We start from the raw sequence: 144,179 nt of genomic DNA on the forward strand, positions 1-144,179 counted from the left end.
ATACAGCTCAGTGGGCCTTGCCCTGGTAAAATAAAACAGTTTATAGTTTAAATAATTGTTGTCATACATCACTCAACAGAACGCATATTGTTAGATATTCGTTTTTTCTCTGTGATATATCCCCTGGGTTTCATATCTCACAGGTGGCAAGCCTCGGCGTCAGAGGTAGCCGCCGTGCTCGCAAGTCACAACAGCGGAGCGCCTCTTGGCGGTCATCCTCACGTCATCCTCCTCAACGGCAATGCCTGCAGATCGCCAAAGGAAAGGCGGATGATTTGATAAATAAACATTCACTAAATCGCAGCCCCAAGGAAGCCTTCAACAATTAAATTTGTAAATGACAAGAGAAATGCATAGTAACAGAGAGGGTCGGAGTGTGGACTCCACATTTATGGTTCTCAGAGGCAGACTTCGCAGTAGAGCACTGGTGAGCATACTGTACAGATGAGTTCAAAACTGAATGAAACCGTTCCACAGTTGTCGATCACTGCTGCCCTGTCGGATGGTCACATTTTATCACAATTATTTTAATGGTGATCTTATACAAGGGGACCACAATGCACTTCTTCAGGAACTACCATTTTTTTGGTATAATGCACAGAGGCCGAGTGGTTTCTACCCACGTGCGTGTGTTGTTTGAAAGTGGGGAGTGGTGGCGCAGTGGTACGCGCGCTGCGCTACGAACCCGGTGGCCCCAGTTCAATTCCCGTTCACGGCCAACACAAGTGACGATTATCTGAACTGGTCCTGGGCCTCCCCATGGTCGACTAAGCCTCAAATGAGAACATGGTGCGATGTTCAAACATCGCCACTCGGGAGATAAAAGGCAGCCCGGGTGTGGTGCGGGCCACCCACCCCCTCCTGTGCCATGCCGGCCTTCATTAGGGGCATTTCCCCCCAAAGTCTGTTAAAGCTCTATGGGGGGGGGGGGGGGGGATCTTTGTCTTGTTGTTTGAAAATGATGCCTTCTCCACACAGCAGCAGAGATTGCCACACGATTGGTCGACTAGGACTTGCCATGAGGTATGGGGGGGGGGGACTCTCCCTTTGCTTCGCACCTCCCGGCCACGGAGGAAGGCTGAAGCCGTAAAAATTCCCACCCTGTGACCTCTTGGAGCAAAGTGATTCACTGCAGTTCCTTAAGTGATACCGGAGCCATGGACCCGTTCAGATATCACCGGCCACCGTTCTTACCCATGGCCGGGATTTGAACTCGGGTCACAGGGTTCATCTCAGCAGTAATTACACCACCGCCCCCCCCCCCACCACGTATATGGCATTCCTAATGAGGTCATTCTTTTATTCATCTTTAGCTTTGCCCAAAGATGTACTTAAAGTGTCGCCGCACGACAGGGTTTGTGCTCATGTCACGCGGTAGTCCCGAGGTGGCGAGAATTCCACATTCGCATGGCGGGGGACCAGGCTCTTGCCAGTGTTGACTTGACACAAGATTGCACTGGTTTTATTAACGCGAGGTGATGGACTGAGCCAACCGTCTGACCAGGACTTCAACTCGGAGTCATCTCGGGCTCCGTCCACAGCTCCCGCCGATCAGATCGAAATCAGAATTTGTGTTACTTATCCTGAAGAAATCCTGGAGGAAAAAAAAAAGATATATGCTTACGTTTACGACGCCGCTCGATAAAGAGTGCCACTTTTTCCCTCCTCTATTTTCTCAGGGCATTTGGGAGGCGTACCCACCAAAGCTGCGAGGGGACTGGCTTCGTTTCAAAAAACACAAGGCCCTCAAATATAGCCACAACTACCCGGAGACTGAGACATTTGTGCACTTGCCAGAGTTTCGCTGCAAAGTCTAAATATTCCAGCAAACTTTTGATGACTCATCGAAAAAAGGCAAACAGCCGTTGCTGCTTCACTACGCAATTCATTGCAAACCGTATAATTAATTGCCAATCTCAAGTCACTGATGTAATTAATAATAATAAAATGTTAAGGATTTATTTATTGCCTCGCAACAATAATATCCAAATCGCGACTCGTCAAACGTCACGTCATGAAGGTGACGAAAACGCCGACCTCGGAAATGTCACCGGAAGTCGTGTGACACTGGTGCCTTGCTACAAAACGTCCTGGGGGTGGAAGGGCGACGTCGCACAACCACGACGCAAACGGGCGACTCGGTCGGAGAGAGACGTCCATTGCACGGCAGTGGAACAACAAAATAAAACATTCAATTCTCGTAACTGGAATTCACCAAGGTGACGTCACAACATGACGCAACGCTACAGCTTTGGGTTATTTGTGTGTGCAGTCAATGTTGGTGACTCGGACTCTCTCCTAAAGGCCCTCTCGGAGTGGCCAGCAGACATTGACATTGGCAACGAGCTCCTGAACATATTGCCACGTGCAACAATGGAATAAAACTCCTTGATAGTCATCATCGTCAGCAGCAGGAATATTGCCACTGCTAGATTAATGTATCACCCGTTGCATCCGACGTCCGTCAAGGGCCTACGCCGCCGCCTCAAATCGATCCGAGCTCCTGCGGATGAGCCGATCTCATCGCCCAAACTCCCCTGCGGCGGTCGTGGTGGTCAAGGTATTTTGTCATTGCCAAGGTGGCAGACTACTTGCATCCCAGTGCAAACCAAGCACACAAGACAAAGATTCCCCCATGTCACCTTAACAGACTGTTCGCGCAAGTGCTGTTAGAGAGTAGCAGCACCTATGAAGGCCAGCCGCGACACACGAGGGCCTGGGTGGCCAGGTCACAGGGTGGGAATTTTTACGGCTTCATCCTTCCTCTGTGGCTGGGAGGTACGAAGCAAGGGGAGAGTTCCCCCCCACACTCTTCTACCGGGTACCTCATCGCAAATCCCAGTCGACCAATTGTGCGGCATCTCTGCTGCTGTGTGGAGAAGGCATCATTTTCAAACAACAAGACAAAGATCCCTCCCCATATTGCCTTAACAGACTTTCGGGAAAAATGCACCCACAGCACATGAGGGGGTGGATGGCCAGCACCACACCTGGCTGCCTTTGTCTCCCGAGTGGCGATGTTTAGACATCGCACCCTTTACTCATTTGAGGCTGAGTCGACCTCGGGGAGGGTCCAGGACCGGTTCAGATAATATAATCGCCACTGGTGTTTGGTGGCGGGAATCGAACTCGGGACTGCCGGGGTCAGTTGAGCAGCGTGCTAACTGCTGCGCCACCGCTCCCCTGCCCCCCCGACCCCAAACGCAACACCGTGGGTGCTCACAGCCCCGACTCGAGTCTGGCGAAACCAGGACCACCGACTGTGCACAAGATCGACGGGCGAGCCCTTCTCGATCCCTCATCTTCCCTGCAAATGTTGACCACTGCCAAGGAGATGGTGATGTATATGAACACGCAATCATCTTCAGAGGAATATAAAAATCCACCGTGAGTAGCAACCCAGAGGTCACCACCCTCGACCTCCCGGGGCGCAGCAGATGCACCAAACGGAGAAAAGGTTTCTTAAATTCCCGTCCGCCGCTGTCCAGCCGGCGGCTACACGCGAGCAGGCGCTCGCGAGGAGTCAAGCGGCAAGTCGTGCGCGGTCGGGTGAAGCGCGGTTACTCCCGCACCTCTTTGTAAAACATCTGGGCCAGCATGGAAGAGTAGGCCAAATACCCCCCGGAGGGGACTCTCTGAAGAAGCCCCTCGTACTAAGAGAGCCCTTCCAGCAGCGATGGAGATGTGCAAGCCAATTGCAGGGCTGCACCTGTACCTTGGTCATCCCAAGAAGGCCTCACCGAATCTAAACATCAGGAGTCCTCGGTTAACGGTGACATCGGTTAAGGGTTTTTCGGTGAACGTTTCCTCACGTTGTACACACGGGCGCCAATGTAGGCCAATCAAAACGCTCGTAAGTGGGGCTGAGCCATGGCCCCTCACAGCCAATCAGCGGCGAACATTCATGAGCGTTTCGACCTCGACTTGGCTTTGTTTACATTTTCACGTTTTCTGTTTTGGCAGTGGGAAAAAAACATCTCTCTTGCAGACACAGTGATTTTTTACTTATTTTTCTACGTACAAGTCAGTGAATTCGATTAAAGGTTATTTCGGTTTTCGTGGAACGGATTCAAAACGTGAAATCGAGGGGTCCCTTGCAGGAGGGTGGTCCAGCACTGGGATCCTCGGCCAATGCCATTCACATTCGACAGGTGGGAGCAAACAAGAGAACCCCCACGCCCGTGGGGGAGATACAACACTCGCAGCTCAGGAGGGATAGATCTAATGCCTCGATTCAATCCAGCGAGTGGGCCAAATCCATCTGCGGTCAACACCCATTGCACCGTTTTCCATGTTGCGAATGCGCTGGTGGTCACCCATCCGAAAGCACGAACCAGGCTTCGAAGCTGCTTTGGCTTATCGAGACCCGACGAGGTCGGGTGAATGCGAGATAGATTAGGGCTGTGGGCGGATTAGTAAAAATCCGTTCTCAGAAATACTCGTGCTTTCATTGCCTTTTTTTATATAGTCGTCAAAAAGCCAAGCATGAGGGGAGATAAGAGCCGTGGGAAAAGTGACTCGAGATACGGCGAGCGCGTCGGCGCTCGCTCCAAATGGCGTGCGTCGAGTTCCGAAGCGCCGCCGAGTTCGCAGCGACGTTTGCCGCAAAAGAGTAAACAGCCGCGCATTGTCGGCACACGCGAGAACCTGCGACATGTAGTCACGTTTTAATAATGCGTTCATACGTTTCCAACTAAAAAAAGAACCCGATGGGAAAATTTACGAAAAAAGCAGCATAAAACAGAATTGTTTCATCAGACAAACTGCCTGAATTCAGGTCAAATAAGTAAAGCCCCCTAACTGATAAAATATGTGACCTGTGCATTTATACGGGGAAATGTACAAATTGGCAGCAGCCTCGGAGACTGTTGACCAACTTTTACTAGCAATATCCCCCGCAGCAAAACAAGGGAACGATTTTGCCATCCAGTGCAATTAGAATCCCCAGCTGTTGCCCCGGGGAACTGTGCAGAGCACGAGGCAATCGAGGGCCGTTTTTGTTCGTCAGCCGAAACCGTAGCCCCACTCATCACATGGGGGGCAAAGATAAAATGCATTACTCATGACGACCATCATCATCATGACCCTCGTGGGCATCATCGAGCCATTGTCCATCCACTGCAGGATGAAGGCCTCCCACCTTCCCCCCCCTCCCCCCCCGCTGTTTTGCTTGCACTCACTGACCTGCGATGCCAGAGTTCGACGCGACTCTGTGCACGAACCGACGGCCTAGTCGCTCCGTCTCTGCCTCGGTCGTTCCCCTCACGCTTGGCTCTTCATTCCGTCACGGGGTTCGTACATGGACCATCCGTCTCTCGCGACCATGCGTCCTGCCCCAAGCCCGCTCGGTTCTCTTAAAAAAAAGCAATGAGGACGCCTCTAATTTGTGTTTTGTTTCCACCCCCCTCAACGCACACGTGTTCCCCTTCGCTGTCTCTCGCTGTAATTCCGAGCAGATGTCTCCCCCTGCTCTTCGCTGCGTTGCGCATTTCTCGGCCGCGACCCCCAGTTTCTTGGTCGACCCCGCCAGCGTCCACGATCGACATCGCGCGGGTTGAGGCTGCGACGATTTTTTTTTTAAATGCTTGTTGCACAGCACTGTGCTGGATATAAGAGAATATAAACCCTGCTGGAATGTTGCGTCCAATGCAGCCGTGCTGCTTTGTTAATTGTAGTGATCGTAGACCTTGCTTCGTGAATAATGTCAAATTATAATAATTATTTGGAACGTAGGGTATTCGCGCCGTTCTTATGGCGGTAGCCTGCCGACAAGGGGCTGCGGTGTTTCACAGACGCAGCCTGCAGCTGTTTCCCAGGACGCGATGTTGCTGCTGCCGTCTAGAATCCCAATTGTGGAGTTGTTTGCGGTGCCATTCATCAATGTTCGTGATAATTTGCACCACGTGACGCCTGCGGACGCAGCGGGCCTGCGCGTGGTTGCACGGTTAAACTAAAACGTTGTTTATGTCACCAGGTAAGGGCCCCACTGAGCTGTGTAGCTCTTTCTCAGAAGCGACCTGGCCATCACGAATGATAGCTCGGCAACATAGTGGCTCATCATCATGTAGAAATGTACAGCAGCCAAATACGATGTAAATGCGTAATGTCGATTGTAAATGTGGAGGGGGAAAACCCGGAGAGACCTGCAGACAAAGTTACGTGACCATGGGGAGAACGACAAACTCCGAATATATGCAACAAACGTCAGGATCGGGATCGAACCCACGACCTCCTGTAGACCAGGCGAGGTAGTTAACACCTCCGAGCCACCGTGGTTGGTGCACAGACCGCAGGAGCAGCAGTAACCAGGGCGGCCCGTTAGAGTCGAACCGCGACTTCTGCCGCACGCGGCGAGCTGCGTTACCCCGCTGGGCTGAGCCGCCGCACGTGCCAAGCGGAATAAAAACCACGTTCGGCGCGCCGATGAGAAACGTTCGCGCATCGGTGCCTTTGACCAGATCGCCTCAAATGCGTCAAATCTCGGCAGCTCCGCTTCGGCTCTTGCAGTAGCGAGGTGGGTGACCACCAGGGCTTGCCCACGTGTTTGCCAGGCAAGGGGCTTCTGATTGGTCAAGCCATGGCAATGTTAAGGTCACCACCCCCCGAACCCACCCCATAAGCGTGGCTTTTCTCTGGGTAAGTGTTTCCGATCACATGCAGCCCAAACACTCATTACTGGTGTCGGATAAACATTGCCGATGCGGGACCCTCCCGAATGAAGAGAGACCCGAGACCCGGCGAGACGACTTCGCTGGGCAAATTATTCAATCGCAACGATCAAATCGGGAAAAATGTCTCCGGCTCACAGGCCAACAGTGCGAAGAAGCAATTTGGGTGTTTTTTTTTAATCAACAACGGACTTCAGATTGTTTTCTCCGAAGACCATTGTGTGTGAACGGTTAAACAAAATAATTAATAAATATAATTACATTCCTATATTTTTAAACAAGTACAGCCCTTTGTCAATCCACTGTTGGATGAAGGTCTCCTCTTCATGCCACACTGGTCACGTGAAGGATGTTTGACCATACTTCACCCTGCTGGGCAGTGCGGGCGAGTGAATGGACATTGCCACTGACTTTAGCCAGGGCCGGGAAATCAACTCGGGTCACCGGGTTCATGGCACGGTAGACGCCAACCAGCCGCCACCTGCTATTTAGCCTCTCCAATTCACGCACCTCACCTCCAAATTCCAGATGATCCCAGATCGCGTCTGGCCAGTCTGTTATTGACATTTCCCCAATTATTAAATCCTTCCACTCCCGGCTTATGATACAAAGATGGTGAATCACTCGCACAGATTACTGCCACTGATCTACACGATCCCCTCGGCGTCCCACCGCCTCCTCCTCCTCCCATCCCCACCTCACGCTCATCCCTGTGGCCTGCGGAATTGTCTGCGAAATTCCCCATCATCCTCCAGCGAGCGGGAGGTCACCCCTTGTCACGCGACCCTCCCTGGCTGCCGAGAATTGGCGCCGCTCGATATCCCCGACTCCTCCCCCTGCTCGTTCGAGTTCAGACTCAAGACGTCTCCGCCACCTGCGAGCTTCACTTCAAGTAACGCGCCGTTACACAGACACTGAAGAAACACAAAATCACGCTGCGAAACGCACCTGTGACGCGCAGCATTGCCGTCTCGTCATCGGGCTGTGGACGTTCTATACATTTGTAGGCCTCAATTGCTGTTGTGTGGTGCCGCCGTTTGCATTGAATGGGGTTCCATACATAATACAGTATCTTTATATACATGTTGATGTCTTTGTTTTGTGTTGCTGCCGTGCTCACGCACCACGCATCTCCAGTGTAGAATAGCCGGGGCAACCGGCTGAACGCGATCATCCGTGCAACAAAGGAACTCAAACTCAACGTTCCAAATCACATCTGGAACTCCAGCGGTACATTGTTCTCAAGTAGCCCGACTCGTCCAGAGTTTGCTTCCATAAACAAATACCTGCGTGATAACGGCTTTGGTGTGGAAAGCCACGAGGCTGACGCACTAAAAAACAAGTGCATTTATATGCGGAGACATAAAACGGAGTTCTGCTTACGTTGTTTGTATGATTGTTTACTCTGTCCCGTCCGGATGTACAGGATAATAATAATAATGTTTCATCTTGTAAATGACCACGCCCTGCTCTGTTCTCTATCTGTATCACTGACCCAATGCCACTTCTTGAAGCAAACTACCCCCTTATGCAGCATTCTAAATCAAGGCTGTGTAAATCGCTTTGTACTGGAACTAGAGTTCTGTTGCATACAGAATTTTCTCCAGTAAATAGACGACTCGAACTTTCGGGTCCACCAATGTTGAGTTGTGCATTTGTGCTGAAGTTGACCATGAACATAACGAAATAATTGTGCAGTGAATTTTTTTAGCGCAGTGCATTTGTTATTGACGGTAGTGGGGCGAATATGCTACTTTGTAATCCAAATTGAGGAATAGGCAGGTTGTTTTCCAATTTGGCAAATGAAAAAACTTGTATTTTTATTTTACCCAGGTAAGGGCCCCAATGAGCGATGTAGCTCTTTTTCAGAAGCGACGTGGCGGTCACAAATGACAGCTCAACGAAGTGGCTCATCATCATCATCACGTGGAAATTTCTAGCTCTTAACGCGCAATGTTGATTCTAAATGTGGAAAGGAAAACCGGAGCACTCGGAGACAAATCCACGCGACCACAGGAAGAGGGAAATTCAAACTCCAAACATCCAGCAGGCGTCAGGGTCGGGATCGAACCCACGACTTCCTCTGTACCAGGCGAGGTAGTTAACATCTCTCAGGGACATGATCTAACCCACGACCTCCTGTATACCAGGCGAGGTAGTTAACATCTGCTAGCCACCGTGGCGCCCCTAATTTCGACTACGACACCGACACACAATGACCAGCTCCGAATGAACGACAACGAAGCTCATGCAGCAGATCACAAGGAGACGTGCATCCTTGAAAGCACATCGGTCATCACATTCAAAATAAACCATGAGCATTGATTGTAGGGGGGGGGAGTCAGGAACAAAAAAAGCAAACAACAATAATGTGCCTCTGTCACTCGACCTACAAAATAACGTTTTTTTTACACATCCAGATCAGCTCCACTTTCTTCGGGGAGTACATGTCAGCAAGGGTTAATTCATGTTCTTGAAGGATCATTGCCTGAAACGTCGCCGGTTACATATTCAGCTGCTGTACAACGTCGCCTGCATCGGCCCAACACGAGCAGCACTGCGGACGGGTTTTCGACAGCCGAGCACTTTGCTCGGCTGAGCCGCTCATTCATTCCGGGCTTAGCAGCAGCAGTAGCGGCAGTAGCAGCGGCGGCTCTCTTTCAAGGGAAAGTTGGGGACCTCCTGGCACGTCATCCTCACCGGCACTCGGCTACAACAAACAGCTCAACATCCTGCAGACAGATCCACCAAGTATGCGAACACGTCTCGCGGGCGGGCGGGCGGGCGGGGGGGCACTGGGACTTCGTCGGGGTTGTTTTTTTGTTAAACAGTACAGTGTTTCGCCAATTACTGTAGCCTTTTATTCACGTGTGAGTGACCAGCGGCTTGGTCAAGCCTCCAAACTCTGCAGGCAGGCGGGCGACGAAGAGAGAGAGAGCGGCTCGAGAGGAGGCTTGTTGTTATTGTATAAACGAGACTTGAGAATGAATGCCCCCCACCCCACCCCGCACTGTAATTACTCGGCGAAATGAAGAGAGCGAGCGAGAGAGAGAGATGGGGAGCAAGAGAGATGGGGTGCGTGGCGGTGATGAGGTTGTATATGGGGGGGGAGGGAGACTTTAAAACAAGCAGCAGTCGTGGTGCAGACACCCGCAACCCACCAGCACGCAAAGCTACCGAGGTCCGTCTCGGCCTCTCCTCTCTTGTGTGAGAGAGACAAAACACACAGAGATGCCGCTCCCTGTGGAGTCTTCACGCTGCTAACAAGCACGTGTGAAGGGGAAGGGGCATGACCACGACCACTCCCGGCCGCCTTTGTCTCCCCAAGTGCCGATTGTTTAAACGCGCCGCACCCGGCACTCATTTAAAGCCGAGTCGATGTCTCACTCACTCATTCACACTCTCACTAACTCACACTCTCACTCACTCATTCACACTCACTCACTCATACTCTCTCACTCATTCACACTCTCACTCACACTCTCACTCACACTCTCACTCTCTCACACTCTCTCACTCACACACTCTCTCACTCACTCATTCACACTCTCTCACTCACACTCTCACTCATTCACACTCTCTCACTCACTCATTCACACTCACACACTCTCTCACTCACCCATTCACACTTTCTCACTCACACTCTCACTCACACTCTCTCACTCACTCATTCACACTCACACACTCTCTCACTCACTCATTCACACTCTCTCACACTATCACTCACTCACACTCTCTCACTCACTCACTCACACTCTCTCACTCACTCATTCACACTCACACACTCTCTCACTCACTCATTAACACTCTCTCACACTCTCACTCACTCACACTCTCTCACTCACTCATTCACACTCTCTCACTCACACTCTCTCACTCACTCATTCACACTCACTCACTCACTCACACTCTCACTCATTCACACTCTCTCACTCACTCACACTCTCTCACACTCATTCACAATCACTCACACTCTCTCACTCACACTCTCTCACTCATTCACACTCTCTCACTCACTCTCACACTCTCACTCACACACTCTCTCACACTCTCACTCACACGCTCACACGCTCTCACTCACTCACACTCACTCTCTCACTAACACTCTCTAACTCACTCACACCCTCTCACTCACTCACACTCTCTCACTCACTCACACTCTCTCACTCACTCACACTCTCTCACTCATTCACACTCTCCCACTTATTCACACTCTCTCACTCACACTCTCTCACTCACACTCTCTCACTCACTCACACTCTCTCACTCATTCACACTCTCTCACTCATTCACACTCTCCCACTTATTCACACTCTCTCACTCACACTCTCTCACTCACACTCTCTCACTCACACTCTCACACTCTCTGACCTTGGCGGGGATGGAGAGGAGTCCCCGTGCGTGCGAGGAGACACGAGCTGGGCAGGGAGTTAGCGCAGAGCCCCATCAGCCAGAGCATCCAGCGCATGGTTGACGGCGGTAGTGGCAGTGCAGGGCAAGAGGCCGGGCAAGGGGCCGGCAGGGGATGAGGGCAGGGCCCGTCGAAGCCGATGATGATGATGCTGCTGTTCCCCTTCTCGCACGCCCGTCTCTCGCTTGCCTCCTCCCACACGCACCACGACAGCCTCACGCTTCTCAGCTGCAGCAGCAGCAGCCGTCTCAACTTTCTCGGGTTGCAACACCGGACCAATGCTGGCGTGTAGTTTGTGATGTGGCTTTGCGGTTGTTGATTGTTGCGATGAATCTTGTCGTGGTGGTGGTGGAGGGGGGTAGTGGTGATGCCGTTGTAGGTCGGACTTGAGATCTCGTGTGTCTGTGTGCGTGTCTCTTTCCAACTTTGAAGCGCGCAAAGGGAGAAAGAAGCGGTCACAAAGTGTCGTGCCGGCACATCGGCACCGCACCTACCCCACTCGCTCACTCGCAGCCCATCACCAAGCAGCCGCGCTTTATTTATTTATTCCTTCACTCCTGCCCTTTAAATAAGCGCGCCCTTGTAAATGTCGTGCGGAGGTTGTACGCGCCGAGTATCGCCGACTATTTCATTGCAGTTGTCACAAATGCGAATTCTCCCGCGACGTTTGGGAGGTCACCGGCTCCCCCCCCCCCTCCACCACGGGGCAACGAGTGGCGGTGGCACTGTGGCGACGGAGCCGCATTGGCCGCACCCTGCCTGGCCAGGGACTCCAAACCCTCACTCCCCGTGACACCTTCGCCGTGCGCAGGCGAGCAAGGCGGCAGCAGCAGCAGGAGGAGCGCGAGCCAGGAACCCCCAACCACCACCACCACCACCACACGTTTCGCGAGTCCCTTCGCCGGCCGGCGTGTACAGTGCTTAAAAGGGCGAGCGGTGTGTCCGCACTGGCACACCTCCAGAAGGGTGGGGGGGGGGGACCCCCTCGCCGAGCATGGCTGGCTGGGTAAGGGGGCTTGTTGGGTGGTTGGGGGGGTGGTTGGGGTGGTGGATGGGTGGGTGGGTGGATTGGTGGGATGGGCACCGCAGCATGGGACCTCGAGATGGGGGCAGGGTAGGAGGGAACGATGGGGATGGGAAGGTGGCGGGCGGAGGAGTTGGGAGGGTGGGCGGAGTGGGGAGGAGGGGTGGAGGGGTGCGGGGAGCGTTTTGTGGATGGGTGGGGAGGAGGGGACCCTGCCGGCTGGGAGAGAAAGGGGAACTTGGATGGCTGGAGGGGGAGGGGGCAATGATTTCGGTTCATCTTCACCATCAGCAGCAGCCAGGATCAATCCACCGCTGGATGTGGGGTGCTGGAGGGGATGATGAGAATGTGGGTGGGAGGCTCGAGGGGGCACTGCCTTCTGCAAGAGAAAGGGGGCTTGGTGAATTGTGCAATGATTTCAGTTCTGCAGCAGCAGCAGCCATGGTGAATCCACTGCTGGATGAAGACAGTCCCGTGGTGTCGGGGTGTGGGGTAGGTGGGGGCTGGAGGGGACGGGGGGGGAGGGGAGGGAGGGAGGAAGGGAGGTGAGCGAGGGATGGAGGGAGGCGAAGGAGGGAGCGGAGGGAGGGACTGCCATTCTCTTCACACGGCGGCGTGGGATGAGCAGTGTACAGTGATCTCAGTGCTTCGCCATCGTTACCAGCGGTGCCTGCAATCGTTGCCACACTCACTCGACTCGCAAATCCCAGTGGTCGCCGGTTCGATCTCCCGGCCGCGGCAGTTGACAAAAGGGGCCGCGATTCTTAAAACCACCCCGGGCCTCGTTCCTGCACCCGCCGCTATTAAAAAAAAAACAAAGATTGTTTTCTTTAACCAGGTAAAGTCCACTAAGCTAATATACAGCTCTTTTTCAGAAGCGACCTGACCATCACAAATTATAGCTCAACGAAGCGGCTTATCACGTGGAAATCTGTAGCAGACAAATAGTCTCATCACACGTTTCTAAATATGGAGGGGAAAACCGGAGGACCCGGAGAAAAAAATCCACGCGACCACGAGAGAGAGAGACGCAAGCTCCAATTATACAGCAGACGTCTGGGTCGGGATCGAACCCATGGCCTCTTGTGTACCAGGCGAGGTAGTTAACATCTCCTAGCCACCGTAATGATGATGAGTGAGAGACACACAAACTCCCAATACACAGCAGGCGTCAGGGTCGGGATCGGACACACGGGCTCCTGTATACCAGTCGAGGTAGTTAACATCTCCTAGCCACCGTGATGATGATGAGAGAGAGACACGCAAACTCCAATTATACAGCAGGCCTCAGGGTCGGGATCGAACCCATGACCTCCTTTATACCAGGCGAGGTGGTTAACATCTCCTCGCCACCGTGGCGATCGGCAGGTCCGCGTGTGGTGGGGGTAAAGTGTGGGCACTCCGACCTCTCCCCAGGCGTCTGGCCTGCGTGGAAGAGTAGGCCAACTCACCCGCTGTAGAGGGGGCTCTCTATAACGTCAGATAAACGTAATTTAGCCAAATCTGACAACAAATTCCAAGCCTATCTTGCGTTCAATTATGGAACAATTAGTGAACTAGTGGTCAAGTTGCCTTACGAACTCGTGCTGCATGCTCGCAGAGGTCGCAGTAGGCTTTCACAGCTAACATCCATAATAGGTGCTTTTGCGTTCGATCGGGCAAATATAAACGTGTCGTTAAACCCGCCACCACCCGACACAGCCAATTAGTGAGGTTTTAAGACCGAAAGAGGCGGAGGATTTCTCCACAAATCTGGCTGTCGCCTGATGATGCTAGTTGTAATTACTGGCGAAACATCAAATGTAAATGTTGTGGGTTTACTCTCCAACACACCGGTGTGCTGTACTAGTGACGAATTGGCACGTTCTGTTTACGTGACAACCCTTACTAGTTGGCTGTGTCGGGTGGTGACGGATTTAACGACACATTTATATTTACACGATCTAACCCCAAACACACCTTTATTATGAATGATCATCGAAGCCTTCGAATGTTCTGGCAGCCTTCCAATTCACCTTCATTGTGTGACCATCTGACTCCACCCCCCTCTCCCCTCCCCGCCCCGACACGTAAGACGGTCGAGAATCCTCTGAAGCTTGGAACGCCGTCCACATTTTCAAGGGACTCTGCCGCTGGAGACGACCCGTTTGGGATTCGGGCAAAGCGTTGAAACGGAAGGACATTGACCCGTTACACCTCCTGGAGATAAGATGCGAACTCGGGGAGGGCCAGCCGACACTGGGACCCACGGATGAAACGCGGCCAGCAGACGCGACGCAACCAAGGGAGACAGCTGTTCAAATTGAACCGCCTGAGAGGAAGCTCCCAGGCGCGCGGCATTGAAACGTCGGACTTGGTGTCGCAAGACAACGCGCGGGCACGATCCGAAAACGCCGGCGAGTGGAGCTGTGCACGTGGTACACTTTGGGGGGGGAGGGGGTGGGGGGTGCGGTGCTGTGGGAGGCTGCCCTCCTGGGTTCCCAGAGCCAGGTCGCTGTGGTGCTGTAATGTGGTGGTGGGGGGGGTCCGGGCTGTCTTGGTTCCCAGAGCCGACCCCAGGTCGTTGTGGTAATTCTGGGGGGGGGGGGGCGGTGGGGGGGTGACCTTGTGCCGGAGGCGGCAGGCGCGGGCCTCCATTGCCTCCAAGAGCGCCGTGCCCAGCTCTTGCAGGCCAAGTGCAGAGCAGCGGGCAGCAGTGGGCAGCGGTGGGCAGCAGTGGGCAGCGGTGGGCAGCGGTGGGCAGCAGTGGGCAGCAGGGGGCAGCGGTGGGCAGCAGTGGGAAGCAGTGGGCAGCCGCGGATTCTTCATAAAAAAAACTCGCGCTATTTTAGGAAAAAAAATTGGGGAAATGTGTACCAGTGCCAGACCCAATGTGAAGAGTATTTGGTTAATGCACAGCTGTCAACCCCTTATCAGTGCCCTACCTTGTTCCAGACCTACGCAGGCCTTATTGGTCACCCCGTGCCCTTATAAATCTCAACGTTCATCCTACAAAGTCACATCACAAGGAAGAAACACAAACAAATAGACACATTTATTTTTATTATGCAGCCTCTGTGGGTGCCATGGGGGGGGGATCCAAACACCCCCCACACCCAATTAAATTCAGACACGGTCAAGAGACACTCACAGCATGTTGGACAAAAATCGCGATGTTTTTCGCTTTTTCTCTCTCTTCCCTAAGGCGACACGGCAAATGGCGATGTCTGTGCACGCGCAGTTACAGTCAAGCCAAAGCGGTATTTCTGTTGGAATTGGCATCGAGGCACTGGTGGTCATCCAGCGGTGTGATTTCCACATTCCTATGGCAGGGGAGGGGGGCGAACGTATGCTGATGACAACCACTTTGTCTCCCCCACAAATGATTATTCTTGTCACCGATCCCAGAGGGATAACGGGCCATGTCAGGCTGCCACCAACATTTGAATTAAACTCGTACAAACCTTCAGCTTGTGAGTCGCTCGCTCTATCGCTGAGCCACCGGGCTGATGATGACCAGAGTCCAACAGATCTTACAAATGCAAAGAGAAATGTTATCGCAAATTGAAGTTGAGCGCGCCCCCCCCCCCCCCCGTCAATATCCCCATCCAACAGAAGATCGACGTCAAATGATTATTGGTGGCCTTTTGTGAAAGTCTCAAGAGGGCTACAAAAATTGCGGGTCGCATGTTCCATATAAACATAGCAACGTGCGTGCGCTATTTACTGTGCATCACCGCGCGCCCCTAAACAAATAAAGCCAAGTGAGGCGCTAAACTTTTCGCGGATTGCGAAAGCAAACAGCAGACTTTTGTTCAAAAGGGAACAAACGCACAGGCGTACATTTTCGCACAAGTCCCGCAACACTTCGTTACTCTTGATTTAAAGCTTCTTTCGTGACTGCAGGGATTCATATTCTTGGTTCTTTCGGTAAAGTCACGTAGATGGGAAATAATAAGATAATACAAATATAAAACAAACAAAAATTGAAAATTTTCTTGCTGTGGATTTCACACCTGATGATGATTGATTGTGTTGCAGTCGAAACGTCGTGAGAATTTTTATTGTTTTATATTAGTATTATTTTATTATTTCCCTTCTACGTGACTTTACCGAAAGAACCAAGAATATACTTCGTTACTTGTTCATGTTTTTGTTTTGTTGCGGCTGCACTCGAGTCAAGAGCCGCATGGCTCACAGGGTGATCCCTCATAAATGAAACTGGAAACTTTGTTTTTAAATGCGTTTCATTAAAATTCCTCGACAAAACTTTGGTCCGCAAAGCGCGTTTAATACAACGCACGTGCACGCATATGTGTACTTATGTAAAGAGGGACTCCTCGAGCAAGCGAGGGGGCGGGAAGCAGGGGGGAGGGGGACTGATGCCTTACACGTGTGTTGGCATGAGCCGTGCCCAAGCACTCCGTGTTCACATTTGTACGGTATTAAAGTCGCGACGCAGAGCTTCATCCGATATATTGCCCTTCGAACGCAATCGGTAGAACATCGAAGAACGGGCGGCTCGTTTGTTTCCGAACAGAAGAAGCGCCGCTTGTGTTTATACGTCGTCGTGGTTGGTGGTGTTCGGGGCGGGAGGGAGGGGGGGGGGACGCTGTGGCATTTGCGCCGCGTAAACGCCCCCCAAAGATAAGGGCACGAACGAATGCAGTGTCAATGGACGACGCGTTGCGTATCTGCGTCCGTGCAGGAGCCGCCGCGCGCGTGCGCGCGAGGACGCGCGTGGGGCGTCACATGACCCACGATCTCCTCCTCCCTGTGCCACCGGCGGGCGATCCGAGCTTTGGCAACACAGAGCCCCTTGAAGAAATGCAGCCCCACAGTAGGGCAGGAAGGCATAAATCCTCTTAACTGTCCCTCCGAGGCCCCCAGCGAGACCCCTTCAGTGACCCAGAAAATAATGCCGCTCTCAAGCCCTCGCGCGCGATACCCACGAGCCACCAGTAGACCGTGCAGGTCGCTTCCCACTTCGTGCCGTAACTCATTTGGTTTGTTTTTAAAGAAATATCTCACTTGGGCTGCACGACTAAATGAACTTGCGTGACCCCCGACAAAAACACACACGATGCGATAGTATTCTTATTCAAGAAATAGATGTATATAATATGACTACCGTATTAAATAAACAAAAAACACTTAAATGACATCGTGTAATGTCACAATCTTTAATAGCGACGTATGGAACACGTTTTGTAAGTTGCAACAGACTCGCGGTGTGTAATGCACGGGTTGGGCACGCTGCGCTACGAACCCGGCCCCAACGCAGTCCACGTGGAGGCCGTGGCTGCTGACAACAGCGCTGAGTCCATGAACACGGTTCAGGCGCCCACCCCGCACGAGCCAGAGTGGTGAAGTATGGTCAGCTAAACACCGCCCCCCCCCCCCACCACCACCACACGACCACTCTGGTGTGGGCAGACTTTCATCCAGCAGTGGTGAGACAAAAGGGCTGAAGGCTATTTGTATTTATCCCTGAGATGTAGAGGTTCCCAGTTGTTGTCTTCGGCTACACGATGGCTCCATCTCGGCCTTCATCAGTGGCACCGCGAGCGTGCGGCCTCTCTGTAACGTCCGGTGCGTCATTTCAAGCTGCACCGTTTCAAGACGTCACATTTTGGCAATGTTCCACGCATCGCGCCTTTTTTTTTGTCCTCGCAATTTGGATAAACCTGTTCATGGGATGATAGCGACGTAGGCTGCAAAACTATAGGATCATTGCAACGGATGGGCGCACCCTTGTACTCAGGTTCAGCGGTCGGCAACCAAAATAACAAGAGGAGGCGCTTTTGTCGTATTCGGTACAAACTCGACATGTCAAGGGCCGCCACGCGCAGCATACGTACATGACGTCACGAAGCGGTCTGCAATGAGCCGCACGTGGCGCCGGAGCCGCGGGTTGCCGACCCCTGCTCTAGTGGTAGTGCCTTACGTCGCCAATCCGCACTCTACATCAGTGTTTGGGTAAACCTGGAGTGAGACATCGAGATACCGATACTGGCTCATGTCCACGGTCCGCGCGCAGATTTCCAGTAAACACGGCAATGTTTGTCGGCCCAACGTCAGCGCGAAATTGGAACGGTTGGATCAACGTTGACCAGATGTTGGTGTGTGGCCCGGGTTTGCGGGAAGACCCGACTTTACGGAAATGCTCCGGTAAATCATGTTGCAATAAAAATGTCAATATGCGGAGCATTTTTTTGCGTTAGCTTACGTAAGCGCAAATCGTGCATCGCGGTGAGGCTGCGGTGAACAGCGCGGAGCGAGGCGCAAGGCGGGCAGCAACTGTCCCAAGGCCGTGGTGTATAGCCGCTCTGCATCACGTGATTGTGTTTGCTATGCCTAGAACCGTCTCTTCCCCTGCCCCCACGTCTCGATCGCTCGTTTTCTTCATTCCACTTCCAAAGAGCTCGTCGGCAACGGCACACGGTGGCTGTCGTGGAAGTGTCATCGTCCGTCATGGAACAATGACAGATTGCACAGCAGCGCAATCTGTCATTGCTTCACGGCTCAAATCGAGCGGCCGCCCTGGCCACTACTGCGAGCGTCGTAGCCAGGCCGAGCGTCGACGCACAGGGCGCTGTGAAGCCCCCCGGCCCGGACTGGAAGCGTCCCTCCTCCTCCCGTGGTCCCCCCGCTCTGACCCGGGTGCAGCGACTGGGTGGAGCTGGACCCCCACCCACCCCCACCACCCCCCGTGACGCTGTGGCCCGTGCTGGCTCAAGAGCACGGTGGTGATGCTGATGATGCTGATGATGTAGTAACCGTGACAACGCTACGCGCCGTCTGCTTCAGAGTGGACGTTAAAGATCCGCTGACGTCATTCGCGTCAGGGTTCCACATTTTGACAAAATTAGACGGCAAATTACTCGGTTTGGGATTATTCGTGGCAATTGTCACCCCTTCCTGGGAGTCGAATGTCCTCGGTCGCTATTGTAAATGAGATTATGCTGGTCTCTTGCGTCCTCACCTGGTTAAACAGAATTCACTATCTATTCGCAAAGTGCAAGGGGAAATTCTGTGAAAATCTCTCCTTTCTATGACACACGGTGTGCCCTGTTCTGCAAGAGTTCCGAGTAGATTATTCATCTCTCGACATCTTCTTCTTCCGTATTGGCATTTTTGGGGGATTGCAACAGATTACAAATTGATGTCGAGATGTGATATCCCCATTCGACCGCTTCAGGAGTAGCCGCGTGGAATTGTTTCACATCGCCGTTGAATGATCCGATTGGGGGCAGTCGTTCGCGATGTGTTGCACGGTCTGAGATGTCGCATCCACCACCACCAGAGTCACAAACAGGACTCTCGTTGATGTTTCATTCGTGGAGAAAGTGTCTCCACATCTTCCATGGAGTGTCCGGATCCGATACAAGGAGGACCAGATCTTCTTCGGTAGGCCAGATCCCGGTTGGAGGATTATGGGGTCGCTGACGATGGATTTCTGCAGCAGGTTCATGTTGCCCTCGGGATTTCATCCGTCGTGCTTCGGTGGTCTTGTCGTCATGCCAGAAAGGTTTTCTGGATTTCAGCCTGTGTGGTGGTGGCATGGAGATGTCCAAATCTGGCTATCGCCTGATGAAGCTGGTTGTAATTACTGGGGAAACGTCGTACTCAGATTGTAAATGTTGTGGCTTGGCTCTCCAACACACCGGTGTGCTGTACTAGTGACGAATTGGCACGTTCTGTTTACGTGACAGAACTTACTAATTGGCTGTGTCGGGTGGTGGCGGGTTTAACGACACATTTATATATTTACGCGATCTAACCCAAAAAAACCTCTATTATGGATGTCCTTGTTTGTTTGGAGGTTTGGATTTCTGACGGCCTTGCGGTGCTCCCTCACACACGTGGCATCGTGGAGGAACGATGTTTGTGAGGGCCGGAAGCCACGGCATAGCATGGTTATTCTTCTTCTTTCATATGGCACTCATACATGTGAAGTATAGTAAACTACGGTGGGAAACCACTTGACGGGTAGCACACTTTATTCACACTTGGGTTGTCACAATAACACGTGTTGTCACTACAGCTCACGCTACACGTTCCACCTGACACGGGTGGTAACTACTGCTCACACTACACGTTCCACCTGACACGGGTGGTAACTACTGCTCACGCTACACGTTCCACCCGGCTACACACACACGGGCATTCCAGCCCCGTAGCATCCGGGGAAACCTCTAGACCCACCCCAGCTTGGGTACGGATCACGACCACTGGGTCCCGTGGCCCGGTCCTCACACGGACGTCCGGCCCCCGGGTCCCAAGGTCCCGCCTCTGAGCCACACAGGGCCCCGGTCCCTACAAGGACAGCGGGACTAGGTGTCTCAGGGCCCTATCTCTTCCTCCTCCGTCTTCCGTCTTCACTGGTCACCAACTTCTCCCCGAGCGCCCGCGCGCACCGCCTTATATAACCCTCCGCTCCAAGGAGACGGAGCCTATGCGGACCGCGATGCGAGCACCCACCCTAACCGACCAATCATCACGCGCTGCCACACGATCCCTTCTTGTGCCAGCGCACATAACCAATCCCCACGCGCTGCCACACGATCCATCACTGTCAGCGCGCGTCACCAACACACAGCCAATCACCATCACATAACCCATGACCCCGCGCTGACCTACGATCCCTCACCGTCAGCGCGCGTCACCAACACACAGCCAATCACCACGCGCTACCCCACGATCCTTACTACCAGCGCGTATCACCACTACACATGTAACCGGCGACAACTAAATTTTTGTATTTTATAAGACACTCCACGGCACCTGCGGTGGTAGCCGAGTCCACTTGTTCCACCAGAACACGCGTGTTTTATCGGGCGGCCATCAGTGACATACGCCTGACGGTTAGCACCTCACCAAATCGTGCACTTGCAGTTGGGCGAGTCCTCGGTCGTCCACTCCACCCTCTGGGCCTGTTCACAGCGCCTCACAAACTGAACACGTGGGTCATGTCTGTGATGATGATAATGACGAGAGGGATTTTATTATCAAATAGAATCTCATAGGGCCCTATAACGCCGCCTCCCGTCTACCCCTGCACCCATTGGCGACGTTTGCGGGGGGGCACATGGATGCAACGCCCCCCCCCCAAACTGGACACCTTTATTTAATAATTTTCAGTAGTTTACAATAAAAAAAATGTATGCACCCGCGATTCCTAATGTGAAGGACAAAGCAAACCCCCCCCCCACGCCGCCCCAAACATAGAAGTGAAATTCCGCATAATGACAACACCAACACCTCCACCTCCACTTGCTCGCGTTCACAACGTCGCCAGCATCCCCACACGTGGCCGTCACTCGTCTCTCGAGACCAGCTCGCGAGCCACGTCTCTCCGTGCGGTCGGTGGTCTGCCTCGTGGCCTCCTCCTCCTCCTGCCGGTCACGGTGGCGGTCACAATTCCTCGGACACGTCCATCGGCGCCGCGTGTGGAGGTGACATTCAGGGGGAAAGAACGCAGCGGTGGCAGGCCCGGCAGTAATTCCTCAAACGGCCACGGCGGGCTGCATGACCCCCCCCACCACCACCCGCATGTTTTTTTTTTGGTTTAAAAAGGAACCCGCGCAAGTATGCTTTGTGTTTTCCACTTTCACACAACACATGCAATGGTTTAGTTAATTGGAATGCAGCGGTGATGTATTACGTGCTGCGCTGGGATTTCACAAGCGCCGGCTCAGGGTGTTCTTTTGGGCAGCTGCCTCTCGCTCTCTCAACGAGGTCCATCTGGCCAGGCTGGTCACGATGAAACCACTGTCACTGCGTGCCAATCAAGCGATAAATAATAACTTATTTTGACTTCACATTTATCACCTGCGTGTGTTTCGCGCACGAAACTGGAAAATGCGAATCGTAGCGCGCACAGGCAGTGAGGTAACTGGAGCAACACGCTATGCGTGCCAGTCATTGTTCTGTGGTCAGCGTTTATACAACTTTATCCCACGCATCTCTTAAAAGATCCCAGGCGCTCGCAGGGCAATCGTTCCATTAAACAGGAATATCAGCAGGATCAGCACTGCGGTGGCTGACATTTTTGACAGCCTGCACGAATCCTTCATTAATTCCCATCAGTGACTCCCTTTCAGATGGAATTCTGAGATTTCTATTCTGAGGATTACATCTTCCGATCATTCCAAGAAACGTACGGCTTTGCCAAATTCACCGTAACAGCGCCGCTTTTTCTCATACGCGCCGTGCTGTTCCCAATTTCTTTGTATCGTTTTTATTTTTTTACGATTTACCCCGGGGGATCTCGCTGGCAGTGTTTGTGTGGCACCGTCACACTCACACATGTCTAACCTCCTCCGAGCACTATTTCACGACCTTCATTTTACGTCAGCGCTGGTTTGATAAGCGGACAATTTCTGCCGATAAAATGTTTTATTGGGCTATAAAATGCCCGTTCCTTCTCTGGGTTTTATTAATGTTTCGTGCGGGTAAGCGTCCTAATAACTCGGCAGTTGTTGACTAGCTTAACTCGCCGCTGCTGGGTAGTAAAACGGCAACGTTAGCCACCGTGAATTACAAAAGCAGGCCAGGCAGACTTCGTGGAGGGAGGGCTTTCGTCAACCACCGCAGCTGACGGAGCACCTTGAAGGCGACGTCCATTGCGCTGCCAGTTCGGCGATGGGGGTTTTCAGGAGTCCAGACGCCCGGCGCGAAGTCGCCCCCCCTCACCGACCACCGTTTCCATCCTGGTGTCGGGTTGTACCCGCGTATTGTTCGGCGCGACGTCCGACAGATTCGCTCCAAGAATCGAGAGCTTCAGCTCCTTCAACAACGGAATGTCCATCAGGTGGAGCGGCACGCAGGGAGCGTGGCTCCCACGGGGGTTTCCCGCCTTCGGAAGGCAGCGTGTGGGGACGGCCGCAATTTTTAAAGCCCCCCCGCCCCTCCCCCGAGTCATCAACCACAACTAAAAACACAAGCGGATTGGTGAGTTGTCGAACATGACGAAACGACTTCATGGACACTTTTTTCCGGCTTTAAACATTTTCGTCGTCGTATGTTTATACGTTGAACTTCTTTCGCACCGAATGTAGCCAACCGTTACAATTAGCAACGTCGTTTTTACAATTGATGAACAAGTGTCAACCAACATTTACTCTTTCAGATAAATACAGTCGTCCCTCGGTTAACAGTGACATCGGTTAACGGTTTGTCGGTTAACGTTTCGCCTCCCATTGGAACCCCCCCCCCCCCCCCATGGTTTAGCGACTCACGTAAACTTCTTCTTCTTCTTCTTGGTTCTTTCGGTAAAGTCACGTAGAAGGGAAATAATAAAATAATGAAAATAAAACATAATAAAATACAATTCTCACGACGTTTCGGCCACAACGCAAGCAGCCGTCCTCAGGTGAAGAACAGGTCTGTCGGAAAGACAGCGTCTGAATGAACACCACCAGGCTTGGCAACGTATATTTAAGCTGGGTTAGAGGAGGAAGGGCAAGTTTACGTGAAAACATTTCACGTAAACTTGTTGATTGACGGTGTAAGTGGGGCTGAGCGATGCCCCCTCAGCCAATCAGCGACGCCCATTTGTGACCCGTTGCGACTTGGCTTTGTTAACATGATAACCTTTTTTGTTTTGGCGGCTCTCTTTTCGATTTCCAGTTATTTCGGTTGGCAGTAAGTTTTCGTGGAACTGATTAAAAACGTCAACCGAGGGACTATTATTATACAACACACAATCATGCCCACGCCATATGTCGCGTGTCGCACAGCTGCTAGATACCAAGTATAAATTGTATTTATCACAAATGTTTATGCGCACGGCAAGAGCAGATGCTTCCCACTGAAAGCCGGGCACACGCTGAGAAGCACACGGCACTGAGGTTGGCAGCCTTGCCGAACCCCGTGTTAGCATCTTCACAAAAGTGCCCAGAACACATCACTTGACGTTAAATTGATCCTTTGGCGGCGGCGCGGGCATCAGGGATGGATTTTGCCAACAACAAAGAACCCCGACGCAGCCAGCAAGCGAACTGGGCTCCCCCGCGCGACTCCCGGTGTCAGTGGACGCCGTGTCCTCGCCCGCACATCTGCGCGCGGAATTGGAAGAGATGGGAAGAGCGAGGTTCTGGCTTTAAGGCGCGGGAGGACTTCGCTTCACGTCTCTGCCGCGGGGACCCTCAGAGAAGCGGCCATGTGGCTCGGCGGCGGAGCGAGCAGCCCCCAGTCAGAAAGTTGCGAGTTCGTGCCCTGGTTGCGTGGGCGTTGACTCAGCTCACCATTCCTCCGGGGTCGATACAAAATAAAGTACCGCTCTGTAGGGAAGCCGACATTGGTTGTCTTATGGAGAAACTCTCCCCCTGCCATGGGAACGTGGAATCTTGCACCGCCGACACAGGGGCTGTGAACGGGAGACGATGCTCATTTGAGCATGGAATTGAATTTGACCTTTGACTTCACTAGAGTACAAGGGTACCCCTATCCACAATAACCCTCGATGCGTGTACCCTGCATACGGCATTGCTATAGTCCTGTGAACGGGTTCAGGACAGCAACAGCGAGGCGCAGGTGGATGTGGCACCGTCAGATTAATTAGCGGGGACAGCGGTGGGCCGGACCGTGCCGGCCGATATTGGGTCGCTGCCGACGCCTTAGTGCGATGTCGCGTCAGCGGCGTGGCTCCACGCTCGCGCAGCGGAGACATCTCGCGTGCGCCGGTTGTGCTTTGATTCGCTTCGTCGCCCCCGTGCCCCCTTCGTTCGCTCGCTCCTCGGAGTTGCCTCCAAGAGACAGCATTGCATTTTGCCCTCATACGAATTATCTCTCTATTGTTCGAAACGGGATACATTTTTGTCGTTAAATATATCTGCAAGGGAAGCCTATCGGGGGAGATTTTTTTTTTTCCCACGACCAAAATGTTTTTTTTATTTGCCATTTCGCGAGGCAATGAATCCATTCGGAAATCTCGCAGAGCGGAATGACCCCCTCCGCCCCCCCACCCACCCCCGGCCCCCCGCCTGCTGCGTGCCCCAAAAACGGCCCCACGAGAGATTTCACGGAGCTCGTGACCTTTCCATCTGTTCACGTAACAGTGGGCACGCTTCCCACACACTCTGCCCGTTAGGCCGGTGCTCGTTGCATGCCAGAGGATTTCAATTTTTAATCTCAGAGCTCAATTTCTGCGAAAATTAGTTAGAAAAGGGAAATCAATCAAATTTTTATCATTGTGTTTCCTGTGCAGTCATTGATTGGCTGGGCTGAGACCATCAACTCATCAGACTCGAGAACCCGGTTTAGTCACGAGTGACTGACAACGACGTCTGACCAGCATGGAAGAGTAGGCCAAATATCCTCGAGAGGGGACATCCCTCGAGCTCTTATAGTGGAGGTGCTCCTGCCAGCGGTGGCCTGAGCAAGCAATCGCGAGACCGCGCCTTTAGCTTGTGGCGACCTGGCCTCTGGCCTCTGGCGAACAGGATCTTTTTCGGCGTTGCCGCCTCAGTGCTCAGACCACGTCTGGTGCACACCACGTCTGGTGCACACCACGTCTGGTGCACACCAGACGTGCCACGTGGGGACGGGGATGCCCACAGCACTCTGGCTGTGCCAACAAGGGTCCAGCACAGCCGTCGGCAACCTGCGGCTCTTCAGCGAGTGCAGTGCGGCTCTTGAAATTCGAACGAAAGTGGCTCTTCTTGTTATTTTGGTTTCCGACCCCCTGACAATGGGAGTCCAGTTTATCATCGGAGTCAGTTTACCATGGAAATCCAGTTTACCATGGGAGTCCAATTTACCGTGGGAGTCCAGTTTACCGTGGAAGTCCAGTTTACCACGGAAATACAGTTTACCATGGAAGTCCAGTTTATCATGGGAATCAGTTTTACCATGGAAGTCCAGTTTACTATAGAAGTCCAGTTTCCCATGTAAGTCCAGTTTACCATGGAAGTCCAGTTTACCAAAGGCAGGGGTCGGCAGGCCGCAGCTCCTGAGCCGCGTGCTGGCTCTTCAAGGTACTGCCTCGTGACGTTGTTAATTCAGGACTCACCGTCTCGTTTCCAACGCGTGCATTGCGGCTCTCGAAATAATTTTTTTACCGATTTCGAAAAAAAAGTTTTGTTGTTGTTTTGGTTGCCCAGCCCTGGTCCAGCACAACTCACCCGCCACTCACCGCAGATTTCTAGCGAAGTGGCAGTAAGCCAACGATAAGAAAAACAAACATTAAAGTCACTTCTCTGCTTAATGAACAACAGCGGTTGATGCTACACAATGAGAAATACACCGTTCCTATTTTCTTCGCTGTGTTGAAATGTCACAGGCCCCCAAAGAGCTATTCAATGTCCAGAGGATGGATGCAATGGTGTTTTATATCGTTGTTAACGTGCCACGCGCTCGCCAGGTGGGGCCACGAGGTATGTGAAGGTGCTTGCAGCGTGTATTGGCGTAGAAGCGACGTAAACAATGGCCACTCCTCGTGCAAGCCACGCGCTTTTGCATAACGCTCTTTCAGAGCGCAGCTCAAGTGCAACGTGTCTGGCGCCAAGCCCAGGGCAACATGGTCTATGATATATAAAGCCACGTGTTACCACCATGCCAATGTCCAATTCACCTGGAATGCGCGCCCGACCCTGCCAGGTTTCAGAGACGCTGAACAGGCGGTGTGTGTTTTTACAGAGCCTGGACAGCCGATTTGATTAGTGACCAACCACCACACCCGGCCACTCCGTTGCAAGCTGCGAGGATGCGCAGAGGGTAGCAAGAGGGCAGTGCGGAACAAAGTCCACTGTTGTACGGCGCTTCTACGCTCACGACTTCTACGCTCACGACTTCGAGGCGTCGCACTGGAGGCCGACATCCAGCAGGTCACTGACAAATTACTGTTTTTTTTCTTCCGAAACCAAAAAAAATCTATCATAGCCGAAGTAATCGTTCAACTTGTGATTTTTGTACGATGTTGAACTTCTTTCGCACCATACCTAGCCAACCATGCTAATCGGAGGGTGTGGGACATCGGATGTTCGAACGCGTTCCTTCGATTGTTCTCTCGGCAAGTCCCACCGATGCATCTCGTCAAAATAGAATTTATTATTGAATCGGACAGGCGATGCCGATTCCCTAACTCGCGTTACACTCTCTGCTTCCCAATATCTTTTGACCGTCGTGGGGGGGGTGTCCTTGTGTGACTTTGAGAGTTGAGATCCGCGTACGGCGGCAGAGATAGAGTGGTGCGCGTGGTGGGGGAGGGGGGGCAACCCCATGCGAGCGAGCGGAGGGCCGGACATCCTGCCTGCCCACCACTCCCTTGCGTGTGTGACATGGGAGCCCGGCACACACGCACACGACAAGCCACCGACTGGGTGCAGCACAATTACCCAGGAAAACCGCAATCATCCAGCAGCCACGTGAACAACAACAAAAAAACGAGGGCCCCGCTGCCACTGGCCAGAGATATCGGCACGAGCTAGAGCCGAGGGCATGGATGCTGTTCTCGCCACGCCGTAAACTCCGGGCGAATCTTTGTCTGGCACGAAGGGGGAAAACGGCGAGGAAACCGCCGGGGCCACCACTCCACCCCTCTCTTCGCTGTTGGTGAAGAGTCCACTGAGCGCACTGCTCGCGGGTTCCTCAGCCCCACCGGGCAGGGGCTGGCTCCGAGCCAGTTCCATCGCACATTCCCCACGGTGGAACACTGATCGCTCGCACAAATTCTACTGATTTCGAAACGTTTTAGTTTGAAGGTAAAGGCGGCTGGCTCATCGAGTCTCTCTTCGTGACGAAGATAAATAATCGTCGGTTCGTTCGGAGTTAGGCGAAATGAGTGGCGATGCAAGGGTCAGCACGCCGCGTCATGAACCCAGGAGGCCGAGCTTCATTTCCTGTCGCCGTGGCAATTATCGTTGGCGAGTGACATCCTGGGCCAGGAGCGGCGTCACGAGCGTGGGGCAGGCAGGGGGTGTCTTGCAACCCACCCCCACGCCTCTGGTGGCCAACCCTACAAGTTGCCCCCCCCCCCCCCCGACACTCACGAAGAGAAAGAAGATGAACAAAGAGAGCGACGTGCAACGGTGTTTGGCACGGCCAGACACCGTTGCAGGTAGAGGCCTTCATCCAGCAGTGGATTGATAATGGGGCTGTACATTATTCGTTGCTAATGTATTAAATGAGCCACGGTTTGTTCTCAGTGTGGGAACGACCTAAATATAATGCAGTACATAATATATGAGAGTTGCAGGAGTTCTTCCAGATCAGAGGTTTTATCCCTAAACATACAAAAACATTTAACGCATATCTGTGGTGGCTGTGTTGAAGGCGCTTACCCATGGAAATCACCCTCCACTATCAACTTGGACATCTGGGGACACCCGAGAATAACCGGGAGAATTTACCGTCACTTCCAAATCACTCCTCTTACCTGCGGCCACCACTCCTCGTGACTTCGTGTCCGCCCGTGGCTGGACACAGATAAGAAGCAGAATTAGCCACCACTTACAGGTTACCCTCTGGATATGCGCGGATAATGGGGAGGATGTAGCTCTTGGATGTGTTTTTTTTCGGTCGCACTGCGTTTTGTTTGCCACGATGTCCGACGTTTTGCCCCGCGGCCTGGGAGCTTCTCATTTCAGCTCAATTCAAAGAGGCATAAGGATGGAAAAACATGTAAAAGGACACAATGAGTAAAACATTTATTTCGGAAAGCAGCAGGGTTACACAGCAAGGCCATTAATTCGCATAATTAGAGAAAGGAAATGCTCGATTTCCTGGCCGTGTAATGACAAAACGAGAGGTTGAATATGAACATAAAAGTTACAGGTACAACAAGAAGCCTGGTAAAACAGCGAATTAATTAAGCGAATTAAATTAAACATTGGATCCAACTGGAAAGTATCCGACGCAATGTTCCGGAGTAAATATCACGGACGGAGCTCAATGTAAGAAAGTCCATATGATCGCCGACGGCAAGGAGGAGTGGTGAACGTGCATGGCACACGCGCACAGCGAGAGAGACACTTCACGATTGCAGAAACAACTTCACTGTCGAGTTTTTCGCAGCAAATCATGTTGCAATCGGCCATTTCAAGATGTAATTGTATTTTTTTCTATCGTAAATTTCCTCAGCTTTTTTTGGGTGCATTTATTAATCAGATTTTTCAAGTAAAATAGTAAAAAAACGAATCTTAGAACAAAAAAATTGTTACAAAAAGTATTTGGAAAGCTGGCTCATTAAAAAAAAACTACAAATCCCAAACACCCAAATTTCCTTTTCCTGAATCACAAAAAAAAGATGGCCGTGTTTATTAATCTGGAAGTTAGTTTCGTTTGTTTGTTTGTTTTAGTCCCCCAAATCTGCTATCAATGAGTTGAATCAAAAGCCCCGAGACCGGCGACCGCTGATGGCAGGGGGCTGACTGCAGGTGAAGAGTCGCCGGGAAGGGGGAAGGCAATCACAGCTCCAGGGTGGCAGGGAAGCGACGCGAGTGGCGGGCGGGAGGGGGAAGTCATAAATTGCTGCGAACGCAGATCCAGAGACGCGATTACAATCCAGCGCACGCATCGCCGATCCTGAATCCTGGCCGTCGAGAGGAGGAGTCGAGAGGTCGGCTCGCCACACTTACGTAAGTAACACTGCCGGCTTTGTCCAAACCGACTTAAAAGAGGGCCCAGCGACGTTTCCCACAGAAGGGAAGTACTTTAAACGTCTGAAGGGAACGTAATTGCGCACATCTACAACATCTGTATACAATAAACTTGTCAGATGCAATCTGATGACATGAACTGGCAGTAATCCTACTTATGGAGCCCCTGACATTAACCTACAAAGAAGATAAACAAAGAGTTGTTGGCGCTGCGCTCTCAGCCGCGCTCGCTCCACGGCCCCAGGGTGCTGCGTGCGCACGCTGCGCTCTGGTGGACGGTCCGCACGGGGGCCTCTTCCAGGGTCTCCTTCAAAAGGCTCGACCGCGGGGCCGGACAGGGGCTTGGGGCGGGGGGGCTTGGGGGGGGTACGGACGGGGAAGCGCTCGGTTGGTGTGGGGCGCGCTTGAGCCGGAACGGCGGCGGGGGTGCGCTGCATCTTGACGACCCCCGCCGCCGCTGACTCTGTGCCAGGCGACACCACCTCGACCACCGCTCCTCCTCCGCACGCCACCAGAGTGGAGGGGTTGCCCCCCCCCCCCACCGAGTGCCCCCCCCCACTCCGCCTCGGCCGCGTGCCGCAGGCACCCGCAGACTCGACGCATTCGTCGGAAAGCGATGCCGTAATGGATCGCGAGAACAAACACACAAACACACACACACACCAACACACACAAACACACACACAACAACACACACACCAACACACACAAACACACACAACAACACACACACCAACACACACAAACACACACAGACACACACACCAACACACACACACACACAAACACAAACACACACACCAACACACACAAACACACACACAAACACACAGACACACACAAACACACACACACAAACACACACACCAACACACACACACAAACACACAGACACACACAAACACACACAAAAACACACACAAACACACACAAACACACACACACCAACACACACACCAACACACACAAACACACACACACAAACACACACACCAACACACACAAACACACACAAACACAACAACAACAACAACAATAACCGCCATTCGCCACTAAGTGGCGGTGACGTCACCACGACGCTTGTGCCAGGCCAAGTGCACCTTGAGGCCACGTGAAGTGTCGAACGCCTGCTGGCAGGAGGTCACGGGGCAGACCCAGCAGGTGCCACGGGTCGACTGACCGAGTGACCGAGATGACTGGCTGATGTGCCAACTTGCTGTGCTTTAGCCACCCGGCGCTCCGCTCGTTGTTGTGAGCGTCGCTCCTCCGCCCTCCGTTGTTGTTGGAGGGCGACTGCCTCCAACTGCCCAGTAGCGTCCTTCACGAGCCTCCTCCACAGAGGTCGATCTTGACACCGCTGGTACCAGTCATCGGCAAGTCCACTCAGCTCCACGTCCTCCTGTACCACATCAATCAATCTCGTCTCTAGCCCGTGCCGCGCCCGTTTAGCCCTATCGATCCGGCCGAACAAAAGCTGTTTGGGCATGCGGTGATTGGGCATGCGGGCTACATGGCCCAGCCAACGCAGCATTGCCTGCCGGAGGTGCTCACCGATGGGACTTTGTCCAGATCTTTTGAGGATTTGAGAACTCCTCACACAATCCAGCCTGGATGAAACCAGGATTGATCGGAGGCAGGCCAGCCTAAATATTTCTAACCGGCGGAGATGTTTCATGAGGGGTTCCACGTTTCACAAGCGTTGAGAAGGGAGGGAATGACTGTGGCCGAGAAGATCCGAAGCTTCGTGCGGAGCGATAGATCAGGTAGCTTCCACACAGCGTTACGCAACCGATGAAAAGATAATGCCGCTCGACTGATTCGGAGTGAGACCTCTGCTGTTAAACCGGAGTCGGTCATGAGCACACTGCCCAGGTATGGGAAACTCTCCACTCTCTCCACAACTACCATACACACACATACAAAGATCCCCGTATAGCCTTACCATACTGTTGGGGCAAGTGCTGTTAGCGAGCACCTATAAAGGCCGGCACAGCACACGAGGGGGTGGGTGGCCAGCACCACGTCTGACCGCCTTTGTCTCCCCAGTGGCGATGTTTACACACCGCACCAGGTACTCATTTGAGGCTGAGGCGACTTAGGGGAGGCCCAGGAGCAGTTCCGATAATCGTCATCGATGTTTTCCGTGATCCTTGGTGCACACACTACGCTATTGTATCGACAATGTGGACTCTCACGATGAACAAATACAATTAAAGCTCAGAAGTGTACGCAAACAACAACAACGCACTGAGAGATGCATGCATGGGTGTTTCCACTGAGGGACGAGAGAGAGGAACACGCGGAATCAGAGAACACGCGCGGGCTAAAGGCATCGTTCTGTTTGGTAAGAAAAGCGAGTTGGGCCCAGGCGGGATGCGTCTCTATGGGGAGACGAGGGTGAAAGAAGAAGAAGAAGACGATGATGCCATACTTGCCAATCCCTTATCAGTACCTACTTTATTACAGACCAATTCATAACTAATGGATGAACGTTGAGATTTACAAGGGCGGGGTGACCAAAATTAATCGACGAAACTTCGCGGTCGGTGGAGGGTCGGTCTATGCACGGATCCTATTGTCTGTGTGTATCTGCTCGTTTCACTCAGCTTGTCTTCACGGTAAAGCGCGGATAATCACGGATAGCAGGATGGACGCGTCGCCCGCACTTCTTGATTCTCCCCTTTTCTCGCACGTGCACGTGTCACGTAATAGCGAATGTTCCTTCCGGACCCTGACGGACAAGTTGGACAATAGCTTTTCTTTAATCACCACCGCGTTCGGGCTAATGCCCCTCATTCTCCGCAAAGCCTCTAATAATAGGAAGAATGTGGCACACAGGTCAACAGGTAAATAGCAAGGTGCACAGCTCACTCATGGTGCGCGATTAATCCTTCCTTTCTTCTGGCGTGTGGCGATTCAAACGCGACGGTTGATCACAGGACCCCCCCCCCACCCCCTTCCTATCCCAGATGGCTTCAGGGGTAGCAAGGGGGCACTCCCTGCCGCTGTCCCTCCCGGGGACGCGTGCGTTGGGCGGCGATTGGCGATCGACGCGGCTCGTGGACCGTGCTTCACACCGCGTTCGCAGGGAGGGCGAGACCCTCGGTGCGTGCGTCGTGAATCGGAAACGCGGACCGGAGGATGCAGGACAAAGATGATTCTTCCGCCGAACTTAACTCGTGCAGAGTGTGCACGGCACGCAGGCGCGCAGCCGAGGTGAAGGCGGAGTACTTGCACCGCATCGTCACGCGTCAGAGATGCTTCATCAATCTTACAATGCATTGCATCTGTTGTCCATACACCCCAACACCCACCTCTCCGAACAGCGCATCACAATGGAATGCACTTGAACTCTGTCCGATTCCAATCGTTGCAGACACAGCCGGGTAACGTTAATGCGCATTACCACGGGGACGGTATATTGATCTACCAGCTTCGCCGATCGTATTATCTGGATTCACATTAATGACGTCCATTTGGCCGAGATGGCGGTTACTAGTTGTGTGTTCGGGTGAAACGGAAAGACGTAACGGGTGGGGCCACCACCTCAAGGATACCGTCTGTGGTTCGAAGAGTACAGCAGCGATGTCTGCGCTCCTTCCAACGCAGGAGGAGGGACAGCAAGACGACACGGACTCTCTTTCTCTGCGTGGCCAGCAGCAGACCTCGGCGTTGGCATGGCGACCACGTGCACGTCCCTGCCGAGCGCCAGGAGTGGGATAGACTCTACCAGCGACTCGTCTGCCCGGCAGGAATTCCGCTAGTTTTTGACTTTCCACTCCGTGCAAGTTCACTTCGAGCAGAACTCAGTCGTGTAGTTACGTCGCACGCCGGAGGGGTAGTTGATGGGATAACGTCCAGAAGAAAGAGTGGAACAACACGGGAGTCCAGAATAAAAACCTCATTCAAGACCCACACATCACACCACCTCCTGGTTTTGACATTCCTCCAAGATACTGGCTGGTGGTGTGACAATCAAATGCGTCAGAACATCAGCAGGCCGAGGCACACAATCGGCTTCATCAATGGAATATGAAAGACGAGCTACAGTCGTGTGGTTGTGGCCACACAACCCAAACTATGAAGCGTATAGTAAACCACTTGTAGCCTGCGCTCATAACTAATACGTTTATAAATTCCATCAAGGTCCATAAGATCGTTTGATCTCCAACTGCTCAGCACTCCCAGGTCTACAGGTTGTGCTCTTTTGGTGATCGGGCTTTTGTTAACGTGGCACCCAATCTATGGCACGCCTGGCCACTTGAAATCAGGCAATCGGAGTCAGTAGATATATTGAAGTTTGCTTTGAAAACCCATCTATTTAAAGTGGCCTTCTTCCCTCTCTAGTTTGGTCGCTTGCCCCCTGGTTCTGTTTTAGTTTCACTGCTTTTCACGCATTTGCGCAAACGGATCCTAGGATGAAATGCGCATTATGCATTTGATTTATTAAAAACAAAACTAAGCAAAATCCCCCTCCCTGAAGCCCTCTGGTCATGGCCAACATTGGGCCTCCAGCTCCTGAACACATTGCTGCCATACGCGAGAATAGAACGTCCAGAAACGTTCTCGTTTGTACTTGACCTGTCCCATAGACAACTGCGAGATGTAACCGAAGAAAAATAAACATAGCAGTGATGCTAAATGACGCTTATGTATTCATCGAATATTTTGGGGAAAATATAAAAAAAAACTTCCTCAGCTCGGGACTTCCAACTGCACTGTGTTCTTTTTTCTCAGTTAACATTTTAAAAGCACCGATTTATAAAAAATTTCCCTCTCTCCCTCAAAAAAATGATTCACACACATGGCTCCCTTGTTGTTTAAAGTTGGCACCGTAACAGACAAATAGTTTATCGTAATCTCAACAACTGCACTTGCTTTCACGCTGACGACATTGAATGAACAAGGGCACATCGCTGGTTCGGAATGAGGCCACTCTCCCCCAATCGCTCATTCTGATGTCAGCACCACGGCAAAAAAAACCCTCTGAAATCGACTCCCAGAGTCCCTTTCCAGGCCCCGAGTGAGAATTCCGAGGGTGACCCTGGGTTAGTTACTGGGGCGAAGGCAGTCGGGGTGCAGTGAAAGTAATAATATTGTTGTTTTTTTAACACGTAGGTATCCATAATATGTTCTGTGGGGTTTTCATGGCGTAATTATGAATGTGTCTTTAAACCCGCCACCACCCGACACAGCCAATTAGTGAGGTTTGTCACGTAAACCCACGACATTGAGAATTGTGGGTTCAAGTAGTCCATAATTGGCACGTTTTGTTTACCACAAATGTACCTCGTGGTTGATGAGGTGTGGTGGTTGATGAGGTGTGATGGGATCAGAGGCTTTGGCCACGATGACATCTTGATTTTGATTTATTTACTGAGGAAATCCATCCCGAGTCCCACGACTCTCTGTCAGCGAGGTCCTACATCGGGATGCTTGGCCTAACAGCAGTGAGAGTGCTTGCGTTTAGCTCTGGGTGTAAACTGCAGAAACCCGCAGGAAACTCACGCAGAACAGGGGGGAGAACACACACAACTCAATAGAGAGGGACACCCTAGTCAGGAATCGAACTCAAGTCCTTCTCGCTGTGCGTGTCACCACAGCGACGCGCACAGCGATTGAAAACTCAGGTTTTCTCGATTTAAAACGAATTTCTTTAGAACTTCTTTTTGTGTTTAGTTTGTTGTCCCTACACACACCGCCCCTCCGAGAAGCACGGTTGGCTTCGTACGGTGCGAAAGAGTTTCGACGTACACACATACACTGCTATCCTGCCGCTCGTGATGCATCAATTCATCGTCTGATACAGGATTCTTTCAGCTCTTTTTGTGTCCAAGCGGTCAGCAACAAACAGCACGCACAAAGTGTAAATAAAATCGAGCGAGAATGTAAGAACTTGGGCCAAAGAGACTATGGGGGAGGGAATTCGAAAGCTGAGCCGTGCGAAAGGAATAAGCAGAGACACTTGCTTCAGACAGACAGACGTGGAACAAGAGAGGACGCGCACACAAATGAAGAGCGTCACTCGCACGGACGGAGGATAGAATCGGTACCTCGGGACCGCATTGAGAGTCTCTACTACAATCTACCGGGGCACGGCAACAATGAGCTAAAGTCAAACGTTGGGTTAACGTTGAAAACCAACGCGTCCAAAAATCGGACCTAAAAAACTAAATTTAAGAAACAACACAAACGAAACGAGGGGGAAACTTTGATGAAAACTGCTTCTGTTTCAGCAAACTGTCGTCGTCCCAAGATCGGCCAAGTTCGTGCACTCGGCTGCCGTCCATTGTCCCGGCCCGGCGAGGCAGCGCCGCCTAAAGCCCAAGTGGCTCATGGCAGGCCCTCCGCCATCCTCTTGTGAAGCCTCTTGCCGCCTGCCACGGCACCAGCATTCTACAGCAGAGCCCGCGTGTCACCACCAAGCCCACACCGGCCGTGACTCGGCCATGTGCTGTTGCTGGCGTTAGGAAGCCACTGGGAGCGTCGTTAATTGTGAAAATTCCGTCACAGTTCCTATGACCTGCACTGTTTCATTGCTTTTATGGCTTCATCTTGGTGATTTTCGAAAAGTTTTTCGGTTTGGCCATGTTTGTTTGTTGTAGTACAGAGTTAGACTGATGGCCTTAATCTAAGTTGTCTTGTGGTTGTTGTTGTTGTTGTTTGACTTGCATCCCACTGGGATTTTTGCACACAGTGTTGGTGTACGGTGCTTTTTCTGCAATATTTTGCTGTCTTTTCTTGGATTTTCTGTTTGCACATAGTCACTTTAAGATGTTTTCTTGTTCATGTTTTTGTTTTTTGTTTGTTGCGGTTGCACCCGATTCAAGAGCCGAATGGCTCACAGGGCTATACCTAATACATGAAATTGAACTTGAACTGTTCGTAGCGCGGCGCGATGACCGCTCACTCCACACGCTCACACGTGCACAGAGAGCCATCGTACAGAGCCATGCTGTTCAAAAACTACACGTACATTTTTATTCAAGTCATGGACTTAACTCATCAGTGCATGGGCTGTTCACGCTCATATGATCGCGCAGCGCTCTCACGAAGAAAGGCGCTCTGTTTCTCAGACAATCCGCAGGAGTTCAATCAATCAAAGTTTATTGGTCGCATACATAGTTCAGCTGATGTTATAGCGATGCGGATATGTGGTGTTTACACAATTGAGTGCGTATGTTTTGTTGCCGAATGAAAGGCGTAAATAGGCAACAACAACAACATGTTTACGCCCGTGAAGCCATTGCATCATCAAGGCTGCATTAAGCACACATACTTGTGGCAAACATGCAAACAAATACGCTCTGAAAATGTGTGCATTCTCTTTAAAACTGATTGGCCTACAATGGAGACAGTCGCCTTCTTTATTGCCTCGTCTCACCAGCGTCAGACCAGAGGACGCCAAGAGGCGACCAGCAGAAAGACAATTCACTATCAGGTCACTTGTAGCTCGGGTCGAGCTGCTGCTACATATATGGAGTCCCTTTTCCCAGTATCCAAAATGATGACAAATAAGAATAGGTTTAGCCCTTTCTGGCAAAAAACAGGTGGTGTCAAGATGTCCAAACAGCAAATGGAAACCTTTTGCAAGGCATCAAGACGAGTGACGTAAATATGGGGTGGGCATTTAGATCTTATTGTCATAGTAGTTTAATCAGGGTAGTTTACCGAACTTGACTGTTTGTTAAAATGTAATATCACGAGTGAAACATTAATTAACGTCCGAAACCAAAAATGTACAAGAAGCGTTTCTCATCATTTGCAGGATCAACCCGTGTCGCATTTTGCAACACAGTCCTGGCGGACCACGTGGAGGAGATTCGCGGAGCCGGAGACCAACACTCTGAGAGCCACCGCTCCCTCTAAACACGTGGGTGCTGTGGTGTGTTGTTGTATCGTTTTCTGGTTAAATGCGAATAAAATTCCACCGCGAACCACCTTGGAGGAGCGTGGCGGACCACCGGCGCTACCGGAGACCAACACTCTGAGAGCCACCGCTCCCTCTAAACACGTGGGGTGGTGTGGTGGGTGATTATATTGTTCACCGGTTAAATGCGAATAAAATACCAACGTGCGTAGCGCATTCAAGCATCACGTTAACCCGTTCAGATGTGTCACCGATCTCAAGTTCGCGTCGCGTTTGTGCGCCGGTGATCCCCGCCCGAACAGGCGTAGCAGCTCCGCAAGGCCACACGATACCCAGCGTGGCTCGTGCGAGCTGATGGCATCATGGCATGCCGGTGCATTCCGCTGTGTATAGACACAAGTGTTTGGGAGTGCCGCTGTGGGGTTGTTACATTTCAGCAGAGGGTGCAAGCGCATTCGAACATCCAGTGTTGGCCTGGCATTCTATGATCGCCATCGCCGTTCGCCACGACACTGACGATTGGCGAAGAATGATGAGAAACTCTCCACGACGAACCCACGAGACGTGGGGAGACACTCATCCAGCAGTGGATCGACAGAAGGAATAGCAACACATCCACTGCGTGTGTGTACACAGATTATATGATGCTCGTGGGTGAGGGATACAATGATTGATTTAACGGAGGTTCGTGTGCTCAGTATTGTTCCATACTTATGCACAAATCATTCGCGTGACATTCAGAATATTTGTTTACGCGTACAAATGTTTAGAGGTTCCACGGTGTGTGTGGCAAGTGAATTAATTACACAAATAGCGACTACTGAACGTCGTGACGTGCGATTCGTTGAACTAAGACGTTGTAATGATTTTCGAACGAGTGTTTGAATACTTTTCAAGATGTTATACTTCCACCACCAAATTAAATGAACTGCAAAAAACAATGCGACATGCACATCGCTGGCAAAATACTCTTCCGAAAGTATCATTTCCTCAACAGCATTGAAGCCTGTCGCATCAACCCGATCTTATTGACTGAACAGAAACCAAGAACGTTGTTGACACGTGCAGTGTTCGCTCTCTGTTGCTCGTTATGATGTTTTGTGTTAAGTTTGCGCTACGCGGCGTGTTAATGTGCACCAAACTAATCACACTTTGCCTACATAAGCAGGCACCGTAAGCCATTACGCAACGCGATGTTGGTGTCAGTGTGTGTGAGTGTATGTGTTTCAGTGTGTGTGTGTCAGTGTATGTGTCAGTGTGTGTGTGTCAGTGTGTGTGTCAGTGTGTATTTTAGTGTGTGTCAGTGTGTGTGTGTGTCAGTGTGTGTGAGTGTGTGTGTCAGTGTGTGTGTGTGTCAGTGTGTGTGTGTGCATAATGAGCGTCGGATATCTCGCAATCTCTCCCTGTCTGTTGTGAATTGCAATCCCGCTGATTTGTGCTAAAATGGACAATAAAAGTCGCGCATCGACGGATTTGTTTGGCCATTTCCCCCCCTGCGCAAAGCGTGTACCGGGAGCGTATATAAAGAGCACCTCCAGCCCCACATCGGTACCGTCGCCACCACCAGCAGCCTACAAAAGGTCATCGGCAGCGGCCACAGCAACAGCAGCAGCAGCAACATCAACATCATCATGGGGAAGGTAACGTGCCCTGCGCGCACCACCTGTGCACTCACACTTGTTGTTCTTGGGTGCAAGTTAAATGCGCAGCCCTGCAATCATTTTGTAGCTCCCGCCACTGGCGGCGGATAGGCCTCCGCTTAGAGGGTGTTTGAGAGAGCACACATCTAGAGGGTCATTTGGCCTACTCTTCCACGCTGGGCAGAAATTGTGTACACTACTCCACCACGTGGTCCTCCCATTGGCTGTGGTGAAACCGTTTATGCTGCTGGGTGGACAGAGGCGGTCGAGGGATTTGAGAAACTTGCAACTTTGCTTCGATTACTCGACTGCCACGCATTTTTTTTATTATTGATCGAAACACTTTTTATTTCCGATTGAAACGAAGAATGTTTACGTTTTGTATATATGCGTGTAAAATGCTTTCGCTCGGACAATATGCCCACTAATTTGCAATGTCAAATGTCGTAATGATATAAGCAGGTTCGATATCCCAGTAAAATAAGTGCGGCATCTATAAACGTGTCGGTGTACAATTATTTACTGCGGGGCTATTCAGCAGTGGCGACGTAGCATAGTCCTTTACAACAGTGGGGTTTGTTAGCCGTTCCTTCCGATGGTGTTGTTTAATGGGATCTTGCGTCACGGAATTCGCGACACAATTCACTGCACCCACACCCCTCCTCCCCTGTCTCCAGAGCTCCCTCTCGGCGGAGTAGCGCAGAGTGAGCAACTTGCAGGGCGCCATCCCTCACCAACCGGGGTGGCCAGGGGTGCCGACGTTGCTACCTGCTCTGCTGCTCCTCGTGTGTCTCTCTCTCTCTCTGCAGATCATCTTCTACGAGGAACGCAACTTCCAGGGGCGCCGCTACGAGTGCAGCCAAGAGACCACCAACACGAGCCCCTTCCTGAGCCGCTGCAACTCGATCCGCGTGGAGTCTGGCGCCTGGGTGGTGTTCGAGCGAGCCGACTTCAAGGGCTACATGTACATCCTCGAGCCCGGGGAGTTCCCCGACTACCAGCGCTGGGCCGGATTCAACGAGCGACTGGGCTCCTGCAGGACGGTCCGCGAGGTCTGAATTCGCATCGCGGCACCACTGAGGCCAACTCAGCTCCGTGGCCCCGCGGGCCAAACTGGCGGCTCCTCGTGGCCTTTAGTGCGGCCCCTGACGAAGCGGGCTCCGGGGTTCACCTCGCTCGCCCTCACTCTCACACTCTCTCTCTCACACTCGCTCTCACACTCCCTCTCACACTCACTCTCACACTCCCTCTCACACACTCGCTCTCACACTCTCTCACACTCACTCTCACACTCTCTCTCTCACACTCGCTCTCACACTCCCTCTCACACTCACTCTCACACTCCCTCTCACACACTCACTCTCACACTCTTTCTCTCACTCCCTCTCAACTCCCCACCCCGCGCGCTCCAACCGGGACAGGCGGACCGCCCCCAGCAGCAGCGCGTGGCCCTCTACGAGAGCGAGGACTTCGGCGGCCAGCTGATGGAGCTCGCCGACGACTGCCCGTGCCTGCTCGAGCGCTTCCGCCGGCGCGAGGTGCGCTCCGTGCGCGTCCTCGACGGCGCCTGGGTGGCCCACGAGGAGCCCCACTACAAGGGCCGCCAGTACCTGCTGGAAAAGGGCGACTACCGCAAGTGCAGCGAGTGGGGGGCCTCGAGCCCCACCGTGCAGTCCGTGCGCTGCATCAAGAAGCACTGACGGACGTGGACGACGACGACGACGGGGCGACTTTGAGCGCGCGCGTGTACGCGTGCGCGCGCGTGTGCGCGTGTGCACATGCGCGTGTGTGCGCACGTGTGTGCGTGTGCGCGTGTGTGCGCGCACGCGCCTCGACGCACGCGCACGCGCGACTTAACCTGGTGAACGACACTCCGAAAGCAACTCTCCCCACCCCCCACCCCCTCATTGACACAGACAAATGTAGTACCTGGTGAATTATTTTCTTATTTGCTGCAGATTTCAATAAAGGATTACGATGTTGCAAAGTACCGAGTGTGTATCGGAGTTTCCTTGTGGGTGTGCTTCTACTCTGTATACGAGGTCTCTTTCACACGGCAATTGTAGATGGAGAGAAGCTACTGTAATGTTACAGTGAGGTGGTTAATCAGCAAGATCCACGCTGCGGGAGTAGAAGAGTCTATCCCTCTGATACCGACTTCACATAGTCGTCTGTGTGAGTCTGTGTGTGTCTGCGAGTCTGAAGGTCTCGGTGTGAACCTCTATTTCTATGTGTGAGTCTGTGGGTCCTCTCCATGTATAGGTATCAGTGTGTATCTATAGATGGCTTTGTGAGTCTGGGTCTCTGTGGATGTATGAGTTCAGTATCAATCTATAGATCTCTGAGTGTGTGAATCTCTGTGTGAGTCTATGGGTCTCTATGCGAGTCTATGGGTCTCTATGTGAGTCTATGGGTCTCCACGTGAGTCTATGGGTCTCTATGCAAGTCTATGGGTCTCTATGTGAGTCTATGGGTTTCTATGTGAGTCTATGGGTCTCTATATGAGTCTATGGGTTTCTATGCGAGTCTATGGGTCTTTATGTGGGTCTATGGGTTTCTATGCGAGTCTATGGGTCTTTATGTGGGTCTATGGGTCTCTATGCAAGTCTATGGGTCTCTATGTGAGTCTATGGGTTTCTATGTGAGTCTATTGGTCTCTATATGAGTCTATGGGTCTCTATGCGAGTCTATGGGTCTCTGTGCGAGTCTACATTGAGGTGGTGAATGAGCCATACAATAATTGCACGAGGAGTTTCGGAGTCGTGCATCGCTGCGATTATGTCTCCTCTTATATGTCAATCGGCCATGTAGTCGTTGTGAATTCCATGGTCTGTTGTGGATGGTAACCACAGTTGCACACTGCCAGAGAGTTGTTAATTTTCCATTTGTGCATCATCAGATAACCGCATCTGCTGCCGTGGTTTGTGCAGTGAATTCGGTTAAAGGGGTTTTGGCCGATAAGCTTCGTGGAAGGTCGAAGACCCAAAGTTGGTTCTGACAACAGTTTCCACGTGGAGATTGTTGAAAGAGATCGAACCAAAATAAGAAATTGTCGGAGTTGCTCCAGGGCGATTGGTGGCTGAACAGGAAGGAAGTGATGGATGGCAGCAGGGCTGCCAAAGTTGGGGGAATCGTGACATTGACCAGTTTGCTCCACTGGTGGCCACCAGGCGGCGCCAATGCGGAGGTTTCAGGTCAGCGAGAGGCGTTTAAATAAAACGACAGTCGTTCATGAAGCCTGTCTTCGCCAGGCTAAAGGTTTCAATAAATATAATAATGAACCTGATATGAATTTCGACTTAAAACTTTCGTGACTGCAGGGATTCATATTCTTGGTTCTTTCGGCAAAGGCACGTGGAAGGAAAATAATAAAATAATAAAAATTAACCAATTAAATTCTAACGACGTTTCGATTGCAACACAATCAATCATCATCAGGTGTGAAAACCACAGCAATACATTTTTCAAAAATTAAAAAAATCACAAATTTTCAAAAAATGATTCCTTCACAGATGGGACCAGGTCACGCATTTGTATGCACTGTGTTATTAAATCGGACCTTGTGTTCAAGATTATTATTTTATTGTTATTATTTTTTCTATCTACGTGACTTTACCGAAAGAACCATAGAATATGAATTCCTGCAGTCACGAAAGTTTTAAGTCAAATAATAGTTTTACCCTTTCTGGCAATAAAACAGCTGTTAAGATGTTCAAACACCAAACAGAAACCTTTTGCGAGGTTAATTTGAACTTTATTCCTTGCAAAAGGTTTACATTTGGTGTTTGAACATCTTAACACCTTTTTGCCAGAAAGGGTAAAAATATTCTTATTTTTTCGTAATCTATAGAAACCTGTATACCACGAATAACGAATCGCGCTGGCGAGAACGGAACCCGCTCGGCGACCCGTACCCGGACACCACTCAATTGCCCCCCACACCTCCTCTCTCCTGCCCACCGACCAATAGGAATGCGGCGTTTTAACTACGCGCGGCTGCGGGAACCAATCAGGGGGCGTGGGAGTAGCAAGATGGCAGCCCGTGGGGACGACTACGGGAGCCCGGTGGTGGAAGTTCGGGCCGTGTAGGGGGTCGAGGGGATCCGTGTAGAAGGGAGGTCCGTATCGAGGGGAGCTCCGTGTCGAGGGGGGATCCGTGTAGAGGGGGTAGCGTCGTGGGGAGCGGTTCGCGTTACGCTGCGCTGCGCTACGAAGCCCGTCGGCCCGAGTTTGATCCGCGCTCACATCCACCAACCCCAGTGTGCGGGTACCTGGGCCTCCTCTAGATCGACTCGGCCTCAAATGAGTACCTGGCGCGGTGTGCAGTAAACATTGCCACTGGGGAGACAAAGGCGGCCGGGCGTGGTTGCTGGCCACCCCCTCGTGTGCCGTGCCGACTTCATAGGCGCTCGCTAACAGCACTTGCCCCCCTACAGTCTGTCAAGACCCTCTCACGCGTGGTGGCTGACGGGCGGGGCTTGTTTACTTTGCGATTTGCTCGTGACGATGGACAAGAAGAAGAAGATCGTGTTCAAAGTGAACGCGTCCTCGGTATGTCGTCGTGTCTCTACCCCTCCCCTCCCAAAGGTTTAAGAACCATTGTCATGAATATATAGAAGAGCATCATAATCATGATGAGTATGATCAGTCATCACGGGAACAGTATCTTCCTCCCCCTCCCACCCCCCTCCCTCCCGATACGTTCCATTCATTGGCTACCACATTCTGATGAACTCCCCCCCCCCTCTCCTCCCCCCTTCAACTTGCTTATAAGGGATTACATCTTGAATCATTGCTTCACTTGATGCAGCTAATCTGGCTGTGACGGTCCCACCTGATGACGGAGACTTGTGTTGCCTCCGAAACGTCGTGAATTTTATTTTTGTTTTGTTTTATTTTACTTTCATTACTTTTAATGTTTTACCTACGTGACTTTACCGAAAAAACCTGAGAATATGAATATACTAACACCATCGTTATAATTAAGGCCGTTATCATTGACTCCCTTTAACACAATCGTCATTTATGTATGTTGAACTTATTTCGCACCTTACAATGTATGGTGTATACATTCGCATGTGTCGAGTTGAGTGGTGGAGGGGTAACATTACGAGAGGGTACGTTTAAATGCATGCCTATGCAGGTCACCATACTTCAATGGGGATTGCCATTGGACTAAATCAGGCACGGATATTTTAGTGCACACAATCGACAGGAGGTACAAGACTAATTGGCGTGCATAACGTACGTTGATTACAATATAAATAACCCAACCGGAAATGGATACCCATAATCATGTATATGCATTCATTAATCCACTCTACTTCCCGCAAGAAGGTCTTGCAAGCGACGTCGTGATCGCATCTACACCCCACTTCTAAGGAACGAACCGGGAGGATTTCTCCACAACTCTGGCTGTCGCCTGATGAAGCTAGTTGTAATTACTGGAAAGACGTACTCAGTAAATCTTGTGGCTTTGCTCTCCAACACACCGGTGTGCTGTACTGGTAGCCAATTGGCACGTTCTGTTTACGTGACAAACCTTACTAGTTGGCTGTGTCGGGTGGTGGCGGGTTTAACGACGCATTTATATTTACGCGATCTAACCCAAAAAACCTGTATGAAGGTTGTAAACGATTGTGTGCAATCTTGACCGCGTGTGTCGTGACGCATATCTCCAGCTGGTGGACCTGAAGGCCGAGCTTTACCGCAAGCAGGAGTCTTTCAAGCAGGAGAAGATCCATCAAGAGCAAGGACTGCCCACTCAGAGGCTTCCCATCAAGGTAACGTGGCCATGAGTGTATGCTTGTATGCACCAGAATACTTGCTCTCGGTAGAGAATAGGAGAAATTACATATTCGCTGGTGTCTCCCGTTTATAACAGCATGTATGGTTAAGGTGGTCATGATTTTTAAGGTGAAAATGCACGGGTTAAGTTTCTGTTGTATTAGCTTTGCATGCTTGGGTTGTATTGTATCTTATTGGTTGTATCTTTCGATTTAAAGCTTTCGTGACTGCAGGGATTCATCTTCTTGGTTCTTTCGGTAAAGTCACGTAGAAGGGAAGTAATAAAATAATAAAAAAATAAAACATAATAAAACAATTCTCACGACGTTTCGGCCACAACGCAAGCAGCCGTCCTCAGGCTAGAAAAATAAAACATAATAAAACAATTCTCACGACGTTTCGGCCACAACGCAAGCAGCCGTCCTCAGGCGAGGACGGCTGCTTGCGTTGTGGCCGAAACGTCGTGAGAATTGTTTTATTATGTTTTATTTTTTTATTATTTTATTACTTCCCTTCTACGTGACTTTACCGAAAGAACCAAGAAGATGGTTGTATCTTGTGGACTCAGGTCACCCATGAAGGGACTAGTCAGTCTCAATGTTGGGTTTTCACTTGGTAAAATAAAGTTGTATCAATACACAAATCGTAAGTAATTGGCAGATTTATCTTTACAATTTCAGAGTAATGATTTATACTGGCGTTTTACTCTTATGGTTCAGTGTTATTTTGTAACAAACTTGCACCAGTGTATGCTTTTATGCCTTTCATATATGAACCTTATGGCGGTACCCCGAGATACCAAAGTACCCCGGCTCTCGCATAATGTCCGTGATGCAGTCATTTTTAGTCTGTCAATGGTTGCGATGCGGCAATCGACTCATCTCGACGAGCCGTACACGATGCACCACCACGGTGCGTACCGCGAGCGTTCAGGGTTTCGGCGCAATCGTCCTCACTGTGTTTCGACATCGCGGAGTGGCACCGATTTGGGATTGATTGGTACCCCAGTCGCGGAGTGAAGTACACACACCCCTGGACAAAAATAGTGTCCCAGAAATAACATGTTTAATTGCCTCGGCCATTTTGTGTTATTTTGTACCCCGGGGTACCGCCATAAGGATCATATATTTAAGACGTTTTCCAGATTGTTTCAAGTTTATTATGTTTAGCCAGGATAAGTGTCATTTGCAAGAGTGACATGGGTAAATGCTGTCACCTGTGATTTTATTGGTTGCCTTTGGTCTTGTGTTTTAGAAACCAGGATTGTGGAATAAACAGAATGTGGGTGTTGCGGAACGTTCCGAGAAGGACCAGAAGGAAAAGACGGAGGAGGAATTGACTTTGGACAAGGCGAGGTGAGTTATGGTTACACTTAAACACCGTTGGCGTTCCCTTGATTTTCATCAGCAGGCATGTTCATTCCACTGCTGGATGAAGGACTCCCCAAGCTACTACCCACCACCACCTCTCTTGATAATTCAGTGGGATGGAAATAATTTAGGAGAGGTTGCATCTCTTGGTAACATTAGCATTGTCATCAACATTGGACCGTGTTGTGAATGTGACCTGGACTACATCTGAAGTACTTTAATTATAAGCAAAGCTGGCAGCTATTGAACTATGTAAATCTTCAAACATCAGAACATGTTCAATAACTAAACTGCACCATGGCAATTTAAGTGAAGAATGTTTTAAGATGCATTATTTTGTAGCAAACCATGAAACAAGGTGACATTCATCAAGTAGCCTTTAGGCCTTCTCTACCCATGTTTTTCAGGAGCATTAAAGCAGGGAAACTGGACCAGTTTTATCTTTCTGGGTCACATCGTCAGTCAGGCTGTTAAACGAATGCTGCTGAGTTGACTGATGTTATAGGAAAGAGTACTTCAAGTATAGGTTGTGAATCATGCAGGTCAAAATAGCAAAGTTATATATGGCTAACTTCCAAACATTTAACCACATCTTTGCTGCCCTCCAATCCAATGACTTTGCATATCGAATTTTCCAGTCTCACTGTCTATCCTGAATAGTTTACCCTCCCATTCAACAAACCCAGCCCACTTATGCTTACCTCTCTTCCCATCTTCCTGCTCTGCTGCCTTTTGGAGTTGCATTAATGAAGAGAATCAGTGGTTACATCTTTTATTACATGCTCCACAGTTCCAATTACTTAAATGTTTATTTTGTGGCACACAGCAGCAAAGGTGGTATTTTCGAGATAATTTTCTTTCCCCCTGAATGGCCTTGATTATTAACAACCATTGGTCACTCTTCTTGTGATTTTTACAGGGAGAAATTGGAAGAAAAAGCAAAGTTGTACGACCAGATGGAGAAGGGTGGCCTTCCTGGTATGGAGAACCATAACCATGATCGTGTCCCTTACCACCGGTGTTCTGTCATGGGTAGTGAGTGAACTCTGGCCACAAAACACCACTGCTTTGTTCGATCTATGTCAACTGCAGGACTCTGATTCTTGATGTCGATTACAATTATAAACACACAAGTATAACAAACAAGCAAGGAGGGAATATATGCACGTAAGATAATGTGTGGTGTTCATTGACCTGTCTTATACACCTTATGAAAGTGTTTTACAGCAGAATGAGTAAGCAGGCCAAATCTCAACTGGTTTCATCCATAGATAAGAATAGCACATTAACTCGTACACATTCAAGACTGAATACATTAAAGCCAGTGTAAATGAAAATAAATGTGTATTAATTTAAGACTGCAGAACTGCATCATGGGAGAAAAGTTACAAAATCTGGGAGTACTGAAGGAATTTCATTTGTGTGAAGTCACTTATTCACACTGCAGACACTTTGGGAATTGTGTTTTCGAGTCAAACCTGTTCTTCTGCAGTTACCTCCATTGGTACATTTGCACGTTTAAATCATGTGCGTTTTTCTTACAAACCCTTTTAGTAACGTGCATCTTGTGTGTTTAATATTGGATGGCTTGTAAAGGTGAGGAGGCAGAGGAGATGTTCCTGGTGGACTTCACTCAGAAGTTTCTCGACAAACAGAAAGACGCAGTGGCGCAGCGTGGCCTCCGGGAGCAGGAGGAGGCGGTGGGGGGCCCAGACGAAGGGACAACCAGGGCCAGGCATCCAAACGGACTGCAGGAGGAGGAAGAGGAGTTGGCTAAAGACGAGGATATCCCAGCACCATCAAACCCGAGTGAAGAATGGTGAGAGGCTTTTCACGGGTTAGGATGGATGTTTTCTGAAGGTGATCTTCGGGATGAATGATCTTTGGTTTGTGAACTGTTATGTTCTAAATTCAGTGTGTAATCCTGTTTGGCATTAGCCAACATTGCTGGTCAATCTTGTCTTTCTGTCGGCTGCATACAAGAGGTCGTGGGTTCGATCTTGACCTTGACAATGCCTTTATATTTGGAGTTTGCATGTTCTGCGTGGATTTTTCTCCGGGTGCTGCGGTTTTCCCCTCCACATTTAGAAGCATGCGTTTAGAGTATTTTGCTGCTGTAAATGTCCACATGATATGCATCTTTGTTGAGCTATCATTTGTGATAGCCAGGTCTCTTCTGAAAATTAGTTATATAGCTCATTGGGCCTTACCTGGCAAAATAAAAATGTTTAGTTTAATAATTGCTGCCCGTGTTCTGTAATTCCCTGCTGTTGGTCATCCATGCTACCAACTCCCTGCCCCGGTTCAAGTCCAGGCTCAAGGCCTTCCTCTTTTCCTCTGCTTGTAAACTGTCTCTTCTATTTGAAGTAAATTAAATAAAACTTGTCTTCTTCCAGTGGGTCATGTGATGCTGCATGTCCTGAAACTTAGTACAAATCACAAAATGCAATTGCATTTAAAATCTATTGAATTGTATTTCTTAAGATACAGAAATTGTGTACACACATGAGACGGAGTTTAGCATTGCACAGACGTGTGCATGTCTGTGAATGCACACGCCAGTCGATGTGAGCATTGAGAGGGGAGAACAATCTCGTGGCATGGGCAAATTGTCAATGCACCTGATTTGTGTGTGTGCAGGGTTGACTTTGTGGACTCGCTGGGCCGATCGAGACGCTGCTTGAGGAAGGACCTGCGTGACTTACAGGAAATGGACAAAAAGCTGTCTGGCAGCAGGGGGTGAGATTCCACTTTTCACCACGTTTAACTAACGGGCAATCACGCGTACATGTATTTACCCATCGTGACATGCCTTCTTTTGTTACATGTTTTCATGTTGAGTGGTTTACACAGAATCCAGGTTTTTAACTTGTTTTAATACGTATAGAAATGTACCCTCATGTAAATGGATGTACATAACACACGAGCTGTTCTCCAAACGGGGAGGCAGCAAGTGAATGACCACCCATTTACATTGTTGATTTTTGTTGTTGTTGTTGAATCTTTGTGTGTAACCTGGCAGGCCCGTGGCCGGTGAACGGACTCTGCTGTCGGAGGATATGCGAAAGGAGATGGAACGCGAGCGCTGGGAGAAAGAGCAGGAGGAGCTGCGGGCGCAGCCAATTGGTCCTATCCACTACGAACACCTCCGAGAGCACGGTGCGAACACATGCACACAGGCCCACGGGGAGAGATTCCTGTATGTTCTTGGCAGGAGCACTCCCGTCAAAGCTACGGCACCCTAGTCCACGAAAATTCATCAACATTATGCACAAACTCGTTCTTGCGTTGTTGTTGTAAAGCGTCATGGGTCGTAACATTTGGCAACCCAGTAGCATTGCGTGAAATAAGCCCGACCCTTCTGATGGGGTCAGAGGTACAAAACTGGTCCAGAGTCTTGCTTGCAAGCGTGTGCGGGTGTTTGTGTACGCATGTGCAGCGTCCTCTTTGTGTTCAAAACAGAGGTGCGAGATCTGGGCGTCGGCTACTTTGCATTTTCCAAGGATGAGCTCAAGCGCAAGAGACAGATGGATACCCTGGACATGCTGCGAGATCAGGTGGGCCAATATGGTTCCTCTGCATTGCCCACCAGCTGACTGAGCGCTGTCGATTGACTAAGTCAGTTGCTGCTTGTTTTTGCCTGGAATTACCCTGTTGTCCTATCCTTGGAAGCATGGAAGCGTAATCTTTGCATCACACCAACCCGTTGTCAAATTGCTCGTGTTGAATTTGATGGGGGGATAGATACACCCCTTACAATTTAGGGTTTGTCCATGAGAGTGAATTTAATGTTATTTATAATTCTCCATTTTGGTGCCTTCGCATCCATTATTTAGATTCCAATTATTTGTTTAAAAATGTCCACTCTAATGTTCATTCTCCTTAATCCAATGCCAAACTCGCCAATCAATCCTCCCAACCTATAAGCTTTACCCAACATTTCACCCGGAATTATGTTGTAGCGTTTTGCCCTCACTTAACTAGTTGGTTAAATTCATTTGACATGTAATTTGTGGAAATTTCAAAACATTTCAAGATGTGGTTTGGATGTATCGTGGACATGAAAAATCGATTGATCAATGCGTAGTTGAACAATCTTAGTTGCCCATCTCATTGACCCTGGAGGGATGACTATGCGCTAAGTTGGTTCCGTACTGGGATTTAAATTTGCGACTATCCAATGGCGAATCGTTTGCTTTACACCCCCACTACGTACACTCGCCAAGCGTGGTTTGCTTCTGCACAGACACTAGACCAACGCTCCAAGAGAGAGAAGCTGAAGGAAAAGCGTCAGGCCGTGTTGGAGGCCCGGCTGGAGCGAGTGCGCCAGCGCAAGGGCAAGAAGCCTGGCACGGATGGGCCCGAGGGAGAGATGCTGGATGGAGGTTGGTTCAAACGCACCGCGGTGATAGAGAAATGTGCACATTTTGACTCTCGTGCATGAATTATGAAGAGCAAAAACCAATCGCTACAGTACATTTTGAATCTATATTTTTCTTTTCAAAAGATTCTGATCGTATCCATTAGTGGGCGCTGAACTTCTGCCAACTGCTGTTATATGGAATGTGAAGCTCTGCTTTAGCCCTCCCGTGTTCTGGCAATATTCGTCACTTTGTCCAGCACTCGGGTCACTGCCACGCAGGATAGACTACGTCCTACGGAGATGACTGTGCATCCACCAAAGTGTTGCGGCTTTGTGCACTGTGACTGAGGTGCAAACAAATCGTAGCAGTCCACTATAGAAGATGTTATGAATGAGAGTAAAAATAAAACACTAAATTGCAAATCAACAGTCAGTGGCAGGCTGAGCCTGCATTTGTATTATTCATAAACATGGTGAAGGGCTCTTGGATTGTAAAATCGATGTTAATTGGTTATAAAAAAAATATACTGTTTCTGAACTAAAGGTGAACATTCGCTCACGTTTTAACTTGTCTAATTGCTGTAATTATTGAATGTTATCTGAATGACACTGTACCACTACAAATATCCTCAATCGTTTTTTTGCAGAACATTTACGTGCTGGGTCAGAGCCTGCAGAGGATGTCCTCCAGCCAGGGCCGAGTGCAGGGAAGGTGGAGGTCGTGGTACAAGTGAGGAGAGACACCAAGAAGGGAGAAATGCCACGGGTCCGAGAATGGGACCAAGGCAAAGGTAAGACAAAAAGCATTCGGCTCCGTACTTTGTCTGGTTTTTGTGGCCTTGTATATATGACAGTCTAAAGAGTTGTTGATGCTTGTGATGTTCATCTACTATTAGGCTGGATCACATAGTGGTGTGGTCACTTGACCTCAATAAAGGTCATTGCTTCAGGTCCGGCTCTGCCTTAAAATGGAGCTTTTACCTGATATATGTGGCATGTGCTGCTGTCTGCAGAAAATACAATTGGCATATTGAAATGGCTGTAACTCATTTCACAATTTTTAAAATGTACTTTGCTTTCTTACAAAAACAACTGCTCATGTTGGTACTGCTGCGTATGTTTTTGCAGCTATGGCGATAGTGTTTGTAGGTTGTACCTCTTGTTGAACGTGTCTGATATTTTGATCCACGTTGCTGGCAGCTTCATATCGTAACGAAGCAGCAGTCCCTGGAGAGCTCCCAGCACGATTAGCGAAACGTCGCACGTCACGAACAACACGCGTTAGTCCGGAAGCAAAAAAAACATTGGAGAGCTTCTTGTCATGTTCCTATTTAATGAAATGAAGTTTTACTCCATTGATTGCGGTGGTTTTATAGCATTATCGGTGGCGAGATGTTAACTACCTCGTGGGTTCGATCCCGTCCCTGATGCCTGTATATTTGGAGTTTGCATGCTCTCCCTGTGATCGTGTGGATTTTTCTCCGGATCCTCTGCTTTTTTTTCGTCTTCCACATTTAGAAACATCTGTTTAGAGTATTTGGCTGCTATCAATTTCACTCGATAAGCCACTCATCCTTGAGCTATCATTTGTGCCCAGGTCGCTTCTGACAAAGAGCTACGTAGCTCAGTGGGCCTTACCTGGTAAAATAATAAAAAATGTGTCTAGTTTAGCTTAATAATTTTCTCCTCCTCCGTGCAGACTTCATGTTGCAGGACTGGCAGAAGGGCCACGGGTCCCAGCAGCGTTTGCCACGCGATCGCCCAGCTGAGTTTGCACCTCCCACGAATTACTTCAGTGGCAACAAAGCGGGGACCCTTCCCAGCAGCGAGAGGCTGCCCCCCCCCCGTATGGCCACCCAGGGTCCACGGACATCCGACTCCTCTCAACACACGCCCGCACAACCACCCACTCAGTTGGATGAGATGCTTGCATTCTACAAGCAGTCGAATAAATAATGTACAGTGTACAGCATTCTTTTTATCGTATCATTCATTTGGTAAGCGAGCAATGTGTGTGTGTGCAGTGAACGATGGGATATGGTTACGGGGATCTGTACAAAAAAAGGTGTATACAATAAAATATTTCCGTTGCTAATTTTTAAGAATCCTGTGATTGTCTTCATGGCTTATTTTGAAATGTTTTAAAGAAGACATTACAGATAACGTTAGTGTGATGCAGTCTTGTCTTGGTATGATTCTTCCCAGTTAAATGCATCCAAAACAAGTGCTGTGACATTTCACCTCCAATGTGCTTATCCGAAATGGTGTTAAACTCCCCAAGATCATCCAAATTCTTAAACTGTCGACGCATCCCAACTGCAGGAGCTCTTAACTTCCACATGTGCAACATCTCTAATAAAATCTGAAAGTCTTCTTGATTCTTTCGGTAAAGTCACGTAGAAGGGAAGTAATAAAATAATAAAAATAAAACAATTCTCACGACGTTTCGGCTACAACGCAAGCAGCCGTCTTCAGGTGAAGAATGAGACACTGCCAAGCTAGGAGCTTATATATAAGCTGGGTTGGAGGTGGAAGAAGAGCGCCTTAACAAAAGAATGTGCATATCAAGAGGAATTTAGCATATTCATGGGAAATGCGTAGGAGGTGGGCGGGGGGGTTTCAAAGTTATATTATGCCCATGCATTATGCAGGATCAGCAGCACCAAAGGGAGGGGGGGGGGTAGCATTAACAAAGGGAGGGCATGTTAATAGTATGTAGAAGCAATGAAACATGTGAATGGGAAAACGGTGGCAGGAGATCCGCAGCGGAGCAAATAATCTGAAAGTTTAGCGTCTCCTCTACAGCCAAGACCCTCATACCCGAGTCGCCTCCGACTGCAATAATTTCCTGAGGCCTCGGCAATTTTTTTTTAATTACTTTTATAAATTTTAATTTCATTTTTTACCTACGTGACTTTACCGAAAAAACTAAGAGTATGAATCCTTGCAGTCACGAAAGCTTCAAATCTAGAATTTAACTACCAAGTCTCACAGCAAGACTCGTCGCCCACACCCACAAATGAGACTTCACCCTCTCGGATCTCTCCACTGGGTCCCGACGAAGTGCCACAACAAGCTGAAGATCCAAGGACTTTATAAATGACGGCCACCCTAACACCTTGCCTCTTGGAAGGTGGGAAACCCCCATACGAACTCCGCCCAGTGTGATGCGGCTGATGACGTCACAAAGCAATCACCTGCCCATCGTCGCACGTGGGAATGAGAGGTGAAACATTTTTCAACTGCTGTCTTATGCAATTGGTTTACCAAACCGATAATCGGAAGAGTAACTTATTTTATTATGTTTTATTTTTATTACTTCCCATCTACGTGACTTTACCGAAAGAACCAAGAAGATGAATCCCTGCAGTCACGAAAGCTTTAAATTGAAAAGAAACTTATTAAATAAATAATTGGCTAGCCCATCTGGAGAGAGAGTACCTAAAATATGCTGCGCTCAAGGCAAAATCGGAATGTGTAAAACGTCATAAGCTGAAGCAACGCGACATTTACACGCAAGGATAGTTGCTGGCCTATTTAAAAACTTAACACAATTCTATAAAATTTAAAAACAATTGCGGAGGATGTGAATGTTTAAGATGCGTATCTTATATTATAAAAAGTAAATAATGCAACAAAATACAATTCATAAGAATAGTTTAATGTCAACTACTTACTGCAAACTATACAATAAATATACAATCTCCAACATTCAAATGGTTAGTCTCCTCACACTAAGCAAAATAAGTGTTGATAATATGTATTCCAAATCTCACTTTCGATATCCTAAGCTTCGCGAACCTGACACCGGAATTGATATGATATCTCGACCACTATGATGAACAAACGTGCCAGTACTCTGATTTTGTTTCACCTACATGACTTTACCGAAAAATCCAAAGAGTATGAATCCTTGCAGTCACGAAAACTTCAAATCTAGGAAAAAAAACGTGCCAGTATATTCCAGCTTCAGCAGTACCACACCAGTCTATTGTGGGACACACACATTTGACAACAGGGAAGAGTTTTCACCGGTAGTTACAGCCAGCATCATCAGGCAGTTGACAGGATTCTGCCCAGAAGTCGTAATAAATCAGTACATTTGTTAACGCCACAAACTTTATCCATTGGCTGTGTCGGGTGGAGGAGGGTTTACGACACAACATTCTACTTTCGCGATCAGACCCAAGCATCAATGGATATTGAATCGTAATTCTGGTAGGAAAAGCCCACCAAAGTGTGAAATCTCTCGAGCGTTCGTCCGACGCACACCGACCGCATCACCGGCGATGCCGAAACCGCCACGCGTAGAAGCCAAGTACGGGTTTCCCCTCGCTACGTGCGGGTTCGGTTTGTGCGATTTTGCATACACGCGGCTAAGCTATTTCTACCCAAAATTCGCTTCGTGCGGGTCAAATTCACTCGTATGCGGCTGCGCAGTCAGATGTGGGACACAACATTGTGTGTGTAATGTGTGTATGTACTGTGTGTGTGTACTGTGTGTACTGTGTGTATGTAATGTGTGTGTACTGTGTGTACTGTGTATGTACTGTGTGTGTGTGTGTACTGTGTGTGTGTACTGTGTGTGTACTGTGTATTTACAGTGTGTGTACTGTGTGTGTACTGTACACGCTAATCGGCAGGCAGCGGTATCCTCGTGCGGTGCATTGTGGGTGATCGTGCGCTCCGTGGCTGCGCAATTTCGCTTCGTGCGCCCCCGTGTTTTTGGAATGCATCCACCACAGCAAGTGAGGGCAACCTGTAACGAAGACGTTGGCGACAATACTGACTGATCACTTTTACGGAAGCAACTTTGGACCATGTTTTGTATTTGATTAAGCTTTTTGATTTTCCGTAAGTTATAAATTAGTTTCTTCTCAAACCGGTTCATCCAACAATAACATTCGTTTCACATTGATTATTAAAAAACGTTATGCGCTAATATACCCAACACGGCCACGCACTAAAATGTACTCAATATCCGCATGCTGATGAGTGACGCGCTGAAATGGTAAAATCAAAACTTAAGCATTAAAATGAAGAGCTTATCACTTAATTCATAACGTTCACATTTTAAAAAAAAAATTTAGCTTTTGGCATAACACGTTTGACTCTAATATTTTAACAATATATGTACAAAAACTTTTATACGAATTGGCAATAATCGGCATGTAGGTTCTGATGGATGACTGTAACGCAGGCACCGGCTTGGCGAGGCCTTCCTCCAGCTGTGGACTGATCATGGATGATGATGAATCGACATTCCTGTATAACAATGAACAATAAATGGAATGAGTCACGGTGGCACCACCACAAGTCCCTTCGGCTAAAAACCCGAGTTCACATCTCCTTAGCCGTGAATCACTGTCACACATGGTGGCCCAACACAATAGCTCTGCTACCCTGAACAAACTTCGACTCTGGTGGTTTGGAAAAGTCACAAGAAGAGAGGAAACCACTTGGGAATTCAGATGACGCGCATGGAAGTGCCTGGGCAGAGGCCGAGAGGCAGGCCCAGAGAGCGGTGGCTGGAAGTGATGAAAGATACTTCAGATGTTGGCTCAGGACAGGGATGGGTGGAGAATATGGCCAAGCCCACACGAGCAGTAACAATGCCAGGAAGAAGATGGAATGGTCGAACAACAATTTTACGTGACACCGCAGGGTCTCCCTAACACAACAATGAGACCAATTCAGTTGGAGCATTTACACATCCGAGCCCAACGCCCCGGAGGGAAATGAAGGTAACTACGCTGTCGTGTCGTGCTGTGGCGATGCACCACATTCTAGGCTGTTTGATTCCGCCGTGCTGTGTACAACATCTGCTTGGAGCTATGAAGAGTGATTTTCTTCAGCTGCGGCTTGATCTTGATCTAAAAAAAAACAAATATTTGTATAAATTAAAGTATTCATGTTGATGCAATGAGTTAGAACAACAAATGATGAATGTTATGTCATCCACTTGTACATCTCTCTTGGTCTATCAACTGCTGTACGAAAGCCTCCGCAAGCATGAGGGTTTTGTTTTGTAACCATATTTCTCCCACGCCGATCGGTGCGGCAGAGTGGAAGGCGGGCAGCATGCACGTGGGAGCATGCACGTCGAGCAGGGCAATGTGTGGTTCTGCACTGCCACCTGCTGCCCACAACGTAGCCCCGCAGCAAGTTCAAGTTCATTTATTAGGTATAGCCCTGTGAGCCATTCGGCTCTTGAATCAGGTGCAACCGCAACAAACAAAAAAACAAAAACATGAACAAGAAAACATCTTAAAGTGACTATGTGCAAACAGAAAATCCAAGAAAAGACAGCAAAATATTGCAGAAAAAGCACCGTACACCAACACTGTGCAAAAATCCCAGTGGGATGCAAGTCAAACAACTACAACCACAAGACAACTTAGATTAAGGCCAAACCGAAAAACTTTTCGAAAATCACCAAGATAAAGCCATAAAAGCAATGAAACAGTGATCATAGGAAATGTGACCGAATTTTCACAATAAATGACGTAAACAACATGTATTACCAAACTCTGCAGCCATAGCTGGCTGCATGAGTCACTGCAGCCTATAGCACCTGTTTAATGGTCAGCAGCCACCCATTCAAACACTGTCCGGGCTCAAAACTTGGTTTGCTTCTGAGGTCTGACAAGATTCCAAAGCATTCCGAGCGATATGGCCGTAATAATTTGCAAAAAAATCTGTTCAAAATCAACACACAAAAGGCTTAATTGGTAAACGTTACATATATATTTTTCCACCAAACTATTTCCTCAGAAGTCATCGGGGGCAGAATAAATTTTCCATAAATAAATGTCCTTGGCTATTCATAATAAAGGTTGATAAAGAACACTGTCTCAAAAACACTGAAAAAAAAAGAATTAAGAAATCTTACCGACGTCACTCGCCAAACATTTCAATACGTGTGACTCATCCTAAAATACTTGTTTTACATTTACAAAGCTTAAGCTAATGCCAGACAGCCGAACACGTGAAGCCTCGATATCCATATTCCTTCAAGCGACGGCTGGAGGAGTCCACGTGATCGTCTTATTTGCTGGAGCAGAGGACGGTTAAAGCACCGAGACTAAAGCCGCTGACCGACGCTCCTCGCTTTCCACGCCGTTACCTGCATCCAGAGAGACCAGCTCCGCTGTGTCGATACGTCCCTCCATGTACAGCTGGATTTTGCTCATCATCCTCACCTTGGCAGGATGCGTATGCATTTCTGTAAGTAAATATAATTTTGTAAAAATCGGGTGGTTTTGTCAGGCATCACATCGCATTGGGTTTGTCCCGTCATGCTTATTTCTCCAGAGCACAGCAATTAAGGGCCACCGCCCAACACACACACATTTATTTATTTATTTTATATCACGTAGACGTTTTGCGGTTGCGCCGTGTAGCTCTCCGACGTGTTTTCAGGTCGTACTGAACGTTGTTCGGCGTGGCGTCAGACGTTTCGCTCCACGTGCTGTTCCAGGAAGTTCCCAGCGCATGCGGTGAAATTTAAAGACTTTGTGCCAAACAACCCGCGGTACAACCAGGAAACGTGTTGGAGGTGTCTCTGTTTTTTATTGCCAGTATCCACAACGATGAAAAATAAGAATAGGTTTTACTCTTTCTGGCAATAAAACAGGAGGTGGTAAGATGTTTAAACACCAAACAGATACCTTTTTTCAAGGCATCAAGTCTGCAAAGACTCTAACACTGGTGAGACTAGGCCAATCAGTTTCAAAGACAATGCATAGATTATCAGAGCATGTTTGTTTGCATGTTTTGCCACAAGTACGTGTGGTTAATGCAGACTTGATGCCTGGCGAGGATGACAGTGACGGGGTTTTTGCTCTCTGCCCCGGTCACCGACAGCCAACGCACTCCGTTTGACTTAATCGTTGGTTTTAGGATGAACCTTTTTTTTTTTTTGCTCAGAAAAGGGATGTTATTTTGAGAAGAAAATAAAAGCATTACTCGGTCCACATCTCCTGCCCCTAAGTGAAGGCTACACATTCTGGACAATCGCATCTCAACCTTAATTTTTGTTTTTACTTACCTTTAGAAATGTGCTGCGGATCGGAGGCCTCCGTTGACCCACACGCTCCAGCCTGCTCGCCGACACTCCCTGCCCCGAAACTACTTGGACCTTGCTGAGAGGTCGCCCCAGCGGCAGCCGCCGGCTTTGTAGAATCCTCGCAGGAACCGCCCTCGTCGGCGCCACCACCCGGGGGACGTTCCCGTGTGAATCTCTTCTCGGGGGCCGTGCACGAATCGGCCCCGACTACCTCCCGCTCGAAGTCCGCGAGGGCATCCCGTCCGGTGGCGGCGGCGGCGGCATCTTCCCTTGCGCAAGAGAGGGAGAGCCCGCTCAGGGCCTCGCTTGCCGCGCCAGCGCCGTGGTCTGCCCAAGGTACGCGACTGCTCACGGCTTCGGCGTCGGCACGGTCGATCGGCTCCGCCGAGCGCCGTCCGTCAGACTTGTCTCCGCCACAGGCCGCCTGGAAATCCAGCTGCATCGCAGGATCCAGAGACTCGACGGGAGCTCGGCCATATTTTGCTTCGATCAAATCAAACGTCCACGAGTTGGTGTTAGCTTTGAACGGCGCTTCGAGGCTTTGCAAAAGCAGTGAAGAAGTGGTGCCCTCGTGTGGAAACACTTCGAAGACGTCAGCTTTAGATACGCCGCCGTAGACTTTCTTTGTTCCGTCCTCGTGTCGAAGGCTCCTGGCATCGACAGGTTTGCAGCTGGCAACGTCACTTTTTGCTACAGCTGCACCGCCTGCTTTGAGGCTGCAAGGGCCTGCAGCTGGTTCTGCGCGCGGCAGCTCGGCCGAATGAACGTCGGTCATCTCTGCCGGTCTACGGCGTTGCGGTCTGTGCTGCTGAGGAGCATTTGCAAAGCTTCCTTCAAACGTGGAACCGGCAAACACGTGTTGATCATCTGTGAAGTGTCCTTTGTGAAGGATTTCGAGTCCTTCATAGACCTGAATGAAAATAGACAAAACACGAGGATTTCACCACTTTACGTTTTAACGAACTCAGTTCTGTGTTTGTAGTCGACATTTAAAACATACGTGGTGCAAGGCTCCCTTATAGTCGAGGGCCTTCTTCCAGCGGTGGCGTAAACTGGCAATGGCAGGGCTGCACCCTTACTTACCACGTGTGCATTATGTTGTGTCCACATCAGAAATGATAAAACCCATTTCCACAACTAAATAGTCGTCTCTCCAATGTATAACTACAAAGGCCTCCCTTACCAAGAGAGATGTACAAACTAAACGAGAATACTTACTTTCAAGACATAATTCGAGAAATGTGCAGTAATAATTAATAAACTGCTGCAGCAGATGATAAAAAGCTGTTCCTTTTCCATTCAACTAATAGAGGAAATAAAATATGGATCGGTGACACGTAGGAGTCAAGAGGGAATGGCGAGCTGCAGGAAAGTGATGGTGAGAAGATAATTTGAGCAAAGACCGAGAGGAAGGAAAAGGAACGGTGACGCTGGGTGGTGTCGAACAAGGATGGACGTGCCAACGGATGAAGAGGGAGCAGCGGAAGTCAGCGAGACAAAGGAGGAGAGACCTCGTGCCTCGGACCGGTCTCTGCACACAACGACAGAATGGTCCTGCCCCACCATATCTCGCCACTCTTGTGCATTTCTCCGTGTCGCCTTCTCGCCCTCTACGTTCTCAATCTCTGCTGTCTCTCTGTCACTCCTTCAGCTCGTGCTCAATCCGCGCTTTAGCTCTTTCTCTCTTCTCGCCCCCCTTCACTGGAACAAACTTCTCCCTTTTGATTTAAAGCTTTCGTGACTGCAGGGATTCATCTTCTTGGTTCTTTCGGTAAAGTCACGTATTTTTATTATTTCATTATTTCCCTTCTACGTGACTTTACCGAAAGAACCAAGGAAATGAAACTTCTCCCTCCACATCCAGCGGTCACCTACGCTCACTAGTTTCCGCTCTTCACTCAAACCTCAATTATTTTCCCGAGCTCACCCCACGACCCCCTTAATCTCCCCCCCGTAACCACCACCGTTACTGTTCCCTCGTGATATAGCGATCACTCATTCCCCGTTCAATCATTCCATTCATCATCATTTACTCTCATCAATTTCACTTTCACCAAATTCACGCATCGCAGATTCGCACTATTGCTTCCTCTCATCTATTCCATTCACCTCATCTCCACCATTACATTCATATGCAGTACCGTTGTTTATTCTTTGTAAAGTGCCTTGGTTAAGGCGCTATATACATTCTGTTGAATACGTGATTATGTAGTATTCTAATGAAGTGCAAAGCAAAAAAAACAACAACGCACAGCAGATGCCACCGATGTTGTCGCCGTTGTTACCTCTCTTATGTGAGGCCGCGACTTGCGTGTCCCGATGCACCGCAGGGCGAGCGCGAGCAGGGCGGACGACACGGACGATGGCCAGGCACCCGCAGTCTTGTCTACAAGCTGCTCTGGCGGCAGCGAGGGATCGCTGTCCAGGACCAAGTCCTTCTGCGCTCCAAAAACAAACGGCGTTCAATAAATACCATCACAGACAAAGATCCCCCGTATAACATTAACAGTGTGTTGGGGCAAGTGCTGTTAGCGAATAGCACCGATGAAGGCCGGCACTGTGGCACACGATGGGGCGGGTGGCCAGCACCACGCCCGGCCACTTTTGTCTCCCCAGTGGCGAAGTTTACACATCGCACCAGGTACTCATTTGAGGCTGAATTGATCTGGGGGAAGCCCCGGACCGGTTCAAATATTTGCCACCGATATTGGTCGTGAGCAGGAATTGAACTCGGCTCGCTGGGTTCTAAGCGCAGTGCGCTAACCACTGCGCCACCGCTCCCCACACACACACACAGGGTGGGTGATACAAGCAAGTCGAGTTCATTAAACAAACAGACGGTTTGGTATCATCCGTACTGCGTTCAACCACCACACACCGCAGGTCACAACACCTGTTGGATTCTTTCCTTGCACTGCTCCACTTTGGAGTTCCATCCCAAGTTGCAATAACAGGCTTTGCTTAATTCAAGAAAAGTGTAAACTTTTATCTAACACAACCGCGATCGCGATGGTGATGTTGTGTTTTGCTGCCACTTAACATTTCGGGTCTTTGGGGGCCTGTGTTCAGCAACTGTGCTTAGAGAAAAGGGCTTCGCACCGATGGGAAATCAATAAATCACGGCCCTCTATTAACTCACCATAGGATTAAGGCCTCCCCAGGCCAGTGCGAGTGAATTGTGTTTGTCCGATTGCTCAAAATATAATTCACAAAGGAGATGGAAACTGTCGAGGAGGGAAAGGTTTACCAGTAATCGGGGCTTCCGGCTGCCATCGTAGGCCTTGAGTCCACTCAGAAGCTCGAGCAGCACCTTGGGATTGGGAGGAACAAGAGGAGCGTGCGTTGTGAGCGACAGACATTGCCGCTTTGTTAAGGACAGCCAAGATGCCGCGACCATGCTCGGCAGTGGCAACATACAACACCGCTGGATCAAGGCCTCCCCAACTGGCCTGTCAGCCGAGGGGGTTGTTTGATCATACTTCACCATGCTGGTCTGTGCTCGTCGGCGAATGTGGAGCTAGGACCGGCTCAGATTTCACCTGCCACTGATGTTACACGTGGCCTGGAATCAAACTCGTGTGCACAAGGTTGATAGTGCAGTGGCCTGACTGCTGTACAAGTGCTCCACCCTCTCAGACATTGCAAACCTGCACCTATTCTTGCAACCGATATGCTTCATTTTCATTTTGTATTTATTTTATACGCTTTACGCCGTCTAGTTTGTCCCAGGCTTTCGTTGAAAATCAGACCGTAGGTCTCAAATAGCCTCTCAGCTGTGGGGATCTGTGAGTGTTATCCCCGCTTAGGCATGGGTTGTCTCTTGGTTATCTCCAGGTTATCTCTGGGTACTCAAGTTTTTGTCCCCCACAAACAAAACAATTATTTTAATGGGATTCACCTATGACCCTATTGCAGAAGCCTCCTGGGAAAAAAAACCTGATACTCTCTTTAAACTATTTTTATTGTACCAGGTAAGGCCCACTGAGCCAGAGAAGTGACCTGGCCACAAATGACAGCACAACGAGAGGTGGCTTATCATGTGGACATTTGACAGCAGCCAAATACTCTAAACGCACTTTTCTAAATGTGGAGGGAAAAACAAGAGATCCCGAACAAAAGTCCACGCGACCGCGGGGACAGAGACACGCAAACTCCAAATATACAACTTCCTGCATACCAAGCGAGATAGTTAACATCTCCTAGCCACCGCGGCGCAGTGAAGCTTCCCCAAATAAACAGGCGGGGACATCGTCCCTAAAAAGCACGCGCGACTCACAATGCCGCAGCTGTAAACGTCCAGGCTGGCGGAGAGCTGCCCATCCTTCAAGAACTCGTCAGGGAGGTACGCCAGCTGGCTGCCGAGCAGGCTCGTGCGCATCGTGACGGTGACGCTGTGGTCGCGAGCGAGCCCGAGGGACGGGCGCAGGCTCGCGAACCCAAAGCCCCCCAGCTTCGGCTCAAAGCCCTCGGTCAGCAGCACCTTCGAGCTGTGCGGTGCGGGGGGCGGTGGGGGGCAGTTTGTTCGTCAGCAGCACAAACGAACATCAACAAAACAAATCCACGCTGGAGTTGTGGCGCTCGCACGATGCCGCAGTCGCGAGAGGGCGGCAGTGAGGCGCGATGGCAACACTCGTGCCACACGGCAAGAAATATCTGGGTTCGACTCCTGACTCGGGTGCCTTTTGTATGTGCGCCCCCTGTTCTGTCATGGTTCCATCTGGGTTTCTCCGCTTCCTTCCCACGGTTAGAATAATATAAAATGGTGGCTAAACATCCCACCAATGTATAGACCTTCCCAAAACAGTCAAAGGACTGGTCGAAGCTTTCCTCGTAAAAAAAAATCATAAAACAAAAACAGAGGTCTGTGTTCACATTATAGATTAAATTTCACCGTTGCTGACATTGTTAATGTTACTTTAACGTAGACTAAAGAAACTATCACTTGCATATCAGAACAAGTAACAATATCATATACACACAAACAGAATATACGGCAGTATTTTTTTTTTTTGAAATAAGCGATTGAATGGAATGTTCTCATCTACAGCCGTTTGTCGATAGAATTCTGCGCGAGGCCCTCCCCACGCGGGTGCATTGTCACGTGTTTGGCAAGTCGGTGACCACAACACCGGCACGCAACCGCCTCCTCTCCCTGCTCTTTTTGTTGTTCGAACAACACCACAGGGGGGGAGCGTCGGCGTCTGCCGCGGCGTTAATGAACCAGGGGCGGCCGCGAGTGGGAAAGCGCCGCCGTGCGGCCGTGCCCACGTAAGCCCGCCAACCCCCGTTTGGTGCCTCCTCCCTCCACACGTGCAGCTCTGTGGTCCGCGGCGCCGCGACACGCGACGTGCGGGCGAGCGGCCGGGTGTGGGGAGGCCGACCTGCGGACGTTCCCGTGGACGACGGGGGCCGCCTGCGACGTGTGCATGAAGAGGACGGCGCGCGCCAGGCCCGCGGCGATGGCGACGCGCCGTCGCCACGGCAGCGGCGCCGTGCCGCCCTGCGGGAAACAACGACCAAACGTCGACGGAAGGCCTCGGGTCCATTCGTACTTTCGGGGAGACGTTGAAGATTTTGCGAGGCAAGTTGCGCTCGGGCAGATTTATTTTGAGAATGGTTATCCGGCGTGCATGAGCTGAGACGTTAACTTGGCAACGTAGATAGGTATGAGGTTTTATAGTAGCTTGAACACGTGACCTGAGTAACCAAAGCTTTTTAGCAGGTAGATTTTTTGCAAACAATAGTTTCGTTCGTAAATGATTTTTGCGTTCGGTCACGACAATTTGACCAAATTTGTGTCGTTAATACCTCCCCCACCACCCGATACAGCAAAACAAATGAAATCGTCACGTGTGCAAGCGTTTCACGCACCAATTATCACGGTTTCAGCTCGCACACGAGTGGGTTGACATAACAATCCTCACCGCCAAATTTAGCAAATAGATTCGACGTTTCTATTCGCACTGCGTCATTAAACATCAAAATAAATTAAACTTAAAAAAACATAAAATCTTACACATGTGCGGTTGGATCAATGTGCAATGAGCCTAAGGACTGATATTAATCGATGTATAGGGAAATCATCCACCACTAATTAACATGGTACGTGGAATGCTGGGCAGGGTTGTAGCCACACTAAATACAGGGTGTCCATCAAGCTATCATCCATTATTAAGGCATCATCACGAGCCAACATTGTGGCCACTTGGTTGAATATTGGGGTTATGATGCGAGAAATGAAGCAATTAAAAAAAACTAAATATCTTGAGTGATCTTCAACAACACATGAGAGAAACATCGTAAATTGTGACGCGAGATATTTGGTGAACGCTTGGCTCTCTCAAATGTGAATGCGACGCTGTCGCCAACAACGCAATAGCAAACATGCGGAGGTCTGGTGATGACACCCGTAAGGTAACATTTTCAAACTACCAAGTGTGCGTGGGGTTTTACATGTCAATCGACCGCGCGCAAACTGCCGGTCCCAATTATAAACCGAGAACAATGGATGACACCTATGTGGACGACGCCCCGCTGGGTGAAATTGCCACGTGGGGAAGGGGGGGGGCTTTGCGCACGTACACGATACTGAGCGTGCAAGCGTGCGATTGCGGAGGCCGCGTGAGCATGCACGTGCGACGTTCGCTGCGAAGAGCGTGCGCCTACACGGGGCTCGCACAGCGCTGTTCATCGTTACGCAGCCCGCAGCAGATGATTCGCAAAGCGCCTTACCCACAAGCGTCAGGACCTCCTCTAGCCTGTAAATATTTTCACAGCACAAAAAAATAAGTTCAGGGGGCTCACTCTATACTGCGCATGTCGCCACAAAATACACGTTGATCATTCCAAGCTTGCAACGTAGTGTCGCGCAGTATCCGCCCCACTCCTCGGAGAGACGGAACAACTCGAGGGCAAGTGGAGGAACCACAGACAATAAGGAAAGCAGCAACCAGCCGGTGTGTTAGCGCCAATAATTGCCCAAGCTCTGCGGTCCTCTATATACTAAAATGTTTACGGCCAATTAATGAGTGTTGAAAACGTGTGAGGAAACCATAGCGCCTGCCTTGCAACTCCGGAGGGCTTCAACAATGGCTCACCTATACTACCCCCAACTTGAGACTTCATGTCAGAGTCGAGGTGAGACAATTGTCTAATTTAAACCCACATCCCACGATGGAAACATCTGTCACGTGGCTGCTGAAATATAAATGACAAAATCAGTTACCCGGCTTGCCCTTCGGATTCCACATTCTACAACAGCCTGACAAACCGAACATTTAACTTGGCAAAGCACCTTTTTCCGACACGTGTGGCCATCGTAGAAGAGAAGGCCCAAATACCGGCACCGCTACCACCTTCACCTTCAGTGGGGTTTGTGAACAGAAATCACGAAAGGCCACAACGCATGTTACGTTCGGCAATGAAAACTACGGGCATGGATCTGTAGCCTGACTCACCGCACACTGGAGCCGGTCAGACAGGGATCCGTTTGCCGCCAGCTCGTAGATTAGGCAGCACTGCTCACCCTTCTGGCTGTAGCCGGCCAACACGATGATATTTGGGTGTTTCAACCTGCAGCCACACGGGGAACAAATTCATTTGTGAATCAATGCCGTGGCGTCTCAGAGCCCTTTGCGCACAATAAGCGACTTGCATCCCATGGCAAGCATCTATCCCTGTGGGCACAAGGTGACCTCGTACCTGGCCTGCAATCAGGAATTAATCTGCCAGTAGGGGGGGGGCAAAAAATGCTGTGTGTCATCCAAATTATGCAATGTGGTAATTTTTTGAATTTGGAACAAAGACACCGGCACACAATCGCCCACTCGTTTTCCAATGACGTCAGAGGGGATTTCCTTTAACGCCTGTTGTGGAGCAGATGGCGCTTAGTATTCTGTGATTATTACAAATATATGATAACCAGGGCGGCCGCTGGGGATCTAACCGTGAACCTCTGCCAACCATTCATTCATTCAATTTATTATTTGAGTAAGAACTCGCCCCCACTAAAGAGGGCATGGCAATACTTTACAGTATAAATTAAACGAAGGTAGTCCCTACCTATAAAATCAATCTGAGTGCCGGCGAATGCACGAACCACTGGGCCATACCACCGGCCGCAGCGGCACGAGCAAAGCAAGAAGTTGCAGGGATTGCACCTTGAGCTCTTTCAGCTGCTAAATGAGGGATTTTCAGTGACGGAGACGTATTTTGCACGCCCGCCGTTTCAGAGCGCAGGCCTCGAGAAGCGGAGGTATGGGGGCGGTATCTTCCCCACCCCCGGTTTGAGGTGTTGGGATGAGAGCACAAAAGAATGCTCTCAAGATGAAGGTGTCATCGTGGTCGAAGGCGTTGCTGCCACCACACCTCGCCAACCCCCTCTACCCTCCTCCGTCAGATCCCATGGTTGTTACACCATAGACACGTGACCCCCCCCCCACCCCCATCTGGTTAAACTGTCTGAAAAAATTAAGCTTTATTCTAAATACATTTCTGCTGAATCTCTCATGTCATTGTGTCGTGGTACATGCTTTGATAGTCGACATGATATTGTTGACATTTGTTTTTGCAAACTTACTGGGAAAGGTTTCTGGCTTCTGACTCAACAACTTTCCAAACGGCCTCCTCTTTAAATCCACCCGTCTGCGACAGACAACAACACAATCCCTCAGCACGCAACGCACATTTCTTTTTACGAACGCATCGTGTTTAAAGCCATCGGAACAAAAGAAATACACTCGAACTGTACGCATTTTAGTAATACAAACACGGTGTTAAGTAAAACATTGTCCATCAAAATTTCACTGGCCAAGTAAGGGGCAGTGGAATGCACGCCCAGTCCAAACAATCTTCACGCAGAACACGACATGGGGTAGACCTTCATGCAGCAGTGGATTTATAAACGGCTGCAAATCGTTTCTTTTTATATATTACAATTATTAAGTAATACAAACGACACATTTTTGGGGGAAAATGTAATTTTACAGTCTTAGCATCATATGTAGCGATGTACAATGACAGATCACCTGTATAGCCTAAAAAGATGGGTGGGGAAAGTACTGTTAGTGAGCACCTATAAGGGCCGGCACGGCACCCGAGGGGGTAGGTGGCCAGCACCACGCCCGGCCACCTCAATCCCCCGAGTGGCGATGTTTACACACCGCACCAGATACCCATTGAAGGCCGAGTCGACCGAGGGGAGACCCAAGATCGGTTCAGATAATTTTCACGAGTATTGGCCGTGAGCAGGAATCGAACTCTGGTGGCCAGGGTTCGGAATGCAGCGCGCTTAACCATTACGATGCCGCCGCCCATACACGCGTACGCACGTCGATGTACGTGCATTAAAAATCCACTTGTTAGAAAGAGCACGAAGATGCACTCGCATCGCAGGTCAAGGCGAGGCCAACGAGCTTGTGCACCACGACACCCCACCTGCGCCGTGTTTGCATTCAAAGAAAGCAGAGACGCTGCGTGAACACGGCTGGCGGTACCCTCCTACAGTTCCCGTAGCACCTGTCTCAGCAGCTTGGCAGCGTAGTCGGTTCGGCAGATGCAGGCCCCGTACACGGTGCCCAGACTGCCCTCGCCTAGCTTGCGGCCTTCGCTGAAGTTCTGAGTGCCAGAGCAGACCAGGTCGTGCGAAAACCGTAGCCGGGATTCTGGCTCTGCCTGTAGAGACGCTGGACACGATGGGACGCTGTTAGTGACACCGGACACTAACGTATATATATATTTAGCTTTTACATAGCAGCGTTGTTAATGCTATTGTATCTCATATAGTATCAGTGAATGTTTTGTATGCATGTTCAACACAAGTAATTGTGGTTAATGTAGACTCGGTTCCTCGCAAAAGGTTTCTACTTGGTGTTTGAACATCTTACCACCTCCTGTTTTATTGGCAGAAAGGGTAACACCTATTTTTATTATTATTATTATTCTTTTATACTGGCAAAAAAAGGTCCCATGATATAGCTGCTCACCCCGAGCTACAAATGCTCTGATGGTGGCATTGTCTTTGTACTGCTCGCCTTTGTGAGTTGTTCTCTGGTCTGACACGAGTGAAACTAGGACTTAAAGAAGGCTGTCGCTGGTGTAGGCCAATCAGTTTCAAAGACAATGCCGATAGAATCAGAACATGTTTTGATTGCATGTTCACCACAAGTAATTGTGGTTAATGCAGACTTGGTTCCTTGTAAAAGGGATCGATTTGGTGTTTGAACATCTTAGCACCTCCTGTTTTTATTTCCAGAAAAGGTAAAACCAAATCTTATGTTTCAATCTTTGAGACTGCCAGAAAAGGTCTCATGCACGATGCATCTCACAACGCTGCGCAATCGGCAACGCACGCAAGGCGTGTTCCACGTGGAGACGTGTTCATTCAACTATTGAGTGTCTATGCACGTGGGGAGGAAGCTGGAGCACCTGGAGAAAACCCACGCGTGCAAGGGGTAAACACTCTATTCCGTACACATGGGACGGATGGTGATTAGTCCACGCTTGCTGTACCGCTTTTTCCTGGCAAGCGAGTACATTTATTTAGCTATCACATAGGCTTTTGTGACCAATATCATAGATCTCGATCTAACCCAAAAAAACCTGTATTATGGACGTTTATTTATTGTTGGAATGTGGCGTGCGTCAGAAAACTGTGGAATGCACGCATCGCTGAATTTTGGCTTCAAAATGTAGTTGATGACACTTGTTGGGATTGTATTCCATGAAAACAACACCGCGTACATTACTGGAGTTGAGGCATAATGTTGTCAGAAGGGCGATTGTCTGCAGAGGGTGGTGATGGAGGGAACACTGGAGATGGAGCTAGGGGGATGAGGAAGAGCAGAATCGCTCTGAACATCACGCATCAAACACGGGACAGGATGGAAGCTCTCTCAGTTGAACGACGGAGTGGTGGACAGAGAGAGACGTGGAGAGAGCGAGGTAACGGTCGGGCCCCAGTAGGCCCAAAGGCCAAGGAGGCATGGACGAGAAATGCGAATGATGTCAGTTGAGTAGTGCGAGGAAATTTCTCTGCCATAATTGTGCCGCACAAGGAACACCATAGACACTTACCGGAAAATTTTGAGGAGGGAGGTTGAGAAAGATTGTTGATGGTCCCCTTCTCTTTTGGATTCCCCTGGGGGAATGAACATTCAAAAACATTAATACGCTGAAAAAAAATGTACCCTCTCGCAGAGAAATTACAACCGCGGGCGGCCGCTCTCCGGATCACGGTGACGGCATGTAAAGAACACGCGCAGGTTAGCTCGACGCCGAATGAACGTCGACTCTGAGTGTACACTCATCTGTTGCATCCGCGGAAGCGAAGACACGGTGCACTTCCTGTATCGTTACGAACCAGTGCTGCTGAAACTCAAGCCTCACGACCGCACGGGTGCAGCTTCCACAATTACAGCCCATAAGGTGCACGCGACACGCACATGCTTAATTTAAGTATGCATGGAAAAGATCACCAAATTATTACCGCTGTAACAATTTTACTATCATGGATTCAAATCATTGTCACGATGATGCACTTAGATGAATGGGAGAGCCGCACGTAGCCAACCGTGCCCATCGGAGGTGCGGGAGACAGACGGCCAGTGCAGGAAAACCATTCAACCTGTGAACGCTGACCTGGGGCGCAACGGACAGAGGCGATGGTGTTGCCGACGTATGATCTGCACACTTGATGGGGTCGCTTGGCTGGAGCAGATGCTGCTTGTAGCAGTTTAGGGAACAGAAACTGTGGCTGGGTGGATGTGGGGGAAGTAACAGGACTCCAGGTTTATCCATCTCAACACCTCGATCTGAGCGGAGACACAAAAGGGAAAAGGAGACAAATTATCATGGCGGTGACGGTGGACAGGTGGCAGCGTGTTTGCCATTTAAACTAAACTAAACCATTTTTTATTTTACCAGGTAAGGCCCACTGAGCTGTATAGCTCTTTTTCAGAAGCGACCTGGCCACAAATGATAGCTCAACCAAGTCGCTCACGTGGAATTTTATAGCCAGCCAAATGCTCCGAACACGTGTTGTTCATTATTGTAAACGTGGAGGGAAAACCAGAGGACCCGGAGAAAAATCCACACAACAACGGGCAGAGAGACATGCAAACTCCAAATATACAGCAGGCACCAGGGTCGGGATCGAACCCACGACCCTCCTGTCTACCAGGCGAGGTAGTTAACATCTCCTAGCCACCGTGGCACCCCCAACGTTGCACAGCATCGCAGTTCGAGGACAGCGGCCAACCTGGTTAATACTGCGGGTGCACCAACTGTCAACACGCGCCGTCCGCTCCATAGACGGCATGTCTGCAGTAGGTGCTGCGATGTTATTCGAAAAAAACTAGGCCGTGTGTACCCGCGCCACGGTCCAAATGATATAAATCATTCGCAAATGACCTAATTGGGGAGATAAAGAAAACCCACATAACAACATCGCCCCCGGCACGACACCACCTATGCTGACGTTTGATCGATGTAGCCTAAAGTTTATTCTGGTTTTATTATACATGCTTAACATTCCCTTAAAATTGAAAAGCCAAATATGCCTGGTTACACAAGTGACATTGCTATTGTTGTTCAGGAAAATACAAGTATCATTCCAAAGTAGTTTCAGATCATTATATGAAGTAGCATTTCAACAACACTTTTAATGCCGAATATATATCAGAAATGACACATCGGTAATGAAGACAACAGCACCCCCATGTTGCTGTTGGCTGATTCCATTATCCACCTATCTTCCTCATCTCAAAACGTGCGAATAAGCGTACACACATGTGGAAAATCGGTCGAATTTGCTGCCAATTATTGTTACACATCTCAGCGGTAGGCAATCGATTCAGGTGCGAATATATTATGGAGAGGCTAATAGGAGGGGGCAGATAAGAGCTGTGTTTTAACTGCATCTGTGCACACTGGATACTGAATTAGGATCTGGTCGTGATCACTCAGTCATCCAGTTGCGATGTACATCCCTTTGCCAATCGACAATTTGTGGATAAAAGCTTCCCCATGCCATGTCGACTGTGCGGGTTATGTAACGCCGCACAACAACACTGCAGACAGTGCACGTGGGTGAAGAAGGCACTGGTTCAAATATCACCGTTCAAGTGATGTTAGTCACGGCCAGGGATCAAAATCAGGCGGCCGTGTTTACAGTGTAGTGAGCTAAGCACCGCTGTGATCGCTCCCTCTGTTAACCCTCAATGGGTTGGCAGGTTACAACAGGTTCACCCAAATGAAAAGGGTTGTTCACACACCGATGGCAAATGTTCACTCTTCCACTTCATGTGCAAGTTCATCTGAAACGAAGCCCATTTACATTATATGCAATTACAGTTAACGTGCTGACTTGACAATATATGTGCAATGCTTCATCATGTGAACGCATGTATATTATTACATACAGCATCTTGAGGTGTGTTTGCACTTACAGTATATGCTCCATATATCCAAACTGCATTGTAATTGTATATTGCACTGCTGATTGCTATCTGATTTTGCACGATTTTGGAGAGTAAAAAAAAAGATTACGTCTCATGCTATTAAATTGGCCACCTGAACATTCACCAATGTTCCTGGCTCTGTAAAAGCGCTGATGAATAAAACTTGCATATTTCAAAAGTGGAGATATTAATGGGTGAGACCATTATCACCGAATACCAGTGCCCTATTAATAATCACCATTAGAATAATTACGTGCTTATGACTAGAGGGACACAACACTTGAACGTGTGATATTATGTTTAAATATATTATGACATATTGCTGATCCTCTGACCAAATTAACAGAAATGTGTCCAACCTTAACAGATCTGGCAAGCTAAGCAGAATTGAGGCCTGGATAGTGCCGGAGTGGGTAACCATCATGTACACAAACAGGTTGTCATGGGGGAGCACCGGGTTGCATTGTGGGCCATGTGGTGGACAGCAATGTTCGAACAAAAATCCCCCATTGTATTACACTTATACGTTTCCGTGACTGTGCACCACGTCTTCGCCAACCCCGCACCGACCGGCGTGGCTAAAGCATGGTGACGTCACCCCCACACGAGCAGCACATTGCAAGGGGGCGAGGCCCTCAATCCAGCAGTGGGTGTGAGGCGGTGATGAACGCGGAAAGCAAAAGGACACCTGGTGTGGGCGGCACGGCTTCTCGCGCCAAGTCTGGCGAAGCCGGTATGGAGTGGTGGTGGTGGTCAGGAGGAGGGGGAGGAGGAGAGGCACCAGGGAAGCTGCGCCGTGGATGTGCACTGGGGGAGCCGGTCACTGCAAGCAAACGCAGCCGCAACAAAAGAAAACAGGCGCTAAGCAAAATTTGGCTTCTAAGGATTGTTCTTCGTGTTACCGGTGAGCCGAAAGAAAAAATTAAGTGTCGCGCTAATAAACACTTGCACGCATGACATAATGCACGCATGACATATTGCATTTGTTTGGCTGTGTTGGGTAAGGGGCCCTTATCGACGCCCACTCATTCACGTGGCCCCACCGAAACTCACAACTGGGGTGTGTCCTTTACACGTCAAATCACTGTGAGGTTGGTGACAATTGTCATTTTCATTAATGGCCTAAATATGCCATTATCTCCTGATGCTCGACACAACAGGTGGGACAAGTTTATCGGGATGGAGGGGGGTGAAAAAGATTGAGTGGAAGTTATATATCATAATGGAGGTGTATTACTAATCTGTTTGTTTATTGAATTCAATGTAATATGACAGTTGCAACACATAAACATATGCATAATTACACACACACATACTAAGGATGTTATCGATTACCCAGTGAATTTTAAACATCTGCAAACCATCCTTAGATATGAACATTTGGAAGATGTGGCAATTTTTTATTCTTGAGAATGGCGTCACCTACATCACGTCACTACTTCTGTGTTTTTCCTACCAAAAGTGTCGTCACGTGGCATTGGGCAACGTCACTGTTGTGAACATGAGGCTACCTTCTGCACGTGTTAAATATATTCATTAATTACAGTAGACTCTCGTTCATCCACGCTAATGACGGGGAGGATGGCCGCAGATATTTCATAATCACGGAAAATCCACAAATATTTCCATTTTCCACAGATCTCTATGCCAAACAATACAAATATACTTACAAATCATGTTAACGTTAAGAAAATTGAGTTTGTTAATGAATAACTGAGGATTTCGATTGTTACTCTTTCGATTTAGAATGAATACGAACGATGGGCCGATTGATGTGCTTGCTCAGTGATGATGACACTTTCCTGCACCTGCCCACCAGAAGACTCGGCCTACAAAGTGGACAGCAGCAGAGCTACGCCAATCAACATCAATCAAACTCCGCCCACTGTTGTAAAGATATGCAACTCCTGTATTGCAGAGGCGATCACCTGGATTTCAGATTAACCGGAACACATTGTTTCAATTTAAGCACGTGACTTGTGTGAACATTTCCGAAAATAACAATGTGCAACTGTTTTTAGATTAATAATTTGGGCTAAAGGGAACATCCACGAGTTATTAATTTACTTAAAAATATAAGGTGCGTGGTTCCTCTGCAAATCGGATAAGCCGCACGCATATAATCGAGTCTATTGTACACAGAAATGGACCCTCACCAGGTTCCAAGTCTAATAGTCCAAGTCTCTCCATACACATCCACAAAACGAGAAAAGTGGCTAATTCTCCCCGTTGCCATTGCAAGGCCCAGTCAGTCCAGATGAAGGCAACTGTTAACTTCCTCGCGATTGGCACTCACTTAAGCAACCCTTGAGGAGTGATTTACTCAAAACTCAAACAGAAACCTTCTAACCATGGTGACACTTGTCTGTAATTGATATGTACACTAAATCATCGATTATTCGGCGGCTTCAGGGTGGAGAGTCGCATTATCATTATTCAAAATAGATTAGTTTTGCACATTCTTGCACGACATTATGTTCGTAGAAGTTGTTAAATCTTTTTTTTAGTGTTTAACATTGGTTTACTATGTGAAATTCGCATAAATAAACATACAAAGACAAAAATAAAGATCCTCCTTTAAAAAGTTACCGTATTTACTGTACGGTACTGACCACGCCAATCTACAAGACTCTGCACGTGGTGCTGTATATACGTGCAGCCTTTGGAGCGGTTTTTCCGGATTCGCTGGATTGGCCCGGGACCGCCCGGCAATGTGGGAAGCCGGATAATTGCGCGCCGGATAATTGATGATCGACTGTATATTAATGTGTGCAGGCTGTCGACGGGCCTTGCATACAATTACCATGGAAGCAATTGGGGGGGGTCAACGCTGGAACATTCGAGGTTCCTGCGACGTTTCGTGCTTAAGTGTCACTGGCACACAACACCCACGCGCGTGTCCCGCGGTGTCTGTGTGTGTACGTACGCTCGCGCTGCAGGTACTCGACGCAGCGATGGTTTTCGATGGCGATGAGCACCTGCAGGAGGTCGTGAACTGTGGCGTTCTTCTGGGCCCACAGCCAGAGCACCTCCTCGGCCATGCTGTGTCCTCGCCTGGAATTCTCGATTTCACGCACCTTCATTTGGTCGTCCAGAACGTGTGCCGCTGCAATATCAGCAAAGACTTGTGTCAAGACACGTTGAACCACCGCGGATAGTTTTTTGCGCGATTGTGCCGTACAGCTCTCTCAATGTGTTCAGCTCCACGTGTCTGTCGGGGAGCTACTCCAGGAACTGAATTCAGGTCCTGAAGAAGCCGCCAACATGCACAGCAAAACGTCGAACATCATGCCCGAACAAAATGCAGTACAACATGCAGACTTTGGAAAGGGCCCAAAGTTTTCACGGCTTCACTTTGTGCATTTAGATTGACAAGTTTCACAAAGGTTAGGGTTATGACGGTGCACACTTGCAAAACATTGCTTTGTAGGCAACTGTTGATGCGTTGCACAGATATGGGAACACTGAAATTGACTCGTCGCAGGCTGTGGTGGGACAGCAAATTGTTCCTCAAATATCGATGGGACCTTTTTGCCAGTATCCAAAATGATGAAAAAAGGTAGGTAAAAAGGAAGCTTTTCAATGCACACACTTTTATTTGCACTCAAATGTGGAAAATAACTTATTTTGACCCCGGAATTAATCAAATTTTACGTGCTCAATAAAAGTATGAGGCTTGCATAAGGAAAATTAAGCATGCTCTGATTCATATATGCCTTGTCTTTGCAACTGATTGGCCTACATCAGAGACAGTCTTCTTTTTGGCCTTGTCGATGTTTTTACACAAGTACGTGTGGTTGACGCAGAATTGATGGAGGGTCTTTATGCCACCAATTTGATCAGACAGTTGTGGCCTGGGGTAAAAACCATTGTCCATAATTCAAAACAAAGCATCCAAATTTGTTTTATAAACTCTTCACACACCATACACATTGACACACACCCTGCATCAATTCCATCCAAAAACTTTGGATTTGTCTCGCAGACGCAGGGATTTATACTTCAGTCCCTTGCCATTGCTTCTTGGTGGAGGTGTAGACGACATTGCTGAGAGGGTTGGCTTGCACAGAGTGCACATAAACAAGGTAAAGTCCCAAGCGACGAGTCTGCACTGACGCTCACCACGCTCACCACACTCACCACACTCACCACGCTCACCACGCTCACCACGCTCACCACACTCACCACGCTCACCACGCTCACCACGCTCACCACACTCACCACACTCACCACGTGCGCCGCTGCCAGACTGAGTCGTTGTTTTGGTTGTGCCGTCGCTCTACGTGCGTGCCGAACTTGGACCATTCGGTACGGCAATTCAGCTCATGGCGAATTAATAACACACCATATATGTGCCAAAAGCACAGCCATGCCGACTTATCCCCCATTACAAATGATCAAATACCGAAATAACGAGGTTTTACTGGAAACGTAAAGCACTGACACACCAGTAAAAACCCAATCACGATACAATATTCTTTGCAGCACACGAAATTCCCCTTCTTACCTTTCCCAATGCAATGCAGCCCTACATAACAAATAATCCTACTTTAAAGAATGTGGGGCTGAATTGATTGTAAAAAAACAGAACTGACAAAAAGCCTCTGTTCATTAAACCGACCGCAGCCATTCAGGCCAGTGTGGGAAATTCCCTACCCTGTTTGTTCAACTTTCTTCAAGCTCTTTCAAATCTTGAAGACCTACAGTGAACCCCCATGAGTAAATAAAAGGTACAAAATGTACATCTCGTCACGAGCCGACCTCACGGCATCTCCTAAAGCGTACAAAAAAAAGTCAAAGGTGGGCGTTCACAAGTTCACTTGCAAAGTTGAACTGCTACGACTGCACAAGAAGGACACAGCGGTCGATGCCGCGTCCACTCACGACCAGGAGAGAATGGCTCCACCGAGTACACGGACTTCACCGAACACTCCTCCCTACCGAGACGGGCCCCTTTGAGCCGCCCACCCCTCTCCGGAGACATCACACACACGTGCGTCTATGACGGACCAACTCTTAGCGAATTCACTGCTCTATGAAGACCTTCACCAATACCACGTTGGTCACAGTGGTTGGTTGGTTCAACATGCATACTTCACAACGCTGATCAGTGTGAGATGTTAACTACCTCGCCTGGTATACAGGAGGACGTGGGTTCGATCCCAACCCCTGTATATTTGGAGTCCGCTACCCCCGCTGCGGTTGTCTGGCTTGACCAGCCTGGATGTTAAGTTGTAGCTGTTGCGCTGCATCAGCCTTACGAAAGAAGGATGACCAATGGAATCAATGACTCAGACATTATGACTGGGTTGAAACACATTCCAATCATTGAGGCATGTTGTGCCATTAGACCACAAGTCAAAATAAACTTTTGCTCAAATAAGCATTTAGGTGGTGCTCATTTGCTGTGTTATAGCCTGAGCCAGTGGTGGAAATTCCACATTATTATGATGGGGGGGGGGAGTTTAAATAGGTCAACCACTGTTGACTTCCTGAAAGTGTCACGGATTTCATAGTCCCTAGGGGAATGATAGTCGGATTTGGACTTGCACAACTGAAGGATATGCTCCAATTTGTATACTCTCAATTCATGACAGAACGTATCCCATGTACCTTGTGTCCTGTTGTCTTATCCCATGCATCATCTTGCCCATGGACCACGTTAATCCTCCTGTAATCCGCAAATTCTCCAACAAATTGAATACTGCAATCCTAACAGCAGACTTCATGCTGTGCATGATCCCGCTGGCAACATGGAGTTTCCCTAGCATGCGGTTGACCAACTTTGTGTAGCGAGCTTTGTTATCATCGGACGGTATGAAGTGGGCATGAAGTATGTTGTGTCGTCCATGGACAACAAGGTCGTCTGCCCAGTTGGCATCATGTTCGAGTTCCTGTCAGGCTCAGGGCGCTGGTTGGCATTGTATCAACAATGGAGAAGTCTTTAGCAAGTGCTTTCAAACCACTACACAAATTACACACGTTATTGGCCACATCATATCCGACCACAAAATGAAATAACAGAAGGAAAATAAGATTAAATGTTTTTGGTTATTAATGAATGTGCTTACCCACAATATCAAGTGCCAAAAGCATGTACATCCCATTTGACCACATCACTTCTTGATGAGGGCCCTCCCCATGCCGTTGAGGCCTTGGTGAAGCGTTGACACAAGTATAGTGTAGAAATGAACTTTGCTGACCACTCCCTTGTGCTGCCCACCACTTGGCCTAGCGGTGAGTTCACCCGCTGTATGCAAGGTGATCAACCCTCAAAACATAAAGCAGGTGAACTATCCAGGCACAGCCCTTCTTAACTTCTGCTATCGGGTGACAGTGGATGCATTCCCGGTGATTTTGGCTTCAGCTCCAGTGACGTATTGATCTAAACCGAAATTAAGACCACCATTTTGGCACGGAGGGTACCCAGGTAATGGCAATCATGAACTCAATAAAGTTTGCTAAAGCTTGGAATTTGCTGTAGTAACGTAAATAAATTGGCCCGCTCCATTTATTTCCCTTAAAATGCTAAATATATATCAATCTGTGTACTGTAGTAACGCCATGACGTGGGGCAGTGGCAGCACTGCGATGGGCATGGAGAGGACGTGGGGATGGATGTCTCTGTACCATTCTATTCCACCCTGAATTGATTTGAAATGATAATTTTTGTTTTAAAGGAGGGAATTTTCTTAAATTAGTTACCTGTTTATTTTCTATTTGAACAGACTTGTACATCTTTAAATACATTTATGTGTTCTTATTTCAACAAAAATTACGGGAATGTTTAGATGGGGCATCAACTTCGATCTTATTCTTGTAACATTTTTTGTGAATTATAGTTTTACTCAGCTCAGCCATGTACCTTTGACACGAAAAAATGTATCGTGCCTCATCTATACTGTTCTGTATAATACATTAATTCGAAAGAGAAATGTGGCTTAACAAAACATTATATTATTAACAAATGTTTTTAACCAAGCCAAAAGTGCAATCTAAAAGAATCACAGATAGAATCCCACTCTGGCAATGTATCTTCTCAACGCGTTAAGACTCTGCAATGAAATTCATGCGACTCGTTTTTTTTGTCAATCGCCAGCACGGATTTGAAGTGGAAACCTTCCGATTGTAATCGAGCGAATACCACGGGTAGTACAGAAGTGGATTTAGTGAATGCGGAGTCAGAACAGTTGGAGTTGGAGTGATACCAGTGCGAGTAGACCGGTGGAGTTAATGTGGATGCAGTACAGCTGTGTCGTTGGTGGATGTGGGGCAGTGGAGCTGGCGAGTGTGGGTGGTGGTGTAAGTGGGGGTTGGTGTGAATGTGGGTGGTGAATATGGGTGGGGGGTGGTGTGAGTGGGGGGTGGTGTGAGTGGTGGGTGGTGAATATGGGTGGGGGGTGGTGTGAGTGGGGGGTGGTGTGAGTGGGGGGTGGTGTGAGTGGGGGGTGGTGTGAGTGGGGGGTGGTGTGAATGTGGGTGGTGGTGTGAGTGGGGGTTGGTGTGAGTGGTGGGTGGTGAATATGGGTGGGGGGTGGTGTGGCTGGGGGGTGGTGTGAGTGAGGGGTGGTGGTGTGAATGTGGATGGTGGTGTGAATGTGGATGGTGGTGTGAATGTGGATGGTGGTGTGAATGTGGGGGGTGGTGTGAGTGAGGGGTGGTGGTGTGAATGTGGGTGGTGGTGTGAATGTGGGTGGTGTGAGTGGGGGGTGGTGTGAATGTAGGGGGTGTGAGTGGGGTCCGGGTGGTGGAGGTTCCTCACCTAAGTGCCTCGCGCCGCTCACGGAGTCGCACGAGTCCAGGATCCGCGCCACGCCGAAGAAGACGGCGGGGGGCAGCTCGTGCACTCGCAGGCGCCACCACGCGGGCTCCGTGCCCCCCACGGGCTCCATGCCCCCTACGACTGCCACTACCACCACTCGACTACCACTACCACCACTCTACTGTTACACTGACTCTACTACTACCACTTGTCTACTGTTACACTGACTCTGCTACTGCTGCAACTACTCAGTCTACTGTCACAGTGATACTACTACTGCTGCCACTACTGCCAGAATGAATGTAGTAGTGACCAGACTGCACTAATACCACCCACTACTGGGACCAGCGCTGTACAACTACCACTGACACCACCGTAATCACCACCAACACCACCGTCAACTCACCACCAACACCACCGTCAACTCACCACCAACACCACCATAATCACCACCAACACCACCGTAATCACCACCAACACCGCCGTCAACTCACCACCAACACCACCATAATCACCACCAACACCGCCGTAATCACCACCAACACCGCCGTCCACTCGCCCTGCCGGAACACCACCACGTGGTGGTACTGCAGCTGCTTCCTGCTCCTAGCGATACTCGTGCCGCCAATGACTACCTCCCTACCAGTGACAACTTCAAACAGCCCCCCTAATCACCTGTTAGACCTACCACTGACTACTCCCAATACACCCCCACGGGTATGAGCGAGTATCGATACACCCCCACGGCTATTATCGAGTATCGATTCTCGCGCCGTCGTTGCCTCTCCCCCGCAGGAACCTGCGGCGTGTGACGCGGCCGTCGATTAGAATCGACGAATCCCTTCTATTAGAAATAGAGAGTTGTAGTTACGTATCGATGTCCGCAAAGGCTCTATTATAAATATATATGTTTTTAAATCATCTCCCAGTAGGAGATGTATTAGAATTTAATCCCAGCGATGGCATCCCAGCGAGCAGCAGAAATTCTTGACTCCGTTTAGTGCCGAATCTGGAGCCGGCTGAATCGATTACCGAGTTGAATCGATTACCCCCTTCGATTCCTAACGCGGAAATTCCCACGGCGCGCGTTTATCCCTTCGCGGACGAGCGGCGAGATAATCGATTCTTCTTATTGCGCGGAGTCGAATCGTAATCGACGAATCACTAAAGGATGCCCCTTTCTTAGGGGCCGTCCCTAAATGACGTCACGGACCTAAGGGGGGGGGGGAGTCAGACATTTGTGACGATGTGTGACGAGGGGGGAGGTTGAGAAATGTGACGTCACATCAAAATGCGCAACTTTAAATAATTATAGACAACACGTTCTACTTAATTAAATATACTTTTAAATAAATGTTTTCTCCTACAACATCAGAGTGCAGCGCCACATTAAATAGGCACTACAATGACAATAGTTTAAAGAGATTTTGTTTTTTTTTGGGGGGGGGAGGCGAGCTTTGTGGCGTCATATTTGAGGGGGGGGGTCTGACCCTCTAAACCCCGAACCCTCTAAACCCCTAATTCTTTGTGTGGAGTGTGGTGGGTGGTGGGCATCACGGGGTGGGTGGACGGTGTGTGTGGTGGGTTATGCGTGGTGGGTGTGGTGATAGTGGTCGTGGTTCACACCGATCCACGACCACCACCACCTCTACTGTGCGGTGAACCAGCCACCACAGCAGCAGCGCGAGTCGGAGGAGTGAGCGGATGGCTCTCCCTACGCGGGTCAGACCCCCTCGCTTCGTCTCCTCCCCATGACCTGCTCCTCTTTCCTTGTCTTCTCCTCCTCCTGCACCACCCTCTCCTCCACCACCATCTCGTCCTCCTGCTCCTTCTTTGTCTCCACCTCCTTCGTCTACCCCCCCCCCATCTCCACTTCTTCCTGCACCACCAGCTCCTCCACCAGGGTCTCCTCCACCACCATCTCCTCCACCACCATCTCCTCCACCAATGTCTCCTTCCCCTCCACCTGCACCACCCTCTCCAGCACCACCATCTCCTCCACCACCATCTCCTCCACCAATGTCTCCTCCTCCTTCACCTGCACCACCATCTCCAGCACCACCATCTCGTCCTCTTGCTCCTTCCTTGTCTCCACCTCCTCCGTCTACCCCCCCCCCCCATCTCCTCTTCTTCCTGCACCACCAGCTCCTCCACCAGGGATGAGAGAAGCCCTGCTTCTCTCTGGCAGTCATCTTTCAGCAATGGGATGTTTTGGCCCAATACCTGTTTGCACTGCGTGTGGGTCCCACAGTCTCACACTGGGACTCACAGGCTCACACTGGGACCCACAGTGTCACACAGAGACCCACAGACTCACACAGAGACCCACAGTCTCACACAGAGACCCACAGTCTCACACAGAGGCCCACATCCTTAATGCGGATTCACACGCTTGGACACTCCTGCACGCTATCAAGGAGACGTATTTTCCACCAGAGGGCAGCACGTAACCATGTACAGACAGCTCTGTACAGGCGCTTTAGTACTACTGTAGGGGTGTCAGGGGAAGGATTCCCACCAATAGATGGGTTAGGGGGAGGGGTGATCGAGGTGATATAAGGGGAGAACGGGCGGGAAAGGGAGGCCTTTGGCGGGAACGGGATTGGGACGGCTGGCGACAGGTGTGAATGGAAGGAAAGGAATAAAGGACGAGACCCCTGCAATCTCGTGTCGGCTCCTCTCTACATTTGGTGGCAGCGGTGGGATCCTAATGGCTACAAAGAAGAATCCTCGCGGGAGGGAGCCGAGGGAGGAGGAAGCAGGGGCCGGGGATCCTTCACATCCTGGGCAACAAGGGGGCCTGCTGTCAGAAGCAGCAGAAGGGGGCCCGGATCGCCTGGAGGATCGCATGGAGGACCGCATGGCCCGCGTGGAGAGGGCGCTCCAGGAGCTCTTGCAGAGGCTCCCTATGGGGGGCCCGCCGGCACCGGGACCCCCACCCCCACGCGTACTACGGGAGGAGAGGCCACGGGAACCGGACGCCGACCAGCCGGCCGGGCAGGAGCCGCAACCAACCTCGTCACGCCAGCCGCCGCCGCTCCCGCCAAAACCCCCAGGGCTAAACACCCAACACGGAGAGCAGGTGGCCGGACGGCCGCGTCGGCTGGGGCCCGTCGACAAGTTTGTGGCTGAGGAAGAAGATTGGGAGGAGTTTGTCCGCCGATTCGAGGCTGCCTTCCACGCTCTCGAGTGGACAGACGAAGAGGCCCTACGAGCGCTGCCATCTGTTCTGGGCAAAGAAGCACTCTCCTCTTACACCTCCCTTCCCTCGCACAGCAAGTCCACGCTACAGGCGGCCTACGAGGCTTTGGGGGAGATCTATTGCCCGGCGGAAGGAGCCTTTAAACGGTTCCAGGATCGCCAGCGAGGGGCTAAAGAATCCCCTTTAGCCTACAGGGGGGCGCTGCTCGTGTTGGCGAGGAGAGCTTTCCCTCGCCTGGCTGAAGAAGCGCTCGAGGACCTCGTGGTCGAGCACCTCATCGCCTACGCTTGCCGCGCCGGCGTTGTAATGCCCGTAGTGACGCCGGAAGAACGCACCTCGCTGTGGGCTGCCCGGACCATCCAAGCCCACGAGCAGGTCATGGGCCGGGCGCCACCCGTGGGCCCGGTGGCTGGCGCGGCGGGGGGGAACAGCCCAGCCGTTGCCGCGGCGCTACTTGGTCCAGCGACACTAACCGCCGAACCTGCACCGTCACCACAGGCTGCCGGTGGGGCATCTGGGGACGGACCGCCGACGTCTGAGACGGAGCCATCGCTGCGGGAGGTGTACGCGGCGATCCGGGGACTGGCGGAGCAGAGGGACCAACCGCCGCGTCGCTGGCAGCCGCCTCTACAACATCGCGCCGAGCCCCCCCGACGCAACGCCCCGTGGGTCTGCCACCGTTGTGGTCGCGAGGGGCATGTGGCGAGGGGGTGCCGCACGGAGCCGGAGGCCGCCAACGTCACCTGGAACCTGCCGGGGCCGAACGCCGACAGGAGCCAGGCGAGTGACGCCGTCCCACCCGGCCTCTCGGGCGGGCCGGGTAATTACACTTCCGACGCCGCGAACTCACCGGGAGTCTCCTCGGGGTGGGCGCCGGTGGTGTCGTTTCCCGGTCCCCGCTGTTCTGGTCGGGGGAAGGGGATAGCGCCGGGGCCTGTGGTCGCATCGCGACCCGGAGTGGCGTCGCGAACGGACGTGACGTTGCGTCCGGAAGTGACGTCGCGGTCGGAAGTGGTGTCGCGGATCGCGCCGGGAATTGCGCCGGGGCCGTGGACCGCGCCTGGAATCGCGCCGGGGCCAGGGACCGCGTCGGGGATCGCGCCGAGGCCGGGGACCGCGCCGGGAGTCGCGCCGACGCCGGGAGGGACGTCGCGGACGGAGGTGACGTCGCGGGCGGAGGTGACGTCGCGGGCGGAAGTGACGTCGCGGCCGGCAGCGACGTCGATGCCGGGCGTGACGTCGCGCGCGGGCGGGGTTTCGCGGGCGGGCGTGGGTTCGCGGGCGGGCGTGACGTCGCGGGTGGGCGTGGTTTCGCGAGCGGGCGGGGTTTCGCGGGCGGGCGTGACGTCGCGGGTGGGCGTGGTTTCGCGGGCGGGCGTGGGTTCGCGGGCGGGCGTGACGTCACCGGCGGGCGTGACGTCACCAGTTACCTGCAACGCCGGCGAGTTGCCAGGGGCAACGGCCCGGGGGCGGAGGCAGCCCACACGATTGACATTGCGCCCTGGAGCAATTCCACGACCCGCCTCACCACCGCTTTGCGACAGAGCGAGACGGAACCAGGGGGACCACGCCCCCGTGACAAAGGAAAGAGAGGGGCTCACGGGAAGGCCCACCCCCCAGTCCCCACCGCCCCCTGCAATGGGGGGGCCCCCCCACACCACAAGGGGGGCCCATCCTACGTCACCTAGGGGGGGCAATTTGCACTACATAGAGAGCCCAGCCCGCAACCCAGGGGTAAGCCCACACTATGTAACAAGGGCGCGTTCACCCTGCTGGGACGCACTCCAAAGGGAGGAACCCCATCTTCAGTCCATCCACACCCATCCCCCATCATTTCACCATGCACCACAGGATAACGAGACGCCGCCTGGTCAGTGGCCGGACTCAGCCACACAATGGAGGAAGCTGGCAAGGCGGGTGGTAGCGGCCACGTCAGGAACCTCGGTCCTGGTCGGTGAAATCGCGGGAGTGTCGGCACGTATCTTGGTCGATACGGGGGCATCAGCCACGATCATCTCGAGCACCATGCATGAGATGCTGCCGGATAAAATCCGACCTTTAGTCCCCGTCAAGACAACGTTCATTGCAGCAAATGGAGGCAGCATGGGCTTCCTGGGCCAGGTTGAAGCCCCGATACAGATTGGGCAGCTTTCGGTAGCAGGACCCATCCTTGTCTCCGCAACGTTGCCCGTACCCTGCCTGTTGGGGACGGACTTTCTGAGGCGGATGCCAATGAAAATCGATCTGGCCAATGGGCGGGTGGAAGTCCAGGGAACGCATCTCCATTTCCTAAAGGCGGAGGGGGCCAGCCGGGGTGTACCCTACGTGCAGGCTCTGGTCAGTAAGTCTGTCTCCATTCCCCCGGCAGCCCAGATGCTGGTTCCGCTGCAATATCGGTCCCCCCTCGTGACAGCCCGACCAGACTCACCCATCCTGGTGTCTCCGGCGTCAGCGGCCATGGATCGTCATGCGCTGGTGGGGGCCGAAACTATTGTACAGAGGAACCAGCATCTGTTCATTCAGGTGCTGAACACCTCCGATAGAACAGCGACGGTGCAGGAGGGAACAGTTCTGGCCCACGTTAGTCCCTTGTCACTAGGAGCCCCAGGGACAGAGCCCGAGCTTGTAGGCAGCATCGGCCAGTCCGAGGACAGAGGGGCCAAATCGTGGATGGACCAGCTGGCGGGGCCTGAGCCGGGATTGCCGCCCGACCAGAAACAGCAGCTGCACTCGTTATTGCAGGAGTTCTCGGACGTGTTCAGCCGGGGACCGTTCGACCTAGGGCGCACAAATCTGTCACAGCACCACATCAACACGGGAGATGCCGCACCCCTGCGCCAAAACACATATAGAATGAGCCCAATGGAAAAAGGGCACATTCAACAAGCGGTGCAGGAGATGCTGCGGGCCGACATAATTTCTCCATCCTCGAGTCCCTGGGGGGCACCGGTGGTCCTAGTCAAGAAGTCAGATGGGTCACTGAGATTCTGTGTGGACTTCCGACGCCTCAATGCCGTCACGCTGGCCGACGCATATCCCCTACCACGTATCGACGACTCATTGGATGCACTGGCGGGAGCAAAATTTTTCAGTACGCTGGATTTGTTGTCCGGGTTCTGGCAGGTCCCACTAGACGCGGACTCCCGGCCTAAAACAGCATTCCGGACACCACAGGGCCTGTTCGAGTTCAACTGCCTGCCTATGGGCCTCCAGACGGCGCCGGCAACGTTCCAACGCATAATGGAGTTGGCCTTGGCAGGCCTCCAATGGGAAACGTGCCTCATCTACCTGGACGACGTCATTGTTTTCAGCCGATCATTCGAGGAACACATTGACCGATTGCGTCAGGTGTTCCTGCGGTTCCGGAACGCGAACTTGAAGCTCAAGCCGTCGAAGTGCCACCTTATGCAGTCGTCGGTACGCTACTTGGGCCACGTCGTCAGTGAGTCGGGAGTGGCTACAGACCCGGAAAAGACGGCCTGCGTGAGGGCCTGGGCTGTTCCCACAACGGTTCCGGAGGTACGCCGGTTTGTGGGTTTCGTTTCTTACTACCGCCGGTTTGTGCCCAACTTCGCAACCATTGCCAAGCCCTTGCACGTGTTGACGGCGAAGAACCAGAGGTTTTATTGGGGCCCTCTGGAGGAAGAGGCATTCCAGCAGCTGCGCTCACGTCTGACAGATGCACCACCATTGGCCTTTCCGGATTTTGGCCTCCCCTTTATCCTGGACACGGACGCCAGCGATGTGGGCATCGGCAGTGTTTTGTCGCAAGTCCAGCAGGGTCGGGAGGTGGTTATCGCCTATGGTAGTCGCGTGCTTTCATCAGCGGAGCAGCGCTACTGCGTCACACGTAGGGAACTCCTGGCAGTCGTTCACTTTGTGCAGCAATTCCGACCCTACCTGTATGGTCGCAAATTTACGGTCCGCACTGACCACGCGGCCTTGCAGTATTCGCTCCGCATCGACCAGCCTTCGGGCCAGCTGGCCAGATGGATAGAACGCCTGCAGGAGTACAGGTACCAAGTAGTGCATCGCAAAGGGACCAGACATGCCAACGCAGACGCATTGTCCCGACTGGTGCCCCAGGGCCCTTGTGCATGCACCACAGGCGGGGCACGCTGCAAGGAGGCGAGGCCGGAGGGGACGGTCATCGCTCCTGTACGCACGGCGGAGGGCGCACAGGGTGAGGTCCAGCTGACCGACCACGACCTGGGGCTGACCTTGGACGATTGGAGACGGCTACAGCTGGAGGAAGCCCCACTGCGAACACTACGCGCCTCAGCAGAGGCAGGGGGGGAGGAGTACATCGTATGGGAGGATCTCCTCATGCGATGGGACCCGACAGGGCGCCGGCGATGCCTGGTAGTTCCGGAGTCGCTGCGTCAACAATTGGTTATGGACGTACACGGCCGCCAGCTGCTGCACCTGGCAGGGCGGAAGACACTGCACACATTACAGGGTCGGTACTTTTGGCCAGGTATGACCGCTGACGTGCATCGATGGGTCGCTACCTGCGTCGAATGTGCGCGGCGAAAGCCGCCACCCCCGGGTAAGCCGGGCGCCCCTACAGCCCATCACGGTGACCAGGGTCAACGAATTGGTTGCGTTGGACATCTTGGGACCGCTGCCGGTCACGCCACGGGGAAATAAATACCTGTTGGTCGGAGTCGAGTACTGCACGAGGTGGCCGATGGCGTGGGCCCTCCCGGACCAAACGGCACAGACCATCGCCGATGCCTTCGTGGGAGGCTATGTCCTTGATAAGGGGGCACCGGAGCGGTTGCTCACGGATCAGGGCAGGAATTTCTCCTCACAGCTATTGAAGGACGTCTGCTCTATCCTGGGCACTAAAAAGGTCCGAACATCTCCATATCATCCCCAGACCGATGGGATGGTAGAGCGGCTTAACCGCACCATAGCGGCCATGCTGTCCCAAGTGGTGGACGAAAACCATTCCGACTGGGACCTCCACATTCCATCGGTCTTAGCGGCGTACAGGGTGGCCCCACACGCGGCGACGGGGTTCTCGCCGTTTTTCCTGATGTACGGACGGGATCCCGTTCCGCCTATTGAGGTGCAGCTGACGGACATTCCGGCAAGAGCCGACGCATGGCCGAAGGCACTAAAGACCTCCCTCATTTATTTGAGAGAGGCCCGCCAAGCAGCCGAGGCCGCATCGGCCGCGAGCCAAGAGAGTAATGTACGGATACGGGAGAGGACAGTGACAGCCAAGCCCTTTAAAGTTGGGGACCAGGCATGGCTACACTGTCCTCAGGTGCCGGTTGGCCTCTCACCAAAGCTGCACCGACCCTGGAAAGGGCCGGTCGAGGTCATCAAAGCACTCCGACCGCAGTGCGTCCAGGTCCAACTGGGTAAGCGACGATGGTTTGTACACCCCACCCGCCTTAAGCCATACATCTCTCCACCGTCATCTTCACCAACATCACCACCAACATCACTGCCAACATCATCATCATCCCTACCCAGGCCAAGGTCGCCGACCACCACGCGCCGACCGGCAGGGGGTTCGGTGCCCTGTGTTCCCTTGTCACCTACAGCACCCCATGTGAGGCCTGACGGAGCGGCGGCACGAGCGGGGGCCGGAGAGACAGCGGCGCCAGGCAAGGCGACACCGGCACCACCGAACCAGGGACCGCGACGAGAGGGCCTTCGAAGGAGGGGGCCGCCACGGTCATCTGCTGCCTGTGGATGTCCGGGCTGTTACGGGATGCTGGCTGGAGACCTGGGCAGGCCGCGCAATTGATTTGTTGTGTTATATTGCATTGTAGGGTTGTGGGGGGGGGTAAGGGCTGTCGTCACTGTCAGTGGTGGGAGGCATGGGGAGACTTAAATGGTCCATGGGGGAGGCAGAACCGAGGACGGTTATTTTTTCTCCGGGGGGGGGGGGTGATGTAGGGGTGTCAGGGGAAGGATTCCCACCAATAGATGGGTTAGGGGGAGGGGTGATCGAGGTGATATAAGGGGAGAACGGGCGGGAAAGGGAGGCCTTTGGCGGGAACGGGATTGGGACGGCTGGCGACAGGTGTGAATGGAAGGAAAGGAATAAAGGACGAGACCCCTGCAATCTCGTGTCGGCTCCTCTCTACACTACGACTCCCACATGGTTCAGTGTCGATCGCTCAGGCTCCCCAGAGCCAGACTAGAAACTCCTGTAGGGTTCAATGTTATACAAATTGCGTGCACATGGGCAGCTCTGTCAATCCACTGCTGGATAGATGCCTCCCGCTTGCCGGGTCACACGTGACTCACCACACGTGCTCGCCACGCGTGCTCGCCGTGGCCGGGAGATGTCTTTCAGATCGCCGGGTTCCGAGTGCAGTGCGCTAACCACTGCGCCACGACTCCTCCGCCACTGTGTACAATACGCGTGCCTATGTGTGTGGTGTGAATCAATGCAGTGTAGACTTACAGACAGACCCATAGATTTACAGACCCATACACAAACACACGCAACCATTGACTTACACACAGACCCATAGACAAACACACGCAACCATTGAATTACACACAGAACCATAGACTTACAGATCCATAGACAAACACATGCAACCATTGACTTACACACAGACCCATAGACTTACAGATCCATAGACAAACACACGCAACCATTGACTTACACACAGACCCATAGACTTACAGATCCATAGACAAACACATGCAACCATTGACTTACACACAGACCCATAGACTTACAGATCCATAGACAAACACACAGAACCACTGCCATAGACATACGGTCTACATAGAATAATTGACTTGCACATACCCATAGACACACACAGACCCACAGGCTCAAATTGATACCCATACACTTACATAGGGACCCATAGACACCCACACAAGCACTCAGACTCCCACAAAGACGCACAGCCTCACCTGGATACCCACAGACGAGAAGGCCAATGCAGATGGCACTGGTCGCACTCATTCCACACAACGTGCTTGCCACAAACAACCACCACGCCTTGCCGATCTCGTCAAGGAATATAAACCATCACGCGAACTCCGGTGGTCATCCTCGCAGCAACAAAGGCGGTGGTCACCGCATCGCGCGGCGCTTTCAGACGCGCTTCTGCGGCCGTCTGGAACGCTCTTCCTTCCGATATTACCAAGCCGCTGGAGCGATGCACTTTTAAATCATCATCATCTAGATTGACAAACTCATTTCTTTAGAACTGCTTGTTGTGTTTAGTTTGCTGTCGTTCCCCCGCACCTGCGATTAGCACGGTTGGCTTCGTACGGTGCGAACGAGGTTCTGCATACAGACAGAGGGAGGAAGGAGAGGGACATTGCGGGGAGATGGGAAGTCTACGGAGGAGGGAGATGTGGTGACAGTGAACGTGAAGTGGCACAGACTATACATCTGAACACTGCAGTGACATCACACACACACACACCACGTGTGCATCACGTCACGGATTCGTGTTTGCACATTCTCTCGCTCTCACACACACAGCAGCAGCAATCGGAGAGACCACAACTTCCTCGGGAGTTTCATGTCCTGAAAAAGATCCCAGCAACGTGGAGCAAACCGTCGGACATCGTGCTGAACAAACGCGCGGCTCACCCCGGAGCACACGTGATGATTCTTGACTTTTCTGTGTTTGCGTATTAGATGAGACCGAGTTTTGTTTCGCATTTGCACGCGATTTTTGGTTAATGCAGTCAGTGTCCTTTTGCAGACATTATTACATCGCATTTCTTTACGCACATTTAATTGCGAAGTCCAATTCTCATGAAACTGTTGTTAAAATGTACTCTAGACATATTTGCTCAGCGTAATTTTTTGTAATAATTCAGTGTGCTTAAAGTGTCTTGAGGTAGGCTCAGGTCACCCCTTGCAAAAGAATCCCACGACGCCCCACGTGCCTCTCCGCACGTGTATTGGATCCAGTGGTAAAAACAGCAGATACCCAGTGACTGAACTGCTCATTGCTGATGATACACTAAATGTCAAAACCGGTTCATATTTGAATTACTGTTATTACTGTTGTTGTTGTTACTGTTATTGTCTTGAGGCAACAACAACAATAAGGTTACAATCCTGTCCACAGGGGGGGCCCAGGGGCATCGTGGCTGAAGTAAAAATGGATGACGGTACTGCACTGATGAGTCCGAGTGAGAGTGAAACGAGTCTACAGCGATCTCGTTCCACTGCTGCCTGCTGCTCGGCTGGGCCACATCTTCTCCACTCTTGAGTTGGTGGCGCTAAATGAAAACATTGCCGCACGTTCAGTTATGTTTGAGCTGGTGGTCTGGCTAAGGCTGAACGTGTTTGTACGGGCAACGCAATACCCTTCGCGTGCTGTGGTGACGGATTGCAGGTGTCGACTTGCAGGAAGGGAAGTGATGGTTCTATGCGAGGTGGAGTGCTGGGACGCTATTAAGCACGTGGATAGAAACGCGTTTTTGTTCCGTTGGAAGTAAATCGACACGTTCACTTGAAATTGAATCTTGTACATTTTATTTAATGCAAGGTTACACGTTGTTTTACGTATGAATGTGCCAAAGTTGGTTGGCTTTTGATACATGCCTCTGACCTCACGTCCCTGGGTTTAAATAAACGACGCGAGTTCGGTGTGTCATCGGCTTTTGGTTGTGACCAACACATACAGGGATACAGAGCCCGCGTGATTAAAGCCCCCAATGAAGCCAGAACACACCGCGTACGTTGGTGAACCGGGCCATACATAATAACCATTGCAGCTCACCTGCTCTGTGTGAACAGCATAAGTTTAACTGGAACTGAAAGCGAGGCCGATTCTATTCCTTGACACTCGATATACAGTATAACGAACAGGCTTCAATGTACCTGCTAGTTTGCTCATCTGTGATGGTTGTTGATTACATTATTTGAAGCAGAGTTCTACGGCACGATATGTGGAGCGTAAGCATACACTTCAATCGTACCCGGGTACAAGGTCCAAGTCCTAACCCCAAGTTACCGGCAGATGTTTGGAAACCCATCTTTCGAGTCTGAGACAGCTTTTACGACAGACTTGACCGTCGCTATCCCCAAAGAGCGTTCCCCGTGTGATCAGTGCGGCGGATTTGTGATTGAAGTGGGACTCGGAGGAGCGCGCGATGACAAATGTTCAGACTTGCACGAATGCTTCTCTGCACGAGCACGCGAATTGTCACCATCAGACGACGGTGCTACTCCGACGAGCGAGCGTCAGTGGCCATATCCATCGCTGGCTCGGAAGCAGATGGCGAGTGCTGGGAAATTCCTAAATCCTATGTCAGGACCGGTATCGCCCGTACGGTGACCGCCGTTAACTTCCCACCTAATCCGACTCATCTTGCCAACCCCCGGCAATATTTGGTCTCTTCCATGTGACCCACAGCCCTGGGATGCTTCTGACAGAGTGGATGTCTAACACAAAACCCCAACAGCAGCAAGTCTGTGCACGTCGACAACGGCAGTACGCGCCTTACACAACCCACGGACATACGCACGGGACACCTCGCGTACACATGCGAGTGAACGGCGACACAAAGATGCACACCACTTAAAGCAGCCTATGCGAATAGGCGGTCCACAGCACACACCACACGACTCTATGACGCGCGCACAAACGCCACATTCCTAACGCCGCTCCTGCGATCTAGCCCACGGTGCTGACGGTCGTGTACGTGTAGCGGGACATGGACGCGCTCGTCCCAGTCCCGTCCTCATCCCCGCTAGCCTCCAGCCGAACGCCACCGCCCCGAGTTCCCCACGACCGCAGGTCCCAAACCCACGTCCGCCCGCGCGCCACGATCCCACGAGGTTCCCTCGAATCGGGCCACTTGCCCGAAGGGGGCGTCCCCCTGTGGGCGCAGCGAGCGCCGGTGGCGGCGCCCGTGGCCGAGCAGCAGACGGAGGCGCAGCAGCGCGAGATGGTGGCGGTGCACGCCTGCCTAAAGCGCTTGTTCATGAAGCAGTAAATGATGGGGTTGAGGCACGCGGAGGCGTAAGACATGAGGTGTATGAAGGAGATCGGAGCGCCGGAGAGGACCTGGCTCGCTCTGCATTTGTCGAAGGCTCGCCAAGCGTTCGCGCTGAACACCGGCGTCCAGCAGATGAAAAACATGACCACGATGGTGATGAGCATGCGGATGACGCGCTTCTTGGCCAGGAGGTTGGCTTCCGAGGCAGTGCTGCGAGCGCGGTCGATGGGCTTGGAGCCGCAATCCGCGGTCTCGCCGCTCCGTCTCGTGGATTTATTCTGTAGCCCACACACACAAACATAATTACACACACACAAACATAATTACACACACACACAAACATAATTACACACAAACATAATTACACACACACAAACATAATTACACACACACACAAACATTATTACGCACACACAAACATAATTACACACACACAAACATAATTACACACACACAAACATAATTACACACACACACAAACATAATTACACACAAACATAATTACACACACACAAACATAATTACACACACACACAAACATTATTACGCACACACAAACATAATTACACACACACAAACATAATTGCACACACACAAACATAATTACACACACACACAAACATAATTACACACAAACATAATTACACACACACAAACATAATTACACACACACACAAACATTATTACGCACACACAAACATAATTACACACACACAAACATAATTACACACACACAAACATAATTACACACACAAACATAATTACACACACACAAACATAATTACACACACACAGACATAATTACACACACACAAACATTATTACACACACACACACAAACATAATTACACACACACAAACATAATTACACACACACAAAAACATAATTACGCACGGCTCCTAACCTTTACTCTCAGCGTCACTATCAACTTGCATCCTATCACTCTTCACGGTTGAGTTCTTATCGAGTGATCAATAAAAATCGGACATTTCATTGTCCTGTTCTAACGCCAAACAAACACAGAAAATCGCGACACACGCATATCAATAACATGCTAAACTTTGATTTAAAGCTTTCGAGACTGCAGGGATTCATATTCTTGGTTCTTTCGGTAAAGCCACGTAGAAGGGAAATAACAAAATAATATAAATATAAAACAATATTGTTTTATATTTATATTATATTCCCTGTGTTTAGTGTACATTACAAAACAATAATGTTTTATATTTATATTATTTTGTTATTTCCCTTCTACGTGGCTTTACCGAAAGAACCAAGAATATAACATGCTAAACATTGACGACCATGTGCCCAGACATGTTGCATCCAAGCAGGAAGGTTAAGAACACAAACATTTGTGAATAACGGTCCCAGCTTACCATAGACGGGTTGCGATGTGCCAGGGATGTCTGCTGCTGCTGCTGCAGATTGCCCATCTCGACAGCGGAGCGACTTGGGGAAACGTAGCATCCGTCACCATCCCCATCACCATCATCGCCTCCATCGCTGTAGCCGTCAGAACCAGAAGCGTACCTTGCGCCCTGCTTTATTTCTGCAACGAAAGTCAGATCAGGGATTAAAATGTAAATGCTGGTCGTTTATCCCAGAGCATCTGAGAGCCCATCGGGTTTTTCCCGTTTAACGAATAGTTGGGGGGGGGGGGGGCGGGTAACACAAAGTGAAATGCGTTTGCATTCTTCAATCGATGATTGAAGATGCTGCCATGGCTCAATGTTTGCGGGAAAATTGCGAAGTTTAGGTGCGCTTCGCACCCTCGGCCTCTCTCCTCTGACGACTCTCGAACTTGATGCCCTTGTACAGCTCCCAGGAGATGAGTCCATAGGCCACCATCATGATGAGGCCGGGCAGCAGGAATAGCGCCACCAGTAGAAACAACTGCCTGCATTAGACATGGACATACACGACGCACAACGACTGTAGGGGCAAGTGCTGTTAGCGAGTAGTACCTATGAAGGCCAACACAACGCCCGGCCACCTAATTGGTCGATTTAGCGCGTCGGTGGTTGCAGCGCGTGCTGACATCGGCGCACGCGGCCCCAGGCTCCCACCAGCAGCCCCCCGCGGCTTGAGGCGCAGAGAGGGGAGCCCCCCGCGGCTTGAGGTGCAGGGAGGGGAGCCCCCCGCCCGATCTGCACGGCGCGGAGGACGACTTTGGTGGAATTTCTTTGACGCAATGCAACCCGAGATTTGTCGCTACAAATTCGGATCAAGGGGAGCCAGTTGAGGTGGTTCGGGCACCCGCTAAGGATGCCCCCGGCAGACTCTCCCTGGAACTCTACCGGGCAGCAGCAGCAGCAACGTCCCACTGGGCCAAGACCCCGGGGCCGGGCCCAGGACACGCTGCTGGCGGTGGTGGGACTGTGTTGCTCGGCTGGCCTGGGAACGCCTGGGAATTGCCCAGGAAGAGCTAGAGTCTCTGTATAACAGTGTAGTGTGTAGTGTATAGTAGTATAGTATTGTATAGTGTAGTGTATAGTGTAGTAGTGCTAGAGTCCATCACCAGGGAAACGGAGGTCTGAAACTCCCACTACTCAACACGCTGCCTCCGTGACCCTCACCAGGACAAGCGGACTGATAAACCCAAGAACGATTCCACCCACAACCTGAAGCTGGATCACGCCGTGTTGGATCAGTCCCTGTTAACTTACTCCACTTCCTCAAAGCAATTCCACACAATTCCCCTCTTCACCCGCTCCTCCCTCCGTGCCCCCAGCCCAACCAGGGCGTGTTGCGCTGCTCGCGAACCAGGCCTGCTGCAACGCCACGTTGGTCAACGCCATCCGGCACATCTGGCCCGTGGTGCCGTCTCGCTTCTTGAAGACGACCAGGTCGTAGAACGCGGCGTATGGGACCATGAGCAGCAGGGATAGGCTCCATGTGACGGCGATCACGCGCTGAGCGTGGGACCGCGTCTGCCACACGCGCGACGCCAGCGGGTTGCAGATCGCGCCGTAGCGCTCGATGGAGATGGCCACCAGGCTGAAGGTGGAGACGCTCACGGAGAGACCTTGGAGGGACGGGGGCAGAGAGGCGCACGCGACGGGGGAAGGGGGGGGGGGGCGTTCGTGGTTTTAGTGGCGCGTTCTGGCCGACCGCTGTGGCTGGGAGACCAAATATACAGACATGGGTAGCAATATATAGACATGTGCGTTGCACCTCCACGTGCCACCGCGACCACGAAGCGCGCGCGGCCTCACCCATGAGGTAAGCCACCGCCCGGCACACCACGTCGCCGAATACGAAGTCCTGCATGAGGTTGGGCACCAGGGTGAAGGGCATGCAGAAGAGCACGAGCAGCAGGTCGCTGGCGGCGAGCGACAGCAGCAGCGCGTTGGTGACCGTGCGCATGCGCCGGTTGCAGGCCAGCACGGCGACGATCATGCCGTTGCCGACCACGCTGAGCATGAAGATCGCCGAGTAGAGGGCGATCCGCAGGGACACGGCAAGGTCTGAAACTGACAAAGGGGGTCAGAGGCCATGAGGTTTTTTTTAAAGCGGAATTTGTTCAGTTCCATACGATTGACAACAGGTAGAAGCCAACAGATGATAATAATAATAATAATTCACACCACTTATAAAGCGCGTTGCACCCAGAGGTCGCAAGGCGCTGCGCAGGGCTAAAAGCGAGTCAATAAATAAACGCAATTCCAAAACCTAAAATTAACAAAGCAGGCTCATAATTTAACCACAGATACAAATACCCCCCTCCCCTCCCCCCACACACTCCCAAAACACACACAACACAATTAACAAATGAGAAATAACCTTTAAAGAAACAAAATGTCTATAGGTGGGATTCAAATAAACCGAGGGACTCAGCCGATCGAGTTTCGGACAGGGAGTGAATTCAACAGCTTGGGGGGGGGAGGGGCACACAGGATAAAGAACCCCCGAGTCGCCCATTGAACGGAGGTGCGATCTCGGCACAAGCAAACGGAAGCCCACACTCAGACAAGCGGAGAACTCGCGTTAGAACATGTGGGTGGAGGAGGTCACGGACGTAAGAGAGGGGGGGGGGTATTGAGGGCCTTGAAGGTGGAAAAAGGATCTTGAACTCCACTCGGTAACCAATGGAGAGACTCGAGTTCAGGGGTCATGTGCTCAGAGGCTGGTGTTCAAGTAAGAACTCTGGCAGCTACATTCAGCAAAGCTATTGTCTATAAACACAGCTAATAAGCACAACTATTGTCTTGTAGATGTAGATGGATACGTGCCATGCTTGCGGGCTCCAGGCTGTTTGGAGGAAGATGGTTGTGTTAAAAAGAGAAACATTTATATATTAAAGTCACTATCAGGAGTCCTCTGGCTATGTCACTGCAGACCATTTCTGTACGGTTTCATGAGAACACTTCCAACTCATGTCAGACAACCCAAGACACGCCACCTAGATATGTATACACAGCTGGTTCCTTTGATCGTGGCTTGCATCTTCATTCAATAGCATTGAAAGTAGTAACTTTAAAAATGAAACGAATGTTACTCGACAAAACCAACGTGTACATCGAAGCAGAATGGCTTTCTGGAAGGAATATAAAATGCCTTGCACCGCATTCTGGCAGTACAGTTGTGAAATTAATCCTTTCATATTACCTGAATATTCAACAGACCTTCCCCTGCCACTCTACCATAATGCCTTCCCTCTTCGGCTTCCCCCATTCGTCACGCTGTGAAAGAGCCACACAATCTCCTCCACTGCCACAGCCGCCTTCAGCTGCGTTGAAGCGGGCCACTGTCGGCACTGCTGTGGGCATTTTACAGATAAGAGATGGGGGTTCCCCCCCCCCACCCCCCACTGAGAAGTTATGCGTAGCCTCCATTTCTCGCTGGGTTCAAACTTCCCCCAGGTCACTGCAAAATCCCTTCTTGGTTCTGTGATGCGATGGTGTTGACCCGATCTCTCAAGGATCTCGCGATCTCCTCACACAATTGCAGCTTGGTCAAACCCGGGATGGACTGGAGGCAGGCCAGCCTAAACGTTTCCGACTGGCGCAGATGGTTCTTTAAAGGGGCCCACATTTCGCAAGCACAGAGAAGGGAGTGCATGACTGTAGCCGAGAAGAACCAACGCTGCATATGGAACAATATACAAGGTAGGCGATCCCACAATAGCCTGGAACTCAAAGCGTCCACACCACCATGGTCTCACGCTCCCCTTCATTATTTTGTTCAGTAGAACTAGGCCCACTGAGCTATATAGCAGCTATTTTTCAGAAGCGACCTGGCCACAAATGATAGCTCAACGACGTGGCTTATCGTGTGGACATTTATAGAAGACAAATAGTCTAAACGCACGTTTCTCATTATGGAGGGAAACACTGAAGGACCTGGAACAAAATCTATTCAACCACGGGGAAAACATGCAAACTCCAAATATACAGACGTAGGGTTGGGATCGAACCCATAACCTCCTGTAAACCAGACGAGGTAGTTAACATCTCACAACCGCAGCACCCAGAAGAACCCACTCCCTGTTATTGGGCAGTTTCCTGCCCCGAGTGAAGAACTGAACACCCCTTGTAGCGACCAGAGCCACGTAACCAGTCCACCAGAACTCCTGATCTCCACAGAGCTCCAGGTGGTAAAGGTCCAGCTCCTGACAGAGGAATTGCAGCATCCCCCCCCCCCCCCTGCAGTCAGTCAGCGTTTGAACATGCCCACGTGACCAGGTACAAGGTTTTTCGTTGCTTCTGGGGGGACTCACAGGAGGGGGGATGGGTGGGGGGGTCAGTCTCGTGGCTCTGCCGAATGGCGTTAGGCCAGGAGATCTCACAGGCTCCTGCATGCTGAGTTGTCCCCTGAATGAGGAGTGGGGTTTGCATCACAATCTGGCTTCAACCAACGTGTAAGCGTAGCAGTAAAGAAGGCCGAAATAAACCACACCTTGCCCCCCCCGCCCCCACCAAAACAAACACACGAGCCAACTCCATTTTAGAGAAACAAATTGTTTATTTTACTGAACATCATCGACGTGCTTCGTATTTAAAAATATATATTTTATAAACATGAGTAAATAATCCATCTGTTGCCACTGGTTTACGTGGAGCAGAGCACTGTCCCTTACCTTGCTGCCGAGTCGGGCAGGACACGTTGCGCTGGGTCTGGTTTGGGTAAGAATCCTGGGCGACTTTTTCCACCGCGTGGAGGAAGGCCGCGGAGCCATTGGCATTGCTGCCATTCAAAGCTTCCATCTTCAGGCCGTTGTCATCGTTACACGAGTCTCATTGTGCACTGCAAGGGGGGTAAGGGGATTTGGTCAAAAGAGAGGCACGGATATGGGGGGGGGGGGGTTCGTTAATAAAAGTACATGAATTTAATTGTTTACAGATGTTATTGTTTTACAATGCTCCTTGTTGTTTGATTGATGGGGGTGTTGTTTGTGGTCTGAGGGCCAGGGGCCAACAGCAAGGGATCTGAGCCACGGCAGTGCAGGGCAGGCATGCCTCGCGTGGTGCTCAGGATGCACTCTTGGTAAACGGGGCGTTATAGGAAACAGCGCTGTAGGGGGGGGGGGGTCACTATCACGTGGCCGCGATGAAGATGCGCTTACTGACAATGCTGGGGGCGCCACAGTGGCCACGAGATGTTAACTACCTCGTCTGGTACGCAGGAAGTAGTGGGTTCGATCCCGACCCTGGCGCCTGTATATGTGGAGTTTGCGTGTCTCTTTCTTCCCGTGGTCGCGTGCATTTATCTCCAGGTCCTCCGTTTTTTATTCTACGTTTAGAAACATGCGTTTCGAGTATTTGGCTGCTATCAATTTCCACGTGATGATGAGCCACTCCGTTGAACTATAATTTGTGATAACCAGGTCGCTTCTGAAACAGAGCTATAGAGTTCATTAGGCCTTACCTGGTAAAATTAAACATTACTTTTCACCTATGCGTGACATATGAGGGCTTCATTTGGAGTATTGGTAATAGCCTTAATAATGATACTGTACACATGATAAATGTGTTCCATAGATTAATAAATTATTATTTTAAATAATAACTACCATAACAATATAAAAACAGGGACTCCTCTATTTAAGAACATTCGACTTACGAACATTCAGAGATACAAACAAACCGATCTGTATGTCCTGTTGCCTGCTCGGACCAAGAGTCGTAAGTTCAACCGCCACGCACAATAGATGGCGGTGGTGTCATCTACAACTGCAGAACGTGAAGAAACAATGGCGTCTGCATATGAAAAAAATGAAAAACCAGTAGCATCTACATCGACAGAACGTGCACAACCAGTCACATCTACATCTACATGAGATTATATAACTTTTAAAGCCATTCCCATGTTTAGTGTACACGCCATACAACGTGTTTGGAATCGACAGGAGTAAAGTTGGACTTATGAACAAATCTACTTACGAACAGACCTCTGGAACCCAACTCGTTCGTAGGTAGAGGACTCTATCGAAGAATTCCTCATTCCCCCCGTTTGTAACCCGAGAGCCAACGGTCAACATTCCGAGTATATATATGGCAGGGCCAAGTCTGTCGGCTTCCACACCAAGTGGCGTTAATAGTCTGATCGAGATAAACAAAAAAACATCCCATACTTTACAACACAGCCTTGCCTGGACGTCTAAGAATACAGGTGTTGCTGTTGCATGATGTTTTTTTTATTGTTTCCCCCGTGCACAGTTCGTCTCACTTGCACCGTTTTCACTCGACCCATCGGCGGTCACTGCGTGCCCCCTCTACGTCTCGGCGCTGAATCAAAACAGCAAGAGCACGAAAAAACTACCACGGTAATAAACAATAAAAAATAATTTCACATTTCAACATGTTTTTGTATCGGCAAACTAAATACTCGGCACGAATGCGTTGGCCTCATCGCGAGGGTACACGGATTGGGCCGATGCGAGCTGGCAGAGGATGATGACGGGGTGCAGACACTCACATATCTCTGACGCACACGTGACACACTCACTCAGAGTGAATGAATGTGAGCACTCACACAGAGTGAGTGAAAGTGTGGCAAGGTGGACAAAAAAAAATCCACGTCAGAGCTCTCCTCCACTCGCCTTTTCATACGACACAGACAACCCTGATCCAGCCGTGGCCACTGGACATCAATGAGCCCATATCTAAGTGGGTTCAACCAAAGACGACTGCTGATCACACACTGGATGTCAAAACCGGTACACTTTTAAACCAATGCTGCTTGAAAATGCACTGTATTTGTCTGTGTAGACAGAAAAATAATGCCATATTTTCTGCTTATCTATTTTATCACAATGGAATAAGGTGCGACACTGGGAAATATACAATTCACCATTTTGACTTGGGTTAAGAGTCACACGTGATTTTTTTAAAGTTATCTAGCCGCTCACTTACAGATTCATGAGTTTATTTCCTTATTTATGCACTTATTTAAGAGGTCCTATGATGGACACTTCACTTCCAACCCTCTGGGATGACATTTTCATCCATGTTGGTATTCATATATTCATTTGTTTATTTATACTCTTAGAGCTTTCATTGTGGTATGGTATTGACTTAAAGAAAAAAAAAGTGGAATAAGTAATATGTGGAACCCCTCAAGCGTGAAATGTGTTGACGGATATCGGATAATAATACATGGCGAGTTGAAAGACGTTCCGATCGAACATCATAGGAAAAATCCCACATTGCCTTGCGAGCCTTAGCTGAGCTCTCATATCCACATCAGCCCGAATGAGCAAGCATCTTCACAGAAGCCATTCAGTCATTTCCCACGATGTTTCACAGGCTACCTGTCTTTCACCTCAAAGTGAATTCATATATCGTCCTGGTCTGCAGTCAAAAAAAGAACACAACACGTTCTTGCTGATAAAAATTCCCTTTGGCGAGATAAATTTATGCGGTGATACTGCGGTGGCAGTGATGCAGAGGTCCAAATAATAAAAAAAACAATAAATCATCACGTAAGTTAAAAACACTGTGGCCTTTAAAAAGTTAAAAACTATATTTAATAGTTGAAGTTTTGGGAAATAGACGATCGTTCTTCATAGCACACACAGAGAGAGAGAGAACAGAGACTGGGTCGATAGTAACAGTTGGAGACTGTGCGTTACATCATTTAAAACATTTTGCCGATGAAAGATTTTCACTTTGACAGAATTTCAAAGTAACTATTCAAATATCAACTTTAAAAAACTTGTCGTGAAACGCTGTTCACAATGGCTACTTTAAGAGAGGCACTGGAGACGTCATGGGGGAGGGTTGAAAAGTGTGCAAAGATATACGCAGAGACGCACGCTCGAATCGATTCGAGGCAGAGCAACATGTGGATTAGATTAGAAAATGCTCTCATGAAGCAGACGTGCTGTTGAGTAGTAAGAAGATAATGTATTGATGTGTGTTGAACTTTTTTCGCACCGTACGTAGCTAACCGTGCTTCTCGTAGGTACGGGGGGGGGGGGGGGTAACAAACTACACACAAAAAGCAGTTATAAAGAAATGAGTTTTTCAATCTAGATGATAATCTAAAAGTGCATAGCTCTCACTGGCGTCCTAATATCGGAAGGAAGAGCGTTCCAGACGGCCGCAGAAGCACATCTGAAAGCGTCGGGATGCGGTGACCACCGTCTTTGTTTCTGGTTAGCCAAAAACCGCTGCTGCTGCTGCTGTGAGGATGACTGGAGTGAGTGGGGCCTGAGCAGGAAACGTCGCTTCAGGCGATGTGGTGCCCGGTGGTCGAGACTAACAACGGAGCGGCAGCTGAGGGAGGGAATGCCTCCAGGAGAATGCCCACCACGAATACGCAGGGAGTACATGGAGGATCGTTCACTCTGCAGCGCCGTGAGAGGTAGCGATAGCCCCGCGAGGGGCACATCCAGCAAGAGATAGATTGTGGCCGGCTGTGACGATGATGGTGATAATGATGATCGTAAAAGGTTGTTCATTCGTATCATATCGATTAGTGGGTTGTTTTCTCAAACTAGTGGCTCTGGACGGCTGCTTGCATGCACATTGATGCCTCAAATAATCTTGCTTCAAGATATCCTCAAGTGTGAGTTGTACGAGGTTGGTTTGACCACAGCCACCACCAACGCGACGTACTCTATTAATGTACAATTCGGATATACTTTTAGTATTTATTTATTCCCCCCCCCCCCCCCCCCCCAATTTAATTTAATCTCAGCTCTGAGCATGTTCATCTGGAAGCTTGACGGACACATGACGACACAAAACGTAGCGCCCCCAGGGCCTCGAAGTGGGAGCCACAGAGGGAGTGGCATCGGTGGGAGTCGCTCTCCCCTCCTCGCCAATCTCTCTCCCGGCCACACAGTGGTAGTACTGGTAGGCGATCTGGTGCCAAGAGCTTTCAGGAATGACGAAGTAGGTCAAATTACAACGTAGACGCCGGGACTGTGTCGCTCAGCTGGCCGGGAAACGCCTCGTAATTCCCCAGGAAGAGCTAGAGTCTGTGTATCGTAGTGTATAATGTATAGTAGTGTCGTGTATAGTGTAGTGTATAGTGTAGTGTATAGTAGTGTCGTGTATAGTGTAGTAGTGTATAGTGTATAGTCGTGTATAGTGCAGTAGTGCTGGAGTCTGTCGCCAGGCAAAGGGAGGTCTGGACCGCCACTGTTTAACACGCTGCTGTAGTGTAGTAGTGTATAGTGTAGTGTATTATGTAGTAGTGTATAGTGCAGTAGTGTAGTGTATAGTGTAGTGTATAGTGTAGTAGTGTATAGTCTAGTGTATTATGTAGTAGTGTATAGTGTAGTGTATAGTGTAGTGTAGTAGTGTAGTGTATAGTGTATAGGGTAGTGTATAGTGTAGTGTATAGTGTAGTAGTGTATAGTGTAGTGTATTATGTAGTAGTGTATAGTGCAGTAGTGTAGTGTATAGTGTAGTGTATAGTGTAGTAGTGTATAGTCTAGTGTATTATGTAGTAGTGTATAGTGCAGTAGTGTAGTGTATAGTGTAGTGTATAGTGTAGTAGTGTAGTGTATAGTGTAGTGTAGTAGTGTAGTGTATAGTGTAGTAGTGTAGTGTATAGTGTATAGTGTAGTGTATAGTGTAGTGTATAGTGTAGTGTAGTAGTGTAGTGTATAGTGTAGTGTATAGTAGTGTATAGTGTAGTGTAGTAGTGTAGTGTATAGTGTAGTGTATAGTGTAGTGTATAGTGTAGTGTATAGGGTAGTGTATAGTGTAGTGTATAGTGTAGTAGTGTATAGTGTAGTGTATTATGTAGTAGTGTATAGTGCAGTAGTGTAGTGTATAGTGTAGTGTATAGTGTAGTGTATAGTGTAGTGTATTATGTAGTAGTGTATAGTGCAGTAGTGTAGTGTATAGTGTAGTGTATAGTGTAGTGTATAGTGTAGTGTATTATGTAGTAGTGTATAGTGCAGTAGTGTAGTGTATAGTGTAGTGTATAGTGTAGTGTATTATGTAGTAGTGTATAGTGTAGTAGTGTAGTGTATAGTGTAGTGTATAGTGCAGTAGTGTTTAACACGACCCTCACCAACACGAGCTGATTGAGAAACAAACGAACGAACGAATAAAATGACAAAAATGTAAACATATAATCAGCTGTCTAAATAAATAAATAATCAGCTGTCTAAAGAACTAAATAAATAAATTGTTTTCAGCAAGGAGAGTTTTGAAGTTTTTAAAAACAATTTTTTAACTTAGAAACTTAATCCTGTTTAAGATACATAACCTTTGGATCTTGGGAATTCACAACGAATCATGGTCTGGCAACCCTAATTATTCCCTTCTTCTTTACTTCCCAATCACAAACACGCAGTAATTGGGCAAAAAAAATACAAAGGAATAAATCCCAATATAATTCACAACGAAATAGATCAATTGCGTGTCCCTGGTCTCTCATCCTCGTTACAAACGCCCGTGATTGGAATCAAAGTCAATTAAAATTCAATTCGACCATTCGAAGGGGGAAAGTGCTTTGTTGAACTTAGGTGGTGTATTACCCTAAAAAAAGTATCAATCCCGGGAGATATTTGTTGCATGCATCCTCCCACCGTGCAAAACATATTGAATCATTATACCTTTAAGGATCCTTTTCCAAGGCTAAGCATCGTAACGATTACGTAGTACATCTTTTATATATATAATAACACCAACGAAACCAGCGCCGTGACCTCGGTTAACACATTTCATGAGCCCCAATCTGAAAATCAAATTCTCACACTGAGAACGATCGGATTGAGGTCGCGTGGTCAAAGCGGCCCTCTGTGCGGCGCGCGACTCTCACCCCGTGATCGTTATTCACGCAAGGGGACCCACCACCAATGACAAAGATCCCCCGTATAGTCTTAGCAGACTGTTGGGGCAAGTGCTGGTAGCAAGCAGCACCTATGAAGGCCGGAACGGCACACGAGGGGGGGTGGGTGGCCAGCAGCACGCCCGGCCGCCTTTGTCTCCCCAGTGGCGATGTTTACGCACCGCACCAGGTTCTCATTTGTGGCCGAGTCGACCTAGGGCGGGCCCAGGATCGGTTCAGAAAATCTTCACCGGTGTTGACCGTGAGCGGGAATCGAACCCGGGTGGCCAGGTTCGTAGCGTAGCGCGCTAATCGCTGCACCACCGCTCACCACCGTCTTTGCATTCATCCACAGAGCATCGCGGGCTCTTGAAATATTGAGTTTTTGTTTTAACCGAATGTTGTTGTTTAACAACAAAAAACTGTGGCTCTGTTTTGTTATTTTGGTTTCCGACTCCCCCCCTCACGCCCCCCCCTGGTCTGCACCAAAGGCTGCCCAAGGGAGGCGCGGTCCCACGTGGGATGCCACGTGCACATTCCCACGGCGAGCCGTCGCTTCGTCGTCATTGCACGGCGATAACAGTGATCGTGTGCCTTGATTTGTGTGTTCGTGTAAGAAATAAATCAATATTAAATAAATGTGTCGATGTAATTAATCAGAAGGGGTACAGATTAGATATTAGAATGGATTTTGTTATTGTTATAATATTTGTTTTAACAGGATACCCGTGCCTTGCCGTGTGATGGCGACATCGCGATATGGGGCAATATATCCCCTGCTAAATTAAACTAAACATTGATAACATTGTCCGTTTTCACGCGATATCACTCAACAATTGACACTCGCTCACCTTACAGCCCCCACACACTCTGCATCACGATGTAATCTATTTAGATACATACTAAGTAGAACCAAGAGAACGATCATGAAGTAACGAGGGAATGAAACGGGAAATTAGGATGCTGGAAACGCAATGACAGAGCGTGCTTGTTTTTAAAACACGATTTGGTGATATATGTAATGGATTCTATAACCTAACGTCTGCACATCTTACAGCTCCCATTGCCCCATCTAAAGAACTTAGACACACTGTGGTTATCAGACACATGATATGACAGTCTTACCACAGATGAATCTATGCACTGGTCCATTTAAACCCATCCACGAAAGAAGCAGACACCAGTCAGATGTTAAAGTCGTGAACTATAGTTGTGTAACTAATTGGTCAATGTCACCTTCACATATCAGTCTTTCCAAATAAAATATAATCAAAGTGTTGCCTACACGACCCATCAGCCGCACGGCCTTCTGGGAATGCACAATTTCAGCAGCATTGATGTCAAGACGAGCAGAGCTCTGGAGCAGTTTTGACATTCAGTGCCTCATCAGCAGAGCGAGGCTTGGCTTTACACAACAATGCTGCAGGACTGGCAATGGTACAGGCGACAGGGATATGAGAGAGTGTTGTTCAATGTGGAGAGACGGATACGTGGTGACATCTTATCTGCTTATTTGTTTTGTTATTTAAATTCTCCAAGGGGCCGCCCATAAATGACGTCACGCACCTGGGGGGGCGGGGGTCAGACATTTGTGACGATGTGTGACGAAGGAGGGGGGGAGGTGAGAAATGTGACGTCACATCAAAATGTGCAACTTTAAATAAATATAGACAACACGTTCTACTTAATTAAATATACGTTTTAATAAATGTTTTCTCCTACAACATCAGAGTGCAGCGCCACATTAAATACGCACTACAATGACAATAGTTGAAAGCGATTTGAAGCCTGTTTTATTTTGGGGGGGGGGGGCAGAGCTTTTTGATGTCATATTTTAGGGGGGGCGGGGGGTCTGACTTTTTGTGACGCCGTGTGACTAGGGGGGGGGTCAAAAATCGTCCAAAATCGCGTGACGTCATTTATGGACGGCCCCCAACAACGACGCAAGTCATTCTTTTAGTATGTGTACAAAAGGTACATTGCACTTTATAATGATGAATGAATAGCATTGGGACGACGTCGTAATCGATTTTAAGATTTTATTTAAAATAAATTACGTGGGCTTATCGCCAGCGAATCTCACATAAATCAACAAACCTATTCCGGGCACCCGTGATGTTATCTTCCCACACTGCTGCCAACCGTCGTGGCTGGTGCTGGCGTCAATCATGCACAACTATAATATCTCGTTTCAAGCCAATCCTAAAAGCACGTGGCTTTTTGTTGTTGCGCCATAACGCAAACGAAGGGTCATGAAGTAGAGCACCGTAATGAGCGCTCCTTCAACGGAGGAGGAGGGACAGAAAGAAGCCACGCCAAGTCTCTCCTCTCGTCGTCACTGCTGAGACAAATCGCCGACATGCGGAAGAAGAGACGAAGAATATATTTCTTAAAGGAATTTAAAATGAGAGCAATGTTTAAAAGCGTTGTGTGTCTTCTCGCGCCTGGGTGGATTTGTATAACTGAGAGTTTAAACGGTGGGGGGGGGGGGGAGTTACGTGAAGGATACTTTGCGCGCTGCCAGGAGGCTTGCGAGCGTCTTTCAATACGAGATGCGGTGGAGACGCGATTCCTGTTTAAACTTACAAACTCCCATGTTACACGTTGAGCGGAGTGTACGAAAACCAAGCGTGTATGGAAACATGCGTCCTCTCTCTCTCTCACACATATATGTTACATTTTGTTTATGAGGGCTAATGTAATCAAGTATGGGTATAATTACATTTTAATACATAGTTAGTATGTGATCGAGTGTGCAATATGATTGGATAGTGATTCTGCGAAAATATTGCATTAAACAAGACCCAGGATAATAATATTGTGTGTTTTTCTAATTAAGCGAATACAGCTATTGTACCTTGATCGTTTAATGTTACTTATAGCTTATTTCCTGATAAAATATTCACGAAATAGCCAACTGAATAATTTAAGTTGTAAATAGATGGCTACTCTGAAACAAAATGAGCGGCTTATACCAGAGGTTGTTTCAGAGTAAATTGATGGCATAGTGATTGTACGATTTATAAGTAATCTCTAAGAAAGTAATCTCTAAGTAAGTAATCTCTACGTGTAAGAAATCTCTATTCATAGTTGGAGAACAGCAAAACACAAACAAGTCAAATCAAGATGTGAAACAATGAACAAGCCGATTTCACGATGATGGCGATGATGAAGATGCAAACAGAGAACTTGTAACTCGATAAACAGAGAACTTGTAACTCGCTTCGCGGTATTTGCTCGCGCTGGAAGCGAGGGAGAGAACGGGTGTGTGGTGGTGAACCTCGTTTTAACTATCCCGAGAACAAGAATCGGAAAAGTGACAAAGCCATTGCAGCGCCAACGTTTTGCAACAACACACCTCGTTAACTCCCTTGGCATTGTAAATCTTCCTTCAAAAATATTCTGAAGCAGAAGATTCGTGCTGGATGCAGCCACATTTGCCAAAGTGATTTGTAAATGTAATCTTAACAATGTATTGAGAGTTAGATTTTAATGTACTATTTTTTTTTATTAAGGGGCTGTGTGTTTTCTTGATGTGTTCTTGGAGTGGTTTAATCTCTGTTGTTCTACTGCCTTTCTGAAGCTTGGGAATTGATGATGCAATTCTAACTTGATATATGTATTATTTATTTATTTACGGGGCGTCACGGTGGCTAGGAGATGTTAACAACCTCGCCTGGTATGCAGGAAGTTGGTGGTGTCGAAACTGACCCTGACGCCTGCTGCTGTATATTTGGAGTTTGTGCCTCTCTCTCCCCGTGGTCGCGTGGATTTTCTCCAGATCCTCCGGTTTTTCCCTCCACATTTAGAAACACGCATTGAGATGTTTTAGATTCATTTGCTGCTTTAAATGTCCAAATGATGGGGGCACTTTGTTTATATATCAATCATTTGTGGCCAGGTCGCTTTGAAAAAGAAGTTAACACCTCAGTGGGTTTTGCCTTGCAGGATGGGGAAGGTTTCGTTTTCTTTGTTTGTGTTTTGGTGATTTGTTTACCTTTCTTGTACTTTGCAGTGTCATGTTTTCGTACTGTTTGTTGTTGTAACGTTCTTACCCGCCCCTAGTGGATATCTGTAACAAAAAAAGAGCTTCATACCTCATCACATTCCTCCACTATAAATACTTATTCGGATTCTGATTCTTTCGCATCGTATGTAGCCAGCCGTGCTAATCGGAAGCCCGGTTGACTAAAGACGGCACAAAATGAGTTCAACACATGGACATACGCAGGCGAGTGCAACGGCAGCAGCAGCAACAACCACCAAATTCGCGCCCAAGCTCGGTGGTCCTCTATATATGAAGGTGTTTCATCGGTGGGTGGGAAACCGGAGCACCTGTAAACAGCCCACACGTACGAGGGGGAAACACTCGATCCCATACAGAACGAACAGATGGAGTCCACATTTTGCTGTGTACCGCATTCTCCTGGCAAATCGGAGTTATTGCTTATCTTCGACGTCGATGGGAAGGGAGTTCCACAACCATCTCTGTCGTGATCCATCAACCCTCGCCTACTGCCTCCGCAGTGCTGGATTAGAGGCATGCGCCTGCATAGCCGTCTGCTGCCTGGCAATTTCACGGTGAGGATGATGATCGTCACATGCCTGACATTTTACATGGTATCATACAATTTTTGCGGCAACTGTAAAATATGACCGTGATATTTTAAAACGATACTCTTATATTTATTTAGAAAATTACATCGGCAAAACCTATTTTAAATCTCGTAAAAGTTTTGCCCTACATTCAGATAAACTCTCCAGGTCTCGTCAAAAGCCAAGGTGGACAGGCAGTTAATTGCCTCCATTTAGATGCAAATTGCACTTTCGTCTGGCTCGACGAAGATGGGAAAAAACGGTGCCACTGCAGTGTGAGAAAATTGCAGCTCGAGTTTGGACGTTCCAGGCCAGAGCGGGGGGACACGGCGAGCCACGAGTTTACGGGGAAATCATCGCGGCCGAGTCTGTTCGTGCGCACCACGTTCACCGTCTTTCGCACCGTACGTATCGAACCACTCTGATCGAAGGTTCGGACTGCCACGGCTCCCAGCGCAGCAGCGCAGCCGTGCCGACCACTCCCAGCGCCCACCGCCACCTGCAGCCCCCCTGGCCTCAACCGCAGCTCGCTTCGCGTGAAGCCTTCGTCTTCTCTGGCCAGGTGGCTTCAGCGCAGGGGCCTGGGCGGCTCGCAGTCAGAAGGTCACGGGGTTCAGATCCTGCACGGCGGTTGATTCAGGCACATCATCCCTCCTTCCAGGGTCGATGGTTATAAATAAATAAAAAACATAGAGACAACCAAATTTGTGGGGGAAATCAACGGTGTTTGTCCCTATGGATACACACTCTCTCAACCCGCCATAGGAACGTGGAATTTCCAAACTGGGCTCAGTGGTGTAAAGAGGAGATGAGTAGCGCCTTCATGCTCATTTCAGCATGAGTGAATAGCTTAAGACTTTTAGAAAAAAAATTATAGTTAGCTTAAGTTACTACTATTATTAGCCAACGTTAACCCAATGATTTCAACCACAAGCCAACGTTGTCCCAACATTGGCTTAATTGTTTCAACCTTTTTGACTGCATTGTTCAAGCAGAGCAGGTCTCGAGAGCTGATTCAAACGTCAGAGGTGGCAAACCCCTTGTCGAGGTCTGCGAGTTCATGGCATCTGTTATTTTGTTGTCGTGAAACAAGAGCCTTGCCTATACTCTTTCGTTCTTTCGGTAAAGTCACGTGGGTGAAAATTAAAATAACTAAATCACGACGTTTCGGAGGCAACACAAGCTTCCTTCATCAGGTGGAACAACACCAGCAACGTTACTTGTTTTTCTGTAGTGGGCAGAGAGAGCTGTATGTGACAAGCGATTATACGGGGTAAGAGCCAGGGAGGAGGGATGCAGGGGGGGGGGGGGCGTGTGGAGTCGGGGGCTTAAGCTCTTGTCGTTATTTACTGTCACCCACGTGACTTTACCGAAAGAACCAAGGAGTATGGATCCTTGCAGTCACGAACACTTCAAATCTACAATTAAGAGACTTGCCTCTATTATTACTTTTTATTATTACGTAAAATAAATAAATATATGCCGCAGATTTTCTCGGTTGAGGTTGATAGTTCTATTTGGCAACGACCCAACAACAGTGTATAGGCACACAGAGTAACGAAACGTGATGTCGTTTAAGCTGATTGCTTTGGTGCCTCCATTGACCCATTAACCGGCAAAGGGGCACATGCTTATTACGATTAGTATCTCAAAAACATTTAAATGAGGAAATAAAAACATTTCACGTGTGATATATTATTTTACAGAACGGCAATTAACCACGAGTGTCCACTAAGCCATATTAACCGAGATGCTTCCGAACGACGCACCACCACATCACATTTAATCTGAGCCAAACCACAGTTCAAATTGTCTAAGAATGCCTCGCGGTTGGCTCTGTTCGAGTTCACTGGAGTGCTTCGTGCACCGCTCGTGCGTGCCGCGGGCTGTCGGTCACCGTCCACGCGAGCAGAGGCTGCACGGCACGGACCCTGAAGCACCGCCACCGCCAGCACCACCAACAAAACAAGACAAAGATCCCCCGTGTAGCCTTAACAGACCGTAGGGGCAAGTACTGTTATCGAGCACCTATGAAGGCCGGCACGGCACACGAGGAGGTGTGTGGCCAACACCACGCCCGGCCGCCTTTGTCTCCCTAATGGGGCCGTTTACACATCGCACCAGGTACTCATTTGAGGCTTAGTCGACCTAGGGGAGGCCCAGGACCGGTTCAGATAATCGTCACTGGTGTTGGCCGTGAGCGGGAATCGAACATGGGTCGCTGGGTTCGTAGCGCAGCGTAGCGCTAACTGCTGCGCCACCGCTCCCGAGCACCACCACCAACACCACCATCACCTCGCAATTCATCATCAGATGGGACTCACTCAACCAAACCAGCACGAATGTTCCACATCACTCAACCACACCACTCACACAATCACATATACACCACTCACCACATCACTCACACAATCACATATACACCACTCACCACATCACTCACACAATCACATATACACCACTCACCACATCACTCACACAATCACATATACACCACTCACCACATCACTCACACAATCAGGTATGAAGCACTCACTACATCACACACACAGCACACCACTCACTCCATCACACCACTCACTACATCACACCACTCACTACATCACACACACAGCACACCACTCACTCCACCACACCACTCACTCCACCACACCACTCACTACATCACACACACAGCACACCACTCACTCCACCACACCACTCACTACATCACATACACATCCACACCACTCACTCCACCACCCTATTCACACGACCACGAATGCGCCACGCCACTCATTGCACGACCGCGACTCACAGCACCCACGCACCATCACGAACCACACCGTTCGTGATGGTCAGGCAACTCGGCACGCACTGACCACACCACCCATGAACCACTCACACGAAGCCACCGTCACCTTCCCTGACCTGTGACTCACTCACCTGGGACTCACTCACCTAGGACTCACCTGGGACTCACTCACCTGCCGCTCACTCATTACTGACACCACTAATTCACGACGTCATCCACTGCGCCGAATGTCCACATCGCCAACTTCACCCCACCTCAGTCCCTCCACTCATTCTCCCCACACCCGCCAGACATTTACCGCTTACTCCGCGTGCACCCCAACCTCTCACTGCCCACGCTCACCCGCCACGCCTGTTCCGATCACAGCGAGCGAGAGCGCTTTGCTGTTGCCCGCGCACCTCCTCGTTCGCACGCGGAACGCCATTCCCCTCCTGTCGCCCCTTCCCCGCTTTTCTCCCAGTTTCTCAACAACCCCGCACGCCGTTTCGCCCCACGCATCACCGCGACTGCCCTCCCACCGCTCACCATTTCAAACCCTCGCCCCCAACCCCACGGCCACTCACTCAGAACCATCGGCAGCTGCCGACCCAAGCGCCGTGGATGCTCGCTGCCAGCCCGTCACCTGCTCGCTCGCCACCGCTGCCCCCCGCCGCTTCAGCCGGGGGTCGACCTCGACCTCCTCCTCCTCTTGACGCGCCGGGCTGCAGCTTCGGCGCCACAAGCGAGAGCCACCCGATCAGGAGGTGGGGGGGGCTCCAGAGGCACCCCGAGCCGCCACCACCACCCCCGTACAGCAGCAGCAGCAGCAGCCGCGAGGGTTCAAGCTGAATGCACTCTGGCATCGAGCGTAAGGCAACTGTTGACTTCAAAGGCATCGTTCCCCCTCTCTCCCTCTCGGGCCCTCCCCTCTCTCCCCCCACTGCTCCTCCCTCCACCCCCACCTCCATCTCCTGCACGCTCCCCCCCTCCACCTCTCTCTCCCACCCCGACACTGCTCCCCCACCTCCATCTCCTGCTCCCCCCCTCCACCTCTCTCTCCCACCCCCCCACTGCTCCCCCACCTCCATCTCCTGCACGCTCCCTCCTCCCCCCCGCTCAGGCCGTGGCGAGCGGGAGGGGAGCCCGTGCGTTCTTCCGCTGTCAGGCAAACGACAGAAACTCCCCAGCCTCGCCGAGGGGCATTTGCAATGTCCAGAACACTTCGTTGTGTCGTGCGAGACAGCTCACAGTCACCGACGGTGGTACGTTCCGTGGTGGGCCTTGTTGTTGTTGTTGAACAATCACCTGCGCAATTGAGTTTTACCTCCCCCCACGCTCCCACGCGTGTTTTCTCCAAGAACTAAATCGCTATAGGATCAGAGAGCTTGGGTTACGTGTTGGTCGTGCCGGCTCTGTCTGCTTCCTTTCCTGCTTCTCTGTAGTTTCCCCACGCCTTACGACTTCTACACCGTTTGAGATGCGATTGCCATAAACGACGCGATATAAACACACGTGAATATGATCATTATTGTAGAACATGCTTCAAGCTACCAGATGAAAACAAAACATATACAATTATGAGGCCAAAGAATTGTAAAAATAGTGACGATGCCGTTAACAATAAAGGTGTCTCCAGCAATAGGATGATGTTTTCCTGCAATTGTTCCTCTTTAAAGGCAGAGAGAACGAGGATGCAGAGATCACATCGGAGTTGGACGTTGAACTTGTTTCACCCTGGGGTGGAAAGAAAGCCACGAGATTGTCCTCTCCCGTCTTAAGCAAGGCCATTTTACCAACATTTCATCCGCTTGTATTGGTCATAAGACAAACTCTCAGCAAAATATGTATGCTGTTGTCAAAGAGTGTAAAATAATCATCTATTTTACAATCATTGTCACCACCACCACTACCACGCATTTCATGCACAGGCTTTGACCCTCTCTGGGGGTGTCCGGACAGCTTGCCCTGGATTTTCTGCCTTTTATAATCCACAGCTGACCATCCGTCGTGCATTCGCAAGACGCCGAGGGAGACCAACAACTATGCACGTTCTCCTGCCATCGCTCACACGAGATGCACTGCTTGTGGACGCCGCCGCCGCCACTTGGATGCTAAATAAATAAATAATCGTACACCTTCGTAAGTCCAGAAATGTCTCTTGAATTAACGACTTGACTTATTTAAATGTTCAGTATTTTCTCAATTGTGGAACCTTTAAGTGAAAAGCCTCGTCAGCTAAAGCGTCTAAGTTGTCTCGTTTCCCATCCCATTGGCAGGTACCACAACAACCTTTGGGGTTATTTCAGATCCTGGACGTTCATTCATCTCCCACGTCTGTAAGAAACTCTCATGTGCACCTGCGTGACATCGCCCACACACGGAGCTGTCTGGCCCCACTTGCGGCTGAGACCCGAATCCCTCACTCCGCCTCCATTGCCTGTCGCCTGGACCACTGCAACTCACTCTTCTCCGGCCCCCCAATTCCCCGCATGTCAACGCTACGGATGATTCAGAATACCGCCGCAAGGTTTCTCACCCGTACGCGACAACGTGATCGCATCACTCAAGTGCTCCGATCTCTCCACTGCGACGGTGTCAAGTCTCGAATGAGCTTATCAGGTTACAATGACCGTTCTGTTTTTTGTTGTAATTCCCCAAGGTCTCGCACCCCTGCCCTCTCATCTCGCTCTACTCTCCGGCCACGTTGCCTCCGCTCCAATAGCAATGAAGGCCTCCTCCACCTTCGGACACGGCCACCCACACTCATCGACTCTGGTTGCACGGGAGGAGGTCACTCCTTCTCCGCTTCTGCTCCTCAGGGTCTGGCATTGTCTTCATCCTTTTGAACTCCGTGCGGTTGAGACTCTGATGCGACCCGAGTTAAAATCAAGACACAAGATCCCGTTTGCTACATCTGCATGGAGCTAATTCCCTTTTTGCGACGCGTCCGGAGATTGCCGTTGAATTTAGATGCTATATAAATGTAAATTTTTATTGTAGCTACCGAACACTGCGCTCTGTATTCCCACATGCGTGCATCCGTAACGAATGGTCGCATGCACGAAAACGCAATTATGCTTCACGTGACCGTAAATATCCACACAACGCATCATCTCTCGCAAGGTCAAGAGGTCATCACGGTCACCTACAGCGCAGATGCCGCCACAGCGAGCGCCAAATGCTTCCCCCATCTGCGACATCCCCGCGGCTGGCAGCTGGGGCGTGCCACGCCACCGCAGAGCCCTCTCAGAGGGCACTCACCCCGACACCTCGTTCAGCAGGGGAGGTGGGAGCGGTAATTGGGGGCCAGCTCTGACAACTCGCCTCTTGTTCGAGAGACGGATTGTGCCCCCTTTGATCCATATTGGGTTTGTTGTGGGTGAGACCAGGGGGGCGCCAACCGGAGTCGCACGCTGGTTCTTGAACAGAGCCAGCGAGACCGTTATTCATTAAGGGGCAGAATTCAAAGAAATACATCGCCCTTCATGTTATTTGAGTTGCTGATCCGCTGGATTAGATCGCCGTGTAAACATGTGAGTCGTCAATCCTCCTCTAGCCGACAATTGATAGAAGTGTCCCGTGAATCAACCGCGACAAATGTTTGACTGCTTCGGGAATCTTAACAACAACATGTGATTGAGGTCGAAATCAGGAGGCTTTCTGGACAACTCTGGCTTTCGCCTGATGAGGCTGGTTGTAATTATCGGCGAAAACGCCACGGTACCCGAATTGTAAATGTCGTGGGTTTTACTCTCCAACACACAACCGGTAGCTGAACTAGTCACCCATTGGCGCGTTCTGTTTACATGGCAAACCTTCCTCATTGGCTGTCGGGTGGTGGCGGGTTTAACGACACATTTATATTTACGCGATCTAACCCACACAAAAAAACTCTGTTCTGGATGTAACGGTTGTGTAGATTCCTCTCCAACGACAACAGCAACAGCGGCGATGCTGCTGCTGCTGCAGCTCAAGCAGTGTGATGCATGTGGCGTGTTTCATTCGCGCGGCACTTTAATTAATTGCCTCTTTCATGGGTGTGATGATGTGAAGGATGCGGATGAGCAAGCAGCTCCCCGGTGAGTGACATCACTCACCACTGATGCTAGCCGGGGGGGGGGGGGACGAAACTTAGCAGAGAGCCGCTCAGCACCAGTGCGCTCACCACTCTACCACCACTCTCCTTCGTCTTGTGGATGTAGTTAATGCGAAGTATGCCGGACATCCCCACACCGCCGGAAAGGGCTCTTCACAAATTACCCCGGGCCTGCTGGAGAGGCTGCACAATTTATAGTGAATTCAATGTTCTCAGTCCGTGCCTGATAAGAGACGTTATTTCGCTGATGTTATGCACATAGTGAGTGATTATGCATGCTGTGGAGATAAATGTCCGATTTGACGGCATATTTTTGTTCTCGTGATACGCCACTGATAGTAGGATGGGAATAAAAATTGTCGCGGGGTGTAAAAAAAAAGTTTTAAAAAACCTCCAAATGTAATGCACCTGAAGAAAACCCGTCGTGTTCAATCAGAGCACAAAGTTAGCAATGATACGGATCACGAGCGCGAATCTTAACGAAGAGAATGCAACGAGATCTGAAATATAAGCAATGAAGCGTGGGGAGAGAGAGGGAGGAATCTTGGACATTACACTCAAGAGACAGAAAGCTGATTGCACGCATGGCTTACGGAACAAATGCGAGTCAGAAACACCAACGGAGACAAGCGGCCCGTCACTCCGCATTTATTAATGCCACATTGAAGGCCCACCCGGAGTGAAATATGACGTCTTGCCAAATGCACTCAATCGTCAAAATAAGTCGCCGTGCGCATGGGCGCCCAGGACGCGGCTCGTGGACCATGACGCGTGCCTCGGGCTGTCGGTCACGCGAGCGGCTTGGCCGCACGGCACGGACCCTGAAGCACCACCAGCACTACCACCACCAGCACCACCACCAGCACCACCACCAGCACCAGCACCACCACCAGCACCACCACCAGCGCCACCACCAGCACCAGCGCCACCACCACCACCACCGCCACCACCAGCACAGCACCACCACCAGCAGCACCACCAGCACCGCCAGTACCACGACCACCACCAGCACCACCACCAGCATCACCGCCACCACCAGCACCGCCAGTACCACGACCACCACCAGCACCACAACCACCAGCACCACCAGCACCACCACCACCAGCACCACCACCACCGCCACCACCAGCACCACCACCAGCACCACCACGACCAGCACCACCAGCACCACCACCAGCACCACCAGCACCACCACCGCCACCACCAGCACCACCACCACCAGCACCACCACCACCAGCACCACCAGCACCACCACCAGCACCACCACCACCGCCACCACCAGCACCACCACCACTGCCACCACCAGCACCACCACCAGCACCGCCACCACCACAACTCCCGCGGCAGAGCGCGCGGCTCGCAATCCGCGGGTCGCGTGTCCCAGCGCCTGTGCGGGGGCTGACTCAGCCTCCGTCATTCTGCCGGAGCCCATGAAGTAAGCGCCGCTTACTGGAGAGGTTCACGTTGGTTGCCCTCTTCAGTCTCGCCCCTGTCACAGGAAGGTGAACTTTTAAGTAAAACCAAACTCTGGCAGGAGAGTCCTCAAAGGGTGGCGCCCATTGTGACCGTTGTCACGTGGACGAGCGGCTGCTCATCAATGAAGCGGCCAGTTTGTTTGTTTGTCGCTCACTGCAGAGAAGTCATTATCACTCGGTGTCCTCACGGTGCTCCTGTTGTGGCCTTGATAATGATGGCCGTGGTCGTGGCGGTGGTGGTGGTGGCGGTGGTGGCGGTGGTGGCGGTGGTGAATGACAACGAGGCAGACATGGGCACCGTCATCGCCTCCATCGGCGGTTTGGTTTTGTTGCCGCCGTGGGAATTGTGGTCGATGCTGCTGCTACGATTGACGATTTAACAACAACAAGAAATGGCTATCTTGTTTGCAACAAATGCATCCGCTCACCACCAATGCCATCGATGATGATGATGATCAGTTTAACACGTCGGCTTTCGTGACCAATATCCATAATAGAGATTGTTGGGTTAGATCGCGTAAATAGAAATGTGTCGTTTAACGAATTGCCACATTTAGTTTACGTGACAGCCCTCACACTAATTAGCAGTGCCGGTGGTGACGGGTTTAACGACACATTTATATTTACGCCATCAAACCCAAACACATCCATTATGGATGATGATGATGAATGATGGATGATGATGATGATGACTGTCATTACCGCCATCGGCCACTCTTCCAATCACTGCCAATGCCACCGTGACTGACAATGACGTTGAATTATGAAGGTGGGCACCTATGTCATGAAAATCACTCTCTTCACCTGCGTCAAGGATCGATGTCGATGATGTTGGTGGTTGTGATTATGCATCTCCATCATCCTCACTTGCCATTGTTGCTGGCTGTCCATTACTGCGAAGCCGTGGTTCCTAACCTGAGGTGCACGCAACCGCTACCTGGGAATACGAGATGCACTTTCTAGGGGTGCGGGACATGGACAGATTTCTTTAGAAGGTAAATCATCGAAACACAAATTAAGAACGGGCACGTAAGTACAAATTATTTCGTTCCATCAAACCCTTAATTAACATGATACATGTGTGTTAATTAACATTGTACATTTTTGTTTACGACTGAGAACCAAATGGGTACAAGGCTGCAGTAATGGTGAAGAACGGCTGCCATAAAAGGTTTAAATCCAGCCACACCACCACCACCAGTAGTGCACGAGGCCAAAGGGAGACACAGATCATAGGGATCGCAATGGCACGGAATGATGGCTCCGTGCAGCGCACCACAACCGCACTAGCGGCCAAACCTTGACACCGCAGCGCCACGAGCATCGCCAGCCCACCCGGCCGATAGTGCAGCTCGCACGCGCCAAGCGACGCTGCCCGCACCGGACGACCGAGGCTCGTTGGCATCGGACAACTGACGCCGCGTGGACAGAGGCCGGGACAGCAGCGACTCACACGCAGCATCTCCACGCCTCTCACTCACCTCGCCACCCATCTCACTCCTCCCCGTTCGGATGACCCCCACAACCACTTACCACGTCCGCTCTCTCTCTCTCTCCTGCACATCAGGTGGCACATGGCCCGTGACCCTCCCGATGGGCGTGGGGAGGGAGCTCACCGCACCTTGCGGAGCCCGTGGCCACTTTTGACCGCAGTTTCAAAGGTCTCGACGCGCGACTCGACTCGACCCCCTCCACAACCTCTGCCAGGAGAGACACACGCAAGCAGGAGGGGGTCCCTCCGACACACGTTACCCATCCAGACCCCCCCCCCCCCACGCCTTCTTCTGTCACGCGCTCATCGGCACCAGGCTGACACACAAGGCAGCACCCCCCCCCCCCCCAACGTTGAATCTCGATTGCATCCCGCACGGCGACTTTTATTTCCTGCCCGTCCCAACAACCGGGCAGTGATTATCTCACGTTGACAGCGCCAGAATTTGGTGGCTGAAGTTCCACAATCCCATGGCGGTGGGCGAGTCTCATCCACCGGGGGGACAGCCACTGTCGCGATCTTCCCCACAAAGCGTCGCGCATTCAGCGTGGGAGGGGACGATGGGGCCGCTAAATCGACACTCGGCCCAGCGGGATTTTAGCTCGCGAACTTCTCATTTGCGAGCCGCTCCCTCGCTCCCTCGCCCGCTCGCTCGACTCGCGAGCGGCCAGGGCCGAGATGGATAAGGGCGCTCCAAGGCGCGGTTGGCGATGGCTCCCAACCAGACGTGGGGTGACGTGGAACACGAGGAATACAATTACAAAAACCATCAGCAGTCAATCACGACTATCCGAAATTCAATCCTCTGGTCACGGACAGGATATTTTTTTAACTGTACGCGATTACAAACTGTACAAAGCGGTTACACGCAAAGTCTCGCCATGTCCGCCCAGTCCGGCGCCGTTCTGATACCTTCGGAATGCCCCGCGGTAGCGTGTTGATGTGGTTGGACGCAGATGTAGTTGGTAATGGAGCGTTTTGGGGGTTCGATCGCGTAAATATAAACGTGTCGTTAAACCAGCAGCCACCACCATCAGTTTAAGACGTCGGCTTTCGCGATCCAGCCACCACCACTCGACACAGCCAATCCGTAATGTTTGTCACGTCAACAAAAAATATGCAAATTCGTTACGAGCACAGCACACCGGTGTGCTGTGCCAGTAACGAATTATTTATCTGTGTCGGGTGGTGGCGGGTTTAACGACACATTCACATTTACGCGACCTAACCCAAAAACCTCTCTTATGTATGTAGCTGGGTTTGCATATGGACCGTGTGTGCGTGTGTGTGTGTGCGTGTGGGGTGTGCGTGTGTGCGTGTGGGGTATGCGTGTGTGTGTGCGTGCATGTGTACCGTGTGTGCGTGTGTATCGTGTGTGCGTGTGTGTGCGTGTGGTGTGTGCGTGTGTGTGTGTGCGTGTGGTGTGTGCGTGTGGTGTGTGCGTGTGTGCGTGCATGTGTGCCGTGTACCGTGTGTGCGTGCGTGCGCGTGCACACGGAGTTTGGCGATGATTGGCGTGTGGATTGTGGGCACGTGGCAGGGCATGGTGTGCGTCGCTGCATTCAGCCGGGCGACTGGGGCAGGCGCAGCGAGAAGATCGCCTAGGATGTTGTGGTGCTGGCGGTGGTGCTGGTAGTGGTGCTGGTGGTGGAGCGGGTGGTGGTGCTGGTGCTGGTGGTGGTGCTGGTGGTGGTGGTGCTGGTGGTGGTGCTGGTAGTGGTGCTGGTGGTGGAGCGGGTGGTGGTGCTCGTGGTGGTGCTGGTGGTTGTGCTGGTGGTGGTGCGGGTGGTGGTGCTCGTGGTGGTGCTGGTGGTTGTGCTGGTGGTGGTGGTGCTGGTGGTGGTGCTGGTGGTGGTGCTGGTAGTGGTGCTGGTGGTGGTGCGGGTGGTGGTGCTCGTGGTGGTGCTGGTGGTTGTGCTGGTGGTGGTGGTGCTGGTGGTGGTGCTGGTGGTGGTGCTGGTAGTGGTGCTGGTGGTGGTGCGGGTGGTGGTGCTCGTGGTGGTGCTGGTGGTTGTGCTGGTGGTGGTGGTGCTGGTGGTGGTGCTTGTGGTGGTCCTGGTGGTGTTGGTGGTGTCCATGCACAATTGACAAAAAAAACGCAACACATTCGTCAATACGTGTGGCCTTAACACAAAATGTAGTAAAAATATGAAAATTTGCGCGTATTAGGCAACGTTTTACCTTCACGTGCTCTGAAGAAAAGGATGCATGACCACAAACCTCACTTATTACAGATGTGTTCTTCTTTTGAGGCCACGCACACAGAGTGCTGTTGACGGATGTGTCGAGGTGTTGCGTTGTTGTTGTTGTCAGTTAACATGAGGCGAATATTGGTACGCTGAGAGGTGAGAGCAGGGTGCGTGTGATGTGCTATGGTGCTTGTGTGTGCGTGCAGCAGGGGTGGACCTTGTGTGTGACAGCGACAGCCGGTCAACAACAACAACAGCAGCAGCAACGTGATCCTCGTCATCATCACACCTGACAAAGAAGATGCCAACTTTGTTTTTATTGCAACTTAATGCTCCGAGGTTCGCTTCAACGTAACCCGAAAATAGAGCAAAACGAATTAACAGGCAACACCCCAAGGTAGTTGTGGAATCAAAGGTCACCAGGTGGCTGATTTAAAATGAAACACGCAGCAACGTATTCAATGGGTCGAGGAGCAAATCGACGAACTGGAAGTCAGCCGGAACGGCGAGAGAGCAGAGAGCGCGTCGTCTGAAATCACAAAGAATGCGTCGAGGAGTGGAAGGAAAATAAAAAGGAGACGCGGATGCGAGAGAGAGAAAAAAACTGAACGCAGAAACTCCGCGAGTCCAATCGGGAGGACATCATACGGAGGACGCAGCGCCGACGTAAACTGAAGACGCCACGGCAAAGATCCCTCACCCATCAAGTGGAGGAATTTGTAGGAAAAATAAATGCAAAAAATGTTTAACTTTAATTCAAATGTTGAATTCCATTGCCCACATTTATTTTAAAACCAGACAAGGCCCACTCAGCTACGTAGCTTATTATTTTTAAAAAGCTACCTCCCCATAATTGATAGCTCAACAAAGTGGCTTTCTGTCATCACGTGACCACGAGGAGAACATGCACACGTCAAATATACAGGCATTGTCTGGGTCGGGATAAAACGCACGACCTCCTGTGTACCGGGCGAGGTAGTTAACATCTAAACAAGTCCAGGATGAGGCTTCCCTAAACAGACACTGCTGGAGAGTATTCCCATGTGGACAATTGGTGGCTGCACTGAATGTTCATTTTTTGGGATTTTGAGCCAGGCTGGGCCACGATTGGGCCCCACTTTTCACCCAGTAAAACCGGGGAGCGCAGCCTTCGATATTTCTAGACTCTAAATTCCGAATGAAACCATTTTCAATTGCTTACGTTATGTTCTCCATTCATCAAACCTACATGCATCAAAGTGGATCTTTGATTTCTGCAGTAGATCGATCTGCTCACATTCGCTCCTGTAGAGAGCCATATTTCATGGTGTAAAAAAAAACATTTAAAACATCTGCCACAACCACAATTGTTTTAGATGGGCGACGCGGTGGCGAGGAGATGTTAACTCCCTCGCCTGGTATTCAGGAAGTCGTTGGGTTCGATCTCAACCCTGATGCCTGCTGTCTATTTGTAGTTTGCTCCCAGTGGTCGCGTGGTATTTTTTCGGAGTCTTCTGGTTTTCCCCTCCAAATTTACGAACATGCGTCTCGAGCATTTGGCTGCTAATCTTTTCGACGTGGTGATGAGCCACTTCGTTGAGCTATCATTTGTAACAGCCAGGTCGCGTCTGAAAAAAAATCTGCACAGCTCCGTGGGTCTTACCTGGACAAATCAAATAAATAGTTTAATTTAATTTTGTATTGGTCACGAGTGTAACAACACAGCCATGCCACATTACAAATCACACCCAGGCCTCGATTGTTACATTTTAACGGGGCTCTCGCGTGCCTGAATGAAGGATATCAAGGTGGATAACACGATTATCCGAAAATGATTTTAAACCTTATGTAGCTAATCGGTCACCATGACAACCACAAAGGCAGCAGAGCTTTTAGCCCTACAGGTATCATGGCGGTGCGCTTTGTGTAGTGCTCCCACACAAAGTGCCCGCGCGAGTTGTTGCGGGCACCCGTTTGACGAATCCTCACAATTGGTTACTGGTACAGCCCGCTGTAGAAATGTACAACAGCCAAATACTCTGAAAGCGTGTTTGTAAATGTGGAGGGGAAAAAACCGGAGGACCCGGATAAAAATCCACGCCACCACGGGGAGAGAGAGAGAGACATACAAACTCTAAATATACAGCAGCAGGCGTCAGGGTCGGGATCGAACCCACAACCCCCTGTATACCAGGCGAGGTAGTTAACATCTCCTAGCCACCGTGATGATGATGATGATAATAGAGAGACACGCAAACTCCAAATATACAGCAGGTGTCAGGGTCGGGATCGAACCCACGACCTGTATATCAGGCGAGGTAGTTAACATCTCCTAGCCACCGTGATGATGATGATAATAATAGAGAGACACACAAACTCTAAATATACAGCAGCAGGCGTCAGGGTGGGGATCGAACCCACAACCCCCTGTATACCAGGCGAGGTAGTTAACATCTCCTAGCCACCGTGATGATGATGATGATAATAATAGAGAGACACACAAACTACAAATATACAGCAGGCGTCAGGGTGGGGATCGAACCCACAACCCCCTGTATACCAGGCGAGGTGGTTAACGTCTCCTAGCCACCCATGGTGCCCACTGTCTCCTACTGCCCACCGCGGCGCTTGCCCGCCCGTCGACAAGCACAGGCCCAGGTGCGGCCTGCTTATCAAGTCCCAGATCTGGAGAGATCAGCGGCGCCTTCCGAGCGATTTGGTTGCCATGCAACCTCACGCGATTAGTTGAATTTGGCGATGGCAGTTGCAGATTAGGCCCACTAGTTAAAGTAATGTTATTACACCCTCGTTTAACACGTAGTAGTAGGGCTTTTGCGACCTATATTATCCACAATAGAAGTTTTTGGGGGTGAGATCACTTGTGGATGACAAGCGACGACATCACATTTATCCCCCCCGAAGATTTAAGACCGAAACAGGAAGATGATTTCTCCACAGCTCTGGCTGTCGCCTGATGATGCTGGCTGCTGTTGTTGTTATAATCACCGGCGAAACGTCACGGAACTCAAATTGTAAATGTCGTAGTGGGTTTACTCTCCAACACACAACCGGTTAGTGCTGAACTAGTACACTACACTATACACTACACTATACACTACACTATAGTTGTAAATCTTGTAGTGGGGTTACTCTCCAACACACAACCGGTTAGTGCTGAACTACTAATGAATTGGGACGTTTTGTTTAGGTGACAAACTTTACTAATTGGGCTGTGTCGGGTGGTGGTGGCGGGTTTAACGACAACACATTTATATTTACGCGATCTAACCCCAACCCCCCCCCCCCTACTATGATTCTTGCACCTGCTCACTCAGAACGATTGCAAGTGTTGGCTCGTGGCAACCGTGACAGCAAGTGGCCAGGACTGGGACTTTAATTATTCCACAATCCTCATGGTGGTCGCCTTGACGTTACCCGCTCCGCCTAGTGTCAATGGTAGATCGCATTCCTAACCTAACCCTCGCACCTCAGGATTTAAACAAATGTCACACGCAGCTTTTAAGGAGAATAAACAAAAAACACGCCCCAGGCAATTTAAACACGTTCCAGATTGTCGAGTTAATCATTTGTTAAATGTGCGCGTGAGTTATATAGCGATGTCCGATTATCTAAACATTTACATTCACATCAGCCCCAGGGACTTGAATTCGATTCCTGGCCTTGGTCGACATCAGCGGCAGTGTTATTATCTGCGACGATAGTCACCGCGGTGAAGTATGGTCAAATAAAACAACCCCCATGGTCGACGCAGCGCGGGGAGTCCTCCATCCATCCAGCAGTGGATTGACAAATCGATGTAAATAACTGGGGGTCACTATCCACGTGCAGTCTCTTCTCCTATGACACTGCATGTTGTTTTAAAACGCGAATTGGATGATATTTAGATAACGAGATGGATGTATTCGAATTGGATGCAACGCGATCGAGCGAATGGAACCACGTCGCGTGAGTAGGAGTGAGCGGTTATCCGGCTGCCTCGGCCTAGCGTCACACAACAAGGCGGGATGCTGCTGGATGCTCCTAGATGCGACAACCCACGCGCATCAGTCTTTGTTCAGCCGGCGTTATGCAACTCACGTGTCATCACGGACTGTGCTTTACCCCCTATATTACATATGCTTTATCATACTGCGATGTGTCCATAACGCAGTGTTGTCCAGGTACGCGACTACCACGGCGTTACAGGAGAACAGACTGCACATAAGGGGGCTGCTACTTGCAAAGCAATGCAACTTCAAACAGTGCACCCGAGATGGGATTCCAGGCAGACACCTGTGAAAAAGAGATTCCTAGATAACCCGATCCCTCCCATCTAAATAAAGATTCTCAATGAAAAGATGCTGAAACAGTCGAACAAATGTTACGAATGCGCGGCACGGCTATTTCATTTGGAAAAAGTTGAACGACGATGAAATCGATAGACCGATCGATGCACGTGCTCAATGATTATAACACTTTCCTGCTCCCGCCCAGAAGGAGACTCGGCACACTAAGTGGACAGCAGCAGAGCCACGCCAATCAACAGCAATCAAACTCCGCCCACTGTTGTAAAGATATGCAACTCCTGTACTGCAGAGCCGATCACGTGGATTTTGTATTAAGCAACATATTTGTTCGGTTTCAGCACGCGACTTGTACTAAACATTTCCAAGAATAACAATGGACAACTGTTCTTAGATTATTTATTTGGGCTTAAGGGAAAATCCATGAGTTTTAAAATTATGTCAAAATCTCGCAGATAATCTGTATTCTACTGTACTTGGATATCGAGTAGTCATGTGACACCACCCCCTTTGTTTAAGACATAGTTAGCTTTCACGACCAATATTATCCATACCAGAGGGTTTTTTTGGGGTTAGATTGCTGAAATATAAATGTGTCATGAAACCCGCCACCACCACCTGACACAGCTAACTACTAAGGTTTGTCACCTAAACAAAACTTGCTAATTCATTACGAGTTCAGCACAACGGGGTGTTGGGAGAGTAAACCCACATCATTTACAATTCAAGTACTGTGACGTTTCCGCTGGGAATTACAACAAATAGCTTCATCAGGCGACTGCCAGAGTTGTAGAGAAATCTTGACTTAAAACTTTCGTGGCTGCAGGAATTCATATTCTTGGTTCTTTCGGTAAAGTCACATAGATAGAAAATATAAAAAAATTGAATGAAATAAACATTTAAAAATAAAAATCATTAATTGAAATTAATAAAAGCAAAACCCCGTGAAGAATACCGCTTGTGTTGCGATCGAAGCGTCGTGGGTTTTTTTGCTTTAATTCATTTCTATTCATAATTTGTATTTTAAATTATTAAATTTTAATTTTCTATCTACGTAACTTTACCGAAAGAACCAATAATTTGTAGAGAAATCCTCACATTTCTCGGTCTTAAATATCATTTTGGTTGGCCAAACATTGGCAATATCGGTAATTCCATCGCGGTACGTTTTTATTCCACCACTAGCGTGCCGTGAATTTTCGGATTCACAGACTTCGAATGTTCACCGCGACCCGCCTTCGTTTTGCTCCTTCGCTTACACACGAGGCGATAAAACCGTGCGCCCGACGAAATCAACGATCAGAGATGTTTTCCCCCATATATGGCTGATAAAAATAAAACGCACATCAGAATCCAAAGTTCCCGGGTTAATAATCGTAATATGCGGGGGGGGAGGGGGGTTGATCGCTGTTGTCGATTCATCGCGCCGAGCGATACGCGGATCGAGTAATGGTGTGACACGCCCCCCTCCATTTGATTAGCCATCATCAGCAGGGTCGGTGATCCCGTCGTCGCGGTCAGATCTGACCGTGAGCACAGCGCCGCGGTGGCACGAATCGATCAACTCGCCCCATTCCACCGCTGGCGCGCGCCTGCGGTCCCATTCGCCACGTCCCAACATTTCCGCTATTAATTTCCCCCCACGAGGGGGTGGGGGAGTGGAGGGGAGCATCACGCAAACACAGCACCTACATCGCGGGCATTGTTGGGTTGTTTGTTGTTGGGGGGGGGGGCTAAGCGTGCAGAATTCTGCCCCCCCCCCCCCCGGGGGGGGTGGTGTCCGTGAACCTCTGGCCGGCCCAGCCTTCGCCTCACATCACCCCTCCCGTGCGGCATTTATAGAAGAAAAACCAGGAACACAAACAAATAATAATAACCTTCAACCCAAAAATGCATTCTCCTACATTGATCAGCTAATGTTGTGTTTACGCGGGTGTCCCGCGGTGTTTATGCCCCTTGCGAGCGAAGCACGATTGATGTGACATTTCAATTTCATTTAATTCAAAAAATATGAATTTCTGCCCTCGAGCAGTCATTCCGAGAACCTTGGGACACGACATATGGGGGGAGGGGGGGGGGCTTGCGTCGCGTACCAACAATAGGGGACCGGGCGAGGGGGGTGGCTGTTGAACTCACGGCTGCAGCGACGGGGTCACGCTCTGGGGGAGCCGGTGCGGCGGCGGGTGCCCTCGCACGCCGCCACCACGAGGAGGAGGAGGAGGGCTCCTCGTGCCCGCGATGTCATCAAAGAGTGACGGGCGACCTGTCCGGCCCGCGTGGTGATTTACAACACCGCCAGTGCGTGTGGAGAATGCTCCCCTCCGGGCGATGTCACAGCCACTAGAGACGCCGCACGCGTTCGTCGCCGGCTGTCGAGAGTTAGGCGCGGGGCTGCCACTGCGAGCTTTGTATGCGCCGCGCGCGTCACAGACAACGCCGCAGGGTACGCAGATAAAAAAAGAAAAAAATAAGACAATCCCCTGCAAAAATTAACGATCCGTACCGTGAATTTTTAAAAAAGATCTTAAAATATATATAATGAAATGTAAATAATAATAAAAGAACAGTGTAAAGAAGCCACAAAGAGCACGAGAGACAATTACATATGGGAATGACCTTGGAATGCTGCCCGAGTGGACATGTCCTCGTCACAGACCTCGCGGAGGGAGCTGCCCCGCGTAGGCAGCTCGCGCGGCGCTTGCAGCGACACCGACACCGCCGCCGCGTGATTCATGGCGATTGAAACACATTTCCTGAGGTGGCTTACCGGAGTTGGGGGGGGGGCCGAGCCGGGGTTGGGGGGGGGCCCACACGCCGCAGACATTGATGGAGCGAAGTGGTGCGTCGACACGCGGGCATCACGACGGCGAGCGGCGTCTCCGAGCCCCTTTCACGATCCTCTCTTCTCTCGGTGCGTCCCGCCGAGGCGTTGACGAGGCGTCACAAAAACAAATAAATCCTCATCGATGCAGGCGCGCGCGCACGCACACACACGTACTATGCCGTGCACACATTACAAATAATCATAACGGGAGCCATAGGTGGAGTTTGACTTCTACTCTTGGGGGGACGGGGGCATGGGTTCGCTTTGTCCCTCACATTGGGAATCGCGGGTGCATAGAAGTCATTAATTTAAATCTTCATTGTAAATAAATTAATAACTGTGCCCCCTCCCCGTGCCCCCCCGCCCCCGCAAACTCCACCCATGAGGGTAGCTGAAACGGCGCGGGTTTCAGGATATAAGCGACCACGCGTTCTGGTATATTCTTACGTAAAGCCGCATCGTCGTGCGTTAATAAGTATGTACAGTATGTTGAACTTTTTTCGCACCGCACGTAGCTACCCGCGCCAATCGGATAAAAGGCGCCACGGTGCCGAGATGTTAACTACCTCGCCTGGTAGGCAAGCAGCTCGTGGGCTCGATCGCGACCCTGACGCCTGCTGCTGCTGTAGATTTGGAGTTTGCGTGTTCTCCCCGTGGTCGCGTGGATTCTTCTCCTGGTCCTCCGATTTTTCCCACCACATTTAGAAACATGCTTTTAGAGTATTTGCCTTCAATGAATTTCAATATTGGTGATAAGCCACTTCCATGGGCTATCATTTGTGGCCAGGTCGCTTCTGAAAAAAGTTCTACAGTGTACAGCTCATTGGGCCTTATCTGGTATAATAAAAAGAGTTTAGTTTAGGTTGCGGGGTAAGGACAACAAAATGAATACAAAAAGTAGTTGCACATAATATAGCGTGGATGTGCTGTGGTACTAGTACACCGTCGTTAGTGGGTGACAAGCGTCAGCGAAGACGTGCGAGTCTATGCATACACCTGACGCATGACCTTTCATTGCGCCCAGCCGACTGACAGCAGCCGGTAGCGCAGAGATTCATGGAGTTGGAGAGAGTTGTGGCACCCGTGGTGCTGATAAACATGCAATGTTTAACATTTAGATAACGAAAGGAAAAACTAATTTATGACTGACGTAAATTTGGAGGCATTTTTATGTTATTGGCAAGTACAGTTTATTGTGAAAATGATATAAGGCGATTATTTGAAATGTGACGTAACATTGCTGCAATGATGTGTGGCCTCGGGTCTGTGTGCCAGTGGTGCTGAGCCTGGCCATGCCGAGGGTTCGGAGCCCACACCTAAAACATGGACACATCTCGTTAAATGTTCTATCTATCACATAATGCCTCTTAAGCCCATTGCAATCGATCATATATGTAGCCAGGACAAATTGTATCGAGGTCCGTCATAATGTGGATAAAACCACACGCTCTTTGAAGTCTGATCTCAGCAAAGTTTCATCGCCTTTATTTATCTATACCCGACTCTAACAAATTATTTTGATAACACTCGTAACGTTAAAATGCGTTCAGAATAATGAATACATTAAGTATCTCGCGAATCCGCTACAAATAATGCGAGTCGTTTATAGCATGCGCACCTTTGAATGTGGAGGGGGAGCTGCGACAGTGGGATGGGGTGATCATATTAGCAATCATTGTGACATTTATAACGCGCCAGATTCTGCAGGCAAGTCAGCAGACAAGCTCAGGGCTGCTCGAAAGCCCTGAGCCAACACAGATAAAGGGGGCCTTTGGATGTTTATTGAAAGTCAAAGTGCATTTAATGTTGCGGATGTGCAAAGGGATTAGAGAGTTCCACACCGAGAAGGCGGCTTGGAATCCCAGCGGGGAGGTTGTCCGGTTCGAGTCCTCCTCCCAGCACGAGCGAGTTCACGTGCAGTGAGTGCTTGTGGGGGGGGGGGGGGTAACGTGTGGTGTGCGGGCCCACCACGTGGGCTGACGGCCACGTGGTTGCCCTAGCGGGAGGCCCCCTTCCGCCAGCGGTTGGCGTGAGCAGGCAATTGCAGGGGCGGTGACGTATAACTGAGAAAACACTCTGAAAAGGGATTTCCATCGGCGAGGCCCCAAATCGGTCAGCAACAGCAACATCTGCACGCAGCTCTCGTGCGTGGGCAGGAAGGCAACCGTGACGTGGCTTGACGAGCCCTTACTGAAGCCACAGAGTTGCTCCCACGCTTTTTGTCCAACCCCCCCCGCCCCGGCTCAGCCCCATGGTCTTGGCTTTTTGAGACAATGCAAAATAAATCACACGAATGCGTATTGTTTCACTTACACACACGTCCTAACTGTTAAGCCGTGCCATTCTGACCTCCCCCCCCCCCCGGGGGTGACCTTACGCAGTTTCCTGTCAACCCAAGGTGAACTTGCCTCGGTTGGCTTCTGGGCATAGAGGGAGTTGGGAGGATGTGTGACGGGTGGGGGGATGAGAGGCCACAGAGCCCATCTCTCTCGCTCAGGATGGTGGCGCTTCTCTGGGGGTGTGATGAGAACGGCGCCAAGTGAAGCATGACTTTGGGCAAGGAGCAGCTGCTGAGTTGATTGCCACAAAGCACTCCGCTCTCGTGTTTGTTTATCGTTATCATGGGACGGTTTTTGCGTGTGCCAGTATCAAGGTTATAGAGAATAAGAATCGTTATTTACCCATTCTGGCAATAAAACAGGAAGTGTTAAAATATTCCAACACCGAATTGAAACCTTTTGCAAGGAGTCAAGTCTGCGTTAACCACACATAGCACTTGTGAATATGCAAACAAACATGCTGTGTGATGAAACTGTATATAGACATTGTCCTTCAAACTAATTGACCCACACCATGAAGAATGGCTGTCTCTGGTGTAGGCCATTCAGTTTCAAATGCAATGCGTGCAACATTGTTTTATCACAGCGTGTTTGTCCTTGCATGTTCACGACACGTGCTGTGTGGATAACGCAGTACTTGAGTCCTTGCAGAAGGTTTCTATTTGGTGTTTGAAAATGTTCACACCTCCTGTTGGTTGTTTGACTTGCATCCCACTGGGATTATTGCACACAGCGTTGGTGTACGTTGATTTGTATCTGCAATATTTTGCTGTCTTTTCTTGGATTTTCTGTTTGCACTTAGTCACATATTCACTTTAAGATGTTTTTTGTTCATGTTTTTGTTTTTTGTTTGTTGCTGTTGCACCCGATTCAAGAGCCGAATGGCTCACAGGGCTATACCTAATAAATGAACTTGAACTTGATTGCTATGAAGGGTATGAAACACCGATGGTTATGTGTCATCGTTTATTGAGTTTGTGAGCCGCGCTAGGCCAGCGACCGAGGCACGAAAGAAGTCCGCCTGGAGTTGCACGCACAGCGAGCACAGAGACAGACGCAGTCGCTACTGATTCGTCACTGAAAGAAATACATTTTAGAAAGCACGATTTTAAAATAAATAACACGCATACAATTAATACAAAGTGGATTTATTTTTTACAATTCAACTTGAAATTGTGCTAATTAGAAGATGTTTTTATCGTTTCAAAATATCAATGAGTTATCTTTGTCCGATCCTGTCTCACCAATCCCATGAGTACATATCGGTGCCCAGTGCCTTTCCCATCACTCACCATCACTCACCATCACTCACCATCACTCACCATCACTCACCACCACTCACCATCACTCACTACCACTCACCATCACTCACCATCACTCACCACCACTCACGACCACTCACCATCACCACTCACCATCACTCACCGTCACTCACCATCACTCACCATCACTCACCACCACTCACTACCACTCACCATCATTCACCATCACTCACCATCACTCACCACCACTCACCGTCACTCACCACCACTCACTACCACTCACCATCACTCACTACCACTCACGATCACTCACCACCACTCACCATCACTCACCACCACTCACCACCACTCACCGTCACTCACCATCACTCACCACCACTCACGACCACTCACCATCACCACTCACCATCACTCACCGTCACTCACCACCACTCACCACCACTCACCACCACTCACTACCACTCACCACCACTCACCATCACTCAAAATCACTCACCATCGCTCACCACCACTCACCACCACTCACCACCACTCACCACCACTCACCACCACTCACCACCACTCACCATCACTCGCCATCACTCACCCACCATCAGTTCACACAGCGCGAAGGGGGGATAATGCCGACTGCTTGCAGAGCAACCCTCCAGGGATAAACATCCCGCACGTGCATCTGTTTAGACGTAATCGTAATACACCGCACTGATTCAGCCGCCCTCCTTACTTCGAGGCGCTTTCAGCCATTTAGGGATGAGTGGGTTTATTATCCATAACAGAGAAGGGGGGGTGTGGAGTTAGATGGCGTGAATATAAATGTGTCGTTGATCCCGCCACCACCCGACATAGATAATTAGTGCGGCTTGTCACGTACACAACACAGTACTAGTTCAGCACTAACCAGTGCGTTGGAGAGTAAACACACAACAACATTACTCTCTAACACACCGTTAGGTGCTGAACTAGTCACGGATTGGCACGTGTTGTTTAGGTGACAACTCTTACAAATTGGCTGTGTCGGGTGGTGGCGGGTTTAACGACACATTTATATTCATGCGATCTAACCGAAAAAAATCTCCATTATGGATAATATTGGTCGCGAAAGTCCAACTACCACAACGTGTTAAAGTATGCTTATGATTCACGTGCGAGGAAATCGGAGAACACCCCCCCCCCCCACACACACGTGATGGGAGCAACGCTCTGAACACGTGTGTTTGCCGAGCACAGGCCTCAAGGGGCCAACGTTTGCCAAACGGCCAGCAACAAACAGCCTCGAGAAAGTGCCAACAGCGTCGAGGAAACAAGGCGCACGCGCCACGCGAAACAACCCTCCACCCCACGAACTGAAACCCGGGGCCAGCCAGTCACTAAACACAAGGCAAAGGATCCCAATGGTGGCAAGTCTGCAGCGGCGCTCACAAATAACCACCACCACCACCAACAACAATGCAGTAAAGATTACCGCCCATGCATGGTTGAGTCATGAAAGTGAAAATGCGAAGTGGTGTGATATTTTAATGTAGTTCATTAGAATACGGAATGATGTGTTAAATTCACATGGGGCGGGGGGGTGTTCCACCCACTCTGGTACTGTGACAGATTATTTGAGTGCTCACACAAAGGCGCACTATGAAAACAAAATGTGTAAACTGTAATTGAATGTTCTCAGTGTGCTCGTGTTTTTCAACGGTAATAAATACGATTTCTTAGAAAGGTCCTGGAAGGGTGATACTTTCGCCCACCTCTCCAAAACATCTCTCCCTCAATGGGTCTCTGTGACTCGGTGCAATCTGGTTTCTGTCAAGGCCACACGTGCGAGACTGCTCTCCCACGTGCGCCAATGTGGTGCCGTGTGTTTTATTTGTCTCAGAAGGTGCATCACATCCATTCTCCGAGTTCCCCTGGGATGTGTGTCCACTGCTGCCAGCGACGTGACTTCTCCAGGGGACACGTCTGTCTCCTCCTCCTCCTTCGGGCACCTGCCAATGAAACCGCTCCCTACTACGTTCCCATGCCAAGACTGTCCATATAATACACAAAACCGTCGTGAGCACCGCCGTGGAGAACGCAAGTGTCGGAATAAATAACGAGTCAATGAACCCCCTTCCCATCTGTTTCTTCACGTAAACAAAATAGAGCGGAGCTTCAACAACGTTTTAACACTGATATGGGACTCGCGTTTCAAATGAAAAAAAACGGATAATGCTCTGTAACATGATAACAAATATATGCTAATAGCTTCAATTAGTCAAAGAGTCTCCACGTGTTCGCCAGCATTGTCAACGCGTGCCTGGAATCTTCTCCAGGTGGTTTAGAGAGCCCGGAGGCACATTTCTTGTGGTTTTGTTGCACATTCTCAGACGTGTCAACTTTTTTCGAAGCACCCTGCATATAACGACACGTGGGGCATTTTTTTGGCATTTTCACCACAAGAACGTGCGGTGAATGCAGACATGATCCCTCGCAATAGGTTTCTATTTGGCGTTTGAACATCGTAACACCTGTTTCATTCTTGACTTAAAGGGAAAACCCTATTCTTATTTTGTCATACTTTTCAAAATATATACTATATGTGTATTATATGGTTTTGAATCAAACTGGAACGCACACCAACAGAAAAGATGGTTCTTGCCTATAAACGTCTGGCAGTTCACCAGCACTGATTCAGTACTCGTGTCTGGCTCTGCCGATGTCGACAACCAATGTGGAGACCCGTCCAGAGCTGGCTCGCGTTAAACTTCACGCTGCGAAAATGGTGCAAATCGAGAAGGCGGTCTGGCTCGGGAAAAAAAAGAAGTTTCCTGTTGCAGAAATGCGTTTCGTTTACCCCGGCACCAGAATAGGCGCCGCATTCGCAAGGTTTACCTGTGTCACCAAAAATGACACAAAGGCAGCGCCATGAAGACGAAGAAGAAACAACAAAGTTGAGTGCAACAGTTCAACCTCGCGTAGCATGCCACGTGCGAGGTGAGGTTGTACGTCTCTGGTCGCAGAACTAAACCATTCACAAGCTCCACGATTCCGGGAATGCGGCAGTCGAGCTTTGAAAGCATCCCATGGCATTGAAAGTGATTGCCCACTTGGTGCTGTTGGGGGGAGTGTGTGTGCGTGTGTTTGGGGAGCGATCCTGGGCCTCCCCTTGATCGACTCAGCCTCAAATGAGTACCTGGTGCGGTGTGTAGATATCGCCACTGGGGAGACAAAGACGGCCGGGCGTGGTTCTGGCCTTCATAGGTGCTCATCGCTAACATCACTTGCCCCAACAGTCTGTTAAGGCTACACGGGGATTCTTTGTTTGCACATTTTCGATCCACCAACCGATGTTGGCAAGTGATGTGCTGGAATGTTCTGGAACAGATGACGACGCGATGAAGCAGTCGGTGCATACCAAGGAGAGAGGGGCAAACATTCACGGCCCATTCCCCAGATCGCCCCACGTGCCCTCCCGAACACGGTCCAGTCGTAACGTTGCCCAGACATAGTCACATGTTACCTGGACTTGATTGACTATTTTATTTGTATATGTACAAGTCACCACCAGCAGCAGCTCCTCTCGCGACCCGGTGATGTAAGGACCCACCCAGGACGTGCTGCACACCAAACTGGCTCCATGGCTCCGTCTGGCAGTGCGGAAAGTCCTCTCGGATTCGTTCCCCGTCCCTCGGCTGTCACCTCCATCATGAACAACATGGGATGGGGGGGGGGCTAGGAGGTGGACACGTCTTGGTTGGGTGGTGGAGGGGGGTCTTACACAGTTGGCGAGGCGTGTGTCCTGGTGACACCGGGCGTCGAGTGTCTCGGATGTGAAAGGAGATTTAGATGAGGTTTTTCAGGAACGTTTAACAGCGGTCGACTTTTTCTCTCCAATTCACGCGTCACATCCCTCGGTCACACGCAGGGCCGGATTAAGGTTATTTGTAGGCCCTTGGGCACCTTCAGTGACACCTTCAGTGACACCTTCAGTGACACCTTCAGTGATACCTTCAGTGACACCTTCAGTGCTACCTTCAGTGACACCTTCAGTGACACCTTCAGTGATACCTTCAGTGATACCTTCAGTGACACCTTCAGTGACACCTTCAGTGACACCTTCAGTGACACCTTCAGTGATACCTTCAGTGACACCTTCAGTGACACCTTCAGTGACACCTTCAGTGATACCTTCAGTGACACCTTCAGTGACACCTTCAGTGCTACCTTCAGTGACACCTTCAGTGACACCTTCAGTGATACCTTCAGTGACACCTTCAGTGATACCTTCAGTGACACCTTCAGTGACACCTTCAGTGATACCTTCAGTGACACCTTCAGTGACACCTTCAGTGCTACCTTCAGTGACACCTTCAGTGACACCTTCAGTGATACCTTCAGTGACACCTTTAGTGATACCTTCAGTGACACCTTCAGTGACACCTTCAGTGATACCTTCAGTGACACCTTCAGTGACACCTTCAGTGATAACGCCTTGCCATTCCCTTGCACTACTCTCTATTGAGAAGGGGATTGTGCAAAAAACACAATTTGAAGATGTTATTGATAATTTTGCAAGAAAATGTTTCGATAAGTTCACCTCTGGTTGTTCATTTCTCTCATGTTATGGAAACAAACGATTGGCACGACTCTGTCTCTTTGTATAAACAATGTGCTTACTCTTGCTATCTGTTGCACACTCGAAATTAAGGACGTGGGCAGGTGCTCCAAATCGAGGGCAAACACATTGATTGTGGTTAATCTGTAAGATGCAACAGCACGTGTGTCACACACAGTATTTCTTCAACCGAGTCGCCATTAACCATGTGACTGGTGTCCAAGTGCGGTTAATCAATAACCCTGCCAGCCCCCTACAGGCCCAACTCCGTTATCACATGCTGCTGTACACACGTCCATTGATGCACTGCACATCAGGACTTTCACAGAACCACACTTTACTCCCTTGCTGCACAAGGAAATAATTAAAAGAGTGGTCCATTCATAATGTGCCACATACATGAATATATTTATTCGAGAAAAAATCTAGGTTATTTTTTTATCATACAAACAACAACAAAAACATGATACAACAAATCGTAGCCCCTTTTCGTCTTCGTAGTCCCTACGCACAGTGCCCACTGTGACCTATTGGATAATACGGCCCTGGTGGGTGAGTGGGTTGGTGGGTGAATGAGTGAGTGGGTGGCTGGGTGAGTGGGTGGCTGGGTGAGTGGGTGGCTGGGTGAGTGGGTGGCTGGGTGAGTGGGTGAATGAGTGGGTGGCTGGGTGAGTGGGTGAGTGGGTTGGTGGGTTGGTGGGTGGCTGGGTGAGTGGGTTGGTGGGTGAGTGGGTTGGTGGGTGGCTGGGTGGGTTGGTGGGTGAGTGGGTTGGTGGGTGGCTGGGTGGGTGGGTGAGTAGGCCCTTTGGCACGGTACCTACTGTGACCTATTGGATAATACGGCCCTGGTCCCATGATGCAATTCTGGGGCAGGGGGTTGCATCTCTCCTCCTCCACGCTCCTCTGTCTACTTTCCAGTTTTGCCTCGTGGCCAGCGCCGCACGTGCCACGCAGGTGCCCATCACATCGGCACGTGCTGATCGCACTCGTGCACGTGCCAGGGGCCCAGGGGTGGGGGCGGGCTGCGTGAGCGGCGGCACCTCGCAGGCTGCCGGAATCAGCCGGCGGTGGAGGGAGGCGATGTTATCAATCACGCGACCTTTTTGGGGATTTTTTCGCCGCGGCGAATGTCGTCGGCGTGAGGAGCGGACAGGAGAGTCCGACCCAGCGCCCACCGATTCGAGGGGCGAGCGAGCAGGCAAGAAGCAGCCAGGCAGCGAGTAGTTCGTGGTTCGTCGTCGTTGTGCGAACGTGCAATATTTGATACTCTTTGCTTCTTTCGGTAAAGTCACGTAGGTAGAAAAATATATTATTATTTATTTCATTTTATTTTTCTACCTACGTGGCTTCACCGAAAGAACCAACGAGTATGGATTCCTGCAGTCACGAAAGCTTCAAATCAAGAGTGCAATATGTTGTCCAATGGCGAGATATGATGCGCGCGCAGAGCACGGTTGCACAAGAGAGATACGAGAAATGTTTACGTGGAAATAAGCGCTCGCCTGTTGTCGGCCTGTACGCATGGAGAGAGAGAGAAAACCAAACCGCTCTCGGATGAAACTTGAGACCAATGAGGCAGCGTGGAGAGATTACGCAGACTGGAAATATTAGACTTAAATATTACCGTTTATACATTCGCGCAGGATTACATTTCCAAGCGTAACAGCCACGAGCAGCTTACGGTCAACATTGAGCCCCCCCCCCCCACACGGAACAAGCGGGAGATGTGTTACTACCGCCACCCAACCACCCACCCCGTGTCGCAGAGTCGTGCGCTGCGTGCAGGCGGCACTCGCTGCTCACTCTGGCGCGGCACTGCTGCCACGCTGAGCGGCGTCACAGCCGAGCCACGTGCCCCATCGGCGGCGTGACCACGTCGGCGTCATGTCACGAGCGAAGGCGGAGGGTGACGGTCTGCAACGGGACACCGCGCACATTCGCGAGCGTGGCCAGCGCTTGAGCGGAGGGTGTTTGGGGGGGGGCACGCTATTACCTGTAAACATTGTGGGGGCATTTCGGGTCGCGGCACCATGAGAGGAACAACAACAGCCGGGTTCACCACGTGGTTGATGGCAATGCCGGTAATGGCGGCATCGAGTTACGGCGGCGCTAATGCGCACAGCCGCGCGGTGTGTGCGTGAGGACCACGAGGGGGGGGGGGTGTATTGATTCACTTCTCTGTAGTGCAGAGGAGCCACACCTGCACTCGGCGGGATTGGAGCGAGTCGCCGCTGAGACGAGGCGCTCGCGCATCGGAACGCGCGAGGCCAGTGGGAGATTGGTGATTGCCACGTCGGCTCGTGACCAACCATTTCCACCAGCGCAACTTCTGTCGTGATGAAGAATTACAATCGGTTTTAACCCTTTCTGGAAGTAAAATTGGTATTGCCAGAAAGGGTAAAAACCTGTTCTTATTTTTTTTTATCATTTTAATACTGGCAAAACGGTCCAATAGATACAACGGCTGTCGTCAGTTTATGAAGATCTGGTGTTATATTTTTGTATCTGTCAATGTGTTTTAGCAGCTGAAGCCAACTGAGCTACACAGCTCTTGTTCAGAAGCTACCTGCTCACGAAGTGGCTTCTCGTGTGGACATTTATAACAGCCAAATCATCTCAAAGCACCTTTCTAAATGTTGAGGGGGAAAACCGGAGGACCCGGGGAGTAATCAACACGACCACTCGAAATATCGACAGGCATCAGGGTGGAGGCCATGACCTCCTGCAGAGCAGGCGAGGGAGATCACATGTCGCCACCGTGGCGCCCCTCTCGCCACCATGGATGCCCGTGGCCTTCCACAGTGAACATTGCACCGTCAGCCAAAGCTGAGCGAGTAGCGGAAGAGCCATTGGCCTATCCAGCCAATGGATGTTAACTACCTCGCCTGGTATACCGGAGGTCGTGGGCTCGATCTCCACCCTGACACCTGCATATTTGCTGTTTGTGTGTTCTCCCCGTGCTCAGTTGATCCCTGCACGTTTAGAATCAGCGTGCATTTAGAGCAGTGGCTCTTCACCTGGGGGGTGCACGCTGGACCCCCTGGGGGTGCGAGGTGCCCTCTCTGGGGGTGCGAGACATGGACAGGTTTCATTTTCTAGAAGGTAAATAATCGAAAACACAAACTAACCACGGGCACGTAAGTACAACTTATTTTGTTAAATCAAACCCGATGTATTTATGAACAGTGTACATTGTGTTACCACTGAGGAACCAAAGGGGTGCAAGGTTGCAGTAAAGGTGAAAAGGCACTGCTTTAGAGTATTTGGCTGCTGTAAGTGTCCACACGACGATTAGCCATTCCGTTGAGCTGGCATTCGCGATAGCCACGTCGCTTCTGGGGTAACGATGACAACCAAAACAAGTTGATGGTTTATATTAAATTTCTTAACAAGATCGGAGAGAATCGTAGTTCAGAGCCATCGGCTCGCAGGCGTGGAGCGAGTTTGCGCGCGGAGCGAGCAGACGCCGGTCGCGTTGCGGGCTGTGGGACACGCGCCCTGGCAACGGGGCGGTCTGCAGTGCAGAATACATTAAGGTGGGGCGGGGGGGATGTGGAAAATAAGGTTTAGCCCGACGGTAGAACGATAAATCCCATTACCCTTACAAACAAATCAGAGCGATTTCCTGCTCAAATGAGCAGTGTTGGTTGGCGCGCAGCCATCCGTGTTGTTTTGTTCCTGCCCTGAGCCTGTGCTGAGACATTCCACATTCCTACTGTGGCGGTGAAACGGAGAACGATAAATTCCGCGTTCGTTTTAAGCACCGACGTTCGAACAAAGGGAATATATATACGTACAAAATCAATCAAACAAATGTTTGTCAGCATTTTTTTAGTAAAAATAAATAATCCCCCATTACAATTGTTATAATAACAGTGTTACCGCAATATGTGTTAACAACCATATGTCAAATAAGGCATCTAATATGCATCAATCATTATTTGCATCACAGCAAAAAATTAAACAACATTGACTCGACACACCACGTGACTGTTTCTGAAGTCGGCGTTTTGCGGGGTTCTTCTGCCGCTCTACGAGCGGGGCGAAGGACGTTTCGATCCCGTGGGACAGATCCCAGCAATCTCTCCATCATAGAGGGGGCCACATTGAGTATTAGTCGAATCACATCCTCACACATTTCTGTAAATACCGCGACAAAATTTGGATCACAGAGAGCGCGCGGCTTTTGGGTGGCTTTTGAGTAACGTTTGAGCCGTCAGAATCGAGGTGGGGAGAAAAAAAAACTAAATAAATCTCAATTCACTCACCGGCGGTCGATCTGAAACTCTCGCCGCACCGGGGCACCGCCATCAGGTTCGATTGCTCAGGCGCTGGTGGACAACACGTGGCGTCCGCCTTGCTGCGGACAGGTGCGTGTGACGTGCTTCTGTGCAGCGAAATGTTAAAGTCTACTGGTGCCAGCAGACGGCACGGGCTGACAACTTGACTCTTAGACGGCACGGGCTGACGACATGTTAAAGTCTACTGGTGCCAGCAGACGGCACGGGCTGACAACTTGACAATTAGGCGACACGGGCTGACGACATGTTAAAGTCTACTGGTGCCAGCAGACGGCACGGGCTGACAATCTGCCAGCAGGCTTTTAGAGCATTCTGGTGGATTCTATTTAAATGTCACCAACAGCAGATGCAACAGAAGCACATTTATATTCATTCTGACTTCCCAAAAGCATTAAGTAAGTTTCCCCCAAGGGAGGCCAATTACATTTAAATTTGATCACGGAGTGGGCTAAATGGGTGAAAGCGAACATTTGTCTTGGGGTGGAGCGGCGGCCTCAGCCGAGGATTACCACTCCTCCTCGCTTCTTAAACGACCCCTTCGGGTAATAGACGCGGCCACGGCTCCATGCTCGTCATCTCCGTTACTGATAACGCTTGGATGATTCCGCAGCTGGCAAAGAGCAGATCAAAGTATTGGTCGTATTGAGAGACTGGGTGTCAAGTGTGTGGGGATTATCGGGTGGCTCTCACAAGGTTGTTGTTTTTTGCGTGGTGCGCAAAACCGCTGCTGATGGACGGCGAGCGAGTCGGTGCTCGAAGTGTTTTTGTTTTTTTGTGAGCGTGCCGGTTTGTCTCGCTGGGTGCCCAGATCCAACAGGAGACGTCGGGGTGCTCTGACCGCGCGTCCCCCACCGCCGTGGGTTTGGTCAACTGCAATTTACATCCTGCCGGCTTGCGAGCGGTTAAATGCGGCTCTAAACGCGGAGGGAGGCGATGACCACGAGCTGTGCCGAAGAGTGCGGATCCTCGCCCGCCAGGAGCCGGGCGAGAGCCCACGGCCCTTCCCGTCGCGCTCCCAGCGCCTCGGACGCGCGGGTCCCGTGCAGAGACGGCTGCGGTCGAAGGCGACTTCCTCCCGGGAGAGGCGGCGGCGGCTCCCTCGTGCTGCAGAGACAGCGACGGGAGGCCGCGCGCGGCAGTCGCCAAGCGAGGGACGCTCCACGGGAGAGGGGCTCTCGTCCTGGAGAGGACTCACGGAGCGGGCGGGGTGACCCTGACCCGGTGCGCCAAGGTGGATGGTTCGGATCACCCGACACTGACCTCTGACCCCTCCACCCCACTCCACCCCTCAGAGTCCCTGTATGATTTGATTTGTTTAAGCCCTCACCGAAACTCTGGCTCGCTGAGAGCTTTCTTATTTGTGGAAGGTGGTCGGATGTTTCACGTTGTCCACATTAACACGAACTATTCAGAGCCCCGGCACAGAATTCGCCGCCACCCCTCCTCAACCCCCCACCCCTCCACCTGCAGATAAGTAGCAATTTAAAATATTAATAATATACACGTGTTTGCGTGTCTGGCACAGAGGTGGAGTTCAGTTGTATCCATGTCGGTGACAACTGCACGGATGCAACTGGGAGGGGAGCGGGGGGAACCCACAAACATGGAACGAAGATTTTAGAGCAAACGGATTGGAGCGTGAAAGCAGCGAGAAGCAACGAACAACAATTGGTGATTTCTGAATGGCAGTTCTCAAATAGAAACATGGAACTACAACACGTCACGGAGATGGTCCTCGATCTGCAGCACAGTGGTTCGTCACCGTGACTGCAGCCTTGCACCCCTTTGGTGGTAAATACAGAGGTTTGAATAAACAAAGGAAGTTGTACTTTACATGCCCCTGCTTAATTTGTATTTTTTATTATTTCCCTTCCAAACAAATCTGCCCACGTCTCGCACCGCCAGAGAGGGCACCTCGCACCCCCAGGGGGTGCAGCGTGCACCCCAAGTGAAGAGCCACTGCTCTAAACGCACGCTGATTCTAAACGTGCAGGGATAGACTGAGCACGGGGAGAACACGCAAACTCCAAATATGCAGGTGTCAGGGTGGAGATCGAGCCCACGACCTCCGGTATACCAGGCGAGGTAGTTAACATCCATTGGCTGGATAGGCCAATGGCTCTTCCACTACTCGTTCAGCTTTGGCTGACGGTGCAATGTTCACTGTGGAAGGCCACGGGCATCCATGGTGGCGAGAGGGGCGCCACGGTGGCGACATGTGATCTCCCTCGCCAGCTCTGCAGGAGGTCATGGCCTCCACCCTGATGCCTTCAATATTTCGAGTGGTCGCGTTGATTTCTCCCCGGGTCCTCCGGTTTCCCCCTCAACATTTAGAAAGGTGCTTTGAGATGATTTGGCTGCTATAAATGTCCACACGAGAAGCCACTTGGTGAGCAGGTAGCTTCTGAACAAGAGCTGGTTAGCTCAGTCGGCTTCAGCTGCTAAAACACATCAGCCATTTACAGATACAAAAAATAACACCAGATCTTCATAATGGCAATCAACAATCTCCCACTGGACTGGCGCGCACCCCAGGTAAAGAACCGCTGCCCTATATCTCGACAG

General features: G+C 50.3%; 5 protein-coding genes and 1 long non-coding RNA gene across 8 annotated transcripts; 4 read left to right on the forward strand and 2 right to left on the reverse strand.

Moving 5' to 3' along the window:
• The first annotated feature begins 39,111 nt into the window (after window positions 1–39,111).
• LOC144731173 (gamma-crystallin S-like) lies at window positions 39,112–40,907 on the forward strand. The gene is made up of 3 exons (XM_078612139.1): window positions 39,112–39,195; window positions 40,005–40,247; window positions 40,617–40,907. Exons 1-3 carry the CDS (start codon window positions 39,187–39,189, stop codon window positions 40,893–40,895), a joined length of 531 nt encoding a protein of 176 aa, XP_078468265.1. The 5' UTR covers window positions 39,112–39,186; the 3' UTR covers window positions 40,896–40,907.
• A 2,286-nt stretch (window positions 40,908–43,193) lies between these two features.
• CCDC174 (coiled-coil domain containing 174) lies at window positions 43,194–52,810 on the forward strand. Its single transcript, XM_078612369.1, has 11 exons — window positions 43,194–43,746; window positions 44,877–44,978; window positions 46,237–46,337; window positions 47,272–47,330; window positions 47,949–48,171; window positions 48,993–49,091; window positions 49,375–49,511; window positions 49,815–49,909; window positions 50,599–50,737; window positions 51,363–51,506; window positions 52,415–52,810. Exons 1-11 carry the CDS (start codon window positions 43,702–43,704, stop codon window positions 52,669–52,671), a joined length of 1,401 nt encoding a protein of 466 aa, XP_078468495.1. The 5' UTR covers window positions 43,194–43,701; the 3' UTR covers window positions 52,672–52,810.
• Window positions 52,811–54,355: 1,545 nt separating this feature from the next.
• On the reverse strand, window positions 54,356–80,394 carry LOC144731313 (interleukin-1 receptor-associated kinase-like 2). The gene is made up of 15 exons (XM_078612370.1): window positions 80,003–80,394; window positions 75,167–75,346; window positions 72,929–73,063; window positions 70,421–70,593; window positions 69,857–69,920; window positions 68,300–68,466; window positions 67,362–67,426; window positions 66,241–66,355; window positions 64,165–64,283; window positions 63,060–63,270; window positions 62,031–62,093; window positions 61,069–61,221; window positions 58,766–59,693; window positions 57,842–57,940; window positions 54,356–56,588 (listed from the first exon to the last, which is right to left on the reverse strand). Exons 1-15 carry the CDS (start codon window positions 80,130–80,132, stop codon window positions 56,548–56,550), a joined length of 2,643 nt encoding a protein of 880 aa, XP_078468496.1. The 5' UTR covers window positions 80,133–80,394; the 3' UTR covers window positions 54,356–56,547.
• A 1,161-nt stretch (window positions 80,395–81,555) lies between these two features.
• Window positions 81,556–91,672, forward strand: LOC144731316 (uncharacterized). Its single transcript, XR_013587945.1, has 2 exons — window positions 81,556–81,724; window positions 90,682–91,672. It is a non-coding gene; the product is annotated as an uncharacterized LOC144731316 (long non-coding RNA).
• LOC144731314 (uncharacterized) lies at window positions 82,591–89,091 on the forward strand. Its single transcript, XM_078612371.1, has 2 exons — window positions 82,591–83,984; window positions 88,763–89,091. Exons 1-2 carry the CDS (start codon window positions 82,713–82,715, stop codon window positions 88,772–88,774), a joined length of 1,284 nt encoding a protein of 427 aa, XP_078468497.1. The 5' UTR covers window positions 82,591–82,712; the 3' UTR covers window positions 88,775–89,091.
• CCKAR (cholecystokinin A receptor) lies at window positions 91,673–113,615 on the reverse strand. Of its 3 annotated transcripts, none has more exons than XM_078612374.1 (7): window positions 113,409–113,615; window positions 99,242–99,408; window positions 96,378–96,629; window positions 95,926–96,187; window positions 94,932–95,059; window positions 94,539–94,711; window positions 91,673–93,436 (listed from the first exon to the last, which is right to left on the reverse strand). In XM_078612374.1, exons 2-7 carry the CDS (start codon window positions 99,366–99,368, stop codon window positions 92,834–92,836), a joined length of 1,545 nt encoding a protein of 514 aa, XP_078468500.1. In that variant the 5' UTR covers window positions 99,369–99,408; window positions 113,409–113,615; the 3' UTR covers window positions 91,673–92,833. The 3 variants fall into 3 exon arrangements, with proteins under 3 accessions (XP_078468500.1, XP_078468498.1, XP_078468499.1); XM_078612372.1 differs by having other exon boundaries at window positions 96,378–96,635; XM_078612373.1 differs by having other exon boundaries at window positions 96,378–96,635; window positions 113,350–113,615.
• Window positions 113,616–144,179: the final 30,564 nt, after the last annotated feature.

The sequence above is a fragment of the Lampetra planeri genome, chromosome 38 (genome assembly GCF_965212315.1).
Source record: "Lampetra planeri chromosome 38, kcLamPlan1.2.h2, whole genome shotgun sequence".
Lineage (NCBI taxonomy): Eukaryota > Metazoa > Chordata > Hyperoartia > Petromyzontiformes > Petromyzontidae > Lampetra > Lampetra planeri.

What these genes read in the sequence shown, in the direction of transcription:
- LOC144731173 (XM_078612139.1), top strand. An exon ending in CCTGCAGGACGGTCCGCGAG is followed by an intron (nt 40,248 to 40,616) that starts GTCTGAATTCGC and finishes CAACCGGGACAG; the next exon opens with GCGGACCGCCCCCAGCAGCA.
- CCDC174 (XM_078612369.1), top strand. Translation starts at nt 43,702, where the DNA reads ATGGACAAGAAGAAGAAGATCGTGTTCAAAGTGAACGCGTCCTCG. An exon ending in TTGACTTTGGACAAGGCGAG is followed by an intron (nt 46,338 to 47,271) that starts GTGAGTTATGGT and finishes TGATTTTTACAG; the next exon opens with GGAGAAATTGGAAGAAAAAG. An exon ending in TGGACATGCTGCGAGATCAG is followed by an intron (nt 49,910 to 50,598) that starts GTGGGCCAATAT and finishes GCTTCTGCACAG; the next exon opens with ACACTAGACCAACGCTCCAA.
- LOC144731313 (XM_078612370.1), bottom strand. Translation starts at nt 80,132, where the DNA reads ATGGAGCCCGTGGGGGGCACGGAGCCCGCGTGGTGGCGCCTGCGAGTG. An exon ending in CTCTGTCCGTTGCGCCCCAG is followed by an intron (nt 69,921 to 70,420) that starts GTCAGCGTTCAC and finishes TCATTCCCCCAG; the next exon opens with GGGAATCCAAAAGAGAAGGG. An exon ending in GCCGGAAGCCCCGATTACTG is followed by an intron (nt 61,222 to 62,030) that starts GTAAACCTTTCC and finishes TTTGGAGCGCAG; the next exon opens with AAGGACTTGGTCCTGGACAG.
- LOC144731314 (XM_078612371.1), top strand. Translation starts at nt 82,713, where the DNA reads ATGGCTACAAAGAAGAATCCTCGCGGGAGGGAGCCGAGGGAGGAGGAA.
- CCKAR (XM_078612372.1), bottom strand. Translation starts at nt 99,368, where the DNA reads ATGGAAGCTTTGAATGGCAGCAATGCCAATGGCTCCGCGGCCTTCCTC. An exon ending in GGCGGTGGCTTACCTCATGG is followed by an intron (nt 96,188 to 96,377) that starts GTGAGGCCGCGC and finishes CGTCCCTCCAAG; the next exon opens with GTCTCTCCGTGAGCGTCTCC. An exon ending in GTGGCGTTGCAGCAGGCCTG is followed by an intron (nt 95,060 to 95,925) that starts GTTCGCGAGCAG and finishes TGTCTAATGCAG; the next exon opens with GCAGTTGTTTCTACTGGTGG.